The sequence below is a fragment of the Microtus oregoni genome, unplaced genomic scaffold (assembly GCF_018167655.1).
Source record: "Microtus oregoni isolate MIOR12 unplaced genomic scaffold, Mior012 000051F_ref0000332, whole genome shotgun sequence".
NCBI classification, from domain to species: Eukaryota; Metazoa; Chordata; class Mammalia; order Rodentia; family Cricetidae; genus Microtus; species Microtus oregoni.
In genome coordinates this window covers 4796063-4940241 of record NW_024543811.1, presented here as the reverse complement: position 1 = coordinate 4940241, position 144179 = coordinate 4796063, and positions in this window count along the sequence as shown.

Below are 144179 nucleotides of genomic sequence, written 5' to 3'. Positions count from 1 at the left end.
TACTGAGCACACAGCACCCTGAGCACTGAGCACCCAGCACCCTGAGTACTGAGCACCGAACACCCTGAGTACTGAGCACCCAGCACCCCGAGCACTGAGCACCCAGCACCCTGAGCACTGAGCACCCAGCATACTGCGTACTGAGCACCCAGCACCCTGAGTACTGAGCACCCAGCACCCTGAGCACTGAGCACCCAGCGCCCTGAGTACTGAGCATCCAGCACCCCGAGCAGTGAGCACCCAGCACCCTGAGTACTGAGCACTGAGCACCCAGCACCCCGAGCACTGAGCACCCAGCACCCTGTGTACTGAGCAGTGAGTACCCAGCACCCTGAGCACTGAGCACCCAGCACCCAGAGCACAGAGCACCCAGCACCCTGAGTACTGAGCACCCAGCACCCAGAGCACTGAGCACCCAGCACCCTGAGTACTGAGCACTGAGCACACAGCACCCCGAGCACTGAGCACCCAGCACCCTCTGTACTGAGCACTGAGTACCCAGTACCCCGAGCACTGCGACCCAGCACCCTGAGCATTGAGCACCGAGCACCCCGAGTACTGAGCACCCAGCACCCCGAGCATGGGGCACCCAGCACCCTGAGCACTGAGCACCCAGCACCCTGAGCAATGAGCACCCAGCACCCTGAGTACTGAGCACCGAGCACCCCGAGTACTGAGCACCCAGCAACCTGAGCACTGAGCACCCAGCACCCCCAGCAATGAGCACCCAGCACCCCGAGCACTGAGCACCCAGCACCCCGAGCACTGAGCACCCAGCACCCCGAGCACTGAGCACCCAGCACCCTGAGCACTGAGCACTGAGCACTGAGCACCCCGATTACTGAGCACCCAGCACCCTGAGCGCTGAGCACCCAGCACCCTGAGCACTGAGCACCCAGCACCATGAGTACTGAGCACCGAGCACCCTGAGCACCGAGGACCCAGCACCATGAGTACTGAGCACCCAGCACCCTGAGCACTGAGCACCCAGCACCCTGAGTACTGAGCACCGAGCACCCTGAGTACTGAGCACTGAGCACCCTGAGCACTGAGCACCGAGCACCCTGAGTACTGAGCACTGAGCACCCAACACCCCAAGCACTGAGCACCCTGAGCACTGAGCACCCAGCTCCCCAAGCACTGAGCACCCTGAGTACTGAGCACCCAGCACCCTGAGTAATGAGCACCCAGCACCCTGAGTACTGAGCACCCAGCTCCCTGAGTACTGAGCACCCAGCACCCCGAGCACTGAGCACCCAGCACCCTGAGTACTGAGCACTGAGCACACAGCACCCCGAGCACTGAGCACCCAGCACCCTCTGTACTGAGCACTGAGTACCCAGTACCCCGAGCACTGCGACCCAGCACCCCCAGCAATGAGCACCCAGCACCCTGAGTACTGAGCACCCAGCATCCCGTGTACTGAGCACCCAGCAACCTGAGAACCGAGCAGCCAGCACCCCGAGCGCTGAGCACCCAGCACCCTGAGCACTGAGCACACAGCACCCTGAGTACTGAGCACTGAGCACCCCGAGTACTGAGCACCCAGCACCCCGAGCACTGAGCACCCAGCACCCTGAGTACTGAGCACCCAGCACCCTGAGTACTGAGCACCCAGCACCCTGAGCACTGAGCACCCAGCACCCTGAGTACTAAGCACCCAACACCCCAAGCACTGAGCACCCTGAGTACTGAGCACCCAGCACCCCAAGCACTGAGCACCCCGAGCACTGAGCAGCCAGCACCCTGAGTACTGAGCACCGAGCACCCTGAGTACTGAGCAGCCAGCACCCTGAGTACTGAGCACCCAGCATACTGAGCACCGAGCACCCATCACCCTGAGCACTGAGCACTGAGCACCCTGAGCACTGAGCACCCAGAACCCTGAGCACTGAGCACCCAGCATCCTGAGGACTGAGTACTGAGCACCCAGCACGCTGAGCACTGAGCACCCAGCACGCTGAGTACTGAGCACTGAGCACCCCGATTACTGAGCACCCAGCACCCTGAGCGCTGAGCACCCAGCACCCTGAGCACTGAGCACCCAGCACCATGAGTACTGAGCACCGAGCACCCTGAGCACCGAGCACCCAGCACCCTGAGTACTGAGCACCCAGCACCCTGAGCACTGAGCACCCAGCACCCTGAGTACTGAGCACCGAGCACCCTGAGTACTGAGCACTGAGCACCCTGAGCACTGAGCACCGAGCACCCTGAGTACTGAGCACTGAGCACCCAACACAACAAGCACTGAGCACCCTGAGCACTGAGCACCCAGCACCCCAAGCACTGAGCACCCAGCACCCTGAGTACTGAGCACCGAGCACCCTGAGTACTGAGCACCCAGCACCTCGAGCACTGAGCACCCAGCACCCTGAGCACTGAGCACCCAGCACCCTGAGTACTGAGCACCCAGCACCCTGAGCACTGAGCACCCAGCACCCTGAGTACTGAGCACCCAGCACCCTGAGCACTGAGCACCCAGCACCCTGAGTACTGAGCATCCAGCACCCCGAGCACTGAGCACCCAGCACCCTGAGTACTGAGCACTGAGCACCCAGCACCCCGAGCACTGAGCACCCTGAGCACTGAGCACCCTGAGTACTGAGCACCCAGCACCCTGAGCACTGAGCACCCAGCACCCCGAGCACTGAGCACCCAGCACCCAGAGCACTGAGAACTGAGCACCCTGAGTACTGAGCACTGAGCACCCTGAGCACTGAGCACCGAGCACCCTGAGTACTGAGCACTGAGCACCCTGAGCACTGAGCACCCTGTACCCTGAGTACTGAGCACCCAGCACCCTGAGCACTGAGGACCGAGCACCCTGAGTACTTAGCACCCAGCACCCTGAGTACTGAGCACCCAGCACCCTGAGTACTGAGCACCCAGCACCCTGAGTACTGAGCACCCAGCGTACTGAGCACCGAGCACCCAGCACCCTGAGTACTGAGCACCCAGCACCCTGAGCACTGAGCACCCAGCACCCTGAGTACTGAGCACTGAGCACCCCGAGTACTGAGCACCGAGCACACCGAGCACTGAGCACCCAGCACCCCGAGCACAGAGCACCCTGTGTACTGAGCACCCAGCACCCTGAGCACTGAGCACCCAGCACCCTGAGCACTGAGCACCCAGCACCCTGAGCACTGAGCACCCAGCACCCTGAGTACTGAGCACCCAGCACCCTGAGCACTGAGCAACCTTAGTACTGAGCACTGAGCACCCTGAGTACTGAGCACTGAGCACCCTGAGTACTGAGCACCCAGCACCCTGAGTACTGAGCACCCAGCACCCTGAGCAATGATCACCCTGAGTACTGAGCACCCAGCACCCTGAGCACTGAGCACCGAGCACCCTGAGCACTGAGCAACCAGCACCCGGAGTACTGAGCACCCAGCACCCTGAATACTAAGCACCGAGCACCCTGAGTACTGAGCACTGAGCACCCCGAGCACTGAGCACCCAGAACCCCGAGCACCGAGCACCCTGAGTACTGAGCACCCAGCACCTCGAGCACTGAGCACCCAGCACCCTGAGCACTGAGCACCCAGCACCCTGAGTACTGAGCACCCAGCACCCTGAGCACTGAGCACCCAGCACCCTGAGTACTGAGCACCCAGCACCCTGAGCACTGAGCACCCAGCACCCTGAGTACTGAGCATCCAGCACCCCGAGCACTGAGCACCCAGCACCCTGAGTACTGAGCACTGAGCACCCAGCACCCCGAGCACTGAGCACCCTGAGCACTGAGCACCCTGAGTACTGAGCACCCAGCACCCTGAGCACTGAGCACCCAGCACCCCGAGCACTGAGCACCCAGCACCCAGAGCACTGAGAACTGAGCACCCTGAGTACTGAGCACTGAGCACCCTGAGCACTGAGCACCGAGCACCCTGAGTACTGAGCACTGAGCACCCTGAGCACTGAGCACCCTGTACCCTGAGTACTGAGCACCCAGCACCCTGAGCACTGAGGACCGAGCACCCTGAGTACTTAGCACCCAGCACCCTGAGTACGGAGCACCCAGCACCCTGAGTACTGAGCACCCAGCACCCTGAGTACTGAGCACCCAGCGTACTGAGCACCGAGCACCCAGCACCCTGAGTACTGAGCACCCAGCACCCTGAGCACTGAGCACCCAGCACCCTGAGTACTGAGCACTGAGCACCCCGAGTACTGAGCACCGAGCACACCGAGCACTGAGCACCCAGCACCCCGAGCACAGAGCACCCTGTGTACTGAGCACCCAGCACCCTGAGCACTGAGCACCCAGCACCCTGAGCACTGAGCACCCAGCACCCTGAGCACTGAGCACCCAGCACCCTGAGTACTGAGCACCCAGCACCCTGAGCACTGAGCAACCTTAGTACTGAGCACTGAGCACCCTGAGTACTGAGCACTGAGCACCCTGAGTACTGAGCACCCAGCACCCTGAGTACTGAGCACCCAGCACCCTGAGCAATGATCACCCTGAGTACTGAGCACCCAGCACCCTGAGCACTGAGCACCGAGCACCCTGAGCACTGAGCAACCAGCACCCGGAGTACTGAGCACCCAGCACCCTGAATACTAAGCACCGAGCACCCTGAGTACTGAGCACTGAGCACCCCGAGCACTGAGCACCCAGAACCCCGAGCACCGAGCACCCTGAGTACTGAGCACCCAATACCCTGAGCACTGAACACACAGCACCCTGAGTACAGTAAACCCCGAGAACTGAGCACCCAGCACTCTGAGTACTGAGCACCGAGCACACTGAGCACTGAGCACCCAGCACACCGAGCACTGAGCACCCAGCACCCTGAGTACTGAGCACCCAGCACCCTGAGTACTGAGCAACCAGCACCCCGAGCACTGAGTAACCAGCACCCTGAGCACTGAGCACCCAGCACCCTGAGCACTGAGCACCCAGCACCCTGAGCACTGAGCACCCAGCACCCTGAGTACTGAGCACTGAGCACCCAGCACCCCGAGCACTGAGCACACAGCACCCTGAGTACTGAGCACTGAGCACCCAGCACCCCGAGCAGTGAGCACCCAGCACCCTGAGCACTGAGCACCCAGCACCTGAGTCCTGAGCACCCAGCACCCTGAGTACTGAGCACCCAGCTCCCTGAGAACTGAGCATCCAGCACCCCGAGTACTGAGCACCCAGCATCCTGAGTACTGAGCACCCAGCTCACCGAGCACTAAGCACACAGCACCCAGAGCACTGAGGACCCAGCATCCTGAGCACTGAGCACCCAGCACCCTGAGTACTGAGCACCGAGCACCCTGAGTACTGAGCACCCAGCACCCTGAGCACTGATCACCCAGCACCCTGAGTACTGAGCACCAAGTACCCTGAGTACTGAGCACCCAGCACCCCGAGCACTGAGCACCCAGCACCCTGAGTACTGAGCACTGAGCACACAGCACCCCGAGCACTGAGCACCCAGCACCCTGTGTACTGAGCACTGAGTACCCAGTACCCCGAGCACTGCGACCCAGCACCCTGAGCACTGAGCACCAAGCACCCCGAGTACTGAGCACAAAGCACCCTGAGCACTGAGCACCCAGCACCCTGAGCACTGAGCACCCAGCACCCTGAGCAATGAGCACCCAGCACCCTGAGTACTGAGCACCCAGCACCCCGAGTACTGAGCACCCAGCAACCTGAGCACTGAGCACCCAGCACCCCCAGCAATGAGCACCCAGCACCCTGAGTACTGAGCACCCAGCACCCCGAGTACTGAGCACCCAGCAACCTGAGAACCGAGCAGCCAGCACCCCCAGCAATGAGCACCCAGCATCCTGAGTACTGAGCACCCAGCACCCCCAGCAATGAGCACCCAGCACCCTGAGTACTGTGCACCCAGCACCCCGAGTACTGAGAACCCAGCAACCTGAGAACCGAGCAGCCAGCACCCCGAGCGCTGAGCACCCAGCACCCTGAGCACTGAGCACCCTGCACCCTGAGTACTGAGCACTGAGCACCCCGAGTACTGAGCACCCAGCACCCCGAGCAATGAGCACCCAGAACCCTGAGTACTGAGCACCCAGCACCCTGAGTACTGAGCACCCAGCACCCTGAGCACTGAGCACCCAGCACCCTGAGTACTAAGCAACCAACACCCCAAGCACTGAGCACCCTGAGTACTGAGCACCCAGCACCCCAAGCACTGAGCACCCCGAGCACTGAACAGCCAGCACCCTGAGTACTGAGCACCGAGCACCCTGAGTACTGAGAAGCCAGCACCCTGAGTACTGAGCACCCAGCATACTGAGCACCGAGCACCCAGCACCCTGAGTACTGAGCACACAGCACCCTGAGCACTGAGCACCCAGCACCCTGAGTACTGAGCACCGAGCACCCTGAGTACTGAGCACCCAGCACCCCGAGCACTGAGCACCCAGCACCCTGAGCACTGAGAACCCAGCATACTGCGTATTGAGCACCCAGCACCCTGAGTACTGAGCACCCAGCACCCTGAGCACTGATCACCCAGCACCCTGAGTAATGAGCATCCAGCACCCCGAGCACTGAGCACCCAGCACCCTGAGTACTGAGCACTGAGCACCCAGCACCCCGAGCATTGAGCACCCAGCACCCTGTGTACTGAGCACTGAGTACCCAGCACCCCGAGCACTGAGCACCCAGCACCCTGAGCACTGAGCACCCTGAGTACTGAGCACCCAGCACCCTGAGCACTGAGCACCCAGCACCCCGAGCACTGAGCACCCAGCACCCAGAGCACTGAGCACTGAGCACCCTGAGTACTGAGCACTGAGCAGCCTGAGCACTGAGCACCGAGCACCCTGAGTACTGAGCACTGAGCACCCAACACCCCAAGCACTGAGCACCCTGAGCACTGAGCACCCAGCACCCCAAGCACTGAGCACCCTGAGTACTGAGCACCCAGCACCCTGAGTAATGAGCACCCAGCACCCTGAGTACTGAGCACCCAGCTCCCTGAGTACTGAGCACCCAGCACCCCGAACACTGAGCACCCAGCTCCCTGAGTACTGAGCACTGAGCACACAGCACCCCGAGCACTGAGCACCCAGCACCCTGTGTACTGAGCACAGAGTACCCAGTACCTTGAGCACTGCGACCCAGCACCCTGAGCACTGAGCACCCAGCACCCCGAGTACTGAGCACCCAGCACCCCGAGCATGGGGCACCCAGCACCCTGAGCACTGAGCACCCAGCACCCCGAGCAATGAGCACCCAGCACCCTGAGTACTGAGCACCGAGCACCCCGAGTACTGAGCATCCAGCAACCTGAGCACTGAGCACCCAGCACCCCCAGCAATGAGCACCCAGCACCCTGAGTACTGAGCACCCAGCACCCCGAGTACTGAGCACCCAGCAACCTGAGAACCGAGCAGCCAGCACCCCCAGCAATGAGCACCCAGCACCCTGAGTACTGAGCAACCAGCACCCCCAGCAATGAGCACCCAGCACCCTGAGTACTGAGCACCCAGCATCCCGAGTACTGAGCACCCAGCACCCTGAGAACCGAGCAGCCAGCACCCCGAGCGCTGAGCACCCAGCACCCTGAGAACTGAGCACCCAGCACCCTGAGTACTGAGCACTGAGCACCACGAGTACTGAGCACCCAGCACCCCGAGCACTGAGCACCCAGCACCCTGAGTACTGAGCACCCAGCACCCTGAGTACTGAGCACCCAGCACCCTGAGCACTGAGCACCCAGCACCCTGAGTACTAAGCACCCAACACCCCAAGCACTGAGCACCCTGAGTACTGAGCACCCAGCACCCCAAGCACTGAGCACCCCGAGCACTGAACAGCCAGCACCCTGAGTACTGAGCACCGAGCACCCTGAGTACTGAGCAGCCAGCACCCTGAGTACTGAGCACCCAGCATACTGAGCACCGAGCACCCAGCACCCTTAGTACTGAGCACACAGCACCCTGAGCACTGAGCACCCAGCACCCTGAGTACTGAGCACCGAGCACCCTGAGTATTGAGCACCCAGCACCCCGAGCACTGAGCACCCAGCACCCTGAGCACTGAGAACCCAGCATACTGCGTATTGAGCACCCAGCACCCTGAGTACTGAGCACCCAGCACCCTGAGAACTGAGCACCCAGCACCCTGAGTACTGAGCATCCAGCACCCCGAGCACTGAGCACCCAGCACCCTGAGTACTGAGCACTGAGCACCCAGCACCCCGAGCACTGAGCACCCAGCACCCTGTGTACTGAGCACTGAGTACCCAGCACCCCGAGCACTGAGCACCCAGCACGCTGAGCACTGAGCACCCTGAGTACTGAGCACCCAGCACCTTGAGCACGGAGCACACAGCACCCCGAGCACTGAGCACCCAGCACCCAGAGCACTGAGCACTGAGCACCCTGAGTACTGAGCACTGAGCACCCTGAGCACTGAGCACCGAGCACCCTGAGTACTGAGCACTGAGCACCCAACACCCCAAGCACTGAGCACCCTGAGCACTGAGCACCCAGCACCCCAAGCACTGAGCACCCTGAGTACTGAGCACCCAGCACCCTGAGTAATGAGCACCCAGCACAATGAGTACTGAGCACCCAGCTCCCTGAGTACTGAGCACCCAGCACCCCGAGCACTGAGCACCCAGCACCCTGAGTACTGAGCACTGAGCACACAGCACCCCGAGCACTGAGCACCCAGCACCCAGTGTACTGAGCACTGAGTACCCAGTACCCCGAGCACTGCGACCCAGCACCCTGAGCACTGAGCACCCAGCACCCAGAGTACTGAGCACCTAGCACCCCGAGCATGGGGCACCCAGCACCCTGAGCACTGAGCACCCAGCACCCCGAGCAATGAGCACCCAGCACCCTGACTACTGAGCACCGAGCACCCCGAGTACTGAGCATCCAGCAACCTGAGCACTGAGCACCCAGCACCCCCAGCAATGAGCACCCAGCACCCTGAGTACTGAGCACCCAGCACCCCGAGTACTGAGCACCCAGCAACCTGAGAACCGAGCAGCCAGCACCCCCAGCAATGAGCACCCAGCACCCTGAGTACTGAGCACCCAGCACCCCCAGCAATGAGCACCCAGCACCCTGAGTACTGAGCACCCAGCATCCCGAGTACTGAGCACCCAGCAACCTGAGAACCGAGCAGCCAGCACCCCGAGCGCTGAGCACCCAGCACCCTGAGCACTAAGCACCCAGCACCCTGAGTACTGAGCACTGAGCACCCCGAGCGCTGAGCACCCAGCACCCTGAGAACTGAGCACCCAGCACCCTGAGTACTGAGCACTGAGCACCCCGAGTACTGAGCACCCAGCACCCCGAGCACTGAGCACCCAGCACCCTGAGTACTGAGCACCCAGCACCCTGAGTACTGAGCACCCAGCACCCTGAGCACTGAGCACCCAGCACCCTGAGTACTAAGCACCCAACACCCCAAGCACTGAGCACCCTGAGCACTGAGCACCCAGCACCCCAAGCACTGAGCACCCCGAGCACTGAACAGCCAGCACCCTGAGTACTGAGCACCGAGCACCCTGAGTACTGAGCAGCCAGCACCCTGAGTACTGAGCACCCAGCATACTGAGCACCGAGAACCCAGCACCCTTAGTACTGAGCACACAGCACCCTGAGCACTGAGCACCCAGCACCCTGAGTACTGAGCACCGAGCACCCTGAGTATTGAGCACCCAGCACCCCGAGCACTGAGCACCCAGCACCCTGAGCACTGAGAACCCAGCATACTGCGTATTGAGCACCCAGCACCCTGAGTACTGAGCACCCAGCACCCTGAGCACTGAGCACCCAGCACCCTGAGTACTGAGCATCCAGCACCCCGAGCACTGAGCACCCAGCACCCTGAGTACTGAGCACTGAGCACCCAGCACCCCGAGCACTGAGCACCCAGCACCCTGTGTACTGAGCACTGAGTACCCAGCACCCCGAGCACTGAGCACCCAGCACCCTGAGCACTGAGCACCCTGAGTACTGAGCACCCAGCACCTTGAGCACGGAGCACACAGCACCCCGAGCACTGAGCACCCAGCACCCAGAGCACTGAGCACTGAGCACCCTGAGTACTGAGCACTGAGCACCCTGAGCACTGAGCACCGAGCACCCTGAGTACTGAGCACTGAGCACCCAACACCCCAAGCACTGAGCACCCTGAGCACTGAGCACCCAGCACCCCAAGCACTGAGCACCCTGAGTACTGAGCACCCAGCACCCTGAGTAATGAGCACCCAGCACAATGAGTACTGAGCACCCAGCTCCCTGAGTACTGAGCACCCAGCACCCCGAGCACTGAGCACCCAGCACCCTGAGTACTGAGCACTGAGCACACAGCACCCCGAGCACTGAGCACCCAGCACCCAGTGTACTGAGCACTGAGTACCCAGTACCCCGAGCACTGCGACCCAGCACCCTGAGCACTGAGCACCCAGCACCCCGAGTACTGAGCACCCAGCACCCCGAGCATGGGGCACCCAGCACCCTGAGCACTGAGCACCCAGCACCCCGAGCAATGAGCACCCAGCACCCTGAGTACTGAGCACCCAGCACCCTGAGTACTGAGCACCGAGCACCCTGAGTACTGAGCACCCAGCACTCTGAGCACTGAGCACCCAGCACCCTGAGCACTGAGACACCCAGCACCCCGAGCACTGAGCACCCAGCACCCCGAGTACTGAGCACCCAGCAACCTGAGTACTGAGCACTGAGCACCCCGAGTACTGAGCACCCAGCACCCCGAGCACTGAGCACCCAGCACCCTGAGTACTGAGCACCCAGCACCCTGAGTACTGAGCACCCAGCACCCTGAGCACTGAGCACCCAGCACCCTGAGTACTAAGCACCCAACACCCCAAGCACTGAGCACCCTGAGTACTGAGCACCCAGCACCCCAAGCACTGAGCACCCCGAGCACTGAGCAGCCAGCACCCTGAGTACTGAGCACCGAGCACCCTGAGTACTGAGCTGCCAGCACCCTGAGTACTGAGCACCCAGCATACTGAGCACCGAGCACCCAGCACCCTGAGTACTGAGCACACAGCACCCTGAGCACTGAGCACCCAGCACCCTGAGTACTGAGCACCGAGCACCCTGAGTACTGAGCACCCAGCACCCCGAGCACTGAGCACCCAGCACCCTGAGCACTGAGCACCCAGCATACTGCGTACTGAGCACCCAGCACCCTGAGTACTGAGCACCCAGCACCCTGAGCACTGAGCACCCAGCACCCTGAGTACTGAGCATCCAGCAACCCGAGCACTGAGCACCCAGCACCCTGAGTACTGAGCACTGAGCACCCAGCACCCCGAGCACTGAGCACCCAGCACCCTGTGTACTGAGCACTGAGTACCCAGCACCCCGAGCACTGAGCACCCAGCACCCTGAGCACCGAGCACCCTGAGAACTGAGCACCCAGCACCCTGAGCACTGAGCACCCAGCACCCCGAGCACTGAGCACCCAGCACCCAGAGCACTGAGCACTGAGCACCCTGAGTACTGAGCACTGAGCACCCTGAGCACTGAGCACCGAGCACCCTGAGTACTGAGCACTGAGCACCCAACACCCCAAGCACTGAGCACCCTGAGCACTGAGCACCCAGCACCCCAAGCACTGAGCACCCTGAGTACTGAGCACCCAGCACCCTGAGTAATGAGCACCCAGCACCCTGAGTACTGAGCACCCAGCTCCCTGAGTACTGAGCACCCTGCACCCCGAGCACTGAGCACCCAGCACCCTGAGTACTGAGCACTGAGCACACAGCACCCCGAGCACTGAGCACCCAGCACCCTGTGTACTGAGCACTGAGTAACCAGTACCCCGAGCACTGCGACCCAGCACCCTGAGCACGGAGCACCGAGCACCCTGAGTACTGAGCACTGAGCACCCTGAGCACTGAGCACCCTGCACCCTGAGTACTGAGCACCGAGCACCATGAGTACTGAGCACCCAGCACTCTGAGCACTGAGCACCCAGCACCCTGAGCACTGAGACACCCAGCACCCCGAGCACTGAGCACCCAGCACCCCGAGCACTGAGCACCCTGCACCCTGAGCACTGAGCCTGAGCACCCTGAATACTGAGCACTGAGCACCCTGAGTACTGAGCACTGAGCACCCTGAGTACTGAGCACCCAGCACCCCGAGCACTGAGCACCGAGCACCCTGAGCACTGAGCACCCAGCACCCTGAGTACTAAGCACCCAGCACCCTGAGTACTGAGCACCCAGCACCCTGAGTACTGAGCACCCAGCGTACTGAGCACCCAGCACCCTGAGCACTGAGCACCCAGCACCCTGAGTACTGAGCACCCAGCACCCTGAGCACTGAGCACCCAGCACCCTGAGTACTTAGCACCGAGCACCCTGAGTACTGAGCACCCAGCACCCTGAGTACTGAGCACCCAGCACCCTGAGTACTGAGCACCCAGCGTACTGAGCACCGAGCACCCAGCACCCTGAGTACTGAGCACCCAGCACCCTGAGCACTGAGCACCCAGCACCCTGAGTACTGAGCACTGAGCACCCCGAGTACTGAGCACCGAGCACACCGAGCACTGAGCACCCAGCACCCAGAGCACCTAGCACCCTGTGTACTGAGCACCCAGCACCCTGAGCACTGAGCACCCAGCACCCTGAGCACTGAGCACCCAGCACCCTGAATACTGAGCACCGAGCACCCCGAGCACTGAGCACCCAGCACCCTGAGCACTGAGCAACCTTAGTACTGAGCACTGAGCACCCTGAGTACTGAGCACTGAGCACCCTGAGTACTGAGCACCCAGCACCCTGAGTACTGAGGACCCAGCTCCCTGAGCAATGATCACACTGAGTACTGAGCACCCAGCACGTTGAGCACTGAGCACCGAGCACACTGAGCACTGAGCAACCAGCACCCGGAGTACTGAGCACCCAGCACCCTGAGAACTAAGCACCAAGCACCCTGAGTACTGAGCACTGAGCACCCCGAGTACTGAGCACCGAGCACCCCGAGCACTGAGCACCCAGAACCCCGAGCACCGAGCACCCTGAGTACTGAGCACCCAGCACCCTGAGCACTGAACACACAGCACCCTGAGTACAGAAAACCCCTAGCACTGAGAATCCAGCACCCTGAGTACTGAGCACCGAGCACACTGAGCACTGAGCACCCAGCACCCCGAGCACTGAGCACCCAGCACCCTGAGTACTGAGCACCCAGCACCCTGAGTACTGAGCACCCAGCACCCCGAGCACTGAGTACCCAGCACCCTGAGCACTGAGCACCCAGCACACTGAGCACTGAGCACCAAGCACCCTGAGCACTGAGCACCCAGCACCCTGAGTTCTGAGCACTGAGCACCCAGCACCCCGAGCACTGAGCACCCAGCACACTGAGTACTGAGCACTGAGCACCCAGCACCCCGAGCACTGAGCACCCAGCACCCTGAGCACTGAGCACCCAACACCCGATTACTGAGCACCCAGCACCGTGAGTACTGAGCACCCAGCTCCCTGAGTACTGAGCACCCAGCACCCCGAGTACTTAGCACCCAGCACCCTGAGTACTGAGCACCCAGCACCCCGAGCACTAAGCACACAGCACCCAGAGCACTGAGGACCCAGCACCCTGAGCACTGAGCACCCAGCACCCTGAGTACTGAGCACCGAGCACCCTGAGTACTGAGCACCCAGCACCCTGAGCACTGATCACCCAGCACCCTGAGTACTGAGCACCAAGTACCCTGAGTACTGAGCACCCAGCACCCCGAGCACTGAGCACCCAGCACCCTGAGTACTGAGCACTGAGAACACAGCACCCCGAGCAATGAGCACCCAGCACCCTGTGTACTGAGCACTGAGTACCCAGTACCCCGAGCACTGAGACCCAGCACCCTGAGCACTGAGCACCCAGCAGCCCGAGAACTGAGCACCCAGCACCCCGAGCACTGAGCACCCAGCACCCCGAGCACTGAGCACCCAGCACCCCGAGCAATGAGCACCCAGCACCCTGAGTACTGAGCACCCAGCACCCCGAGTACTGACCACCCAGCAACCTGAGAACCGAGCAGCCAGCACCCCGAGCACTGAGCACCCAGCACACTGAGCACTGAGCACCCAGCACCCTGAGTACTGAGCACTGAGCACCCTGAGTACTGAGCACCCAGCACCCTGAGCACTGAGCACCGAGGACCATGAGCACTGAGCACCCAGCGCCCCGAGCACTGAGCACCCAGCACCCCGAGCACTGATCACCCAGCACCCTGAGCACTGAGCACCCAGCACCCTGAGCACTGAGCACCCAGCACCCCGAGCACTGAGCACCCAGCACCCCGAGCACTGAGCACCCAGCACCCTGAGTACTGAGCACCCAGCACCCTGAGTACTGAGCACCCAGCACCCTGAGCACTGAGCACCCAGCACCCTGAGTACTAAGCACCCAACACCCCAAGCACTGAGCACCCTGAGTACTGAGCACCCAGCACCACAAGCACTGAGCACCCTGAATACTGAGCACCCAGCACCCTGAGTAATGAGCACCCAGCACCTCGAGCACTGAGCACCCAGCACCCTGAGCACTGAGCACCGAGCACCCTGAGCACTGAGCACCCAGCACCCTGAGGACAGAGCACCCAGCACCCCGAGCACTGAGCACACAGCACCCTGAGCACTGAGCACCCTGAGTACTGAGCACTGAGCACCCTGAGTACTGAGCACCCAGCACCCTGAGTACTGAGCACACAGCACCCCGAGCACTGAGCACCCAGCACCCTGAGTACTAAGCACCCAACACCCCAAGCACTGAGCACCCTGAGTACTGAGCACCCAGCACCCCAAGCACTGAGCACCCCGAGCACTGAACAGCCAGCACCCTGAGTACTGAGCACCGAGCACCCTGAGTACTGAGCAGCCAGCACCCTGAGTACTGAGCACCCAGCATACTGAGCACCGAGAACCCAGCACCCTTAGTACTGAGCACACAGCACCCTGAGCACTGAGCACCCAGCACCCTGAGTACTGAGCACCGAGCACCCTGAGTATTGTGCACCCAGCACCCCGAGCACTGAGCACCCAGCACCCTGAGCACTGAGAACCCAGCATACTGCGTATTGAGCACCCAGCACCCTGAGTACTGAGCACCCAGCACCCTGAGCACTGAGCACCCAGCACCCTGAGTACTGAGCATCCAGCACCCCGAGCACTGAGCACCCAGCACCCTGAGTACTGAGCACTGAGCACCCAGCACCCCGAGCACTGAGCACCCAGCACCCTGTGTACTGAGCACTGAGTACCCAGCACCCCGAGCACTGAGCACCCAGCACCCTGAGCACTGAGCACCCTGAGTACTGAGCACCCAGCACCTTGAGCACGGAGCACACAGCACCCCGAGCACTGAGCACCCAGCACCCAGAGCACTGAGCACTGAGCACCCTGAGTACTGAGCACTGAGCACCCTGAGCACTGAGCACCGAGCACCCTGAGTACTGAGCACTGAGCACCCAACACCCCAAGCACTGAGCACCCTGAGCACTGAGCACCCAGCACCCCAAGCACTGAGCACCCTGAGTACTGAGCACCCAGCACCCTGAGTAATGAGCACCCAGCACAATGAGTACTGAGCACCCAGCTCCCTGAGTACTGAGCACCCAGCACCCCGAACACTGAGCACCCAGCACCCTGAGTACTGAGCACTGAGCACACAGCACCCCGAGCACTGAGCACCCAGCACCCAGTGTACTGAGCACTGAGTACCCAGTACCCCGAGCACTGCGACCCAGCACCCTGAGCACTGAGCACCCAGCACCCCGAGTACTGAGCACCCAGCACCCCGAGCATGGGGCACCCAGCACCCTGAGCACTGAGCACCCAGCACCCCGAGCAATGAGCACCCAGCACCCTGACTACTGAGCACCGAGCACCCCGAGTACTGAGCATCCAGCAACCTGAGCACTGAGCACCCAGCACCCCCAGCAATGAGCACCCAGCACCCTGAGTACTGAGCACCCAGCACCCCGAGTACTGAGCACCCAGCAACCTGAGAACCGAGCAGCCAGCACCCCCAGCAATGAGCACCCAGCACCCTGAGTACTGAGCACCCAGCACCCCCAGCAATGAGCACCCAGCACCCTGAGTACTGAGCACCCAGCATCCCGAGTACTGAGCACCCAGCAACCTGAGAACCGAGCAGCCAGCACCCCGAGCGCTGAGCACCCAGCACCCTGAGCACTAAGCACCCAGCACCCTGAGTACTGAGCACTGAGCACCCCGAGTACAGAGCACCCAGCACCCCGAGCACTGAGCACCCAGCACCCTGAGTACTGAGCACCCAGCACCCTGAGTACTGAGCACCCAGCACCCTGAGCACTGAGCACCCAGCACCCTGAGTACTAAGCACCCAACACCCCAAGCACTGAGCACCCTGAGTACTGAGCACCGAGCACCCCAAGCACTGAGCACCCCGAGCACTGAGCAGCCAGCACCCTGAGTACTGAGCACCGAGCACCCTGAGTACTGAGCAGCCAGCTCCCTGAGTACTGAGCACACAGCATACTGAGCACCGAGCACCCAGCACCCTGAGTACTGAGCACACAGCACCCTGAGCACTGAGCACCCAGCACCCTGTGTACTGAGCACCGAGCACCCTGAGTACTGAGCACCCAGCACCCCGTGCACTGAGCACCCAGCACCCTGAGCACTGAGCACCCAGCATACTGCGTACTGAGCACCCAGCACCCTGAGTACTGAGCACCCAGCACCCTGAGCACTGAGCACCCTGCACCCTGAGTACTGAGCATCCAGCACCCCGAGCACTGAGCACCCAGCACCCTGAGTACTGAGCACTGAGCACCCAGCACCCCGAGCACTGAGCACCCAGCACCCTGTGTACTGAGCACTGAGTACCCAGCACCCCGAGCACTGAGCACCCAGCACCCTGAGCACTGAGCACCCTGAGTACTGAGCACCCAGCACCCTGAGCACTGAGCACCCAGCAACCCAAGCACTGAGCACCCAGCACCCAGAGCACTGAGCACTGAGCACCCTGAGTACTGAGCACTGAGCACCCTGAGCACTGAGCACCGAGCACCCTGAGTACTGAGCACTGAGCACCCAACACCCCAAGCACTGAGCACCCTGAGCACTGAGCACCCAGCACCCCAAGCACTGAGCACCCTGAGTACTGAGCACCCAGCACCCTGAGTAATGAGCACCCAGCACCCTGAGTACTGAGCACCCAGCTCCCTGAGTACTGAGCACCCAGCACCCCGAGCACTGAGCACCCAGCACCCTGAGTACTGAGCACCCAGCACCCCGAGTACTGAGCACCCAGCACCCTGAGTACTGAGCACTGAGCACACAGCACCCCGAGCACTGAGCACCCAGCACCCTGTGTACTGAGCACTGAGTACCCAGTACCCCGAGCACTGCGACCCAGCACCCTGAGCATTGGGCACCCAGCACCCCGAGTACTGAGCACCCAGCACCCTGAGCATGGGGCACCCAGCACCCTGAGTACTGAGCACCCAGCACCCCGAGCAATGAGCACCCAGCACCCTGAGTACTGAGCACCGAGCACCCCGAGTACTGAGCACCCAGCAACCTGAGCACTGAGCACCCAGCACCCCCAGCAATGAGCACCCAGCACCCTGAGTACTGAGCACCCAGCACCCCGAGTACTGAGCACCCAGCAACCTGAGAACCGAGCAGCCAGCACCCCCAGCAATGAGCACCCAGCACCCTGAGTACTGAGCACCCAGCACCCCCAGCAATGAGCACCCAGCACCCTGAGTACTGAGAACCCAGCACCCCGAGTACTGAGCACCCAACAACCTGAGAACCGAGCAGCCAGCACCCCGAGCGCTGAGCACCCAGCACCCTGAGCACTGAGCACCCAGCACCCTGAGTACTGAGCACTGAGCACCCCGAGTACTGAGCACCCAGCATCCCGAGCACTGAGCACCCAGCACCCTGAGTACTGAGCACCCAGCACCCTGAGTACTGAGCACCCAGCACCCTGAGCACTGAGCACCCAGCACCCTGAGTACTAAGCACCCAACACCCCAAGCACTGAGCACCCTGAGAACTGAGCACCCAGCACCCCAAGCACTGAGCACTCCGAGCACTGAGCAGCCAGTACCCTGAGTACTGAGCACCGAGCACCCTGAGTACTGAGCAGCCAGCACCCTGAGAACTGAGCACCCAGCATACTGAGCACCGAGCACCCAGCACCCTGAGTACTGAGTACACAGCACCCTGAGCACTGAGCACCCAGCACCCTGAGTACTGAGCACCGAGCACCCTGATTACTGAGCACCCAGCACCCCGAGCACTGAGCACCCAGCACCCTGAGCACTGAGCACCCAGCATACTGAGTACTGAGCACCCAGCACCCTGCGCACTGAGCACCCAGCACCCTGAGCACTGAGCACCCAGCACCCTGAGTACTGAGCATCCAGCACCCCGAGCACTGAGTACCCAGCACCCTGAGTACTGAGCACTGAGCACCCAGCACCCCGAGCACTGAGCACCCAGCACCGTGTGTACTGAGCACTGAGTACCCAGCACCCCGAGCACTGAGCACCCAGCACCCTGAGCACTGAGCACCCTGAGTACTGAGCACCCAGCACCCTGAGCACTGAACACCCAGCACCCCGAGCACTGAGCACCCAGCACCCAGAGCACTGAGCACTGAGCACCCTGAGTACTGAGCACTGAGCACCCAGAGCACTGAGCACCGAGCACCCTGAGTACTGAGCACTGAGCACCCAACACCCAAAGCACTGAGCACCCTGAGCACTGAGCACCCAGCACCCCAAGCACTGAGCACCCTGAGTACTGAGCACCCAGCACCCTGAGTAATGAGCACCCAGCACCCTGAGTACTGAGCACCCAGCTCCCTGAGTACTGAGCACCCAGCACCCCGAGCACTGAGCACCCAGCACCCTGAGTACTGATCACTGAGCACACAGCACCCCGAGCACTGAGCACCCAGCACCCAGTGTACTGATCACTGAGTACCCAGTACCCCAAGCACTGCGACCCAGCACCCTGAGCACTGAGCACCCAGCACCCCGAGTACTGAGCACCCAGCACCCCGAGCATGGGGCACCCAGCACCCTGAGCACTGAGCACCCAGCACCCCGAGCAATGAGCACCCAGCACCCTGAGTACTGAGCACCGAGCACCCCGAGTACTGAGCACCCAGCAACCTGAACACTGAGCACCCAGCACCCCCAGCAATGAGGACCCAGCACCCTGAGTACTGAGCACCCAGCACCCTGAGCACTGAGCACCCTGAGTACTGAGCACCCAGCACCTTGAGCACGGAGCACACAGCACCCCGAGCACTGAGCACCCAGCACCCAGAGCACTGAGCACTGAGCACCCTGAGTACTGAGCACTGAGCACCCTGAGCACTGAGCACCGAGCACCCTGAGTACTGAGCACTGAGCACCCAACACCCCAAGCACTGAGCACCCTGAGCACTGAGCACCCAGCACCCCAAGCACTGAGCACCCTGAGTACTGAGCACCCAGCACCCTGAGTAATGAGCACCCAGCACAATGAGTACTGAGCACCCAGCTCCCTGAGTACTGAGCACCCAGCACCCCGAGCACTGAGCACCCAGCACCCTGAGTACTGAGCACTGAGCACACAGCACCGCGAGCACTGAGCACCCAGCACCCAGTGTACTGAGCACTGAGTACCCAGTACCCCGAGCACTGCGACCCAGCACCCTGAGCACTGAGCACCCAGCACCCCGAGTACTGAGCACCCAGCACCCCGAGCATGGGGCACCCAGCACCCTGAGCACTGAGCACCCAGCACCCCGAGCAATGAGCACCCAGCACCCTGACTACTGAGCACCGAGCACCCCGAGTACTGAGCATCCAGCAACCTGAGCACTGAGCACCCAGCACCCCCAGCAATGAGCACCCAGCACCCTGAGTACTGAGCACCCAGCACTCCGAGTACTGAGCACCCAGCAACCTGAGAACCGAGCAGCCAGCACCCCCAGCAATGAGCACCCAGCACCCTGAGTACTGAGCACCCAGCACCCCCAGCAATGAGCACCCAGCACCCTGAGTACTGAGCACCCAGCATCCCGAGTACTGAGCACCCAGCAACCTGAGAACCGAGCAGCCAGCACCCCGAGCGCTGAGCACCCAGCACCCTGAGCACTAAGCACCCAGCACCCTGAGTACTGAGCACTGAGCACCCCGAGTACAGAGCACCCAGCACCCCGAGCACTGAGCACCCAGCACCCTGAGTACTGAGCACCCAGCACCCTGAGTACTGAGCACCCAGCACCCTGAGCACTGAGCACCCAGCACCCTGAGTACTAAGCACCCAACACCCCAAGCACTGAGCACCCTGAGTACTGAGCACCGAGCACCCCAAGCACTGAGCACCCCGAGCACTGAGCAGCCAGCACCCTGAGTACTGAGCACCGAGCACCCTGAGTACTGAGCAGCCAGCACCCTGAGTACTGAGCACACAGCATACTGAGCACCGAGCACCCAGCACCCTGAGTACTGAGCACACAGCACCCTGAGCACTGAGCACCCAGCACCCTGTGTACTGAGCACCGAGCACCCTGAGTACTGAGCACCCAGCACCCCGTGCACTGAGCACCCAGCACCCTGAGCACTGAGCACCCAGCATACTGCGTACTGAGCACCCAGCACCCTGAGTACTGAGCACCCAGCACCCTGAGCACTGAGCACCCTGCACCCTGAGTACTGAGCATCCAGCACCCCGAGCACTGAGCACCCAGCACCCTGAGTACTGAGCACTGAGCACCCAGCACCCCGAGCACTGAGCACCCAGCACCCTGTGTACTGAGCACTGAGTACCCAGCACCCCGAGCACTGAGCACCCAGCACCCTGAGCACTGAGCACCCTGAGTACTGAGCACCCAGCACCCTGAGCACTGAGCACCCAGCAACCCAAGCACTGAGCACCCAGCACCCAGAGCACTGAGCACTGAGCACCCTGAGTACTGAGCACTGAGCACCCTGAGCACTGAGCACCGAGCACCCTGAGTACTGAGCACTGAGCACCCAACACCCCAAGCACTGAGCACCCTGAGCACTGAGCACCCAGCACCCCAAGCACTGAGCACCCTGAGTACTGAGCACCCAGCACCCTGAGTAATGAGCACCCAGCACCCTGAGTACTGAGCACCCAGCTCCCTGAGTACTGAGCACCCAGCACCCCGAGCACTGAGCACCCAGCACCCTGAGTACTGAGCACCCAGCACCCCGAGTACTGAGCACCCAGCACCCTGAGTACTGAGCACTGAGCACACAGCACCCCGAGCACTGAGCACCCAGCACCCTGTGTACTGAGCACTGAGTACCCAGTACCCCGAGCACTGCGACCCAGCACCCTGAGCATTGGGCACCCAGCACCCCGAGTACTGAGCAACCAGCACCCTGAGCATGGGGCACCCAGCACCCTGAGTACTGAGCACACAGCACCCCGAGCAATGAGCACCCAGCACCCTGAGTACTGAGCACCGAGCACCCCGAGTACTGAGCACCCAGCAACCTGAGCACTGAGCACCCAGCACCCCCAGCAATGAGCACCCAGCACCCTGAGTACTGAGCACCCAGCACCCCGAGTACTGAGCACCCAGCAACCTGAGAACCGAGCAGCCAGCACCCCCAGCAATGAGCACCCAGCACCCTGAGTACTGAGCACCCAGCACCCCCAGCAATGAGCACCCAGCACCCTGAGTACTGAGAACCCAGCACCCCGAGTACTGAGCACCCAACAACCTGAGAACCGAGCAGCCAGCACCCCGAGCGCTGAGCACCCAGCACCCTGAGCACTGAGCACCCAGCACCCTGAGTACTGAGCACTGAGCACCCCGAGTACTGAGCACCCAGCATCCCGAGCACTGAGCACCCAGCACCCTGAGTACTGAGCACCCAGCACCCTGAGTACTGAGCACCCAGCACCCTGAGCACTGAGCACCCAGCACCCTGAGTACTAAGCACCCAACACCCCAAGCACTGAGCACCCTGAGAACTGAGCACCCAGCACCCCAAGCACTGAGCACCCCGAGCACTGAGCAGCCAGTACCCTGAGTACTGAGCACCGAGCACCCTGAGTACTGAGCAGCCAGCACCCTGAGAACTGAGCACCCAGCATACTGAGCACCGAGCACCCAGCACCCTGAGTACTGAGTACACAGCACCCTGAGCACTGAGCACCCAGCACCCTGAGTACTGAGCACCGAGCACCCTGATTACTGAGCACCCAGCACCCCGAGCACTGAGCACCCAGCACCCTGAGCACTGAGCACCCAGCATACTGAGTACTGAGCACCCAGCACCCTGCGCACTGAGCACCCAGCACCCTGAGCACTGAGCACCCAGCACCCTGAGTACTGAGCATCCAGCACCCCGAGCACTGAGTACCCAGCACCCTGAGTACTGAGCACTGAGCACCCAGCACCCCGAGCACTGAGCACCCAGCACCCTGTGTACTGAGCACTGAGTACCCAGCACCCCGAGCACTGAGCACCCAGCACCCTGAGCACTGAGCTCCCTGAGTACTGAGCACCCAGCACCCTGAGCACTGAACACCCAGCACCCCGAGCACTGAGCACCCAGCACCCAGAGCACTGAGCACTGAGCACCCTGAGTACTGAGCACTGAGCACCCAGAGCACTGAGCACCGAGCACCCTGAGTACTGAGCACTGAGCACCCAACACCCAAAGCACTGAGCACCCTGAGCACTGAGCACCCAGCACCCCAAGCACTGAGCACCCTGAGTACTGAGCACCCAGCACCCTGAGTAATGAGCACCCAGCACCCTGAGTACTGAGCACCCAGCTCCCTGAGTACTGAGCACCCAGCACCCCGAGCACTGAGCACCCAGCACCCTGAGTACTGATCACTGAGCACACAGCACCCCGAGCACTGAGCACCCAGCACCCAGTGTACTGAGCACTGAGTACCCAGTACCCCAAGCACTGCGACCCAGCACCCTGAGCACTGAGCACCCAGCACCCCGAGTACTGAGCACCCAGCACCCCGAGCATGGGGCACCCAGCACCCTGAGCACTGAGCACCCAGCACCCCGAGCAATGAGCACCCAGCACCCTGAGTACTGAGCACCGAGCACCCCGAGTACTGAGCACCCAGCAACCTGAACACTGAGCACCCAGCACCCCCAGCAATGAGGACCCAGCACCCTGAGTACTGAGCACCCAGCACCCCGAGTACTGAGCACCCAGCAACCTGAGAACCGAGCAGCCAGCACCCCCAGCAATGAGCACCCAGCACCCTGAGTACTGAGCACCCAGCACCCCCAGCAATGAGCACCCAGCACCCTGAGTACTGAGCACCCAGCACCCCGAGTACTGAGCACCCAGCAACCTGAGAACCGAGCAGCCAGCACCCAGAGAGCTGAGCACCCAGCACCCTGAGCACTGAGCACCCAGCACCCTGAGTACTGAGCACTGATCACCCCGAGTACTGAGCACCCAGCACCCCGAGCACTGAGCACCCAGCACCCTGAGTACTGAGCACCCAGCACCCTGAGTACTGAGCACCCAGCACCCTGAGCACTGAGCACCCAGCACCCTGAGTACTAAGCACCCAACACCCCAAGCACTGAGCACCCCGAGCACTGAGCAGCCAGTACCCTGAGTACTGCGCACCGAGCACCCTGAGTACTGAGCAGCCAGCACCCTGAGAACTGAGCACCCAGCGTACTGAGCACCGAGCACCCAGCACCCTGAGTACTGAGCACACAGCACCCTGAGCACTGAGCACCCAGCACCCTGAGTACTGAGCACCGAGCACCCTGAGTACTGAGCACCCAGCACCCTGAGCACTGAGCACCCAGCTCCCTGAGCACTGAGCACCCAGCATACTGAGTACTGAGCACCCAGCACCCTGAGCACTGAGCACCCAGCACCCTGAGCACTGAGCACCCAGCACCCTGAGTACTGAGCATCCAGCACCCCGAGCACTGAGCACCCAGCACCCTGAGTACTGAGCACTGAGCACCCAGCACCCCGAGCACTGAGCACCCAGCACCCTGTGTACTGAGCACTGAGTACCCAGCACCCCGAGCACTGAGCACCCAGCACCCTGAGCACTGAGCACCCTGAGTACTGAGCACCCAGCACCCTGAGCACTGAGCACCCAGCACCCCGAGCACTGAGCACCCAGCACACAGAGGACTGAGCACTGAGCACCCTGAGTACTGAGCACTGAGCACCCTGAGCACTGAGCACCGAGCACCCTGAGTACTGAGCACTGAGCACCCAACACCCCAAGCACTGTGTACCCTGAGCACTGAGCACCCAGCACCCCAAGCACTGAGCACCCTGAGTACTGAGCACCCAGCACCCTGAGTAATGAGCACCCAGCACCCCGAGCTCTGAGCACCCAGCACCCTGAGTACTAAGCACCGAGCAACCTGAGTACTGAGCAGCCAGCACCCTGAGTACTGAGCACCCAGCGTACTGAGAACCGAGCACCCAGCACCCTGAGTACTGAGCACCCAGCACCCTGAGCACTGAGCACGCAGCACCCTGAGTACTGAGCACCGAGCACCCCGAGTACTGAGCACCCAGCACCCCGAGCACTGAGCACTCAGCACCCCGAGCACTGAGCACCCAGCACCCCGAGCACTGAGCACCCAGCACCCCGAGCACTGCGCACACAGCACCCCGAGCACCGAGCACCCTGAGTACTAAGCACCGAGCACCCTGAGCACTGAGCACCCAGCACCCTTAGCACTGAGCACCCAGCACCCTGAGTACTGAGCACCCAGCACCCCGAGCACTGAGCACACAGCACCCTGAGCACTGAGCACCCAGCTCCCCGAGCAGTGAGAACCCAGCACCCTGAGCCCTGAGCAACCTGAGTCCTGAGCACTGAGCACCCTGAGAACTGAGCACTGAGCACCCTGAGTACTGAGCACCCAGCACCCTGAGCAATGAGCACCCAGAGTACTGAGCACCAAGCACCCTGAGCCCTGAGCACTGAGCACAGAGCACCTAGAGCACTGAGCACCCAGCACCCGGAGTACTGAGCACCCAGCACCCTGAGTACTAAGCAGCAAGCACCCTGAGTACTGAGCACCCAATACCCTGAGCACTGAACACACAGCACCCTGAGTACTGAGCACCCCGAGCACTGAGCACCCAGCACACTGAGCACCCAGCACCCTGAGTACTGAGCACCCAGCACCCAGAGCACTGAGCACTGAGCTCCCTGAGTACTGAGCACTGAGCACCCTGAGCACTGAGCACCATGCACCCTGAGTACTGAGCACCCAGCACCCTGAGCACTGAGGACCGAGCACCCTGAGTACTAAGCACCCAGCACCCTGAGTACTGAGAAAACAGCACCCTGAGCACTGAGCACCCAGAACGCTGAGTACTGAGCACTGAGCACCCTGAGTACTGAGCACCGAGCACCCTGAGCACTGAGCACCCAGCACGCTGAGAACTGAGCACTGAGCACCCTGAGCGCTGAGCACCCAGCACCCTGAGTACTGAGCACCGAGCACCCTGAGTACTGAGCACCCAGCACTCTGAGCACTGAGCACCCAGCACCCTGAGCACTGAGACACCCAGCACCCCGAGCACTGAGCACCCAGCACCCCGAGTACTGAGCACCCAGCAACCTGAGTACTGAGCACTGAGCACCCCGAGTACTGAGCACCCAGCACCCCGAGCACTGAGCACCCAGCACCCTGAGTACTGAGCACCCAGCACCCTGAGTACTGAGCACCCAGCACCCTGAGCACTGAGCACCCAGCACCCTGAGTACTAAGCACCCAACACCCCAAGCACTGAGCACCCTGAGTACTGAGCACCCAGCACCCCAAGCACTGAGCACCCCGAGCACTGAGCAGCCAGCACCCTGAGTACTGAGCACCGAGCACCCTGAGTACTGAGCTGCCAGCACCCTGAGTACTGAGCACCCAGCATACTGAGCACCGAGCACCCAGCACCCTGAGTACTGAGCACACAGCACCCTGAGCACTGAGCACCCAGCACCCTGAGTACTGAGCACCGAGCACCCTGAGTACTGAGCACCCAGCACCCCGAGCACTGAGCACCCAGCACCCTGAGCACTGAGCACCCAGCATACTGCGTACTGAGCACCCAGCACCCTGAGTACTGAGCACCCAGCACCCTGAGCACTGAGCACCCAGCACCCTGAGTACTGAGCATCCAGCACCCCGAGCACTGAGCACCCAGCACCCTGAGTACTGAGCACTGAGCACCCAGCACCCCGAGCACTGAGCACCCAGCACCCTGTGTACTGAGCACTGAGTACCCAGCACCCCGAGCACTGAGCACCCAGCACCCTGAGCACCGAGCACCCTGAGAACTGAGCACCCAGCACCCTGAGCACTGAGCACCCAGCACCCCGAGCACTGAGCACCCAGCACCCAGAGCACTGAGCACTGAGCACCCTGAGTACTGAGCACTGAGCACCCTGAGCACTGAGCACCGAGCACCCTGAGTACTGAGCACTGAGCACCCAACACCCCAAGCACTGAGCACCCTGAGCACTGAGCACCCAGCACCCCAAGCACTGAGCACCCTGAGTACTGAGCACCCAGCACCCTGAGTAATGAGCACCCAGCACCCTGAGTACTGAGCACCCAGCTCGCTGAGTACTGAGCACCCTGCACCCCGAGCACTGAGCACCCAGCACCCTGAGTACTGAGCACTGAGCACACAGCACCCCGAGCACTGAGCACCCAGCACCCTGTGTACTGAGCACTGAGTAACCAGTACCCCGAGCACTGCGACCCAGCACCCTGAGCACGGAGCACCGAGCACCCTGAGTACTGAGCACTGAGCACCCTGAGCACTGAGCACCCTGCACCCTGAGTACTGAGCACCGAGCACCATGAGTACTGAGCACCCAGCACTCTGAGCACTGAGCACCCAGCACCCTGAGCACTGAGACACCCAGCACCCCGAGCACTGAGCACCCAGCACCCCGAGCACTGAGCACCCTGCACCCTGAGCACTGAGCCTGAGCACCCTGAATACTGAGCACTGAGCACCCTGAGTACTGAGCACTGAGCACCCTGAGTACTGAGCACCCAGCACCCCGAGCACTGAGCACCGAGCACCCTGAGCACTGAGCACCCAGCACCCTGAGTACTAAGCACCCAGCACCCTGAGTACTGAGCACCCAGCACCCTGAGTACTGAGCACCCAGCGTACTGAGCACCCAGCACCCTGAGCACTGAGCACCCAGCACCCTGAGTACTGAGCACCCAGCACCCTGAGCACTGAGCACCCAGCACCCTGAGTACTTAGCACCGAGCACCCTGAGTACTGAGCACCCAGCACCCTGAGTACTGAGCACCCAGCACCCTGAGTACTGAGCACCCAGCGTACTGAGCACCGAGCACCCAGCACCCTGAGTACTGAGCACCCAGCACCCTGAGCACTGAGCACCCAGCACCCTGACTACTGAGCACTGAGCACCCCGAGTACTGAGCACCGAGCACACCGAGCACTGAGCACCCAGCACCCAGAGCACCGAGCACCCTGTGTACTGAGCACCCAGCACCCTGAGCACTGAGCACCCAGCACCCTGAGCACTGAGCACCCAGCACCCTGAATACTGAGCACCGAGCACCCCGAGCACTGAGCACCCAGCACCCTGAGCACTGAGCAACCTTAGTACTGAGCACTGAGCACCCTGAGTACTGAGCACTGAGCACCCTGAGTACTGAGCACCCAGCACCCTGAGTACTGAGGACCCAGCTCCCTGAGCAATGATCACACTGAGTACTGAGCACCCAGCACGTTGAGCACTGAGCACCGAGCACACTGAGCACTGAGCAACCAGCACCCGGAGTACTGAGCACCCAGCACCCTGAGAACTAAGCACCAAGCACCCTGAGTACTGAGCACTGAGCACCCCGAGTACTGAGCACCGAGCACCCCGAGCACTGAGCACCCAGAACCCCGAGCACCGAGCACCCTGAGTACTGAGCACCCAGCACCCTGAGCACTGAACACACAGCACCCTGAGTACAGAAAACCCCTAGCACTGAGAATCCAGCACCCTGAGTACTGAGCACCGAGCACACTGAGCACTGAGCACCCAGCACCCCGAGCACTGAGCACCCAGCACCCTGAGTACTGAGCACCCAGCACCCTGAGTACTGAGCACCCAGCACCCCGAGCACTGAGTACCCAGCACCCTGAGCACTGAGCACCCAGCACACTGAGCACTGAGCACCAAGCACCCTGAGCACTGAGCACCCAGCACCCTGAGTTCTGAGCACTGAGCACCCAGCACCCCGAGCACTGAGCACCCAGCACACTGAGTACTGAGCACTGAGCACCCAGCACCCCGAGCACTGAGCACCCAGCACCCTGAGCACTGAGCACCCAACACCCGATTACTGAGCACCCAGCACCGTGAGTACTGAGCACCCAGCTCCCTGAGTACTGAGCACCCAGCACCCCGAGTACTTAGCACCCAGCACCCTGAGTACTGAGCACCCAGCACCCCGAGCACTAAGCACACAGCACCCAGAGCACTGAGGACCCAGCACCCTGAGCACTGAGCACCCAGCACCCTGAGTACTGAGCACCGAGCACCCTGAGTACTGAGCACCCAGCACCCTGAGCACTGATCACCCAGCACCCTGAGTACTGAGCACCAAGTACCCTGAGTACTGAGCACCCAGCACCCCGAGCACTGAGCACCCAGCACCCTGAGTACTGAGCACTGAGAACACAGCACCCCGAGCAATGAGCACCCAGCACCCTGTGTACTGAGCACTGAGTACCCAGTACCCCGAGCACTGAGACCCAGCACCCTGAGCACTGAGCACCCAGCACCCCGAGAACTGAGCACCCAGCACCCCGAGCACTGAGCACCCAGCACCCCGAGCACTGAGCACCCATCACCCCGAGCAATGAGCACCCAGCACCCTGAGTACTGAGCACCCAGCACCCCGAGTACTGACCACCCAGCAACCTGAGAACCGAGCAGCCAGCACCCCGAGCACTGAGCACCCAGCACACTGAGCACTGAGCACCCAGCACCCTGAGTACTGAGCACTGAGCACCCTGAGTACTGAGCACCCAGCACCCTGAGCACTGAGCACCGAGCACCATGAGCACTGAGCACCCAGCGCCCCGAGCACTGAGCACCCAGCACCCCGAGCACTGATCACCCAGCACCCTGAGCACTGAGCACCCAGCACCCTGAGCACTGAGCACCCAGCACCCCGAGCACTGAGCACCCAGCACCCCGAGCACTGAGCACCCAGCACCCTGAGTACTGAGCACCCAGCACCCTGAGTACTGAGCACCCAGCACCCTGAGCACTGAGCACCCAGCACCCTGAGTACTAAGCACCCAACACCCCAAGCACTGAGCACCCTGAGTACTGAGCACCCAGCACCACAAGCACTGAGCACCCTGAATACTGAGCACCCAGCACCCTGAGTAATGAGCACCCAGCACCTCGAGCACTGAGCACCCAGCACCCTGAGCACTGAGCACCGAGCACCCTGAGCACTGAGCACCCAGCACCCTGAGGACAGAGCACCCAGCACCCCGAGCACTGAGCACACAGCACCCTGAGCACTGAGCACCCTGAGTACTGAGCACTGAGCACCCTGAGTACTGAGCACCCAGCACCCTGAGTACTGAGCACACAGCACCCCGAGCACTGAGTACCCAGCACCCTGAGCACTGAGTACCCAGCACCCTGAGCACTGAGCACCCAGCACATTGAGCAATGAGCACCCAGCACCCTGAGCACTGAGCACCCAGCACCCTGAGTACTGAGCACCGAGCACCCTGAGTACTGAGCACCCAGCACCCTGAGTACTGAGCACCCAGCACCCTGAGTACTGAGCACCCAGCGTACTGAGCACCGAGCACCCAGCACCCTGAGTACTGAGCACCCAGCACCCTGAGCACTGAGCACCCAGCACCCTGAGTACTGAGCACTGAGCTCCCCGAGTACTGAGCACCGAGCACACCGAGCACTGAGCACCCAGCACCCCGAGCACCGAGCACCCTGTGTACTGAGCACCCAGCACCCTGAGCACTGAGCACCCTGCACCCTGAGCACTGAGCACCCAGCACCCTGAGTACTGAGCACCGAGCACCCCGAGCACTGAGCACCCAGCACCCTGAGCACTGAGCAACCTTAGTACTGAGCACTGAGCACCCTGAGTACTGAGCACTGAGCACCCCGAGCACTGAGCACACAGCACCCTGAGTACTGAGCAATGAGCACCCAGCACCCCGAGCACTGAGCAACGAGCACCCCAAGCACTGAGCACCCAGCACCCCGAGCACTGTGCACCCAGCACACTGAGCACTGAGCACCCAGCACCCTGAGCACTGAGCACCCAGCACCCCGAGCCTGAGCACCCAGCACCCCGAGCACTGAGCACTCAGCACCCCGAGCACTGAGCACCCAGCACCCCGAGCACTGAGCACCCAGCACCCCGAGCACTGAGCACCCAGCACCCTGAGTACTGAGCACTGAGCGCCCAGCACCCCGAGCACTGAGCACCGAGCACCCCGAGCACTGAGCACCCAGCACCCCGAGCACTGAGCACCCATCACCCCGAGCACTGAGCACCCAGCACCCCGAGCACTGAGCACCCAGCACCCTGTGTACTGAGCACTGAGTACACAGCACCCCGAGCACTGAGCACCCAGCACCCTGAGCACTGAGCACCCTGAGTACTGAGCACCCAGCACCCTGAGCACTGAGCACCCAGCACCCCGAGCACTGAGCACCCAGCACCCAGAGCACTGAGCACTGAGCACCCTGAGTACTGAGCACTGAGCACCCTGAGCACTGAGCACCGAGCACCCTGAGTACTGAGCACTGAGCACCCTGAGCACTGAGCACCCTGCACCCTGAGTACTGAGCACTGAGCACCATGAGTACTGAGCACCCAGCACTCTGAGCACTGAGCACCCAGCACCCTGAGCACTGAGACACCCAGCACCCCGAGCACTGAGCACCCAGCACCCCGAGCACTGAGCACCCTGCACCCTGAGCACTGAGCCTGAGCACCCTGAGTACTGAGCACTGAGCACCCTGAGTACTGAGCACTGAGCACCCTGAGTACTGAGCACCCAGCACCCCGAGCACTGAGCACCGAGCACCCTGAGCACTGAGCACCCAGCACCCTGAGTACTAAGCAGCCAGCACCCTGAGTACTGAGCACCCAGCACCCTGAGTACTGAGCACCCAGCGTACTGAGCACCGAGCACCCCGAGCACTGAGCACCCAGCACCCTGAGTACTGAGCACCCAGCACCCTGAGCACTGAGCACCCAGCACCCTGAGTACTGAGCACCGAGCACCCTGAGTACTGAGCACCCAGCACCCTGAGTACTGAGCACCAAGCACCCTGAGTACTGAGCACCCAGCGTACTGAGCACCGAGCACCCAGCACCCTGAGTACTGAGCACCCAGCACCCTGAGCACTGAGCACCCAGCACCCTGAGTACTGAGCACTGAGCACCCCGAGTACTGAGCACCGAGCACACCGAGCACTGAGCACCCAGCACCCCGAGCACCGAGCACCCTGTGTACTGAGCACCCAGCACCCTGAGCACTGATCACCCAGCACCCTGAGCACTGAGCACCCAGCACCCTGAGCACTGAGCACCCAGCACCCCGAGCACTGAGCACCCAGCACCCCGAGCACTGAGCACCCAGCACCCTGAGTACTGAGCACCCAGCACCCTGAGTACTGAGCACCCAGCACCCTGAGCACTGAGCACCCAGCACCCTGAGTACTAAGCACCCAACACCCCAAGCACTGAGCACCCTGAGTACTGAGCACCCAGCACCACAAGCACTGAGCACCCTGAATACTGAGCACCCAGCACCCTGAGGACAGAGCACCCAGCACCCCGAGCACTGAGCACACAGCACCCTGAGCACTGAGCACCCTGAGTACTGAGCACTGAGCACCCTGAGTACTGAGCACCCAGCACCCTGAGTACTGAGCACACAGCACCCCGAGCACTGAGTACCCAGCACCCTGAGCACTGAGTACCCAGCACCCTGAGCACTGAGCACCCAGCACACTGAGCACTGAGCACCCAGCACCCTGAGCACTGAGCACCCAGCACCCTGAGTACTGAGCACTGAGCACCCAGCACCCCGAGCACTGAGCACCCAGCACCCTGAGTACTGAGCACTGAGCACCCAGCACCCCGAGCACTGAGCAACGAGCACCCCAAGCACTGAGCACCCAGCACCCCGAGCACTGAGCACCCAGCACCCTGAGCACTGAGCACCCAGCACCCTGAGCACTGAGCACCCAGCACCCCGAGCCTGAGCACCCAGCACCAGGAGCACTGAGCACTCAGCACCCCGAGCACTGAGCACCCAGCACCTCGAGCACTGAGCACCCAGCACCCCGAGCACTGAGCACCCAGCACCCTGAGTACTGAGCACTGAGCGCCCAGCACCCCGAGCACTGAGCACCGAGCACCCCGAGCACTGAGCACCCAGCACCCCGAGCACAGAGCACCCATCACCCCGAGCACTGAGCACCCAGCACCCCGAGCACTGAGCACCGAGCACCCTGTGTACTGAGCACTGAGTACACAGCACCCCGAGCACTGAGCACCCAGCACCCTGAGCACTGAGCACCCTGAGTACTGAGCACCCAGCACCCTGAGCACTGAGCACCCAGCACCCCGAGCACTGAGCACCCAGCACCCAGAGCACTGAGCACTGAGCACCCTGAGTACTGAGCACTGAGCACCCTGAGCACTGAGCACCGAGCACCCTGAGTACTGAGCACTGAGCACCCTGAGCACTGAGCACCCTGCACCCTGAGTACTGAGCACTGAGCACCATGAGTACTGAGCACCCAGCACTCTGAGCACTGAGCACCCAGCACCCTGAGCACTGAGACACCCAGCACCCCGAGCACTGAGCACCCAGCACCCCGAGCACTGAGCACCCTGCACCCTGAGCACTGAGCCTGAGCACCCTGAGTACTGAGCACTGAGCACCCTGAGTACTGAGCACTGAGCACCCTGAGTACTGAGCACCCAGCACCCCGAGCACTGAGCACCGAGCACCCTGAGCACTGAGCACCCAGCACCCTGAGTACTAAGCACCCAGCACCCTGAGTACTGAGCACCCAGCACCCTGAGTACTGAGCACCCAGCGTACTGAGCACCGAGCACCCCGAGCACTGAGCACCCAGCACCCTGAGTACTGAGCACCCAGCACCCTGAGCACTGAGCACCCAGCACCCTGAGTACTGAGCACCGAGCACCCTGAGTACTGAGCACCCAGCACCCTGAGTACTGAGCACCCAGCACCCTGAGTACTGAGCACCCAGCGTACTGAGCACCGAGCACCCAGCACCCTGAGTACTGAGCACCCAGCACCCTGAGCACTGAGCACCCAGCACCCTGAGTACTGAGCACTGAGCACCCCGAGTACTGAGCACCGAGCACACCGAGCACTGAGCACCCAGCACCCCGAGCACCGAGCACCCTGTGTACTGAGCACCCAGCACCCTGAGCACTGAGCACCCTGCACCCTGAGCACTGAGCACCCAGCACCCTGAGTACTGAGCACCGAGCACCCCGAGCACTGAGCACCCAGCACCCTGAGCACTGAGCAACCTTAGTACTGAGCACTGAGCACCCTGAGTACTGAGCACTGAGCACCCTGAGTACTGAGCACCCAGCACCCTGTGTACTGAGCACCCAGCTCCCTGAGCAATGATCACCCTGAGTACTGAGCACCCAGCACCTTGAGCACTGAGCACCGAGCACACTGAGCACTGAGCAACCAGCACCCGGAGTACTGAGCACCCAGCACCCTGAGTACTAAGCACCGAGCACCCTGAGTACTGAGCACTGAGCACCCCGAGTACTGAGCACCGAGCACCCCGAGCACTGAGCACCCACAACCCCGAGCACCGAGCACCCTGAGTACTGAGCACCCAGCACCCTGAGCACTGAACACACAGCACCCTGAATACAGAAAACCCCTAGCACTGAGAACCCAGCACCCTGAGTACTGAGCACCGAGCACACTGAGCACTGAGCACCCAGCACCCCGAGCACTGAGCACCCAGCACCCTGAGTACTGAGCACGAGCACCCTGAGTACTGAGCACCCAGCACCCCGAGCACTGAGTACCCAGCACCCTGAGCACTGAGCACCCAGCACACTGAGCACTGAGCACCAAGCACCCTGAGCACTGAGCACCCAGCACCCCGAGCACTGAGCACCCAGCACCCTGAGTACTGAGCACTGAGCACCCAGCACCCCGAGCACTGAGCACCCAGCACCCCGAGCACTAAGCACACAGCACCCAGAGCACTGAGGACCCAGCACCCTGAGCACTGAGCACCCAGCACCCTGAGTACTGAGCACCGAGCACCCTGAGTACTGAGCACCCAGCACCCTGAGCACTGATCAACCAGCACCCTGAGTACTGAGCACCAAGTACCCTGAGTACTGAGCACCCAGCACCCCGAGCACTGAGCAAACAGCACCCTGAGTACTGAGCACTGAGAACACAGCACCCCGAGCAATGAGCACCCAGCACCCTGTGTACTGAGCACTGAGTACCCAGTACCCTGAGCACTGAGACCCAGCACCCTGAGAACTGAGCACCCAGCACCCCGAGTACTGAGCACCCAGCACCCCGAGCACTGAGCACCCAGCACCCCGAGCACTGAGCACCCAGCACCCCGAGCAATGAGCACCCAGCACCCTGAGTACTGAGCACCCAGCACCCCGAGTACTGAGCACCCAGCAACCTGAGAACTGAGCAGCCAGCACCCCGAGCACTGAGCACCCAGCACACTGAGCACTGAGCACCCAGCACCCTGAGTACTGAGCACTGAGCACCCTGAGTACTGAGCACCCAGCACCCCGAGCACTGAGCACCGAGCACCCCGAGCACTGAGCACCCAGCGCCCCGAGCACTGAGCACCCAGCACCCCGAGCACTGATCACCCAGCACCCTGAGCACTGAGCACCCAGCACCCCGAGCACTGAGCACCCAGCACCCCAAGCACTGAGCACCCAGCACCCCGAGCACTGAGCACCCAGCACCCTGAGTACTGAGCACCCAGCACCCTGAGTACTGAGCACCCAGCACCCTGAGCACTGAGCACCCAGCACCCTGAGTACTAAGCACCCAACACCCCAAGCACTGAGCACCCTGAGTACTGAGCACCCAGCACCACAAGCACTGAGCACCCTGAATACTGAGCACCCAGCACCCTGAGTAATGAGCACCCAGCACCCCGAGCACTGAGCACCCAGCACCCTGAGCACTGAGCACCGAGCACCCTGAGCACTGAGCACCCAGCACCCTGAGGACTGAGCACCCAGCACCCTGAGCACTGAGCACACAGCACCCTGAGCACTGAGCACCCTGAGTACTGAGCACTGAGCACCCTGAGTACTGAGCACCCAGCACCCCGAGTACTGAGCACCCAGCACCCCGAGCACTGAGTACCCAGCACCCTGAGCACTGAGTACCCAGCACCCTGAGCAATGAGCACCCAGCACATTGAGCAATGAGCACCCAGCACCCTGAGCACTGAGCACCCAGCACCCTGAGTACTGAGCACTGAGCACCCAGCACCCCGAGCACTGAGCACCCAGCACCCTGAGTACTGAGCACTGAGCACCCAGCACCCCGAGCACTGAGCAACGAGCACCCCAAGCACTGAGCACCCAGCACCCCGAGCACTGTGCACCCAGCACCCTGAGCACTGAGCACCCAGCACCCTGAGCACTGAGTACCCAGCACCCCGAGCACTGAGCACCCAGCACCCCGAGCACTGAGCACTCAGCACCCCGAGCACTGAGCACCCAGCACCCCGAGCACTGAGCACCCAGCACCCTGAGTACTGTGCACCCAGCACCCCGAGTACTGAGCACCCAGCACCCTGAGTACTGAGCACCCAGCAGCCGGAGCACTAAGCACCCAGCACCCCGAGCACTGAGGACCCAGCACCCTGAGCACTGAGCACCCAGCACCCTGAGTACTGAGCACCGACCACTCTGAGTACTGAGCACCCAGCACCCTGAGTACTGAGCACCCAGCACACTGAGTACTGAGCACCCAGCACCCTGAGCACTGATCACCCAGCACCCTGAGTACTGAGCACCAAGTACCCTGAGTACTGAGCACCCAGCACCCCGAGCACTGAGCACCCAGCACCCTGAGTACTGAGCACTGAGCACCCAGCACCCCGAGCACTGAGCACCCAGCACCCTGTGTACTGAGCACTGAGTACCCAGTACCCCGAGCACTGAGACCCAGCACCCTGAGAACTGAGCACCCAGCACGCCGAGTACTGAGCACCGAGCACCCCAAGCACTGAGCACCCAGCACCCCGAGCACTGAGCACCCAGCACCCCGAGCAATGAGCACCCAGAACCCTGAGTACTGAGCACCCAGCACCCCGAGTACTGAGCACCCAGCAACCTGAGAACCGAGCAGCCAGCACCCCGAGCACTGAGCACCCAGCACACTGAGCACTGAGCACCCAGCACCCTGAGTATTGAGCACTGAGCACCCTGAGTACTGAGCACCCAGCACCCCGAGCACTGAGCACCGAGCACCCCGAGCACTGAGCACCCAGCGCCCCGAGCACTGAGCACCCAGCACCCCGAGCACTGATCACACAGCACGTGAGCACTGAGCACCCAGCACCCTGAGCACTGAGCACCCAGCACCCCGAGCACTGAGCACCCAGCACCCTGAGCACTGAGCACCCAGCACCCTGAGTACTGAGCACCCAGCAACCTGAGTACTGAGCACCCAGCACCCTGAGCACTGAGCACCCAGCACCCTGAGTACTAAGTACCCAACACCCCAAGCACTGAGCACCCTGAGTACTGAGCACCCAGCACCACATGCACTGAGCACCCTGAATACTGAGCACCCAGCACCCTGAGTAATGAGCACCCAGCACCCCGAGCACTGAGCACCCAGCACCCTGAGCACTGAGCACCGAGCACCCTGAGCACTGAGCACCCAGCACCCTGAGGACTGAGCACCCAGCACCCCGAGCACTGAGCACACAGCACCCTGAGCACTGAGCACCCTGAGTACTGAGCACTGAGCACCCTGAGTACCGAGCACCCAGCACCCTGAGTACTGAGCACCCAGCACCCCGAGCACTGAGTACCCAGCACCCCGAGCACTGAGTACCCAGCACCCTGAGCACTGAGCACCCAGCACCCTGAGCTCTGAGCACCCAGCACCCCGAGCACTGAGCACCCAGCACCTCGAGCACTGAGCACCCAGCACCCCGAGCACTGAGCACCCAGCACCCCGAGCACTGAGCACCCAGCACCCCGAGCACTGAGCACCCAGCACCCTGAGTACTGAGCACTGAGCGCCCAGCACCCCGAGCACTGAGCACCGAACACCCCGAGCACTGAGCACCCAGCACCCCGAGCACTGAGCACCCAGCACCCCGAGCACTGAGCACCCAGCACCCCGAGCACTGAGCACCCAGCACCCCGAGCACTGAGCACCCAGCACCCCGAGTACTGAGCACCCAGCACCCTGAGTACTGAGCACCCAGCACCCTGAGCACTGAGCACCCAGCACCCTGAGTACTGAGCACCCAACACCCCAAGCACTGAGCACCCTGAATACTGAGCACCCAGCACCCCAAGCACTGAGCACCCTGAGTACTGAGCACCCAGCCCCCTGAGTAATGAGCACCCAGCACCCCGAGCACTGAAGACCCAGCACCCTGAGTACTGAGCACCGAGCACCCTGAGTACTGAGCAGCCAGCACCCTGAGTACTGAGCACCCAGCGTACTGAGCACCGAGCACCCAGCACCCTGTGTACTGAGCACCCAGCACCCTGAGCACTGAGCACCCAGCACCCTGAGTACTGAGCACCGAGCACCCCGAGTACTGAGCACCCAGCACCCTGAGTACTGAGCTCCCAGCACCCTGAGCACTGAGCACCCAGCACCCTGAGTACTGAGCACCGAGCACCCCTAGCACTGAGCACCCTGAGTACTGAGCACCCAGCCCCCTGAGTAATGAGCACCCAGCACCCCGAGCACTGAGCACCCAGCACCCTGAGTACTGAGCACCGAGCACCCTGAGTACTGAGCACCCAGCACCCTGAGTACTGAGCACCGAGCACCCTGATTACTGAGCAGCCAGCACCCTGAGTACTGAGCACCCAGCGTACTGAGCACCGAGCACCCAGCACCCTGAGTACTGAGCACCCAGCACCCTGAGCACTGAGCACCCAGCACCCTGAGTACTGAGCACCGAGCACCCCGAGTACTGAGCACCCAGCACCCTGAGTACTGAGCACCCAGCACCCTGAGCACTGAGCACCCAGCACCCTGAGTACTGAGCACCGAGCACCCCAAGCACTGAGCACCCTGAGTACTGAGCACCCAGCCCCCTGAGTAATGAGCACCCAGCACCCCGAGCACTGAGCACCCAGCACCCTGAGTACTGAGCACCGAGCACCCTGAGTACTGAGCACCGAGCACCCTGAGTACTGAGCAGCCAGCACCCTGAGTACTGAGCACCCAGCGTACTGAGCACCGAGCACCCAGCACCCTAAGTACTGAGCACCCAGCACCCTGAGCACTGAGCACCCAGCACCCTGAGTACTGAGCACCGAGCACCCCGAGTACTGAGCACCCAGCACCCCGAGCACTGAGCACCCAGCACCCTGAGCACTGAGCACCCAGCACCCCGAGCACTGAGCACCCAGCACCCCGAGCACTGAGCACTAAGCACCCTGAGCACTGAGCACCCAGCACCTCGAGCACCGAGCACCCTGAGTACTAAGCACCGAGCACCCTGAGCACTGAGCACCCAGCACCCTGAGCACTGAGCACCCAGCACCCTGAGTACTGAGCACCCAGGACCCCGAGCACTGAGCACCCAGCACCCTGAGTACTGAGCACCCAGCACCCTGAGCACTGAGCACCGAGCACCCTGAGCACTGAGCACACAGCACCCTGAGGACTGAGCACCCAGCGCCCCGAGCACTGAGCACAGAGCACCCTGAGCACTGAGCACCCTGAGTACTGATCACTGAGCACCCTGAGTACTGAGCACTGAGCACCCTGAGTCCTGAGCACCCAGCACCCTGAGTACTGAGCACCCAGCACCCCGAGCACTGAGTACCCAGCACCCTGAGCACTGAGTACCCAGCACCCTGAGCACTGAGCACCCAGCACATTGAGCAATGAGCACCCAGCACCCTGAGCACTGAGCACCCAGCACCCTGAGTACTGAGCACTGAGCACCCAGCACCCCGAGCACTGAGCACACAGCACCCTGAGTACTGAGCAATGAGCACCCAGCACCCCGAGCACTGAGCAACGAGCACCCCAAGCACTGAGCACCCAGCACCCCGAGCACTGTGCACCCAGCACCCTGAGCACTGAGCACCCAGCACCCTGAGCACTGAGCACCCAGCACCCCGAGCCTGAGCACCCAGCACCCCGAGCACTGAGCACTCAGCACCCCGAGCACTGAGCACCCAGCACCCCGAGCACTGAGCACCCAGCACCCCGAGCACTGAGCACCCAGCACCCTGAGTACTGAGCACTGAGCGCCCAGCACCCCGAGCACTGAGCACCGAGCACCCCGAGCACTGAGCACCCAGCACCCCGAGCACTGAGCACCCATCACCCCGAGCACTGAGCACCCAGCACCCCGAGCACTGAGCACCCAGCACCCTGTGTACTGAGCACTGAGTACACAGCACCCCGAGCACTGAGCACCCAGCACCCTGAGCACTGAGCACCCTGAGTACTGAGCACCCAGCACCCTGAGCACTGAGCACCCAGCACCCCGAGCACTGAGCACCCAGCACCCAGAGCACTGAGCACTGAGCACCCTGAGTACTGAGCACTGAGCACCCTGAGCACTGAGCACCGAGCACCCTCAGTACTGAGCACTGAGCACCCTGAGCACTGAGCACCCTGCACCCTGAGTACTGAGCACTGAGCACCATGAGTACTGAGCACCCAGCACTCTGAGCACTGAGCACCCAGCACCCTGAGCACTGAGACACCCAGCACCCCGAGCACTGAGCACCCAGCACCCCGAGCACTGAGCACCCTGCACCCTGAGCACTGAGCCTGAGCACCCTGAGTACTGAGCACTGAGCACCCTGAGTACTGAGCACTGAGCACCCTGAGTACTGAGCACCCAGCACCCCGAGCACTGAGCACCGAGCACCCTGAGCACTGAGCACCCAGCACCCTGAGTACTAAGCAGCCAGCACCCTGAGTACTGAGCACCCAGCACCCTGAGTACTGAGCACCCAGCGTACTGAGCACCGAGCACCCCGAGCACTGAGCACCCAGCACCCTGAGTACTGAGCACCCAGCACCCTGAGCACTGAGCACGCAGCACCCTGAGTACTGAGCACCGAGCACCCTGAGTACTGAGCACCCAGCACCCTGAGTACTGAGCACCCAGCACCCTGAGTACTGAGCACCCAGCGTACTGAGCACCGAGCACCCAGCACCCTGAGTACTGAGCACCCAGCACCCTGAGCACTGAGCACCCAGCACCCTGAGTACTGAGCACTGAGCACCCCGAGTACTGAGCACCGAGCACACCGAGCACTGAGCACCCAGCACCCCGAGCACCGAGCACCCTGTGTACTGAGCACCCAGCACCCTGAGCACTGATCACCCAGCACCCTGAGCACTGAGCACCCAGCACCCTGAGCACTGAGCACCCAGCACCCCGAGCACTGAGCACCCAGCACCCCGAGCACTGAGCACCCAGCACCCTGAGTACTGAGCACCCAGCACCCTGAGTACTGAGCACCCAGCACCCTGAGCACTGAGCACCCAGCACCCTGAGTACTAAGCACCCAACACCCCAAGCACTGAGCACCCTGAGTACTGAGCACCCAGCACCACAAGCACTGAGCACCCTGAATACTGAGCACCCAGCACCCTGAGTAATGAGCACCCAGCACCTCGAGCACTGAGCACCCAGCACCCTGAGCACTGAGCACCGAGCACCCTGAGCACTGAGCACCCAGCACCCTGAGGACAGAGCACCCAGCACCCCGAGCACTGAGCACACAGCACCCTGAGCACTGAGCACCCTGAGTACTGAGCACTGAGCACCCTGAGTACTGAGCACCCAGCACCCTGAGTACTGAGCACACAGCACCCCGAGCACTGAGTACCCAGCACCCTGAGCACTGAGTACCCAGCACCCTGAGCACTGAGCACCCAGCACATTGAGCAATGAGCACCCAGCACCCTGAGCACTGAGCACCCAGCACCCTGAGTACTGAGCACTGAGCACCCAGCACCCCGAGCACTGAGCACACAGCACCCTGAGTACTGAGCAATGAGCACCCAGCACCCCGAGCACTGAGCAACGAGCACCCCAAGCACTGAGCACCCAGCACCCCGAGCACTGTGCACCCAGCACCCTGAGCACTGAGCACCCAGCACCCTGAGCACTGAGCACCCAGCACCCCGAGCCTGAGCACCCAGCACCCCGAGCACTGAGCACTCAGCACCCCGAGCACTGAGCACCCAGCACCCCGAGCACTGAGCACCCAGCACCCCGAGCACTGAGCACCCAGCACCCTGAGTACTGAGCACTGAGCGCCCAGCACCCCGAGCACTGAGCACCGAGCACCCCGAGCACTGAGCACCCAGCACCCCGAGCACTGAGCACCCATCACCCCGAGCACTGAGCACCCAGCACCCCGAGCACTGAGCACCCAGCACCCTGTGTACTGAGCACTGAGTACACAGCACCCCGAGCACTGAGCACCCAGCACCCTGAGCACTGAGCACCCTGAGTACTGAGCACCCAGCACCCTGAGCACTGAGCACCCAGCACCCCGAGCACTGAGCACCCAGCACCCAGAGCACTGAGCACTGAGCACCCTGAGTACTGAGCACTGAGCACCCTGAGCACTGAGCACCGAGCACCCTGAGTACTGAGCACTGAGCACCCTGAGCACTGAGCACCCTGCACCCTGAGTACTGAGCACTGAGCACCATGAGTACTGAGCACCCAGCACTCTGAGCACTGAGCACCCAGCACCCTGAGCACTGAGACACCCAGCACCCCGAGCACTGAGCACCCAGCACCCCGAGCACTGAGCACCCTGCACCCTGAGCACTGAGCCTGAGCACCCTGAGTACTGAGCACTGAGCACCCTGAGTACTGAGCACTGAGCACCCTGAGTACTGAGCACCCAGCACCCCGAGCACTGAGCACCGAGCACCCTGAGCACTGCGCACCCAGCACCCTGAGTACTAAGCACCCAGCACCCTGAGTACTGAGCACCCAGCACCCTGAGTACTGAGCACCCAGCGTACTGAGCACCGAGCACCCCGAGCACTGAGCACCCAGCACCCTGAGTACTGAGCACCCAGCACCCTGAGCACTGAGCACCCAGCACCCTGAGTACTGAGCACCGAGCACCCTGAGTACTGAGCACCCAGCACCCTGAGTACTGAGCACCCAGCACCCTGAGTACTGAGCACCCAGCGTACTGAGCACCGAGCACCCAGCACCCTGAGTACTGAGCACCCAGCACCCTGAGCACTGAGCACCCAGCACCCTGAGTACTGAGCACTGAGCACCCCGAGTACTGAGCACCAAGCACACCGAGCACTGTGCACCCAGCACCCTGAGCACCGAGCACCCTGTGTACTGAGCACCCAGCACCCTGAGCACTGAGCACCCTGCACCCTGAGCACTGAGCATCCAGCACCCTGAGTACTGAGCACCGAGCACCCCGAGCACTGAGCACCCAGCACCCTGAGCACTGAGCAACCTTAGTACTGAGCACTGAGCACCCTGAGTACTGAGCACTGAGCACCCTGAGTACTGAGCACCCAGCACCCTGTGTACTGAGCACCCAGCTCCCTGAGCAATGATCACCCTGAGTACTGAGCACCCAGCACCTTGAGCACTGAGCACCGAGCACACTGAGCACTGAGCAACCAGCACCCCAAGCACTGAGCACCCAGCACCCTGAGTACTAAGCACCGAGCACCCTGAGTACTGAGCACTGAGCACCCCGAGTACTGAGCACCGAGCACCCCGAGCACTGAGCACCCACAACCCCGAGCACCGAGCACCCTGAGTACTGAGCACCCAGCACCCTGAGCACTGAACACACAGCACCCTGAGTACAGAAAACCCCTAGCACTGAGAACCCAGCACCCTGAGTACTGAGCACCGAGCACACTGAGCACTGAGCACCCAGCACCCCGAGCACTGAGCACCCAGCACCCTGAGTACTGAGCACGAGCACCCTGAGTACTGAGCACCCAGCACCCCGAGCACTGAGTACCCAGCACCCTGAGCACTGAGCACCCAGCACACTGAGCACTGAGCACCAAGCACCCTGAGCACTGAGCACCCAGCACCCCGAGCACTGAGCACCCAGCACCCTGAGTACTGAGCACTGAGCACCCAGCACCCCGAGCACTGAGCACCCAGCACCCCGAGCACTAAGCACACAGCACCCAGAGCACTGAGGACCCAGCACCCTGAGCACTGAGCACCCAGCACCCTGAGTACTGAGCACCGAGCACCCTGAGTACTGAGCACCCAGCACCCTGAGCACTGATCACCCAGCACCCTGAGTACTGAGCACCAAGTACCCTGAGTACTGAGCACCCAGCACCCCGAGCACTGAGCAAACAGCACCCTGAGTACTGAGCACTGAGAACACAGCACCCCGAGCAATGAGCACCCAGCACCCTGTGTACTGAGCACTGAGTACCCAGTACCCCGAGCACTGAGACCCAGCACCCTAAGCACTGAGCACCCAGCACCCCGAGTACTGAGCACCCAGCACCCCGAGCACTGAGCACCCAGCACCCCGAGCACTGAGCACCCAGCACCCCGAGCAATGAGCACCCAGCACCCTGAGTACTGAGCACCCAGCACCCCGAGTACTGAGCACCCAGCAACCTGAGAACTGAGCAGCCAGCACCCCGAGCACTGAGCACCCAGCACACTGAGCACTGAGCACCCAGCACCCTGAGTACTGAGCACTGAGCACCCTGAGTACTGAGCACCCAGCACCCCGAGCACTGAGCACCGAGCACCCCGAGCACTGAGCACCCAGCGCCCCGAGCACTGAGCACCCAGCACCCCGAGCACTGATCACCCAGCACCCTGAGCACTGAGCACCCAGCACCCTGAGCACTGAGCACCCAGCACCCCAAGCACTGAGCACCCAACACCTCGAGCACTGAGCACCCAGCACCCTGAGTACTGAGCACCCAGCACCCTGAGAACTGAGCACCCAGCACCCTGAGCACTGAGCACCCAGCACCCTGAGTACTAAGCACCCAACACCCCAAGCACTGAGCACCCTGAGTACTGAGCACCCAGCACCACAAGCACTGAGCACCCTGAATACTGAGCACCCAGCACCCTGAGTAATGAGCGCCCAGCACCCCGAGCACTGAGCACCCAGCACCCTGAGCACTGAGCACCGAGCACCCTGAGCACTGAGCACCCAGCACCCTGAGGACTGAGCACCCAGCACCCTGAGCACTGAGCACACAGCACCCTGAGCACTGAGCACCCTGAGTACTGAGCACTGAGCACCCTGAGTACTGAGCACCCAGCACCCCGAGTACTGAGCACCCAGCACCCCGAGCACTGAGTACCCAGCACCCTGAGCACTGAGTACCCAGCACCCTGAGCACTGAGTACCCAGCACCCTGAGCAATGAGCACCCAGCACATTGAGCAATGAGCACCCAGCACCCTGAGCACTGAGCACCCAGCACCCTGAGTACTGAGCACTGAGCACCCAGCACCCCGAGCACTGAGCACCCAGCACCCTGAGTACTGAGCACTGAGCACCCAGCACCCCGAGCACTGAGCAACGAGCACGCCAAGCACTGAGCACCCAGCACCCCGAGCACTGTGCACCCAGCACCCTGAGCACTGAGCACCCAGCACCCTGAGCACTGAGCACCCAGCACCCCGAGCACTGAGCACCCAGCACCCCGAGCACTGAGCACTCAGCACCCCGAGCACTGAGCACCCAGCACCCCGAGCACTGAGCACCCAGCACCCTGAGTACTGTGCACCCAGCACCCCGAGTACTGAGCACCCAGCACCCTGAGTACTGAGCACCCAGCACCCGGAGCACTAAGCACCCAGCACCCCGAGCACTGAGGACCCAGCACCCTGAGCACTGAGCACCCAGCACCCTGAGTACTGAGCACCGACCACTCTGAGTACTGAGCACCCAGCACCCTGAGTACTGAGCACCCAGCACACTGAGTACTGAGCACCCAGCACCCTGAGCACTGATCACCCAGCACCCTGAGTACTGAGCACCAAGTACCCTGAGTACTGAGCACCCAGCACCCCGAGCACTGAGCACCCAGCACCCTGAGTACTGAGCACTGAGCACCCAGCACCCCGAGCACTGAGCACCCAGCACCCTGTGTACTGAGCACTGAGTACCCAGTACCCCGAGCACTGAGACCCAGCACCCTGAGAACTGAGCACCCAGCACGCCGAGTACTGAGCACCGAGCACCCCAAGCACTGAGCACCCAGCACCCCGAGCACTGAGCACCCAGCACCCCGAGCAATGAGCACCCAGAACCCTGAGTACTGAGCACCCAGCACCCCGAGTACTGAGCACCCAGCAACCTGAGAACCGAGCAGCCAGCACCCCGAGCACTGAGCACCCAGCACACTGAGCACTGAGCACCCAGCACCCTGAGTATTGAGCACTGAGCACCCTGAGTACTGAGCACCCAGCACCCCGAGCACTGAGCACCGAGCACCCCGAGCACTGAGCACCCAGCGCCCCGAGCACTGAGCACCCAGCACCCCGAGCACTGATCACACAGCACGTGAGCACTGAGCACCCAGCACCCTGAGCACTGAGCACCCAGCACCCCGAGCACTGAGCACCCAGCACCCTGAGCACTGAGCACCCAGCACCCTGAGTACTGAGCACCCAGCAACCTGAGTACTGAGCACCCAGCACCCTGAGCACTGAGCACCCAGCACCCTGAGTACTAAGTACCCAACACCCCAAGCACTGAGCACCCTGAGTACTGAGCACCCAGCACCACATGCACTGAGCACCCTGAATACTGAGCACCCAGCACCCTGAGTAATGAGCACCCAGCACCCCGAGCACTGAGCACCCAGCACCCTGAGCACTGAGCACCGAGCACCCTGAGCACTGAGCACCCAGCACCCTGAGGACTGAGCACCCAGCACCCCGAGCACTGAGCACACAGCACCCTGAGCACTGAGCACCCTGAGTACTGAGCACTGAGCACCCTGAGTACCGAGCACCCAGCACCCTGAGTACTGAGCACCCAGCACCCCGAGCACTGAGTACCCAGCACCCCGAGCACTGAGTACCCAGCACCCTGAGCACTGAGCACCCAGCACCCTGAGCTCTGAGCACCCAGCACCCCGAGCACTGAGCACCCAGCACCTCGAGCACTGAGCACCCAGCACCCCGAGCACTGAGCACCCAGCACCCCGAGCACTGAGCACCCAGCACCCCGAGCACTGAGCACCCAGCACCCTGAGTACTGAGCACTGAGCGCCCAGCACCCCGAGCACTGAGCACCGAACACCCCGAGCACTGAGCACCCAGCACCCCGAGCACTGAGCACCCAGCACCCCGAGCACTGAGCACCCAGCACCCCGAGCACTGAGCACCCAGCACCCCGAGCACTGAGCACCCAGCACCCCGAGTACTGAGCACCCAGCACCCTGAGTACTGAGCACCCAGCACCCTGAGCACTGAGCACCCAGCACCCTGAGTACTGAGCACCCAACACCCCAAGCACTGAGCACCCTGAATACTGAGCACCCAGCACCCCAAGCACTGAGCACCCTGAGTACTGAGCACCCAGCCCCCTGAGTAATGAGCACCCAGCACCCCGAGCACTGAACACCCAGCACCCTGAGTACTGAGCACCGAGCACCCTGAGTACTGAGCAGCCAGCACCCTGAGTACTGAGCACCCAGCGTACTGAGCACCGAGCACCCAGCACCCTGTGTACTGAGCACCCAGCACCCTGAGCACTGAGCACCCAGCACCCTGAGTACTGAGCACCGAGCACCCCGAGTACTGAGCACCCAGCACCCTGAGTACTGAGCTCCCAGCACCCTGAGCACTGAGCACCCAGCACCCTGAGTACTGAGCACCGAGCACCCCTAGCACTGAGCACCCTGAGTACTGAGCACCCAGCCCCCTGAGTAATGAGCACCCAGCACCCCGAGCACTGAGCACCCAGCACCCTGAGTACTGAGCACCGAGCACCCTGAGTACTGAGCACCCAGCACCCTGAGTACTGAGCACCGAGCACCCTGATTACTGAGCAGCCAGCACCCTGAGTACTGAGCACCCAGCGTACTGAGCACCGAGCACCCAGCACCCTGAGTACTGAGCACCCAGCACCCTGAGCACTGAGCACCCAGCACCCTGAGTACTGAGCACCGAGCACCCCGAGTACTGAGCACCCAGCACCCTGAGTACTGAGCACCCAGCACCCTGAGCACTGAGCACCCAGCACCCTGAGTACTGAGCACCGAGCACCCCAAGCACTGAGCACCCTGAGTACTGAGCACCCAGCCCCCTGAGTAATGAGCACCCAGCACCCCGAGCACTGAGCACCCAGCACCCTGAGTACTGAGCACCGAGCACCCTGAGTACTGAGCACCGAGCACCCTGAGTACTGAGCAGCCAGCACCCTGAGTACTGAGCACCCAGCGTACTGAGCACCGAGCACCCAGCACCCTAAGTACTGAGCACCCAGCACCCTGAGCACTGAGCACCCAGCACCCTGAGTACTGAGCACCGAGCACCCCGAGTACTGAGCACCCAGCACCCCGAGCACTGAGCACCCAGCACCCTGAGCACTGAGCACCCAGCACCCCGAGCACTGAGCACCCAGCACCCCGAGCACTGAGCACTAAGCACCCTGAGCACTGAGCACCCAGCACCTCGAGCACCGAGCACCCTGAGTACTAAGCACCGAGCACCCTGAGCACTGAGCACCCAGCACCCTGAGCACTGAGCACCCAGCACCCTGAGTACTGAGCACCCAGGACCCCGAGCACTGAGCACCCAGCACCCTGAGTACTGAGCACCCAGCACCCTGAGCACTGAGCACCGAGCACCCTGAGCACTGAGCACACAGCACCCTGAGGACTGAGCACCCAGCGCCCCGAGCACTGAGCACAGAGCACACTGAGCACTGAGCACCCTGAGTACTGATCACTGAGCACCCTGAGTACTGAGCACTGAGCACCCTGAGTCCTGAGCACCCAGCACCCTGAGTACTGAGCACCCAGCACCCCGAGCACTGAGTACCCAGCACCCTGAGCACTGAGTACCCAGCACCCTGAGCACTGAGCACCCAGCACATTGAGCAATGAGCACCCAGCACCCTGAGCACTGAGCACCCAGCACCCTGAGCACTGAGCACCCAGCACATTGAGCAATGAGCACCCAGCACCCCGAGCACTGAGCACACAGCACCCTGAGTACTGAGCAATGAGCACCCAGCACCCCGAGCACTGAGCAACGAGCACCCCAAGCACTGAGCACCCAGCACCCCGAGCACTGTGCACCCAGCACCCTGAGCACTGAGCACCCAGCACCCTGAGCACTGAGCACCCAGCACCCCGAGCCTGAGCACCCAGCACCCCGAGCACTGAGCACTCAGCACCCCGAGCACTGAGCACCCAGCACCCCGAGCACTGAGCACCCAGCACCCCGAGCACTGAGCACCCAGCACCCTGAGTACTGAGCACTGAGCGCCCAGCACCCCGAGCACTGAGCACCGAGCACCCCGAGCACTGAGCACCCAGCACCCCGAGCACTGAGCACCCATCACCCCGAGCACTGAGCACCCAGCACCCCGAGCACTGAGCACCCAGCACCCTGTGTACTGAGCACTGAGTACACAGCACCCCGAGCACTGAGCACCCAGCACCCTGAGCACTGAGCACCCTGAGTACTGAGCACCCAGCACCCTGAGCACTGAGCACCCAGCACCCCGAGCACTGAGCACCCAGCACCCAGAGCACTGAGCACTGAGCACCCTGAGTACTGAGCACTGAGCACCCTGAGCACTGAGCACCGAGCACCCTGAGTACTGAGCACTGAGCACCCTGAGCACTGAGCACCCTGCACCCTGAGTACTGAGCACTGAGCACCATGAGTACTGAGCACCCAGCACTCTGAGCACTGAGCACCCAGCACCCTGAGCACTGAGACACCCAGCACCCCGAGCACTGAGCACCCAGCACCCCGAGCACTGAGCACCCTGCACCCTGAGCACTGAGCCTGAGCACCCTGAGTACTGAGCACTGAGCACCCTGAGTACTGAGCACTGAGCACCATGAGTACTGAGCACCCAGCACCCCGAGCACTGAGCACCGAGCACCCTGAGCACTGAGCACCCAGCACCCTGAGTACTAAGCAGCCAGCACCCTGAGTACTGAGCACCCAGCACCCTGAGTACTGAGCACCCAGCGTACTGAGCACCGAGCACCCCGAGCACTGAGCACCCAGCACCCTGAGTACTGAGCACCCAGCACCCTGAGCACTGAGCACGCAGCACCCTGAGTACTGAGCACCGAGCACCCTGAGTACTGAGCACCCAGCACCCTGAGTACTGAGCACCCAGCACCCTGAGTACTGAGCACCCAGCGTACTGAGCACCGAGCACCCAGCACCCTGAGTACTGAGCACCCAGCACCCTGAGCACTGAGCACCCAGCACCCTGAGTACTGAGCACTGAGCACCCCGAGTACTGAGCACCGAGCACACCGAGCACTGAGCACCCAGCACCCCGAGCACCGAGCACCCTGTGTACTGAGCACCCAGCACCCTGAGCACTGATCACCCAGCACCCTGAGCACTGAGCACCCAGCACCCTGAGCACTGAGCACCCAGCACCCCGAGCACTGAGCACCCAGCACCCCGAGCACTGAGCACCCAGCACCCTGAGTACTGAGCACCCAGCACCCTGAGTACTGAGCACCCAGCACCCTGAGCACTGAGCACCCAGCACCCTGAGTACTAAGCACCCAACACCCCAAGCACTGAGCACCCTGAGTACTGAGCACCCAGCACCACAAGCACTGAGCACCCTGAATACTGAGCACCCAGCACCCTGAGTAATGAGCACCCAGCACCTCGAGCACTGAGCACCCAGCACCCTGAGCACTGAGCACCGAGCACCCTGAGCACTGAGCACCCAGCACCCTGAGGACAGAGCACCCAGCACCCCGAGCACTGAGCACACAGCACCCTGAGCACTGAGCACCCTGACTACTGAGCACTGAGCACCCTGAGTACTGAGCACCCAGCACCCTGAGTACTGAGCACACAGCACCCCGAGCACTGAGTACCCAGCACCCTGAGCACTGAGTACCCAGCACCCTGAGCACTGAGCACCCAGCACATTGAGCAATGAGCACCCAGCACCCTGAGCACTGAGCACCCAGCACCCTGAGTACTGAGCACTGAGCACCCAGCACCCCGAGCACTGAGCACACAGCACCCTGAGTACTGAGCAATGAGCACCCAGCACCCCGAGCACTGAGCAACGAGCACCCCAAGCACTGAGCACCCAGCACCCCGAGCACTGTGCACCCAGCACCCTGAGCACTGAGCACCCAGCACCCTGAGCACTGAGCACCCAGCACCCCGAGCCTGAGCACCCAGCACCCCGAGCACTGAGCACTCAGCACCCCGAGCACTGAGCACCCAGCACCCCGAGCACTGAGCACCCAGCACCCCGAGCACTGAGCACCCAGCACCCTGAGTACTGAGCACTGAGCGCCCAGCACCCCGAGCACTGAGCACCGAGCACCCCGAGCACTGAGCACCCAGCACCCCGAGCACTGAGCACCCATCACCCCGAGCACTGAGCACCCAGCACCCCGAGCACTGAGCACCCAGCACCCTGTGTACTGAGCACTGAGTACACAGCACCCCGAGCACTGAGCACCCAGCACCCTGAGCACTGAGCACCCTGAGTACTGAGCACCCAGCACCCTGAGCACTGAGCACCCAGCACCCCGAGCACTGAGCACCCAGCACCCAGAGCACTGAGCACTGAGAACCCTGAGTACTGAGCACTGAGCACCCTGAGCACTGAGCACCGAGCACCCTGAGTACTGAGCACTGAGCACCCTGAGCACTGAGCACCCTGCACCCTGAGTACTGAGCACTGAGCACCATGAGTACTGAGCACCCAGCACTCTGAGCACTGAGCACCCAGCACCCTGAGCACTGAGACACCCAGCACCCCGAGCACTGAGCACCCAGCACCCCGAGCACTGAGCACCCTGCACCCTGAGCACTGAGCCTGAGCACCCTGAGTACTGAGCACTGAGCACCCTGAGTACTGAGCACTGAGCACCCTGAGTACTGAGCACCCAGCACCCCGAGCACTGAGCACCGAGCACCCTGAGCACTGAGCACCCAGCACCCTGAGTACTAAGCACCCAGCACCCTGAGTACTGAGCACCCAGCACCCTGAGTACTGAGCACCCAGCGTACTGAGCACCGAGCACCCCGAGCACTGAGCACCCAGCACCCTGAGTACTGAGCACCCAGCACCCTGAGCACTGAGCACCCAGCACCCTGAGTACTGAGCACCGAGCACCCTGAGTACTGAGCACCCAGCACCCTGAGTACTGAGCACCCAGCACCCTGAGTACTGAGCACCCAGCGTACTGAGCACCGAGCACCCAGCACCCTGAGTACTGAGCACCCAGCACCCTGAGCACTGAGCACCCAGCACCCTGAGTACTGAGCACTGAGCACCCCGAGTAATGAGCACCGAGCACACCGAGCACTGAGCACCCAGCACCCTGAGCACCGAGCACCCTGTGTACTGAGCACCCAGCACCCTGAGCACTGAGCACCCTGCACCCTGAGCACTGAGCACCCAGCACCCTGAGTACTGAGCACCGAGCACCCCGAGCACTGAGCACCCAGCACCCTGAGCACTGAGCAACCTTAGTACTGAGCACTGAGCACCCTGAGTACTGAGCACTGAGCACCCTGAGTACTGAGCACCCAGCACCCTGTGTACTGAGCACCCAGCTCCCTGAGCAATGATCACCCTGAGTACTGAGCACCCAGCACCTTGAGCACTGAGCACCAAGCACACTGAGCACTGAGCAACCAGCACCCCAAGCACTGAGCACCCAGCACCCTGAGTACTAAGCACCGAGCACCCTGAGTACTGAGTACTGAGCACCCCGAGTACTGAGCACCGAGCACCCCGAGCACTGAGCACCCACAACCCCGAGCACCGAGCACCCTGAGTACTGAGCACCCAGCACCCTGAGCACTGAACACACAGCACCCTGAGTACAGAAAACCCCTAGCACTGAGAACCCAGCACCCTGAGTACTGAGCACCGAGCACACTGAGCACTGAGCACCCAGCACCCCGAGCACTGAGCACCCAGCACCCTGAGTACTGAGCACGAGCACCCTGAGTACTGAGCACCCAGCACCCCGAGCACTGAGTACCCAGCACCCTGAGCACTGAGCACCCAGCACACTGAGCACTGAGCACCAAGCACCCTGAGCACTGAGCACCCAGCACCCCGAGCACTGAGCACCCAGCACCCTGAGTACTGAGCACTGAGCACCCAGCACCCCGAGCACTGAGCACCCAGCACCCCGAGCACTAAGCACACAGCACCCAGAGCACTGAGGACCCAGCACCCTGAGCACTGAGCACCCAGCACCCTGAGTACTGAGCACCGAGCACCCTGAGTACTGAGCACCCAGCACCCTGAGCACTGATCACCCAGCACCCTGAGTACTGAGCACCAAGTACCCTGAGTACTGAGCACCCAGCACCCCGAGCACTGAGCAAACAGCACCCTGAGTACTGAGCACTGAGAACACAGCACCCCGAGCAATGAGCACCCAGCACCCTGTGTACTGAGCACTGAGTACCCAGTACCCCGAGCACTGAGACCCAGCACCCTAAGCACTGAGCACCCAGCACCCCGAGTACTGAGCACCCAGCACCCCGAGCACTGAGCACCCAGCACCCCGAGCACTGAGCACCCAGCACCCCGAGCAATGAGCACCCAGCACCCTGAGTACTGAGCACCCAGCACCCCGAGTACTGAGCACCCAGCAACCTGAGAACTGAGCAGCCAGCACCCCGAGCACTGAGCACCCAGCACACTGAGCACTGAGCACCCAGCACCCTGAGTACTGAGCACTGAGCACCCTGAGTACTGAGCACCCAGCACCCCGAGCACTGAGCACCGAGCACCCCGAGCACTGAGCACCCAGCGCCCCGAGCACTGAGCACCCAGCACCCCGAGCACTGATCACCCAGCACCCTGAGCACTGAGCACCCAGCACCCTGAGCACTGAGCACCCAGCACCCCAAGCACTGAGCACCCAACACCTCGAGCACTGAGCACCCAGCACCCTGAGTACTGAGCACCCAGCACCCTGAGAACTGAGCACCCAGCACCCTGAGCACTGAGCACCCAGCACCCTGAGTACTAAGCACCCAACACCCCAAGCACTGAGCACCCTGAGTACTGAGCACCCAGCACCACAAGCACTGAGCACCCTGAATACTGAGCACCCAGCACCCTGAGTAATGAGCGCCCAGCACCCCGAGCACTGAGCACCCAGCACCCTGAGCACTGAGCACCGAGCACCCTGAGCACTGAGCACCCAGCACCCTGAGGACTGAGCACCCAGCACCCTGAGCACTGAGCACACAGCACCCTGAGCACTGAGCACCCTGAGTACTGAGCACTGAGCACCCTGAGTACTGAGCACCCAGCACCCCGAGTACTGAGCACCCAGCACCCCGAGCACTGAGTACCCAGCACCCTGAGCACTGAGTACCCAGCACCCTGAGCACTGAGCACCCAGCACATTGAGCAATGAGCACCCAGCACCCTGAGCACTGAGCACCCAGCACCCTGAGTACTGAGCACTGAGCACCCAGCACCCCGAGCACTGAGCACCCAGCACCCTGAGTACTGAGCACTGAGCACCCAGCACCCCGAGCACTGAGCAACGAGCACCCCAAGCACTGAGCACCCAGCACCCCGAGCACTGTGCACCCAGCACCCTGAGCACTGAGCACCCAGCACCCTGAGCACTGAGCACCCAGCACCCCGAGCACTGAGCACCCAGCACCCCGAGCACTGAGCACTCAGCACCCCGAGCACTGAGCACCCAGCACCCCGAGCACTGAGCACCCAGCACCCTGAGTACTGTGCACCCAGCACCCCGAGTACTGAGCACCCAGCACCCTGAGTACTGAGCACCCAGCACCCGGAGCACTAAGCACCCAGCACCCCGAGCACTGAGGACCCAGCACCCTGAGCACTGAGCACCCAGCACCCTGAGTACTGAGCACCGACCACTCTGAGTACTGAGCACCCAGCACCCTGAGTACTGAGCACCCAGCACACTGAGTACTGAGCACCCAGCACCCTGAGCACTGATCACCCAGCACCCTGAGTACTGAGCACCAAGTACCCTGAGTACTGAGCACCCAGCACCCCGAGCACTGAGCACCCAGCACCCTGAGTACTGAGCACTGAGCACCCAGCACCCCGAGCACTGAGCACCCAGCACCCTGTGTACTGAGCACTGAGTACCCAGTACCCCGAGCACTGAGACCCAGCACCCTGAGAACTGAGCACCCAGCACCCCGAGTACTGAGCACCGAGCACCCCAAGCACTGAGCACACAGCACCCAGAGCACTGAGCACCCAGCACCCCGAGCAATGAGCACCCAGAACCCTGAGTACTGAGCACCCAGCACCCCGAGTACTGAGCACCCAGCAACCTGAGAACCGAGCAGCCAGCACCCCGAGCACTGATCACCCAGCACACTGAGCACTGAGCACCCAGCACCCTGAGTATTGAGCACTGAGCACCCTGAGTACTGAGCACCCAGCACCCCGAGCACTGAGCACCGAGCACCCCGAGCACTGAGCACCCAGCGCCCCGAGCACTGAGCACCCAGCACCTTGAGCACTGATCACACAGCACGTGAGCACTGAGCACCCAGCACCCTGAGCACTGAGCACCCAGCACCCCGAGCACTGAGCACCCAGCACCCTGAGCACTGAGCACCCAGCACCCTGAGTACTGAGCACCCAGCACCCTGAGTACTGAGCACCCAGCACCCTGAGCACTGAGCACCCAGCACCCTGAGTACTAAGTACCCAACACCCCAAGCATTGAGCACCCTGAGTACTGAGCATCCAGCACCACATGCACTGAGCACCCTGAATACTGAGCACCCAGCACCCTGAGTAATGAGCACCCAGCACCCCGAGCACTGAGCACCCAGCACCCTGAGCACTGAGCACCGAGCACCCTGAGCACTGAGCACCCAGCACCCTGAGGACTGAGCACCCAGCACCCCGAGCACTGAGCACACAGCACCCTGAGCACTGAGCACCCTGAGTACTGAGCACTGAGCACCCTGAGTACTGAGCACCCAGCACCCTGAGTACTGAGCACCCAGCACCCCGAGCACTGAGTACCCAGCACCCCGAGCACTGAGTACCCAGCACCCTGAGCACTGAGCACCCAGCACCCTGAGCTCTGAGCACCCAGCACCCCGAGCACTGAGCACCCAGCACCCCGAGCACTGAGCACCCAGCACCCCGAGCACTGAGCACGAAGCACCCCGAGCACTGAGCACCCAGCACCCTGAGTACTGAGCACCCAACACCCCAAGCACTGAGCACCCTGAATACTGAGCACCCAGCACCCCAAGCACTGAGCACCCTGAGTACTGAGCACCCAGCCCCCTGAGTAATGAGCACCCAGCACCCCGAGCACTGAACACCCAGCACCCTGAGTACTGAGCACCGAGCACCCTGAGTACTGAGCAGCCAGCACCCTGAGTACTGAGCACCCAGCGTACTGAGCAACGAGCACCCAGCACCCTGTGTACTGAGCACCCAGCACCCTGAGCACTGAGCACCCAGCACCCTGAGTACTGAGCACCGAGCACCCCGAGTACTGAGCACCCAGCACCCTGAGTACTGAGCACCCAGCACCCTGAGCACTGAGCACCCAGCACCCTGAGTACTGAGCACCGAGCACCCCAAGCACTGAGCACCCTGAGTACTGAGCACCCAGCCCCCTGAGTAATGAGCACCCAGCACACCGAGCACTGAGCACCCAGCACCCTGAGTACTGAGCACCGAGCACCCTGAGTACTGAGCACCCAGCACCCTGAGTACTGAGCACCGAGCACCCTGATTACTGAGCAGCCAGCACCCTGAGTACTGAGCACCCAGCGTACTGAGCACCGAGCACCCAGCACCCTGAGTACTGAGCACCCAGCACCCTGAGCACTGAGCACCCAGCACCCTGAGTACTGAGCACCGAGCACCCCGAGTACTGAGCACCCAGCACCCTGAGTACTGAGCACCCAGCACCCTGAGCACTGAGCACCCAGCACCCTGAGTACTGAGCACCGAGCACCCCAAGCACTGAGCACCCTGAGTACTGAGCACCCAGCCCCCTGAGTAATAAGCACCCAGCACCCCGAGCACTGAGCACCCAGCACCCTGAGTACTGAGCACCGAGCACCCTGAGTACTGAGCACCGAGCACCCTGAGTACTGAGCAGCCAGCACCCTGAGTACTGAGCACCCAGCGTACTGAGCACCGAGCACCCAGCACCCTAAGTACTGAGCACCCAGCACCCTGAGCACTGAGCACCCAGCACCCTGAGTACTGAGCACCGAGCACCCCGAGTACTGAGCACCCAGCACCCCGAGCACTGAGCACCCAGCACCCTGAGCACTGAGCACCCAGCACCCCGAGCACTGAGCACCCAGCACCCCGAGCACTGAGCACTAAGCACCCTGAGCACTGAGCACCCAGCACCTCGAGCACCGAGCACCCTGAGTACTAAGCACCGAGCACCCTGAGCACTGAGCACCCAGCACCCTGAGCACTGAGCACCCAGCACCCTGAGTACTGAGCACCCAGGACCCCGAGCACTGAGCACCCAGCACCCTGAGTACTGAGCACCCAGCACCCTGAGCACTGAGCACCGAGCACCCTGAGCACTGAGCACACAGCACCCTGAGGACTGAGCACCCAGCGCCCCGAGCACTGAGCACAGAGCACCCTGAGCACTGAGCACCCTGAGTACTGATCACTGAGCACCCTGAGTACTGAGCACTGAGCACCCTGAGTACTGAGCACTGAGCACCATGAGTACTGAGCACCCAGCACCCCGAGCACTGAGCACCGAGCACCCTGAGCACTGAGCACCCAGCACCCTGAGTACTAAGCAGCCAGCACCCTGAGTACTGAGCACCCAGCACCCTGAGTACTGAGCACCCAGCGTACTGAGCACCGAGCACCCCGAGCACTGAGCACCCAGCACCCTGAGTACTGAGCACCCAGCACCCTGAGCACTGAGCACGCAGCACCCTGAGTACTGAGCACCGAGCACCCTGAGTACTGAGCACCCAGCACCCTGAGTACTGAGCACCCAGCACCCTGAGTACTGAGCACCCAGCGTACTGAGCACCGAGCACCCAGCACCCTGAGTACTGAGCACCCAGCACCCTGAGCACTGAGCACCCAGCACCCTGAGTACTGAGCACTGAGCACCCCGAGTACTGAGCACCGAGCACACCGAGCACTGAGCACCCAGCACCCCGAGCACCGAGCACCCTGTGTACTGAGCACCCAGCACCCTGAGCACTGATCACCCAGCACCCTGAGCACTGAGCACCCAGCACCCTGAGCACTGAGCACCCAGCACCCCGAGCACTGAGCACCCAGCACCCCGAGCACTGAGCACCCAGCACCCTGAGTACTGAGCACCCAGCACCCTGAGTACTGAGCACCCAGCACCCTGAGCACTGAGCACCCAGCACCCTGAGTACTAAGCACCCAACACCCCAAGCACTGAGCACCCTGAGTACTGAGCACCCAGCACCACAAGCACTGAGCACCCTGAATACTGAGCACCCAGCACCCTGAGTAATGAGCACCCAGCACCTCGAGCACTGAGCACCCAGCACCCTGAGCACTGAGCACCGAGCACCCTGAGCACTGAGCACCCAGCACCCTGAGGACAGAGCACCCAGCACCCCGAGCACTGAGCACACAGCACCCTGAGCACTGAGCACCCTGAGTACTGAGCACTGAGCACCCTGAGTACTGAGCACCCAGCACCCTGAGTATTGAGCACACAGCACCCCGAGCACTGAGTACCCAGCACCCTGAGCACTGAGTACCCAGCACCCTGAGCACTGAGCACCCAGCACATTGAGCAATGAGCACCCAGCACCCTGAGCACTGAGCACCCAGCACCCTGAGTACTGAGCACTGAGCACACAGCACCCTGAGTACTGAGCAATGAGCACCCAGCACCCCGAGCACTGAGCAACGAGCACCCCAAGCACTGAGCACCCAGCACCCCGAGCACTGTGCACCCAGCACCCTGAGCACTGAGCACCCAGCACCCTGAGCACTGAGCACCCAGCACCCCGAGCCTGAGCACCCAGCACCCCGAGCACTGAGCACTCAGCACCCCGAGCACTGAGCACCCAGCACCCCGAGCACTGAGCACCCAGCACCCCGAGCACTGAGCACCCAGCACCCTGAGTACTGAGCACTGAGCGCCCAGCACCCCGAGCACTGAGCACCGAGCACCCCGAGCACTGAGCACCCAGCACCCCGAGCACTGAGCACCCATCACCCCGAGCACTGAGCACCCAGCACCCCGAGCACTGAGCACCCAGCACCCTGTGTACTGAGCACTGAGTACACAGCACCCCGAGCACTGAGCACCCAGCACCCTGAGCACTGAGCACCCTGAGTACTGAGCACCCAGCACCCTGAGCACTGAGCACCCAGCACCCCGAGCACTGAGCACCCAGCACCCAGAGCACTGAGCACTGAGAACCCTGAGTACTGAGCACTGAGCACCCTGAGCACTGAGCACCGAGCACCCTGAGTACTGAGCACTGAGCACCCTGAGCACTGAGCACCCTGCACCCTGAGTACTGAGCACTGAGCACCATGAGTACTGAGCACCCAGCACTCTGAGCACTGAGCACCCAGCACCCTGAGCACTGAGACACCCAGCACCCCGAGCACTGAGCACCCAGCACCCCGAGCACTGAGCACCCTGCAACCTGAGCACTGAGCCTGAGCACCCTGAGTACTGAGCACTGAGCACCCTGAGTACTGAGCACTGAGCACCCTGAGTACTGAGCACCCAGCACCCCGAGCACTGAGCACCGAGCACCCTGAGCACTGAGCACCCAGCACCCTGAGTACTAAGCACCCAGCACCCTGAGTACTGAGCACCCAGCACCCTGAGTACTGAGCACCCAGCGTACTGAGCACCGAGCACCCCGAGCACTGAGCACCCAGCACCCTGAGTACTGAGCACCCAGCACCCTGAGCACTGAGCACCCAGCACCCTGAGTACTGAGCACCGAGCACCCTGAGTACTGAGCACCCAGCACCCTGAGTACTGAGCACCCAGCACCCTGAGTACTGAGCACCCAGCGTACTGAGCACCGAGCACCCAGCACCCTGAGTACTGAGCACCCAGCACCCTGAGCACTGAGCACCCAGCACCCTGAGTACTGAGCACTGAGCACCCCGAGTAATGAGCACCGAGCACACCGAGCACTGAGCACCCAGCACCCTGAGCACCGAGCACCCTGTGTACTGAGCACCCAGCACCCTGAGCACTGAGCACCCTGCACCCTGAGCACTGAGCACCCAGCACCCTGAGTACTGAGCACCGAGCACCCCGAGCACTGAGCACCCAGCACCCTGAGCACTGAGCAACCTTAGTACTGAGCACTGAGCACCCTGAGTACTGAGCACTGAGCACCCTGAGTACTGAGCACCCAGCACCCTGTGTACTGAGCACCCAGCTCCCTGAGCAATGATCACCCTGAGTACTGAGCACCCAGCACCTTGAGCACTGAGCACCGAGCACACTGAGCACTGAGCAACCAGCACCCCAAGCACTGAGCACCCAGCACCCTGAGTACTAAGCACCGAGCACCCTGAGTACTGAGCACTGAGCACCCCGAGTACTGAGCACCGAGCACCCCGAGCACTGAGCACCCACAACCCCGAGCACCGAGCACCCTGAGTACTGAGCACCCAGCACCCTGAGCACTGAACACACAGCACCCTGAGTACAGAAAACCCCTAGCACTGAGAACCCAGCACCCTGAGTACTGAGCACCGAGCACACTGAGCACTGAGCACCCAGCACCCCGAGCACTGAGCACCCAGCACCCTGAGTACTGAGCACGAGCACCCTGAGTACTGAGCACCCAGCACCCCGAGCACTGAGTACCCAGCACCCTGAGCACTGAGCACCCAGCACACTGAGCACTGAGCACCAAGCACCCTGAGCACTGAGCACCCAGCACCCCGAGCACTGAGCACCCAGCACCCTGAGTACTGAGCACTGAGCACCCAGCACCCCGAGCACTGAGCACCCAGCACCCCGAGCACTAAGCACACAGCACCCAGAGCACTGAGGACCCAGCACCCTGAGCACTGAGCACCCAGCACCCTGAGTACTGAGCACCGAGCACCCTGAGTACTGAGCACCCAGCACCCTGAGCACTGATCACCCAGCACCCTGAGTACTGAGCACCAAGTACCCTGAGTACTGAGCACCCAGCACCCCGAGCACTGAGCAAACAGCACCCTGAGTACTGAGCACTGAGAACACAGCACCCCGAGCAATGAGCACCCAGCACCCTGTGTACTGAGCACTGAGTACCCAGTACCCCGAGCACTGAGACCCAGCACCCTAAGCACTGAGCACCCAGCACCCCGAGTACTGAGCACCCAGCACCCCGAGCACTGAGCACCCAGCACCCCGAGCACTGAGCACCCAGCACCCCGAGCAATGAGCACCCAGCACCCTGAGTACTGAGCACCCAGCACCCCGAGTACTGAGCACCCAGCAACCTGAGAACTGAGCAGCCAGCACCCCGAGCACTGAGCACCCAGCACACTGAGCACTGAGCACCCAGCACCCTGAGTACTGAGCACTGAGCACCCTGAGTACTGAGCACCCAGCACCCCGAGCACTGAGCACCGAGCACCCCGAGCACTGAGCACCCAGCGCCCCGAGCACTGAGCACCCAGCACCGCGAGCACTGATCACCCAGCACCCTGGGCACTGAGCACCCAGCACCCTGAGCACTGAGCACCCAGCACCCCAAGCACTGAGCACCCAACACCTCGAGCACTGAGCACCCAGCACCCTGAGTACTGAGCACCCAGCACCCTGAGAACTGAGCACCCAGCACCCTGAGCACTGAGCACCCAGCACCCTGAGTACTAAGCACCCAACACCCCAAGCACTGAGCACCCTGAGTACTGAGCACCCAGCACCACAAGCACTGAGCACCCTGAATACTGAGCACCCAGCACCCTGAGTAATGAGCGCCCAGCACCCCGAGCACTGAGCACCCAGCACCCTGAGCACTGAGCACCGAGCACCCTGAGCACTGAGCACCCAGCACCCTGAGGACTGAGCACCCAGCACCCTGAGCACTGAGCACACAGCACCCTGAGCACTGAGCACCCTGAGTACTGAGCACTGAGCACCCTGAGTACTGAGCACCCAGCACCCCGAGTACTGAGCACCCAGCACCCCGAGCACTGAGTACCCAGCACCCTGAGCACTGAGTACCCAGCACCCTGAGCACTGAGCACCCAGCACATTGAGCAATGAGCACCCAGCACCCTGAGCACTGAGCACCCAGCACCCTGAGTACTGAGCACTGAGCACCCAGCACCCCGAGCACTGAGCACCCAGCACCCTGAGTACTGAGCACTGAGCACCCAGCACCCCGAGCACTGAGCAACGAGCACCCCAAGCACTGAGCACCCAGCACCCCGAGCACTGTGCACCCAGCACCCTGAGCACTGAGCACCCAGCACCCTGAGCACTGAGCACCCAGCACCCCGAGCACTGAGCACCCAGCACCCCGAGCACTGAGCACTCAGCACCCCGAGCACTGAGCACCCAGCACCCCGAGCACTGAGCACCCAGCACCCTGAGTACTGTGCACCCAGCACCCCGAGTACTGAGCACCCAGCACCCTGAGTACTGAGCACCCAGCACCCGGAGCACTAAGCACCCAGCACCCCGAGCACTGAGGACCCAGCACCCTGAGCACTGAGCACCCAGCACCCTGAGTACTGAGCACCGACCACTCTGAGTACTGAGCACCCAGCACCCTGAGTACTGAGCACCCAGCACACTGAGTACTGAGCACCCAGCACCCTGAGCACTGATCACCCAGCACCCTGAGTACTGAGCACCAAGTACCCTGAGTACTGAGCACCCAGCACCCCGAGCACTGAGCACCCAGCACCCTGAGTACTGAGCACTGAGCACCCAGCACCCCGAGCACTGAGCACCCAGCACCCTGTGTACTGAGCACTGAGTACCCAGTACCCCGAGCACTGAGACCCAGCACCCTGAGAACTGAGCACCCAGCACCCCGAGTACTGAGCACCGAGCACCCCAAGCACTGAGCACCCAGCACCCCGAGCACTGAGCACCCAGCACCCCGAGCAATGAGCACCCAGAACCCTGAGTACTGAGCACCCAGCACCCCGAGTACTGAGCACCCAGCAACCTGAGAACCGAGCAGCCAGCACCCCGAGCACTGATCACCCAGCACACTGAGCACTGAGCACCCAGCACCCTGAGTATTGAGCACTGAGCACCCTGAGTACTGAGCACCCAGCACCCCGAGCACTGAGCACCGAGCACCCCGAGCACTGAGCACCCAGCGCCCCGAGCACTGAGCACCCAGCACCTTGAGCACTGATCACACAGCACGTGAGCACTGAGCACCCAGCACCCTGAGCACTGAGCACCCAGCACCCCGAGCACTGAGCACCCAGCACCCTGAGCACTGAGCACCCAGCACCCTGAGTACTGAGCACCCAGCACCCTGAGTACTGAGCACCCAGCACCCTGAGCACTGAGCACCCAGCACCCTGAGTACTAAGTACCCAACACCCCAAGCATTGAGCACCCTGAGTACTGAGCATCCAGCACCACATGCACTGAGCACCCTGAATACTGAGCACCCAGCACCCTGAGTAATGAGCACCCAGCACCCCGAGCACTGAGCACCCAGCACCCTGAGCACTGAGCACCGAGCACCCTGAGCACTGAGCACCCAGCACCCTGAGGACTGAGCACCCAGCACCCCGAGCACTGAGCACACAGCACCCTGAGCACTGAGCACCCTGAGTACTGAGCACTGAGCACCCTGAGTACTGAGCACCCAGCACCCTGAGTACTGAGCACCCAGCACCCCGAGCACTGAGTACCCAGCACCCCGAGCACTGAGTACCCAGCACCCTGAGCACTGAGCACCCAGCACCCTGAGCTCTGAGCACCCAGCACCCCGAGCACTGAGCACCCAGCACCCCGAGCACTGAGCACCCAGCACCCCGAGCACTGAGCACGAAGCACCCCGAGCACTGAGCACCCAGCACCCTGAGTACTGAGCACCCAACACCCCAAGCACTGAGCACCCTGAATACTGAGCACCCAGCACCCCAAGCACTGAGCACCCTGAGTACTGAGCACCCAGCCCCCTGAGTAATGAGCACCCAGCACCCCGAGCACTGAACACCCAGCACCCTGAGTACTGAGCACCGAGCACCCTGAGTACTGAGCAGCCAGCACCCTGAGTACTGAGCACCCAGCGTACTGAGCAACGAGCACCCAGCACCCTGTGTACTGAGCACCCAGCACCCTGAGCACTGAGCACCCAGCACCCTGAGTACTGAGCACCGAGCACCCCGAGTACTGAGCACCCAGCACCCTGAGTACTGAGCACCCAGCACCCTGAGCACTGAGCACCCAGCACCCTGAGTACTGAGCACCGAGCACCCCAAGCACTGAGCACCCTGAGTACTGAGCACCCAGCCCCCTGAGTAATGAGCACCCAGCACCCCGAGCACTGAGCACCCAGCACCCTGAGTACTGAGCACCGAGCACCCTGAGTACTGAGCACCCAGCACCCTGAGTACTGAGCACCGAGCACCCTGATTACTGAGCAGCCAGCACCCTGAGTACTGAGCACCCAGCGTACTGAGCACCGAGCACCCAGCACCCTGAGTACTGAGCACCCAGCACCCTGAGCACTGAGCACCCAGCACCCTGAGTACTGAGCACCGAGCACCCCGAGTACTGAGCACCCAGCACCCTGAGTACTGAGCACCCAGCACCCTGAGCACTGAGCACCCAGCACCCTGAGTACTGAGCACCGAGCACCCCAAGCACTGAGCACCCTGAGTACTGAGCACCCAGCCCCCTGAGTAATGAGCACCCAGCACCCCGAGCACTGAGCACCCAGCACCCTGAGTACTGAGCACCGAGCACCCTGAGTACTGAGCACCGAGCACCCTGAGTACTGAGCAGCCAGCACCCTGAGTACTGAGCACCCAGCGTACTGAGCACCGAGCACCCAGCACCCTAAGTACTGAGCACCCAGCACCCTGAGCACTGAGCACCCAGCACCCTGAGTACTGAGCACCGAGCACCCCGAGTACTGAGCACCCAGCACCCCGAGCACTGAGCACCCAGCACCCTGAGCACTGAGCACCCAGCACCCCGAGCACTGAGCACCCAGCACCCCGAGCACTGAGCACTAAGCACCCTGAGCACTGAGCACCCAGCACCTCGAGCACCGAGCACCCTGAGTACTAAGCACCGAGCACCCTGAGCACTGAGCACCCAGCACCCTGAGCACTGAGCACCCAGCACCCTGAGTACTGAGCACCCAGGACCCCGAGCACTGAGCACCCAGCACCCTGAGTACTGAGCACCCAGCACCCTGAGCACTGAGCACCGAGCACCCTGAGCACTGAGCACACAGCACCTTGAGGACTGAGCACCCAGCGCCCCGAGCACTGAGCACAGAGCACCCTGAGCACTGAGCACCCTGAGTACTGATCACTGAGCACCCTGAGTACTGAGCACTGAGCACCCTGAGTCCTGAGCACCCAGCACCCTGAGTACTGAGCACCCAGCACCCCGAGCACTGAGTACCCAGCACCCTGAGCACTGAGCACCCAGCACCCTGAGCACTGAGCACCCAGCACCCTGAGTACTGAGCACTGAGCACCCAGCACCCCGAGCACTGAGCACCCAGCACCCTGAGTACTGAGCACTGAGCACCCAGCACCCCGAGCACTGAGCACCCAGCACCCTGAGTACTGAGCACCCAGCACCCGAGTACTGAGCACCCAGCACCCTGAGTACTGAGCACCCAGCTCCCTGAGTACTGAGCACCCAGCACCCCGAGTACTGAGCACGGAGCACCCTGAGTACTGAGCACCCAGCACCCCGAGCACTAAGCACCCAGCACCCTGAGCACTGAGGACCCAGCACCCTGAGAACTGAGCACCCAGCACCCTGAGTACTGAGCACCCAACACCCCAAGCACTGAGCACCCTGAATACTGAGCACCCAGCACCCCAAGCACTGAGCACCCTGAGTACTGAGCACCCAGCCCCCTGAGTAATGAGCACCCAGCACCCCGAGCACTGAACACCCAGCACCCTGAGTACTGAGCACCGAGCACCCTGAGTACTGAGCAGCCAGCACCCTGAGTACTGAGCACCCAGCGTACTGAGCAACGAGCACCCAGCACCCTGTGTACTGAGCACCCAGCACCCTGAGCACTGAGCACCCAGCACCCTGAGTACTGAGCACCGAGCACCCCGAGTACTGAGCACCCAGCACCCTGAGTACTGAGCACCCAGCACCCTGAGCACTGAGCACCCAGCACCCTGAGTACTGAGCACCGAGCACCCCAAGCACTGAGCACCCTGAGTACTGAGCACCCAGCCCCCTGAGTAATGAGCACCCAGCACCCCGAGCACTGAGCACCCAGCACCCTGAGTACTGAGCACCGAGCACCCTGAGTACTGAGCACCCAGCACCCTGAGTACTGAGCACCGAGCACCCTGATTACTGAGCAGCCAGCACCCTGAGTACTGAGCACCCAGCGTACTGAGCACCGAGCACCCAGCACCCTGAGTACTGAGCACCCAGCACCCTGAGCACTGAGCACCCAGCACCCTGAGTACTGAGCACCGAGCACCCCGAGTACTGAGCACCCAGCACCCTGAGTACTGAGCACCCAGCACCCTGAGCACTGAGGACCCAGCACCCTGAGAACTGAGCACCCAGCAACCTGAGTACTGAGCACCGAGCACCCTGAGTACTGAGCACACAGCACCCTGAGTACTGAGCACCCAGCACACTGAGTACTGAGCACAAAGCTCCCTGAGCACTAATCACCCAGCACCCTGAGTACTGAGCACCGAGTACCCTGAGTACTGAGCACCCAGCACCCTGAGCACTGAGCACCCAGCACCCTGAGTACTGAGCACTGAGCACCCAGCACCCCGAGCACTGAGCACCCAGCACCCTGTGTACTGAGCACTGAGTACCCAGTACCCCAAGCACTGAGACCCAGCACCCTGAGCACTGAGCACCCAGCACCCCGAGTACTGAGCACCCAGCACCCCGAGCACTGAGCACCCAGCACCCCGAGCACTGAGCACCCAGCACCCCGAGCAATGAGCACCCAGCACCCTGAGTACTGATCACCCAGCACCCCGAGTACTGAGCACGCAGCAACCTGAGCACCGAGCAGCCAGCACCCCGAGCACTGAGCACCCAGCACCGTGAGCACTGAGCACCCAGCACCCTGAGTACTGAGCACTGAGCACCCCGAGTACTGAGCACCCAGCACCCCGAGCACTGAGCACCGAGCACCCCGAGCACTGAGCACCCAGCACCTCGAGCACCGAGCACCCTGAGTACTAAGCACCGAGCACCCTGAGCGCTGAGCACCCAGCACCCTGAGCACTGAGCACCCAGCACCCTGAGTACTGAGCACCCAGCACCCTGAGCACTGAGCACCCAGCACCCTGAGTACTGAGCACCCAGCACCCTGAGCACTGAGCACCCAGCACCCTGAGTACTGAGCACCCAGTACCCCGAGCTCTGAGACCCAGCACCCTGAGAACTGAGCACCCAGCACCCCGAGTACTGAGCACCGAGCACCCCAAGCACTGAGCACCCAGCACCCCGAGCACTGAGCACCCAGCACCCCGAGCAATGAGCACCCAGAACCCTGAGTACTGAGCACCCAGCACCCCGAGTACTGAGCACCCAGCAACCTGAGAACCGAGCAGCCAGCACCCCGAGCACTGATCACCCAGCACACTGAGCACTGAGCACCCAGCACCCTGAGTATTGAGCACTGAGCACCCTGAGTACTGAGCACCCAGCACCCCGAGCACTGAGCACCGAGCACCCCGAGCACTGAGCACCCAGCGCCCCGAGCACTGAGCACCCAGCACCCCGAGCACTGATCACACAGCACGTGAGCACTGAGCACCCAGCACCCTGAGCACTGAGCACCCAGCACCCCGAGCACTGAGCACCCAGCACCCTGAGCACTGAGCACCCAGCACCCTGAGTACTGAGCACCCAGCACCCTGAGTACTGAGCACCCAGCACCCTGAGCACTGAGCACCCAGCACCCTGAGTACTAAGTACCCAACACCCCAAGCATTGAGCACCCTGAGTACTGAGCATCCAGCACCACATGCACTGAGCACCCTGAATACTGAGCACCCAGCACCCTGAGTAATGAGCACCCAGCACCCCGAGCACTGAGCACCCAGCACCCTGAGCACTGAGCACCGAGCACCCTGAGCACTGAGCACCCAGCACCCTGAGGACTGAGCACCCAGCACCCCGAGCACTGAGCACACAGCACCCTGAGCACTGAGCACCCTGAGTACTGAGCACTGAGCACCCTGAGTACTGAGCACCCAGCACCCTGAGTACTGAGCACCCAGCACCCCGAGCACTGAGTACCCAGCACCCCGAGCACTGAGTACCCAGCACCCTGAGCACTGAGCACCCAGCACCCTGAGCTCTGAGCACCCAGCACCCCGAGCACTGAGCACCCAGCACCCCGAGCACTGAGCACCCAGCACCCCGAGCACTGAGCACGAAGCACCCCGAGCACTGAGCACCCAGCACCCTGAGTACTGAGCACCCAACACCCCAAGCACTGAGCACCCTGAATACTGAGCACCCAGCACCCCAAGCACTGAGCACCCTGAGTACTGAGCACCCAGCCCCCTGAGTAATGAGCACCCAGCACCCCGAGCACTGAACACCCAGCACCCTGAGTACTGAGCACCGAGCACCCTGAGTACTGAGCAGCCAGCACCCTGAGTACTGAGCACCCAGCGTACTGAGCAACGAGCACCCAGCACCCTGTGTACTGAGCACCCAGCACCCTGAGCACTGAGCACCCAGCACCCTGAGTACTGAGCACCGAGCACCCCGAGTACTGAGCACCCAGCACCCTGAGTACTGAGCACCCAGCACCCTGAGCACTGAGCACCCAGCACCCTGAGTACTGAGCACCGAGCACCCCAAGCACTGAGCACCCTGAGTACTGAGCACCCAGCCCCCTGAGTAATGAGCACCCAGCACCCCGAGCACTGAGCACCCAGCACCCTGAGTACTGAGCACCGAGCACCCTGAGTACTGAGCACCCAGCACCCTGAGTACTGAGCACCGCGCACCCTGATTACTGAGCAGCCAGCACCCTGAGTACTGAGCACCCAGCGTACTGAGCACCGAGCACCCAGCACCCTGAGTACTGAGCACCCAGCACCCTGAGCACTGAGCACCCAGCACCCTGAGTACTGAGCACCGAGCACCCCGAGTACTGAGCACCCAGCACCCTGAGTACTGAGCACCCATCACCCTGAGCACTGAGCACCCAGCACCCTGAGTACTGAGCACCGAGCACCCCAAGCACTGAGCACCCTGAGTACTGAGCACCCAGCCCCCTGAGTAATGAGCACCCAGCACCCCGAGCACTGAGCACCCAGCACCCTGAGTACTGAGCACCGAGCACCCTGAGTACTGAGCACCGAGCACCCTGAGTACTGAGCAGCCAGCACCCTGAGTACTGAGCACCCAGCGTACTGAGTACCGAGCACCCAGCACCCTAAGTACTGAGCACCCAGCACCCTGAGCACTGAGCACCCAGCACCCTGAGTACTGAGCACCGAGCACCCCGAGTACTGAGCACCCAGCACCCCGAGCACTGAGCACCCAGCACCCTGAGCACTGAGCACCCAGCACCCCGAGCACTGAGCACCCAGCACCGGGAGCACTGAGCACTAAGCACCCTGAGCACTGAGCACCCAGCACCTCGAGCACCGAGCACCCTGAGTACTAAGCACCGAGCACCCTGAGCACTGAGCACCCAGCACCCTGAGCACTGAGCACCCAGCACCCTGAGTACTGAGCACCCAGGACCCCGAGCACTGAGCACCCAGCACCCTGAGTACTGAGCACCCAGCACCCTGAGCACTGAGCACCGAGCACCCTGAGCACTGAGCACACAGCACCCTGAGGACTGAGCACCCAGCGCCCCGAGCACTGAGCACAGAGCACCCTGAGCACTGAGCACCCTGAGTACTGATCACTGAGCACCCTGAGTACTGAGCACTGAGCACCCTGAGTCCTGAGCACCCAGCACCCTGAGTACTGAGCACCCAGCACCCCGAGCACTGAGTACCCAGCACCCTGAGCACTGAGCACCCAGCACCCTGAGCACTGAGCACCCAGCACCCTGAGTACTGAGCACTGAGCACCCAGCACCCCGAGCACTGAGCACCCAGCACCCTGAGTACTGAGCACTGAGCACCCAGCACCCCGAGCACTGAGCACCCAGCACCCTGAGTACTGAGCGCCCAGCACCCGAGTACTGAGCACCCAGCACCCTGAGTACTGAGCACCCAGCTCCCTGAGTACTGAGCACCCAGCACCCCGAGTACTGAGCACCCAGCACCCTGAGTACTGAGCACCCAGCACCCCGAGCACTAAGCACCCAGCACCCTGAGCACTGAGGACCCAGCACCCTGAGAACTGAGCACCCAGCAACCTGAGTACTGAGCACCGAGCACCCTGAGTACTGAGCACACAGCACCCTGAGTACTGAGCACCCAGCACACTGAGTACTGAGCACAAAGCTCCCTGAGCACTGATCACCCAGCACCCTGAGTACTGAGCACCGAGTACCCTGAGTACTGAGCACCCAGCACCCTGAGCACTGAGCACCCAGCACCCTGAGTACTGAGCACTGAGCACCCAGCACCCCGAGCACTGAGCACCCAGCACCCTGTGTACTGAGCACTGAGTACCCAGTACCCCAAGCACTGAGACCCAGCACCCTGAGCACTGAGCACCCAGCACCCCGAGTACTGAGCACCCAGCACCCCGAGCACTGAGCACCCAGCACCCCGAGCACTGAGCACCCAGCACCCCGAGCAATGAGCACCCAGCACCCTGAGTACTGAGCACCCAGCACCCCGAGTACTGAGCACGCAGCAACCTGAGCACCGAGCAGCCAGCACCCCGAGCACTGAGCACCCAGCACCGTGAGCACTGAGCACCCAGCACCCTGAGTACTGAGCACTGAGCACCCCGAGTACTGAGCACCCAGCACCCCGAGCACTGAGCACCGAGCACCCCGAGCACTGAGCACCCAGCACCCCGAGCACTGAGCACCCAGCACCCTGAGCACTGAGCACCCAGCACCTCGAGCACCGAGCACCCTGAGTACTAAGCACCGAGCACCCTGAGCGCTGAGCACCCAGCACCCTGAGCACTGAGCACCCAGCACCCTGAGTACTGAGCACCCAGCACCCCGAGCACTGAGCACCCAGCACCCTGAGTACTGAGCACCCAGCACCCTGAGCACTGAGCACCGAGCACCCTGAGCACTGAGCACACAGCACCCTGAGGACTGAGCACCCAGCGCCCCGAGCACTGAGCACAGAGCACCCTGAGCACTGAGCACCCTGAGTACTGATCACTGAGCACCCTGAGTACTGAGCACTGAGCACCCTGAGTCCTGAGCACCCAGCCCCCTGAGTACTGAGCACCCAGCACCCCGAGCACTGAGTACCCAGCACCCTGAGCACTGAGCACCCAGCACCCTGAGCACTGAGCACCCAGCACCCTGAGTACTGAGCACTGAGCACCCAGCACCCCGAGCACTGAGCACCCAGCACCCTGAGTACTGAGCACTGAGCACCCAGCACCCCGAGCACTGAGCACCCAGCACCCTGAGTACTGAGCACCCAGCACCCGAGTACTGAGCACCCAGCACCCTGAGTACTGAGCACCCAGCTCCCTGAGTACTGAGCACCCAGCACCCCGAGTACTGAGCACCCAGCACCCTGAGTACTGAGCACCCAGCACCCCGAGCACTAAGCACCCAGCACCCTGAGCACTGAGGACCCAGCACCCTGAGCACTGAGCACCCAGCACCCTGAGTACTGAGCACCGAGCACCCTGAGTACTGAGCACCCAGCACCCTGAGTACTGAGCACCCAGCACACTGAGTACTGAGCACAAAGCTCCCTGAGCACTGATCACCCAGCACCCTGAGTACTGAGCACCGAGTACCCTGAGTACTGAGCACCCAGCACCCTGAGCACTGAGCACCCAGCACCCTGAGTACTGAGCACTGAGCACCCAGCACCCCGAGCACTGAGCACCCAGCACCCTGTGTACTGAGCACTGTGTACCCAGTACCCCAAGCACTGAGACCCAGCACCCTGAGCACTGAGCACCCAGCACCCCGAGTACTGAGCACCCAGCACCCCGAGCACTGAGCACCCAGCACCCTGAGCACTGAGCACCCAGCACCCCGAGCAATGAGCACCCAGCACCCTGAGTACTGAGCACCCAGCACCCCGAGTACTGAGCACCCAGCAACCTGAGCACCGAGCAGCCAGCACCCCGAGCACTGAGCACCCAGCACCGTGAGCACTGAGCACCCAGCACCCTGAGTACTGAGCACTGAGCACCCCGAGTACTGAGCACCCAGCACCCCGAGCACTGAGCACCGAGCACCCCGAGCACTGAGCACCCAGCACCCTGAGTACTGAGCACCGAGTACCCTGAGTACTGAGCACCCAGCACCCTGAGCACTGAGCACCCAGCACCCCGAGCACTGATCACCCAGCACCCTGAGTACTGAGCACCGAGTACCCTGAGTACTGAGCACCCAGCACCCTGAGCACTGAGCACCCAGCACCCTGAGTACTGAGCACTGAGCACCCAGCACCCCGAGCACTGAGCACCCAGCAACCTGAGCACTGAGCATCCAGCACCCCGAGCACTGAGCACCCAGCACCCTGAGTACTGAGCACTGAGCACCCAGCACCCCGAGCACTGAGCACCGAGCACCCCGAGCACTGAGCAACCAGCGCCCCGAGCACTGAGCACCCAGCACCCCGAGCACTGATCACCCAGCACCCTGAGCACTGAGCACCCAGCACCCTGAGCACTGAGCACCCAGCACCCCAAGCACTGAGCACCCAACACCTCGAGCACTGAGCACCCAGCACCCTGAGTACTGAGCACCCAGCACCCTGAGAACTGAGCACCCAGCACCCTGAGCACTGAGCACCCAGCACCCTGAGTACTAAGCACCCAACACCCCAAGCACTGAGCACCCTGAGTACTGAGCACCCAGCACCACAAGCACTGAGCACCCTGAATACTGAGCACCCAGCACCCTGAGTAATGAGCGCCCAGCACCCCGAGCACTGAGCACCCAGCACCCTGAGCACTGAGCACCGAGCACCCTGAGCACTGAGCACCCAGCACCCTGAGGACTGAGCACCCAGCACCCTGAGCACTGAGCACACAGCACCCTGAGCACTGAGCACCCTGAGTACTGAGCACTGAGCACCCTGAGTACTGAGCACCCAGCACCCCGAGTACTGAGCACCCAGCACCCCGAGCACTGAGTACCCAGCACCCTGAGCACTGAGTACCCAGCACCCTGAGCACTGAGCACCCAGCACATTGAGCAATGAGCACCCAGCACCCTGAGCACTGAGCACCCAGCACCCTGAGTACTGAGCACTGAGCACCCAGCACCCCGAGCACTGAGCACCCAGCACCCTGAGTACTGAGCACTGAGCACCCAGCACCCCGAGCACTGAGCAACGAGCACCCCAAGCACTGAGCACCCAGCACCCCGAGCACTGTGCACCCAGCACCCTGAGCACTGAGCACCCAGCACCCTGAGCACTGAGCACCCAGCACCCCGAGCACTGAGCACCCAGCACCCCGAGCACTGAGCACTCAGCACCCCGAGCACTGAGCACCCAGCACCCCGAGCACTGAGCACCCAGCACCCTGAGTACTGTGCACCCAGCACCCCGAGTACTGAGCACCCAGCACCCTGAGTACTGAGCACCCAGCACCCGGAGCACTAAGCACCCAGCACCCCGAGCACTGAGGACCCAGCACCCTGAGCACTGAGCACCCAGCACCCTGAGTACTGAGCACCGACCACTCTGAGTACTGAGCACCCAGCACCCTGAGTACTGAGCACCCAGCACACTGAGTACTGAGCACCCAGCACCCTGAGCACTGATCACCCAGCACCCTGAGTACTGAGCACCAAGTACCCTGAGTACTGAGCACCCAGCACCCCGAGCACTGAGCACCCAGCACCCTGAGTACTGAGCACTGAGCACCCAGCACCCCGAGCACTGAGCACCCAGCACCCTGTGTACTGAGCACTGAGTACCCAGTACCCCGAGCACTGAGACCCAGCACCCTGAGAACTGAGCACCCAGCACCCCGAGTACTGAGCACCCAGCACCCCAAGCACTGAGCACCCAGCACCCCGAGCACTGAGCACCCAGCACCCCGAGCAATGAGCACCCAGAACCCTGAGTACTGAGCACCCAGCACCCCGAGTACTGAGCACCCAGCAACCTGAGAACCGAGCAGCCAGCACCCCGAGCACTGATCACCCAGCACACTGAGCACTGAGCACCCAGCACCCTGAGTATTGAGCACTGAGCACCCTGAGTACTGAGCACCCAGCACCCCGAGCACTGAGCACCGAGCACCCCGAGCACTGAGCACCCAGCGCCCCGAGCACTGAGCACCCAGCACCCCGAGCACTGATCACACAGCACGTGAGCACTGAGCACCCAGCACCCTGAGCACTGAGCACCCAGCACCCCGAGCACTGAGCACCCAGCACCCTGAGCACTGAGCACCCAGCACCCTGAGTACTGAGCACCCAGCACCCTGAGTACTGAGCACCCAGCACCCTGAGCACTGAGCACCCAGCACCCTGAGTACTAAGTACCCAACACCCCAAGCATTGAGCACCCTGAGTACTGAGCATCCAGCACCACATGCACTGAGCACCCTGAATACTGAGCACCCAGCACCCTGAGTAATGAGCACCCAGCACCCCGAGCACTGAGCACCCAGCACCCTGAGCACTGAGCACCGAGCACCCTGAGCACTGAGCACCCAGCACCCTGAGGACTGAGCACCCAGCACCCCGAGCACTGAGCACACAGCACCCTGAGCACTGAGCACCCTGAGTACTGAGCACTGAGCACCCTGAGTACTGAGCACCCAGCACCCTGAGTACTGAGCACCCAGCACCCCGAGCACTGAGTACCCAGCACCCCGCGCACTGAGTACCCAGCACCCTGAGCACTGAGCACCCAGCACCCTGAGCTCTGAGCACCCAGCACCCCGAGCACTGAGCACCCAGCACCCCGAGCACTGAGCACCCAGCACCCCGAGCACTGAGCACGAAGCACCCCGAGCACTGAGCACCCAGCACCCTGAGTACTGAGCACCCAACACCCCAAGCACTGAGCACCCTGAATACTGAGCACCCAGCACCCCAAGCACTGAGCACCCTGAGTACTGAGCACCCAGCCCCCTGAGTAATGAGCACCCAGCACCCCGAGCACTGAACACCCAGCACCCTGAGTACTGAGCACCGAGCACCCTGAGTACTGAGCAGCCAGCACCCTGAGTACTGAGCACCCAGCGTACTGAGCAACGAGCACCCAGCACCCTGTGTACTGAGCACCCAGCACCCTGAGCACTGAGCACCCAGCACCCTGAGTACTGAGCACCGAGCACCCCGAGTACTGAGCACCCAGCACCCTGAGTACTGAGCACCCAGCACCCTGAGCACTGAGCACCCAGCACCCTGAGTACTGAGCACCGAGCACCCCAAGCACTGAGCACCCTGAGTACTGAGCACCCAGCCCCCTGAGTAATGAGCACCCAGCACCCCGAGCACTGAGCACCCAGCACCCTGAGTACTGAGCACCGAGCACCCTGAGTACTGAGCACCCAGCACCCTGAGTACTGAGCACCGAGCACCCTGATTACTGAGCAGCCAGCACCCTGAGTACTGAGCACCCAGCGTACTGAGCACCGAGCACCCAGCACCCTGAGTACTGAGCACCCAGCACCCTGAGCACTGAGCACCCAGCACCCTGAGTACTGAGCACCGAGCACCCCGAGTACTGAGCACCCAGCACCCTGAGTACTGAGCACCCAGCACCCTGAGCACTGAGCACCCAGCACCCTGAGTACTGAGCACCGAGCACCCCAAGCACTGAGCACCCTGAGTACTGAGCACCCAGCCCCCTGAGTAATGAGTACCCAGCACCCCGAGCACTGAGCACCCAGCACCCTGAGTACTGAGCACCGAGCACCGTGAGTACTGAGCACCGAGCACCCTGAGTACTGAGCAGCCAGCACCCTGAGTACTGAGCACCCAGCGTACTGAGCACCGAGCACCCAGCACCCTAAGTACTGAGCACCCAGCACCCTGAGCACTGAGCACCCAGCACCCTGAGTACTGAGCACCGAGCACCCCGAGTACTGAGCACCCAGCACCCCGAGCACTGAGCACCCAGCACCCTGAGCACTGAGCACCCAGCACCCCGAGCACTGAGCACCCAGCACCCCGAGCACTGAGCACTAAGCACCCTGAGCACTGAGCACCCAGCACCTCGAGCACCGAGCACCCTGAGTACTAAGCACCGAGCACCCTGAGCACTGAGCACCCAGCACCCTGAGCACTGAGCACCCAGCACCCTGAGTACTGAGCACCCAGGACCCCGAGCACTGAGCACCCAGCACCCTGAGTACTGAGCACCCAGCACCCTGAGCACTGAGCACCGAGCACCCTGAGCACTGAGCACACAGCACCCTGAGGACTGAGCACCCAGCGCCCCGAGCACTGAGCACAGAGCACCCTGAGCACTGAGCACCCTGAGTACTGATCACTGAGCACCCTGAGTACTGAGCACTGAGCACCCTGAGTCCTGAGCACCCAGCACCCTGAGTACTGAGCACCCAGCACCCCGAGCACTGAGTACCCAGCACCCTGAGCACTGAGCACCCAGCACCCTGAGCACTGAGCACCCAGCACCCTGAGTACTGAGCACTGAGCACCCAGCACCCCGAGCACTGAGCACCCAGCACCCTGAGTACTGAGCACTGAGCACCCAGCACCCCGAGCACTGAGCACCCAGCACCCTGAGTACTGAGCACCCAGCACCCGAGTACTGAGCACCCAGCACCCTGAGTACTGAGCACCCAGCTCCCTGAGTACTGAGCACCCAGCACCCCGAGTACTGAGCACCCAGCACCCTGAGTACTGAGCACCCAGCACCCCGAGCACTAAGCACCCAGCACCCTGAGCACTGAGGACCCAGCACCCTGAGAACTGAGCACCCAGCAACCTGAGTACTGAGCACCGAGCACCCTGAGTACTGAGCACACAGCACCCTGAGTACTGAGCACCCAGCACACTGAGTACTGAGCACAAAGCTCCCTGAGCACTGATCACCCAGCACCCTGAGTACTGAGCACCGAGTACCCTGAGTACTGAGCACCCAGCACCCTGAGCACTGAGCACCCAGCACCCTGAGTACTGAGCACTGAGCACCCAGCACCCCGAGCACTGAGCACCCAGCACCCTGTGTACTGAGCACTGAGTACCCAGTACCCCAAGCACTGAGACCCAGCAACCTGAGCACTGAGCACCCAGCACCCCGAGTACTGAGCACCCAGCACCCCGAGCACTGAGCACCCAGCACCCCGAGCACTGAGCACCCAGCACCCCGAGCAATGAGCACCCAGCACCCTGAGTACTGAGCACCCAGCACCCCGAGTACTGAGCACGCAGCAACCTGAGCACCGAGCAGCCAGCACCCCGAGCACTGAGCACCCAGCACCGTGAGCACTGAGCACCCAGCACCCTGAGTACTGAGCACTGAGCACCCCGAGTACTGAGCACCCAGCACCCCGAGCACTGAGCACCGAGCACCCCGAGCACTGAGCACCCAGCACCCCGAGCACTGAGCACCCAGCACCCTGAGCACTGAGCACCCAGCACCTCGAGCACCGAGCACCCTGAGTACTAAGCACCGAGCACCCTGAGCGCTGAGCACCCAGCAGCCTGAGCACTGAGCACCCAGCACCCTGAGTACTGAGCACCCAGCACCCCGAGCACTGAGCACCCAGCACCCTGAGTACTGAGCACCCAGCACCCTGAGCACTGAGCACCGAGCACCCTGAGCACTGAGCACACAGCACCCTGAGGACTGAGCACCCAGCGCCCCGAGCACTGAGCACAGAGCACCCTGAGCACTGAGCACCCTGAGTACTGATCACTGAGCACCCTGAGTACTGAGCACTGAGCACCCTGAGTCCTGAGCACCCAGCCCCCTGAGTACTGAGCACCCAGCACCCCGAGCACTGAGTACCCAGCACCCTGAGCACTGAGCACCCAGCACCCTGAGCACTGAGCACCCAGCACCCTGAGTACTGAGCACTGAGCACCCAGCACCCCGAGCACTGAGCACCCAGCACCCTGAGTACTGAGCACTGAGCACCCAGCACCCCGAGCACTGAGCACCCAGCACCCTGAGTACTGAGCACCCAGCACCCGAGTACTGAGCACCCAGCACCCTGAGTACTGAGCACCCAGCTCCCTGAGTACTGAGCACCCAGCACCCCGAGTACTGAGCACCCAGCACCCTGAGTACTGAGCACCCAGCACCCCGAGCACTAAGCACCCAGCACCCTGAGCACTGAGGACCCAGCACCCTGAGCACTGAGCACCCAGCACCCTGAGTACTGAGCACCGAGCACCCTGAGTACTGAGCACCCAGCACCCTGAGTACTGAGCACCCAGCACCCTGAGCACTGAGCACCCAGCACCCTGAGTACTGAGCACCCAGCACCCGAGTACTGAGCACCCAGCACCCTGAGTACTGAGCACCCAGCTCCCTGAGTACTGAGCACCCAGCACCCCGAGTACTGAGCACCCAGCACCCTGAGTACTGAGCACCCAGCACCCCGAGCACTAAGCACCCAGCACCCTGAGCACTGAGGACCCAGCACCCTGAGCACTGAGCACCCAGCACCCTGAGTACTGAGCACAAAGCTCCCTGAGCACTGATCTCCCAGCACCCTGAGTACTGAGCACCGAGTACCCTGAGTACTGAGCACCCAGCACCCTGAGCACTGAGCACCCAGCACCCTGAGTACTGAGCACTGAGCACCCAGCACCCCGAGCACTGAGCACCCAGCACCCTGTGTACTGAGCACTGTGTACCCAGTACCCCAAGCACTGAGACCCAGCACCCTGAGCACTGAGCACCCAGCACCCCGAGTACTGAGCACCCAGCACCCCGAGCACTGAGCACCCAGCACCCTGAGCACTGAGCACCCAGCACCCCGAGCAATGAGCACCCAGCACCCTGAGTACTGAGCACCCAGGACCCCGAGTACTGAGCACCCAGCAACCTGAGCACCGAGCAGCCAGCACCCCGAGCACTGAGCACCCAGCACCGTGAGCACTGAGCACCCAGCACCCTGAGTACTGAGCACTGAGCACCCCGAGTACTGAGCACCCAGCACCCCGAGCACTGAGCACCGAGCACCCCGAGCACTGAGCACCCAGCACCCTGAGTACTGAGCACCGAGTACCCTGAGTACTGAGCACCCAGCACCCTGAGCACTGAGCACCCAGCACCCCGAGCACTGATCACCCAGCACCCTGAGTACTGAGCACCGAGTACCCTGAGTACTGAGCACCCAGCACCCTGAGCACTGAGCACCCAGCACCCTGAGTACTGAGCACTGAGCACCCAGCACCCCGAGCACTGAGCACCCAGCAACCTGAGCACTGAGCATCCAGCACCCCGAGCACTGAGCACCCAGCACCCTGAGTACTGAGCACCCAGCACCCCGAGCACTGAGCACCCAGCACCCTGAGCACTGAGCACCCAGCACCCTGAGCACTGAGCACCCAGCACCCCGAGCACTGAGCACCCAGCACCCCGAGCACTGAGCACCCAGCACCCCGAGCACTGAGCACCCAGCACCCTGAGTACTGAGCACCCAGCAACCTGAGTACTGAGCACTCAGCAACCTGAGTACTGAGCACCGAGCACCCCGAGCACTGAGCACCCAGCACCCTGAGCACTGAGCTCCCTGAGGACTGAGCACCCAGCACCCTGAGTACTGAGCACCCAGCACCCCGAGCACTGAGCACCCAGCACCCTGAGTACTGAGCACCCTGAGTGCTTAGCACCAAGCACCCTGAGTACGGAGCACCCAGCACCCTGAGCACTGAGCACCCAGCACCCTGAGTACTGAGCACCCAGCACCCTGAGTACTTAGCACCCAGCACCTGAGCACTGAGCACCCAGCACCCTGAGTTCTGAGCACCGAGCACCCTGAGTACTGAGCACCCAGCACCCTGAGCACTGAGCACCCAGCACCCCGAGCACTGAGCACCCAGCACCCTGAGTACTGAGCACCGAGCACCCCGAGCACTGAGCACCCAGCACCCTGAGCACTGAGCACCGAGCACCCTGAGTACTGAGGACCCAGCACCCTGAGCACTGAGCAACCAGCACCCTGAGTACTGAGCACCCAGCACCCTGAGCACTGAGAACCCAGCACCCTGAGTACTGAGCACCGAGCACCCCGAGCACTGAGCACCCAGCACCCTGAGTACTGAGCACCCAGCACCAAAAGTACTGAGCACCGAGCATCCTGAGCACTGAGCACCGAGCACCCCGAGCACTGAGCACCCAGCACCCTGAGTACTGAGCACCCAGCACCAAGAGTACTGAGCAGCGAGCACCCCGAGCACTGAGCACCCAGCACCCTGTGTAATGAGCACCCAGCTCCCCGAGTACTGAGCACCCAGCACCCTGAGTACTGAGCACCCAGCACCCTGAGCACTGAGCACAAAGCACGCTGAGTACTGAGCACCCTGAGTACTGAGCACCGAGGACCCTGAGCACTGAGCACCCAGCACCCTGAGCACTGAGCACCCAGCACCCCGAGAATGAGCACCCAGCACCCTGAGTACTGAGAACCGAGCACCCTGAGTACTGAGCACCCAGCACGCTGAGCACTGAGCAACCAGCACCCCGAGTACTGAGCACCCAGCACCAAAAGTACTGAGCACCGAGCATCCTGAGCACTGAGCACCGAGCACCCCGAGCACTGAGCAAACAGCACCCTGAGTACTGAGCACCCAGCACCAAGAGTACTGAGCAGCGAGCACCCCGAGCACTGAGCACCCAGCACCCTGTGTAATGAGCACCCAGCTCCCCGAGTACTGAGCACCCAGCACCCTGAGTACTGAGCACTCAGCACCCTGAGCACTGAGCACAAAGCACGCTGAGTACTGAGCACCCTGAGTACTGAGCACCGAGGACCCTGAGCACTGAGCACCCAGCACCCTGAGCACTGAGCACCCAGCACCCCGAGAATGAGCACCCAGCACCCTGAGTACTGAGAACCGAGCACCCTGAGTACTGAGCACCCAGCACGCTGAGCACTGAGCAACCAGCACCCCGAGTACTGAGCACCCAGCACCCCGAGCACTGAGCACCCAGCACCCCGAGAATGAGCACCCAGCACCCTGAGTACTGAGCAATCAGCACCCTGAGTACTGAGCACCCAGCACCCCGAGCACTGAGCACCTTGAATACTGAGCACCCAGCACCCTGAGTACTGTGCACTAAGCACCCAGAGGGCTGAGAACCCAGGACCCCGAGCACTGAGTACTGAGCACCCAGCACCCTGAGTACTGAGCACCCAGCACCCTGAGCACTGAGCACCCAGCACCCTGAGTACTGAGCACCCAGCACCCCGAGCACTGAGCACCCAGCACCCTGAGTACTGAGCACCCAGCACACTGAGTACTGAGCAACCAGAGCACTAAGCACCCAGCACCCTGAGTACTGAGCACCCTGAGGACTGACCACCGATCACCCTGAGTACTGAGCACCGAGCACCCTGAGTACTGAGCTCCCTGCACCCTGAGCACTGAGCACCCAGCACCCTGAGTACTGAGCAGCGAGCACCCTGAGTACTGAGCACCCAGCACCCTGAGTACTGAGCACCCACCACCCTAAGTACTGAGCACCGAGCACCCCGAGTACTGAGCACCCAGCACCCTGAGCACTCAGCACCCAGCACCCCGAGCACTGAGCACCCGGCACCCTGAGTACTGAGCTCCCAGCACCCCGACCCCTGAGCACCCAGCACTCTGAGTACTGAGCACCCTGAGTACTGAGCACCTATCACCCTGAGCACTGAGCACAAAGCACCCTGAGTACTGAGCACCCAACGTACTGAGCACCGAGCACACCGAGCACTGAGCACCCAGCACCCTGAGTACTGAGCACCGAGCACCCTGAGCACTGAGCACCCAGCACCCTGAGTACTGAGCACCGAGCACCCCGAGCACTGAGCACCCAGCGCTCCGAGCACTGAGCACCCAGCACCCCGAGCACTGAGCACCCAGCACCCGTAGCACTGAGCACCCAGCACCCCGAGCAATGAGCACCCAGCACCCTGAGTACTGAGCACCCAGCACCCCGAGTACTGAGCACCCAGCAACCTGAGCACCGAGCACCCAGCACCCCGAGCACTGAGCACCCAGCACCCTGAGCACTGAACACCCAGCACCCTGAGTACTGAGCACCGAGCACCCCGAGTACTGAGCACCCAGCATCCCGAGCACTGAGCACCGAGCACCCCGAGCACTGAGCACCCAGCACCCCGAGCAATGAGCACCCAGCACCCCGAGCACTGAGCACCCAGCACCCCGATCACTGAGCACCCAACACCCCGAGCACTGAGCACCCAGCACCCCGAGCACTGAGCACCCAGCACCCTGAGCACTGAGCACAAAGCACGCTGAGTACTGAGCACTGAACACCCTGAGCACTGAGCACAAAGCACTCTGAGTACTGAGCACTGAGCACCCTGAGTACTGAGCACTGAGCACCGAGCACCCTGAGTACTGAGCACCCTGAGGACTGAGCACCCAGCACCCTGAGTACTGAGCACCTAGCACCCAGAGCACTGAGCACTGAGCACCCAGCACCCTGAGCACTGAGCACTGAGCACCCAGCACGCCGAGCACTGAGCACCCAGCACCCTGAGCACCCAGCACCGTGAACACTGAGCACTCTGAGCACTGAGCACCCTGAGCACTGAGAACTGAGCACCCAGCACCCTGAGTACTGAGCACCCAACACTCTAAGCACTGAGCACCCAGCACCCTGAGTACTGAGCACTGAGCACCCAGCACACTGAGTACTGAGCACCCAGCACCCTGAGTACTGAGCACCCAGCACCCCGAGCACTGAGCACCCAGCACCCTGAGCACTGAGCACAAAGCACGCTGAGTACTGAGCACTGAACACCCTGAGCACTGAGCACAAAGCACTCTGAGTACTGAGCACTGAGCACCCTTAGTACTGAGCACCGAGCACCCTGAGTACTGAGCACCCAGCACCCTGAGCACTGAGCACGGAGCACCCCGAGGACTGAGCACCCAGCACGGTGAGCACTGAGCACCCAGCACCTTGAGTACTGAGCACCGAGCACCCCGAGCACTGAGCACCCAGCACCCTGAGTAATGAGCACCCACCAACCCGAGCACTGAGCACCCAGCACCCTGAGTACTGAGCACCCAGCACCATGAGTACTGAGCACTGAGCACCCTGAGCACTGAGCACCCAGCACCCTGAGTACTGAGCACCCAGCAACCTGAGTACTGAGCACTCAGCAACCTGAGTACTGAGCACCTAGCACCCCGAGCACTGAGCACCCAGCACCCTGAGCACTGAGCACCCTGAGGACTGAGCACCCAGCACCCTGAGTACTGAGCACACAGCACCCTGAGTACTGAGCACCCAGCATCCTGAGTACTGAGCACCGATCACCCTGAGCACTGAGCATCCAGCACCCCGAGCACTGAGCACCCAGCACCCTGAGTACTGAGCACCCTGAGTACTGAGCACCCAGCACCCTGAGCACTGAGCACCAAGCACCCTGAGTACTGAGCACCCTGAGTGCTGAGCACCCAGCACCCTGAGTACTGAGCACCCAGCACCCTGAGCACTGAGCACCCAGCACCCTGAGTACTGAGCACCCAGCACCCTGAGTACTTAGCACCCAGCACCTGAGCACTGAGCACCCAGCACCCTGAGTTCTGAGCACCGAGCACCCTGAGTACTGAGCACCCAGCACCCTGAGTACTGAGCACCCAGCACCCTGAGTACTGAGCACCAAGCACCCCGAGTACTGAGCACCCAGCACCCTGAGCACTGTGCACCCAGCACCCTGAGCACTGAGCACCCAGCACCCTGAGTACTGAGCACCGAGCACCCCGAGCACTGAGCACCCAGCACCCTGAGCACTGTGCACCCAGCACCCTGAGCACTGAGCACCCAGCACCCTGAGTACTGAGCACACAGCACCCTGAGCACTGAGCACAAAGCACGCTGAGTACTGAGCACCCTGAGTACTGAGCACCGAGGACCCTGAGCACTGAGCACCCAGCACCCTGTGCACTGAGCACCCAGCACCCTGAGAATGAGCACCGAGCACAACGAGCACTGAGCACCGAGCACCCCGAGCACTGAGCACCCAGCACCCGAGCACTGAGCACCCAGCACCCCGAGCACTGAGCACCCAGCACCCTGAGTACTGAGCACCCAGCACCCCGAGTACTGAGCACGCAGCAACCTGAGCACCGAGCAGCCAGCACCCCGAGCACTGAGCACCCAGCACCGTGAGCACTGAGCACCCAGCACCCTGAGTACTGAGCACTGAGCACCCCGAGTACTGAGCACCCAGCACCCCGAGCACTGAGCACCGAGCACCCCGAGCACTGAGCACCCAGCACCCCGAGCACTGAGCACCCAGCACCCTGAGCACTGAGCACCCAGCACCTCGAGCACCGAGCACCCTGAGTACTAAGCACCGAGCACCCTGAGCGCTGAGCACCCAGCACCCTGAGCACTGAGCACCCAGCACCCTGAGTACTGAGCACCCAGCACCCCGAGCACTGAGCACCCAGCACCCTGAGTACTGAGCACCCAGCACCCTGAGCACTGAGCACCGAGCACCCTGAGCACTGAGCACACAGCACCCTGAGGACTGAGCACCCAGCGCCCCGAGCACTGAGCACAGAGCACCCTGAGCACTGAGCACCCTGAGTACTGATCACTGAGCACCCTGAGTACTGAGCACTGAGCACCCTGAGTCCTGAGCACCCAGCCCCCTGAGTACTGAGCACCCAGCACCCCGAGCACTGAGTACCCAGCACCCTGAGCACTGAGCACCCAGCACCCTGAGCACTGAGCACCCAGCACCCTGAGTACTGAGCACTGAGCACCCAGCACCCCGAGCACTGAGCACCCAGCACCCTGAGTACTGAGCACTGAGCACCCAGCACCCCGAGCACTGAGCACCCAGCACCCTGAGTACTGAGCACACAGCACCCGAGTACTGAGCACCCAGCACCCTGAGTACTGAGCACCCAGCTCCCTGAGTACTGAGCACCCAGCACCCCGAGTACTGAGCACCCAGCACCCTGAGTACTGAGCACCCAGCACCCCGAGCACTAAGCACCCAGCACCCTGAGCACTGAGGACCCAGCACCCTGAGCACTGAGCACCCAGCACCCTGAGTACTGAGCACCGAGCACCCTGAGTACTGAGCACCCAGCACCCTGAGTACTGAGCACCCAGCACCCTGAGCACTGAGCACCCAGCACCCTGAGTACTGAGCACCCAGCACCCGAGTACTGAGCACCCAGCACCCTGAGTACTGAGCACCCAGCTCCCTGAGTACTGAGCACCCAGCACCCCGAGTACTGAGCACCCAGCACCCTGAGTACTGAGCACCCAGCACCCCGAGCACTAAGCACCCAGCACCCTGAGCACTGAGGACCCAGCACCCTGAGCACTGAGCACCCAGCACCCTGAGTACTGAGCACAAAGCTCCCTGAGCACTGATCACCCAGCACCCTGAGTACTGAGCACCGAGTACCCTGAGTACTGAGCACCCAGCACCCTGAGCACTGAGCACCCAGCACCCTGAGTACTGAGCACTGAGCACCCAGCACCCCGAGCACTGAGCACCCAGCACCCTGTGTACTGAGCACTGTGTACCCAGTACCCCAAGCACTGAGACCCAGCACCCTGAGCACTGAGCACCCAGCACCCCGAGTACTGAGCACCCAGCACCCCGAGCACTGAGCACCCAGCACCCTGAGCACTGAGCACCCAGCACCCCGAGCAATGAGCACCCAGCACCCTGAGTACTGAGCACCCAGCACCCCGAGTACTGAGCACCCAGCAACCTGAGCACCGAGCAGCCAGCACCCCGAGCACTGAGCACCCAGCACCGTGAGCACTGAGCACCCAGCACCCTGAGTACTGAGCACTGAGCACCCCGAGTACTGAGCACCCAGCACCCCGAGCACTGAGCACCGAGCACCCCGAGCACTGAGCACCCAGCACCCTGAGTACTGAGCACCGAGTACCCTGAGTACTGAGCACCCAGCACCCTGAGCACTGAGCACCCAGCACCCCGAGCACTGATCACCCAGCACCCTGAGTACTGAGCACCGAGTACCCTGAGTACTGAGCACCCAGCACCCTGAGCACTGAGCACCCAGCACCCTGAGTACTGAGTACTGAGCACCCAGCACCCCGAGCACTGAGCACCCAGCAACCTGAGCACTGAGCATCCAGCACCCCGAGCACTGAGCACCCAGCACCCTGAGTACTGAGCACCCAGCACCCCGAGCACTGAGCACCCAGCACCCTGAGCACTGAGCACCCAGCACCCTGAGCACTGAGCACCCAGCACCCCGAGCACTGAGCACCCAGCACCCCGAGCACTGAGCACCCAGCACCCCGAGCACTGAGCACCCAGCACCCTGAGTACTGAGCACCCAGCAACCTGAGTACTGAGCACTCAGCAACCTGAGTACTGAGCACCGAGCACCCCGAGCACTGAGCACCCAGCACCCTGAGCACTGAGCTCCCTGAGGACTGAGCACCCAGCACCCTGAGTACTGAGCACCCAGCACCCCGAGCACTGAGCACCCAGCACCCTGAGTACTGAGCACCCTGAGTGCTTAGCACCAAGCACCCTGAGTACGGAGCACCCAGCACCCTGAGCACTGAGCACCCAGCACCCTGAGTACTGAGCACCCAGCACCCTGAGTACTTAGCACCCAGCACCTGAGCACTGAGCACCCAGCACCCTGAGTTCTGAGCACCGAGCACCCTGAGTACTGAGCACCCAGCACCCTGAGCACTGAGCACCCAGCACCCCGAGCACTGAGCACCCAGCACCCTGAGTACTGAGCACCGAGCACCCCGAGCACTGAGCACCCAGCACCCTGAGCACTGAGCACCGAGCACCCTGAGTACTGAGGACCCAGCACCCTGAGCACTGAGCAACCAGCACCCTGAGTACTGAGCACCCAGCACCCTGAGCACTGAGAACCCAGCACCCTGAGTACTGAGCACCGAGCACCCCGAGCACTGAGCACCCAGCACCCTGAGTACTGAGCACCCAGCACCAAAAGTACTGAGCACCGAGCATCCTGAGCACTGAGCACCGAGCACCCCGAGCACTGAGCACCCAGCACCCTGAGTACTGAGCACCCAGCACCAAGAGTACTGAGCAGCGAGCACCCCGAGCACTGAGCACCCAGCACCCTGTGTAATGAGCACCCAGCTCCCCGAGTACTGAGCACCCAGCACCCTGAGTACTGAGCACCCAGCACCCTGAGCACTGAGCACAAAGCACGCTGAGTACTGAGCACCCTGAGTACTGAGCACCGAGGACCCTGAGCACTGAGCACCCAGCACCCTGAGCACTGAGCACCCAGCACCCCGAGAATGAGCACCCAGCACCCTGAGTACTGAGAACCGAGCACCCTGAGTACTGAGCACCCAGCACGCTGAGCACTGAGCAACCAGCACCCCGAGTACTGAGCACCCAGCACCAAAAGTACTGAGCACCGAGCATCCTGAGCACTGAGCACCGAGCACCCCGAGCACTGAGCAAACAGCACCCTGAGTACTGAGCACCCAGCACCAAGAGTACTGAGCAGCGAGCACCCCGAGCACTGAGCACCCAGCACCCTGTGTAATGAGCACCCAGCTCCCCGAGTACTGAGCACCCAGCACCCTGAGTACTGAGCACTCAGCACCCTGAGCACTGAGCACAAAGCACGCTGAGTACTGAGCACCCTGAGTACTGAGCACCGAGGACCCTGAGCACTGAGCACCCAGCACCCTGAGCACTGAGCACCCAGCACCCCGAGAATGAGCACCCAGCACCCTGAGTACTGAGAACCGAGCACCCTGAGTACTGAGCACCCAGCACGCTGAGCACTGAGCAACCAGCACCCCGAGTACTGAGCACCCAGCACCCCGAGCACTGAGCACCCAGCACCCCGAGAATGAGCACCCAGCACCCTGAGTACTGAGCAATCAGCACCCTGAGTACTGAGCACCCAGCACCCCGAGCACTGAGCACCTTGAATACTGAGCACCCAGCACCCTGAGTACTGTGCACTAAGCACCCAGAGGGCTGAGAACCCAGGACCCCGAGCACTGAGTACTGAGCACCCAGCACCCTGAGTACTGAGCACCCAGCACCCTGAGCACTGAGCACCCAGCACCCTGAGTACTGAGCACCCAGCACCCCGAGCACTGAGCACCCAGCACCCTGAGTACTGAGCACCCAGCACACTGAGTACTGAGCAACCAGAGCACTAAGCACCCAGCACCCTGAGTACTGAGCACCCTGAGGACTGACCACCGATCACCCTGAGTACTGAGCACCGAGCACCCTGAGTACTGAGCTCCCTGCACCCTGAGCACTGAGCACCCAGCACCCTGAGTACTGAGCAGCGAGCACCCTGAGTACTGAGCACCCAGCACCCTGAGTACTGAGCACCCACCACCCTAAGTACTGAGCACCGAGCACCCCGAGTACTGAGCACCCAGCACCCTGAGCACTCAGCACCCAGCACCCCGAGCACTGAGCACCCGGCACCCTGAGTACTGAGCTCCCAGCACCCCGACCCCTGAGCACCCAGCACTCTGAGTACTGAGCACCCTGAGTACTGAGCACCTATCACCCTGAGCACTGAGCACAAAGCACCCTGAGTACTGAGCACCCAACGTACTGAGCACCGAGCACACCGAGCACTGAGCACCCAGCACCCTGAGTACTGAGCACCGAGCACCCTGAGCACTGAGCACCCAGCACCCTGAGTACTGAGCACCGAGCACCCCGAGCACTGAGCACCCAGCGCTCCGAGCACTGAGCACCCAGCACCCCGAGCACTGAGCACCCAGCACCCGTAGCACTGAGCACCCAGCACCCCGAGCAATGAGCACCCAGCACCCTGAGTACTGAGCACCCAGCACCCCGAGTACTGAGCACCCAGCAACCTGAGCACCGAGCACCCAGCACCCCGAGCACTGAGCACCCAGCACCCTGAGCACTGAACACCCAGCACCCTGAGTACTGAGCACCGAGCACCCCGAGTACTGAGCACCCAGCATCCCGAGCACTGAGCACCGAGCACCCCGAGCACTGAGCACCCAGCACCCCGAGCAATGAGCACCCAGCACCCCGAGCACTGAGCACCCAGCACCCCGATCACTGAGCACCCAACACCCCGAGCACTGAGCACCCAGCACCCCGAGCACTGAGCACCCAGCACCCTGAGCACTGAGCACAAAGCACGCTGAGTACTGAGCACTGAACACCCTGAGCACTGAGCACAAAGCACTCTGAGTACTGAGCACTGAGCACCCTGAGTACTGAGCACTGAGCACCGAGCACCCTGAGTACTGAGCACCCTGAGGACTGAGCACCCAGCACCCTGAGTACTGAGCACCTAGCACCCAGAGCACTGAGCACTGAGCACCCAGCACCCTGAGCACTGAGCACTGAGCACCCAGCACGCCGAGCACTGAGCACCCAGCACCCTGAGCACCCAGCACCGTGAACACTGAGCACTCTGAGCACTGAGCACCCTGAGCACTGAGAACTGAGCACCCAGCACCCTGAGTACTGAGCACCCAACACTCTAAGCACTGAGCACCCAGCACCCTGAGTACTGAGCACTGAGCACCCAGCACACTGAGTACTGAGCACCCAGCACCCTGAGTACTGAGCACCCAGCACCCCGAGCACTGAGCACCCAGCACCCTGAGCACTGAGCACAAAGCACGCTGAGTACTGAGCACTGAACACCCTGAGCACTGAGCACAAAGCACTCTGAGTACTGAGCACTGAGCACCCTTAGTACTGAGCACCGAGCACCCTGAGTACTGAGCACCCAGCACCCTGAGCACTGAGCACGGAGCACCCCGAGGACTGAGCACCCAGCACCGTGAGCACTGAGCACCCAGCACCTTGAGTACTGAGCACCGAGCACCCCGAGCACTGAGCACCCAGCACCCTGAGTAATGAGCACCCACCAACCCGAGCACTGAGCACCCAGCACCCTGAGTACTGAGCACCCAGCACCATGAGTACTGAGCACTGAGCACCCTGAGCACTGAGCACCCAGCACCCTGAGTACTGAGCACCCAGCAACCTGAGTACTGAGCACTCAGCAACCTGAGTACTGAGCACCTAGCACCCCGAGCACTGAGCACCCAGCACCCTGAGCACTGAGCACCCTGAGGACTGAGCACCCAGCACCCTGAGTACTGAGCACACAGCACCCTGAGTACTGAGCACCCAGCATCCTGAGTACTGAGCACCGATCACCCTGAGCACTGAGCATCCAGCACCCCGAGCACTGAGCACCCAGCACCCTGAGTACTGAGCACCCTGAGTACTGAGCACCCAGCACCCTGAGCACTGAGCACCAAGCACCCTGAGTACTGAGCACCCTGAGTGCTGAGCACCCAGCACCCTGAGTACTGAGCACCCAGCACCCTGAGCACTGAGCACCCAGCACCCTGAGTACTGAGCACCCAGCACCCTGAGTACTTAGCACCCAGCACCTGAGCACTGAGCACCCAGCACCCTGAGTTCTGAGCACCGAGCACCCTGAGTACTGAGCACCCAGCACCCTGAGTACTGAGCACCCAGCACCCTGAGTACTGAGCACCAAGCACCCCGAGTACTGAGCACCCAGCACCCTGAGCACTGTGCACCCAGCACCCTGAGCACTGAGCACCCAGCACCCTGAGTACTGAGCACCGAGCACCCCGAGCACTGAGCACCCAGCACCCTGAGCACTGTGCACCCAGCACCCTGAGCACTGAGCACCCAGCACCCTGAGTACTGAGCACACAGCACCCTGAGCACTGAGCACAAAGCACGCTGAGTACTGAGCACCCTGAGTACTGAGCACCGAGGACCCTGAGCACTGAGCACCCAGCACCCTGTGCACTGAGCACCCAGCACCCTGAGAATGAGCACCGAGCACAACGAGCACTGAGCACCGAGCACCCCGAGCACTGAGCACCCAGCACCCGAGCACTGAGCACCCAGCACCCCGAGCACTGAGCACCCAGCACCCCGAGCACTGAGCACCCAGCACCCCGAGCACTGAGCACCCAGCACCCCGAGTACTCAGCACCCAGCACCCAGAGCACTGAGCACCGAGCACCCTGAGTACTGAACACCCAGCACCCTGAGCACTGAGCACTGAGCACCCAGCACCCTGAGCACTGAGCACTGAGCACCCAGCACCCCGAGCACTGAGCACCCAGCACCCTGAGCACCCAGCACCGTGAACACTGAGCACCCTGAGCACTGAGCACCCTGAGCACTGAGCACTGAGCACCCAGCACCCTGAGTACTGAGCACACAACACTCTAAGCACTGAGCACCCAGCACGCTGAGTACTGAGCACTGAGCACCCAGCACCCTGAGTACTGAGCACCCAGCACCCTGAGTACTGAGCACCCAGCACACCGAGCACTGAGCACTGAGCAACCTGAGTACTGAGCACTGAGCACCCTTAGTACTGAGCACCGAGCACCCTGAGTACTGAGCACCCAGCACCCTGAGCACTGAGCACGGAGCACCCCGGGCACTGAGCACCCAGCACCTTGAGTACTGAGCACCGAGCACCCCGAGCACTGAGCACCCAGCACCCTGAGTACTGAGCACCTAGCACCCAGAGCATTGAGCACCGAGCACCCTGAGTACTGAACACCCAGCACCCTGAGCACTGAGCACTGAGCACCAAGCACCCTGAGCACTGAGCACTGAGCACCCAGCACACCGAGCACTGAGCACCCAGCACCCTGAGCACCCAGCACCGTGAACACTGAGCACTCTGAGCACTGAGCACCCTGAGCACTGAGAACTGAGCACCCAGCACCCTGAGTACTGAGCACCCAACACTCTAAGCACTGAGCACACAGCACCCTGAGTACTGAGCACTGAGCACCCAGCACACTGAGTACTGAGCACCCAGCACCCTGAGTACTGAGCACCCAGCACCCCGATCACTGAGCACTGAGCAACCTGAGTACTGAGCACTGAGCACCCTTAGTACTGAGCACCGAGCACCCTGAGTACTGAGCACCCAGCACCCTGAGCACTGAGCACGGAGCACCCCGAGGACTGAGCACCCAGCACCGTGAGCACTGAGCACCCAGCACCTTGAGTACTGAGCACCGAGCACCCCGAGCACTGAGCACCCAGCACCCTGAGTAATGAGCACCCACCAATCCGAGCACTGAGCACCCAGCACCCTGAGTACTGAGCACCCAGCACCATGAGTACTGAGCACTGAGCACCCTGAGCACTGAGCACCCAGCACCCTGAGTACTGAGCACCCAGCAACCTGAGTACTGAGCACTCAGCAACCTGAGTACTGAGCACCTAGCACCCCGAGCACTGAGCACCCAGCACCCTGAGCACTGAGCACACTGAGGACTGAGCACCCAGCACCCTGAGTTCTGAGCACCCAGCACCCTGAGTACTGAGCACCCAGCATCCTGAGTACTGAGCACCGATCACCCTGAGCACTGAGCATCCAGCACCCCGAGCACTGAGCACCCAGCACCCTGAGTACTGAGCACCCTGAGTACTGAGCACCCAGCACCCTGAGCACTGAGCACCAAGCACCCTGAGTACTGAGCACCCTGAGTGCTGAGCACCCAGCACCCTGAGTACTGAGCACCCAGCACCCTGAGCACTGAGCACCCAGCACCCTGAGTACTGAGCACCCAGCACCCTGAGTACTTAGCACCCAGCACCTGAGCACTGAGCACCCAGCACCCTGAGTTCTGAGCACCGAGCACCCTGAGTACTGAGCACCCAGCACCCTGAGTACTGAGCACCCAGCACCCTGAGTACTGAGCACCAAGCACCCCGAGTACTGAGCACCCAGCACCCTGAGCACTGTGCACCCAGCACCCCGAGCACTGAGCACCCATCACCCTGAGTACTGAGCACCGAGCACCCCGAGCACTGAGCACCCAGCACCCTGAGCACTGAGCACCCAGCACCCTGAGTACTGAGCACACAGCACCCTGAGCACTGAGCACAAAGCACGCTGAGTACTGAGCACCCTGAGTACTGAGCACCGAGGACCCTGAGCACTGAGCACCCAGCACCCTGAGCACTGAGCACCCAGCACCCTGAGAATGAGCACCGAGCACCCCGAGCACTGAGCACCGAGCACCCCGAGCACTGAGCACCCAGCACCCGAGCACTGAGCACCCAGCACCCCGAGCACTGAGCACCCAGCACCCCGAGCACTGAGCACCCAGCACCCCGAGCACTGAGCACCCAGCACCCCGAGTACTCAGCACCCAGCACCCTGAGCACTGAGCACCCAGCACCCTGAGCACTGAGCACAAAGCACGCTGAGTAATGAGCACTGAACACCCTGAGCACTGAGCACAAAGCACTCTGAGTACTGAGCACTGAGCAACCTGAGTACTGAGCACTGAGCACCGAGCAGCCTGAGTACTGAGCACCCTGAGGACTGAGCACCCAGCACCCTGAGTACTGAGCACCCAGCACCCAGAGCACTGAGCACCGAGCACCCTGAGTACTGAACACCCAGCACCCTGAGCACTGAGCACTGAGCACCCAGCACCCTGAGAACTGAGCACTGAGCACCCAGCACCCCGAGCACTGAGCACCCAGCACCCTGAGCACCCAGCACCGTGAACACTGAGCACCCTGAGCACTGAGCACCCTGAGCACTGAGCACTGAGCACCCAGCACCCTGAGTACTGAGCACACAACACTCTAAGCACTGAGCACCCAGCACGCTGAGTACTGAGCACTGAGCACCCAGCACCCTGAGTACTGAGCACCCAGCACCCTGAGTACTGAGCACCCAGCACCCCGAGCACTGAGCACTGAGCAACCTGAGTACTGAGCACTGAGCACCCTTAGTACTGAGCACCGAGCACCCTGAGTACTGAGCACCCAGCACCCTGAGCACTGAGCACGGAGCACCCCGAGGTCTGAGCACCCAGCACCGTGAGCACTGAGCACCCAGCACCTTGAGTACTGAGCACCGAGCACCCCGAGCACTGAGCACCCAGCACCCTGAGTAATGAGCACCCACCAACCCGAGCACTGAGCACGCAGCACCCTGAGTACTGAGCACCCAGCACCCTGAGTACTGAGCACTGAGCACCCTGAGCACTGAGCACCCAGCACCCTGAGTACTGAGCACCCAGCAACCTGAGTACTGAGCACTCAGCAACCGGAGTACTGAGCACCAAGCACCCAGAGCACTGAGCACCCAGCACCCTGAGCACTGAGCACCCTGAGGACTGAACACCCAGCACCCTGAGTACTGAGCACCCAGCACCCTGAGTACTGAGCACCCAGCATCCTGAGTACTGAGCACCGATCACCCTGAGCACTGAGCATCCAGCACCCCGAGCACTGAGCACCCAGCACCCTGAGTACTGTGCACCCTGAGTACTGAGCACCCAGCACCCCGAGCACTGAGCACCCAGCACCCTCAGTACTGAGCACCCTGAGTGCTGAGCACCCAGCACCCTGAGTACTGAGCACCCAGCACCCTGAGCACTGAGCACCCAGCACCCTGAGTACTGAGCACCCAGCACCCTGAGTACTTAGCACCCAGCACCTGAGCACTGAGCACCCAGCACCCTGAGTTCTGAGCACCGAGCACCCTGAGTACTGAGCACCCAGCACCCTGAGTACTGAGCACCCAGCACCCTGAGTACTGAGCACCAAGCCCCCCGAGTACTGAGCACCCAGCACCCTGAGCACTGAGCACCCAGCACCCCGAGCACTGAGCACCCAGCACCCTGAGTACTGAGCACCGAGCACCCCGAGCACTGAGCACCCAGCACCCTGAGCACTGAGCACCCAGCACCCTGAGTACTGAGCACCCAGCACCCTGAGCACTGAGCACAAAGCACGCTGAGTACTGAGCACCCTGAGTACTGAGCAGCGAGGACCCTGAGCACTGAGCACCCAGCACCTTGAGCACTGAGCACCCAGCACCCCGAGAATGAGCACCCAGCACCCTGAGTACTGAGAACCGAGCACCCTGAGTACTGAGCACCCAGCACGCTGAGCACTGAGCAACCAGCACCCCGAGTACTGAGCACCCAGGACCCCGAGCACTGAGCACCCAGCACCCCGAGAATGAGCACCCAGCACCCTGAGTACTGAGCACCCAGCACCATGAGTACTAAGCACCCAGCACCCTGAGCAATGAGCACCCTGAGTACTGAGCACCCAACACCCTGAGTACTGAGCACCCAGCACCCCGAGCACTGAGCACCCTGAATACTGAGCACCCAGCACCCTGAGTACTGTGCACTAAGCACCCAGAGGGCTGAGAACCCAGGACCCCGAGCACTGAGTACTGAGCACCCAGCACCCTGAGTACTGAGCACCGAGCTCCCCGAGCACTGAGCACCCTGAGTACTGAGCACCCAGCACCCTGAGTACTGAGCACCCAGCACCCTGAGCACTGAGCACCCAGCACCCTGAGTACTGAGCACCCAGCACCCCGAGCACTGAGCACCCAGCACCCTGAGTACTGAGCACCCAGCACCCTGAGTACTGAGCACCCTGAGTGCTGAGCACCCAGCACCCTGAGTACTGAGCACCCAGCACCCTGAGCACTGAGCACCCAGCACCCTGAGTACTGAGCACCCAGCACCCTGAGTACTTAGCACCCAGCACCAGAGCACTGAGCACCCAGCACCCTGAGTTCTGAGCACCGAGCACCCTGAGTACTGAGCACCCAGCACCCTGAGTACTGAGCACCCAGCACCCTGAGTACAGAGCACCAAGCACCCCGAGTACTGAGCACCCAGCACCCTGAGCACTGTGCACCCAGCACCCCGAGCACTGAGCACCCATCACCCTGAGTACTGAGCACCGAGCACCCCGAGCACTGAGCACCCAGCACCCTGAGCACTGAGCACCCAGCACCCTGAGTACTGAGCACACAGCACCCTGAGCACTGAGCACAAAGCACGCTGAGTACTGAGCACCCTGAGTACTGAGCACCGAGGACCCTGAGCACTGAGCACCCAGCACCCTGAGCACTGAGCACCCAGCACCCTGAGAATGAGCACCGAGCACCCCGAGCACTGAGCACCGAGCACCCCGAGCACTGAGCACCCAGCACCCGAGCACTGAGCACCCAGCACCCCGAGCACTGAGCACCCAGCACCCCGAGCACTGAGCACACAGCACCCCGAGCACTGAGCACCCAGCACCCCGAGTACTCAGCACCCAGCACCCTGAGCACTGAGCACCCAGCACCCTGAGCACTGAGCTCAAAGCACGCTGAGTAATGAGCACTGAACACCCTGAGCACTGAGCACAAAGCACTCTGAGTACTGAGCACTGAGCAACCTGAGTACTGAGCACTGAGCACCGAGCAGCCTGAGTACTGAGCACCCTGAGTACTGAGCACCCAGCACCCTGAGTACTGAGCACCCAGCACCCAGAGCACTGAGCACCGAGCACCCTGTGTACTGAACACCCAGCACCCTGAGCACTGAGCACTGAGCACCCAGCACCCTGAGCACTGAGCACTGAGCACCCAGCACCCCGAGCACTGAGCACCCAGCACCCTGAGCACCCAGCACCGTGAACACTGAGCACCCTGAGCACTGAGCACCCTGAGCACTGAGCACTGAGCACCCAGCACCCTGAGTACTGAGCACTGAGCAATCAGCACCCTGAGTACTGAGCACCCAGCACCCTGAGTACTGAGCACCCAGCACCCCGAGCACTGAGCACTGAGCAACCTGAGTACTGAGCACTGAGCACCCTTAGTACTGAGCACCGAGCACCCTGAGTACTGAGCACCCAGCACCCTGAGCACTGAGCACGGAGCACCCCGAGGACTGAGCACCCAGCACCGTGAGCACTGAGCACCCAGCACCTTGAGTACTGAGCACCGAGCACCACGAGCACTGAGCACCCAGCACCCTGAGTAATGAGCACCCACCAACCCGAGCACTGAGCACCCAGCACCCTGAGTACTGAGCACCCAGCACCCTGAGCACTGAGCACCCAGCACCCTGAGTACTGAGCACCCAGCACCCTGAGCACTGAGCACAAAGCACGCTGAGTACTGAGCACCCTGAGTACTGAGCAGCGAGGACCCTGAGCACTGAGCACCCAGCACCCTGAGCACTGAGCACCCAGCACCCCGAGAATGAGCACCCAGCACCCTGAGTACTGAGCACCCAGCACCCTGAGTACTGAGCACCCAGCACGCTGAGCACTGAGCAACCAGCACCCCGAGTACTGAGCACCCAGCACCCCGAGCACTGAGCACCCAGCACTCCGAGAATGAGCACCCAGCACCCTGAGTACTGAGCACCCAGCACCCTGAGTACTGAGCACCCAGCACCCCGAGAACTGAGCACCCTGAATACTGAGCACCCAGCACCCTGAGTACTGTGCACTAAGCACCCAGAGGGCTGAGAACCCAGGACCCCGAGCACTGAGTACTGAGCACCCAGCACCCCGAGCACTGAGCACCCAGCACCCTGAGTACTGAGCACCCAGCACCCTGAGTACTGAGCAACCAGAGCACTGAGCACCCAGCACCCTGAGTACTGAGCACCCTGAGGACTGAGCACCGATCACCCTGAGTACTGAGCACCGAGCACCCTGAGTACTGAGCACCCAGCACCCTGAGCACTGAGCACCCAGCACCCTGAGTACTGAGCAGCGAGCACCCTGAGTACTGAGCACCCAGCACCCTGAGTACTGAGCACTGAGCACCCCGAGTACTGAGCACCCAGCACCCTGAGCACTCAGCACCCAGCACCCCGAGCACTGAGCACCCAGCACCCTGAGTACTGAGCTCCCAGCACCCCGAGCCCTGAGCACCCAGCACCCTGAGTACTGAGCACCCTGAGTACTGAGCACCGATCACCCTGAGCACTGAGCACAAAGCACCCTGAGTACTGAGCACCCAACGTACTGAGCACCGAGCACACCGAGTACTGAGCACCCAGCACCCTGAGTACTGAGCACCCAGCACCCTGAGTACTGAGCACCCAGCACCCCGAGCACTGAGCACTGAGCAACCTGAGTACTGAGCACCCAGCACCCTGAGCACTGAGCACGGAGCACCCCGAGGACTGAGCACCCAGCACCGTGAGCACTGAGCACCAGGCACCTTGAGTACTGAGCACCGAGCACCCCGAGCACTGAGCACCCAGCACCCTGAGTAATGAGCACCCACCAACCCGAGCACTGAGCACCCAGCACCTTGAGTACTGAGAACCCAGCACCCTGAGTACTGAGCACTGAGCACCCTGAGCACTGAGCACCCAGCACCCTGAGTACTGAGCACCCAGCAACCTGAGTACTGAGCACCGAGCACCCCGAGCACTGAGCACCCAGCACCCTGAGCACTGAGCACCCTGAGGACTGAGCACCCAGCACCCTGAGTACTGAGCACCCAGCACCCTGAGTACTGAACACCCAGCATCCTGAGTACTGAGCACCGATCACCCTGAGCACTGAGCATCCAGCACCCCGAGCACTGAGCACCCAGCACCCTGAGTACTGAGCACCCTGAGTACTGAGTACCCAGCACCCCGAGCACTGAGCACCCAGCACCCTGAGTACTGAGCACCCTGAGTGCTGAGCACCCAGCACCCTGAGTTCTGAGCACCGAGCACACTGAGTACTGAGCACCCAGCACCCTGAGTACTGAGCACCCAGCACCCTGAGTACTGAGCACCGAGCACCCCGAGTACTGAGCACCCAGCACCCTGAGCACTGAGCACCCAGCACCCCGAGCACTGAGCACCCAGCACCCTGAGTACTGAGCACTGAGCACCCCGAGCACTGAGCACCCAGCACCCTGAGCACTGAGCACCCAGCACCCTGAGTACTGAGCACATAGCACCATGAGTACTGAGCACACAGCACCCTGAGCACTGAGCACCCAGCAACCTGAGTACTGAGCACCCAGCACCCTGAGCACTGAGCACCCAGCACCCTGAGTACTGAGCACCGAGCACCCCGAGCACTGAGCACCCAGCACCCTGAGTACTGAGCACCCAGCACCAAAAGTACTGAGCACCGAGCATCCTGAGCACTGAGCACCGAACACCCCGAGCACTGAGCACCCAGCACCCTGAGTACTGAGCACCCAGCACCAAGAGTACTGAGCAATGAGCACCCCGATCACTGAGCACCCAGCACCCTGTGTAATGAGCACCCAGCACCCCGAGTACTGAGCACTGAGCACCGTGAGTACTGAGCACCCAGCACCCTGAGTACTGAGCACCCAGCACCCTGAGCACTGAGCACAAAGCACGCTGAGTACTGAGCACACTGAGTACTGAGCACCGAGGACCCTGAGCACTGAGCACCCAGCACCCTGAGCACTGAGCACCCAGCACCCCGAGAATGAGCACCCAGCACCCTGAGTACTAAGAACCGAGCACCCTGAGTACTGAGCACCCAGCACGCTGAGCACTGAGCAACCAGCACCCCGAGTACTGAGCACCCAGCACCCAGAGCACTGAGCACCCAGCACCCCGAGAATGAGAACCCAGCACCCTGAGTACTGAGCACCCAGCACCCTGAGTACTGAGCACCCAGCACCCCGAGCACTGAGCACCCTGAATACTGAGCACCCAGCACCCTGAGTACTGTGCACTAAGCACCCAGAGGGCTGAGAACCCAGGACCCCGAGCACTGAGTACTGAGCACCCAGCACCCTGAGTACTGAGCACCGAGCTCCACGAGCACTGAGCACCCTGAGTACTGAGCACCCAGCACCCTGAGTACTGAGCACCCAGCACCCTGAGCACTGAGCACCCAGCACCCTGAGTACTGAGCACCCAGCACCCCGAGCCCTGAGCACCCAGCACCCTGAGTACTGAGCACCCAGCACCCTGAGTACTGAGCAACCAGAGCACTGAGCACCCAACACCCTGAGTACTGAGCACCCTGAGGACTGAGCACCGATCACCCTGAGCACTGAGCACCGAGCACCCTGAGTACTGAGCACCCAGCACGCTGAGCACTGAGCACCCAGCACCCTGAGTACTGAGCAGCGAGCACCCTGAGTACTGAGCACCCAGCACCCTGAGTACTGAGCACCCAGCACCCTGAGTACTGAGCACCGAGCACCCCGAGTACTGAGCACCCAGCACCCTGAGCACTCAGCACCCAGCACCCCGAGCACTGAGCACCCAGCACCCTGAGTACTGAGCTCGAAGCACCCCGAGCCCTGAGCACGCAGCACCCTGAGTACTGAGCACCCTGAGTACTGAGCACCGATCACCCTGAGCTCTGAGCACCCAGCACCCTGAGTACTGAGCACCCAATGTACTGAGCACCGAGCACACCGAGCACTGAGCACCCAGCACCCTGAGAACTGAGCACCGAGCACCCTGAGCACTGAGCACCCAGCACCCTGAGTACTGAGCACCGAGCACCCCGAGCACTGAGCACCCAGCGCCCCGAGCACTGAGCACCCAGCACCCCGAGCACTGAGCACCCAGCACCCGTAGCACTGAGCACCCAGCACCCCGAGCAATGAGCACCCAGCACCCTGAGTACTGAGCAACCAGCACCCCGAGTACTGATCACCCAGCAACCTGAGCACCGAGCACCCAGCACCCCGAGCATTGAGCACCCAGCACCCTGAGCACTGAACACCCAGCACCCTGAGTACTGAGCACCGAGCACAACGAGGACTGAGCACCCTGAGGACTGAGCACCCAGCACCCTGAGTACTGAGCACCCAGCACCCAGAGCACTGAGCACCGAGCACCCTGAGTACTGAACACCCAGCACCCTGAGCACTGAGCACTGAGCACCCAGCACCCTGAGCACTGAGCACTGAGCACCCAGCACCCCGAGCACTGAGCACCCAGCACCCTGAGCACCCAGCACCGTGAACACTGAGCACACTGAGCACTGAGCACCCTGAGCACTGAGCACTGAGCACCCAGCACCCTGAGTACTGAGCACCCAGCACCCTGAGTACTGAGCACCCAGCACCCCGAGCACTGAGCACTGAGCAACCTGAGTACTGAGCACTGAGCACCCTTAGTACTGAGCACCGAGCACCCTGAGTACTGAGCACCCAGCACCCTGAACACTGAGCACGGAGCACCCCGAGGACTGAGCACCCAGCACCGTGAGCACTGAGCACCAGGCACCTTGAGTACTGAGCACCGAGGACCCCGAGCACTGAGCACCCAGCACCCTGAGTAATGAGCACCCACCAACCCGAGCACTGAGCACCCAGCACCCTGAGTACTGAGCACCCAGCACACTGAGTACTGAGCACTGAGCACCCTGAGCACTGAGCACCCAGCACCCTGAGTACTGAGCACCCAGCAACCTGAGTACTGAGCACTCAGCAACCTGAGTACTGAGCACCCAGCACCCTGAGCACTGAGCACCCAGCACCCTGAGTACTGAGCACCGAGCACCCCGAGCACTGTGCACCCAGCACCCTGAGTACTGAGCACCCAGCACCAAAAGTACTGAGCACCGAGCATCCTGAGCACTGAGCACCGAGCACCCCGAGCACTGAGCACCCAGCACCCTGAGTACTGAGCACCCAGCACCAAGAGTACTGAGCAGCGAGCACCCCGAGCACTGAGCACCCAGCACCCTGTGTAATGAGCACCCAGCACCCCGAGTACTGAGCACCCAGCACCGTGAGTACTGAGCACCCAGCACCCTGAGTACTGAGCACCCAGCACCCTGAGCACTGAGCACAAAGCACGCTGAGTACTGAGCACACTGAGTACTGAGCACCGAGGACCCTGAGCACTGAGCACCCAGCACCCTGAGCACTGAGCACCCAGCACCCCGAGAATGAGCACCCAGCACCCTGAGTACTGAGAACCGAGCACCCTGAGTATTGAGCACCCAGCACGCTGAGCACTGAGCAACCAGCACCCCGAGTACTGCGCACCCAGCACCCAGAGCACTGAGCACCCAGCACCCCGAGAATGAGCACCCAGCACCCTGAGTACTGAGCACCCAGCACCCTGAGTACTGAGCACCCAGCACCCCGAGCACTGAGCACCCTGAATACTGAGCACCCAGCACCCTGAGTACTGTGCACTAAGCACCCAGAGGGCTGAGAACCCAGGACCCCGAGCACTGAGTACTGAGTACCCAGCACCCTGAGTACTGAGCACCGAGCTCCACGAGCACTGAGCACAATGAGTACTGAGCACCCAGCACCCTGAGTACTGAGCACCCAGCACCCCGAGCCCTGAGCACCCAGCACCCTGATTACTGAGCAACCAGCACCCTGAGTACTGAGCAACCAGAGCACTGAGCACCCAGCACCCTGAGTACTGAGCACCCAATGTACTGAGCACCAAGCACACCGAGCACTGAGCACCGAGCACCCTGAGTACTGAGCACCCAGCACCCTGAGCACTGAGCACCCAGCACCCTGAGTACTGAGCACCGAGCACCCCGAGCACTGAGCACCCAGCGCCCTGAGCACTGAGCACCCAGCACCCTGAGTACTGAGCACCGAGCACCCTGAGCACTGAGCACCCAGCACCCTGAGTACTGAGCACCGAGCACCCCGAGCACTGAGCACCCAGCGCCCCGAGCACTGAGCACCCAGCACCCGTAGCACTGAGCACCCAGCACCCCGAGCAATGAGCACCCAGCACCCTGAGTACTGAGCACCCAGCACCCCGAGTACTGAGCACCCAGCAACCTGAGCACCGAGCACCCAGCACCCCGAGCATTGAGCACCGAGCACCCTGAGCACTGAACACCCAGCACCCTGAATACTGAGCACCGAGCACCCCGAGGACTGAGCACCCTGAGGACTGAGCACCCAGCACCCTGAGTACTGAGCACCCAGCACCCAGAGCACTGAGCACCGAGCACCCTGAGTACTGAACACCCAGCACCCTGAGCACTGAGCACTGAGCACCCAGCACCCTGAGCACTGAGCACTGAGCACCCAGCACCCTGAGTACTGAGCACCGAGCACCCCGAGTACTGAGCACCCAGCACCCTGAGCACTGAGCACCCAGCACCCCGAGCACTGAGCACCCAGCACCCTGAGTACTGAGCACTGAGCACCCCGAGCACTGAGCACCCAGCACCCTGAGCACTGAGCACCCAGCACCCTGAGTACTGAGCACATAGCACCATGAGTACTGAGCACACAGCACCCTGAGCACTGAGCACCCAGCAACCTGAGTACTGAGCACCCAGCACCCTGAGCACTGAGCACCCAGCACCCTGAGTACTGAGCACCGAGCACCCCGAGCACTGAGCACCCAGCACCCTGAGTACTGAGCACCCAGCACCAAAAGTACTGAGCACCGAGCATCCTGAGCACTGAGCACCGAACACCCCGAGCACTGAGCACCCAGCACCCTGAGTACTGAGCACCCAGCACCAAGAGTACTGAGCAATGAGCACCCCGATCACTGAGCACCCAGCACCCTGTGTAATGAGCACCCAGCACCCCGAGTACTGAGCACTGAGCACCGTGAGTACTGAGCACCCAGCACCCTGAGTACTGAGCACCCAGCACCCTGAGCACTGAGCACAAAGCACGCTGAGTACTGAGCACACTGAGTACTGAGCACCGAGGACCCTGAGCACTGAGCACCCAGCACCCTGAGCACTGAGCACCCAGCACCCCGAGAATGAGCACCCAGCACCCTGAGTACTAAGAACCGAGCACCCTGAGTACTGAGCACCCAGCACGCTGAGCACTGAGCAACCAGCACCCCGAGTACTGAGCACCCAGCACCCAGAGCACTGAGCACCCAGCACCCCGAGAATGAGAACCCAGCACCCTGAGTACTGAGCACCCAGCACCCTGAGTACTGAGCACCCAGCACCCCGAGCACTGAGCACCCTGAATACTGAGCACCCAGCACCCTGAGTACTGTGCACTAAGCACCCAGAGGGCTGAGAACCCAGGACCCCGAGCACTGAGTACTGAGCACCCAGCACCCTGAGTACTGAGCACCGAGCTCCACGAGCACTGAGCACCCTGAGTACTGAGCACCCAGCACCCTGAGTACTGAGCACCCAGCACCCTGAGCACTGAGCACCCAGCACCCTGAGTACTGAGCACCCAGCACCCCGAGCCCTGAGCACCCAGCACCCTGAGTACTGAGCACCCAGCACCCTGAGTACTGAGCAACCAGAGCACTGAGCACCCAACACCCTGAGTACTGAGCACCCTGAGGACTGAGCACCGATCACCCTGAGCACTGAGCACCGAGCACCCTGAGTACTGAGCACCCAGCACGCTGAGCACTGAGCACCCAGCACCCTGAGTACTGAGCAGCGAGCACCCTGAGTACTGAGCACCCAGCACCCTGAGTACTGAGCACCCAGCACCCTGAGTACTGAGCACCGAGCACCCCGAGTACTGAGCACCCAGCACCCTGAGCACTCAGCACCCAGCACCCCGAGCACTGAGCACCCAGCACCCTGAGTACTGAGCTCGAAGCACCCCGAGCCCTGAGCACGCAGCACCCTGAGTACTGAGCACCCTGAGTACTGAGCACCGATCACCCTGAGCTCTGAGCACCCAGCACCCTGAGTACTGAGCACCCAATGTACTGAGCACCGAGCACACCGAGCACTGAGCACCCAGCACCCTGAGAACTGAGCACCGAGCACCCTGAGCACTGAGCACCCAGCACCCTGAGTACTGAGCACCGAGCACCCCGAGCACTGAGCACCCAGCGCCAAGAGCACTGAGCACCCAGCACCCCGAGCACTGAGCACCCAGCACCCGTAGCACTGAGCACCCAGCACCCCGAGCAATGAGCACCCAGCACCCTGAGTACTGAGCAACCAGCACCCCGAGTACTGATCACCCAGCAACCTGAGCACCGAGCACCCAGCACCCCGAGCATTGAGCACCCAGCACCCTGAGCACTGAACACCCAGCACCCTGAGTACTGAGCACCGAGCACAACGAGGACTGAGCACCCTGAGGACTGAGCACCCAGCACCCTGAGTACTGAGCACCCAGCACCCAGAGCACTGAGCACCGAGCACCCTGAGTACTGAACACCCAGCACCCTGAGCACTGAGCACTGAGCACCCAGCACCCTGAGCACTGAGCACTGAGCACCCAGCACCCCGAGCACTGAGCACCCAGCACCCTGAGCACCCAGCACCGTGAACACTGAGCACACTGAGCACTGAGCACCCTGAGCACTGAGCACTGAGCACCCAGCACCCTGAGTACTGAGCACCCAGCACCCTGAGTACTGAGCACCCAGCACCCCGAGCACTGAGCACTGAGCAACCTGAGTACTGAGCACTGAGCACCCTTAGTACTGAGCACCGAGCACCCTGAGTACTGAGCACCCAGCACCCTGAACACTGAGCACGGAGCACCCCGAGGACTGAGCACCCAGCACCGTGAGCACTGAGCACCAGGCACCTTGAGTACTGAGCACCGAGGACCCCGAGCACTGAGCACCCAGCACCCTGAGTAATGAGCACCCACCAACCCGAGCACTGAGCACCCAGCACCCTGAGTACTGAGCACCCAGCACACTGAGTACTGAGCACTGAGCACCCTGAGCACTGAGCACCCAGCACCCTGAGTACTGAGCACCGAGCACCCCGAGTACTGAGCACCCAGCACCCTGAGCACTCAGCACCCAGCACCCCGAGCACTGAGCACCCAGCACCCTGAGTACTGAGCTCGAAGCACCCCGAGCCCTGAGCACGCAGCACCCTGAGTACTGAGCACCCTGAGTACTGAGCACCGATCACCCTGAGCTCTGAGCACCCAGCACCCTGAGTACTGAGCACCCAATGTACTGAGCACCGAGCACACCGAGCACTGAGCACCCAGCACCCTGAGAACTGAGCACCGAGCACCCTGAGCACTGAGCACCCAGCACCCTGAGTACTGAGCACCGAGCACCCCGAGCACTGAGCACCCAGCGCCCCGAGCACTGAGCACCCAGCACCCCGAGCACTGAGCACCCAGCACCCGTAGCACTGAGCACCCAGCACCCCGAGCAATGAGCACCCAGCACCCTGAGTACTGAGCAACCAGCACCCCGAGTACTGATCACCCAGCAACCTGAGCACCGAGCACCCAGCACCCCGAGCATTGAGCACCCAGCACCCTGAGCACTGAACACCCAGCACCCTGAGTACTGAGCACCGAGCACAACGAGGACTGAGCACCCTGAGGACTGAGCACCCAGCACCCTGAGTACTGAGCACCCAGCACCCAGAGCACTGAGCACCGAGCACCCTGAGTACTGAACACCCAGCACCCTGAGCACTGAGCACTGAGCACCCAGCACCCTGAGCACTGAGCACTGAGCACCCAGCACCCCGAGCACTGAGCACCCAGCACCCTGAGCACCCAGCACCGTGAACACTGAGCACACTGAGCACTGAGCACCCTGAGCACTGAGCACTGAGCACCCAGCACCCTGAGTACTGAGCACCCAGCACCCTGAGTACTGAGCACCCAGCACCCCGAGCACTGAGCACTGAGCAACCTGAGTACTGAGCACTGAGCACCCTTAGTACTGAGCACCGAGCACCCTGAGTACTGAGCACCCAGCACCCTGAACACTGAGCACGGAGCACCCCGAGGACTGAGCACCCAGCACCGTGAGCACTGAGCACCAGGCACCTTGAGTACTGAGCACCGAGGACCCCGAGCACTGAGCACCCAGCACCCTGAGTAATGAGCACCCACCAACCCGAGCACTGAGCACCCAGCACCCTGAGTACTGAGCACCCAGCACACTGAGTACTGAGCACTGAGCACCCTGAGCACTGAGCACCCAGCACCCTGAGTACTGAGCACCCAGCAACCTGAGTACTGAGCACTCAGCAACCTGAGTACTGAGCACCCAGCACCCTGAGCACTGAGCACCCAGCACCCTGAGTACTGAGCACCGAGCACCCCGAGCACTGTGCACCCAGCACCCTGAGTACTGAGCACCCAGCACCAAAAGTACTGAGCACCGAGCATCCTGAGCACTGAGCACCGAGCACCCCGAGCACTGAGCACCCAGCACCCTGAGTACTGAGCACCCAGCACCAAGAGTACTGAGCAGCGAGCACCCCGAGCACTGAGCACCCAGCACCCTGTGTAATGAGCACCCAGCACCCCGAGTACTGAGCACCCAGCACCGTGAGTACTGAGCACCCAGCACCCTGAGTACTGAGCACCCAGCACCCTGAGCACTGAGCACAAAGCACGCTGAGTACTGAGCACACTGAGTACTGAGCACCGAGGACCCTGAGCACTGAGCACCCAGCACCCTGAGCACTGAGCACCCAGCACCCCGAGAATGAGCACCCAGCACCCTGAGTACTGAGAACCGAGCACCCTGAGTATTGAGCACCCAGCACGCTGAGCACTGAGCAACCAGCACCCCGAGTACTGCGCACCCAGCACCCAGAGCACTGAGCACCCAGCACCCCGAGAATGAGCACCCAGCACCCTGAGTACTGAGCACCCAGCACCCTGAGTACTGAGCACCCAGCACCCCGAGCACTGAGCACCCTGAATACTGAGCACCCAGCACCCTGAGTACTGTGCACTAAGCACCCAGAGGGCTGAGAACCCAGGACCCCGAGCACTGAGTACTGAGTACCCAGCACCCTGAGTACTGAGCACCGAGCTCCACGAGCACTGAGCACAATGAGTACTGAGCACCCAGCACCCTGAGTACTGAGCACCCAGCACCCCGAGCCCTGAGCACCCAGCACCCTGATTACTGAGCAACCAGCACCCTGAGTACTGAGCAACCAGAGCACTGAGCACCCAGCACCCTGAGTACTGAGCACCCAATGTACTGAGCACCAAGCACACCGAGCACTGAGCACCGAGCACCCTGAGTACTGAGCACCCAGCACCCTGAGCACTGAGCACCCAGCACCCTGAGTACTGAGCACCGAGCACCCCGAGCACTGAGCACCCAGCGCCCTGAGCACTGAGCACCCAGCACCCTGAGTACTGAGCACCGAGCACCCTGAGCACTGAGCACCCAGCACCCTGAGTACTGAGCACCGAGCACCCCGAGCACTGAGCACCCAGCGCCCCGAGCACTGAGCACCCAGCACCCGTAGCACTGAGCACCCAGCACCCCGAGCAATGAGCACCCAGCACCCTGAGTACTGAGCACCCAGCACCCCGAGTACTGAGCACCCAGCAACCTGAGCACCGAGCACCCAGCACCCCGAGCATTGAGCACCGAGCACCCTGAGCACTGAACACCCAGCACCCTGAATACTGAGCACCGAGCACCCCGAGGACTGAGCACCCTGAGGACTGAGCACCCAGCACCCTGAGTACTGAGCACCCAGCACCCAGAGCACTGAGCACCGAGCACCCTGAGTACTGAACACCCAGCACCCTGAGCACTGAGCACTGAGCACCCAGCACCCTGAGCACTGAGCACTGAGCACCCAGCACCCCGAGCACTGAGCACCCAGCACCCTGAGCACCCAGCACCGTGAACACTGAGCACCCTGAGCACTGAGCACCCTGAGTACTGAGCACTGAGCACCCAGCACCCTGAGTACTGAGCACCCAGCACCCTGAGTACTGAGCACCCAGCACCCCGAGCACTGAGCACTGAGCAACCTGAGTACTGAGCACTGAGCACCCTTAGTACTGAGCACCGAGCACCCTGAGTACTGAGCACCCAGCACCCTGAGCACTGAGCACGGTGCACCCCGAGGACTGAGCACCCAGCACCGTGAGCACTGAGCACCAGGCACCTTGAGTACTGAGCACCGAGCACCCCGAGCACTGAGCACCCAGCACCCTGAGTAATGAGCACCCTCCAACCCGAGCACTGAGCACCCAGCACCCTGAGTACTGAGCACCCAGCACCCTGAGTACTGAGCACTGAGCACCCTGAGCACTGAGCACCCAGCACCCTGAGTACTGAGCACCCAGCAACCTGAGTACTGAGCACTCAGCAACCTGAGTACTGAGCACCGAGCACCCCGAGAACTGAGCACCCAGCACCCTGAGCACTGAGCACCCTGAGGACTGAGCACCCAGCACCCTGAGTACTGAGCACCCAGCACCCTGAGTACTGAGCACCCAGCATCCTGAGTACTGAGCACCGATCACCCTGAGCACTGAGCATCCAGCACCCCGAGCAGTGAGCACCCAGCACCCTGAGTACTGAGCACCCTGAGTACTGAGCACCCAGCACCCCGAGCACTGAGCACCCAGCACCCTGAGTACTGAGCACCCTGAGTGCTGAGCACCCAGCACCCTGAGCACTGAGCACCCAGCACCCTGAGTACTGAGCACCCAGCACCCTGAGTACTGAGCACCCAGCACCCCGAGCACTGAGCACTGAGCAACCTGAGTACTGAGCACTGAGCACCCTTAGTACTGAGCACCGAGCACCCTGAGTACTGAGCACCCAGCACCCTGAGCACTGAGCACGGAGCACCCCGAGGACTGAGCACCCAGCACCGTGAGCACTGAGCACCAGGCACCTTGAGTACTGAGCACCGAGCACCCCGAGCACTGAGCACCCAGCACCCTGAGTAATGAGCACCCACCAACCCGAGCACTGAGCACCCAGCACCCTGAGTACTGAGCACCCAGCACCCTGAGTACTGAGCACCCAGCACCCCGAGCAATGAGCACCCAGCACCCTGAGTACTGAGCACCCAGCACCCCGAGTACTGAGCACCCAGCACCCAGAGCACTGAGCACCGAGCACCCTGAGTACTGAACACCCAGCACCCTGAGCACTGAGCACTGAGCACCCAGCACCCTGAGCACTGAGCACTTAGCACCCAGCACCCCGAGCACTGAGCACCCAGCACCCTGAGCACCCAGCACCGTGAACACTGAGCACCCTGAGCACTGAGCACCCTGAGTACTGAGCACTGAGCACCCAGCACCCTGAGTACTGAGCACCCAGCACCCTGAGTACTGAGCACCCAGCACCCCGAGCACTGAGCACTGAGCAACCTGAGTACTGAGCACTGAGCACCCTTAGTACTGAGCACCGAGCACCCTGAGTACTGAGCACCCAGCACCCTGAGCACTGAGCACGGAGCACCCCGAGGACTGAGCACCCAGCACCGTGAGCACTGAGCACCAGGCACCTTGAGTACTGAGCACCGAGCACCCCGAGCACTGAGCACCCAGCACCCTGAGTAATGAGCACCCACCAACCCGAGCACTGAGCACCCAGCACCCTGAGTACTGAGCACCCAGCACCCTGAGTACTGAGCACTGAGCACCCTGAGCACTGAGCACCCAGCACCCTGAGTACTGAGCACCCAGCAACCTGAGTACTGAGCACTCAGCAACCTGAGTACTGAGCACCGAGCACGCCGAGAACTGAGCACCCAGCACCCTGAGCACTGAGCACCCTGAGGACTGAGCACCCAGCACCCTGAGTACTGAGCACCCAGCACCCTGAGTACTGAGCACCCAGCATCCTGAGTACTGAGCACCGATCACCCTGAGCACTGAGCATCCAGCACCCCGAGCACTGAGCACCCAGCACCCTGAGTACTGAGCACCCTGAGTACTGAGCACCCAGCACCCCGAGCACTGAGCACCCAGCACCCTGAGTACTGAGCACCCTGAGTGCTGAGCACCCAGCACCCTGAGCACTGAGCACCCAGCACCCTGAGTACTGAGCACCCAGCAACCTGAGTACTGAGCACCCAGCACCCCGAGCACTGAGCACTGAGCAACCTGAGTACTGAGCACTGAGCACCCTTAGTACTGAGCACCGAGCACCCTGAGTACTGAGCACCCAGCACCCTGAGCACTGAGCACGGAGAACCCCGAGGACTGAGCACCCAGCACCGTGAGTAATGAGCACCCACCAACCCGAGCACTGAGCACCCAGCACCCTGAGTACTGAGCACCCAGCACCCTGAGTACTGAGCACTGAGCACCCTGAGCACTGAGAACCCAGCACCCTGAGTACTGAGCACCCAGCAACCTGAGTACTGAGCACTCAGCAACCTGAGTACTGAGCACCCAGCACCCTGAGCACTGAGCACCCAGCACCCTGAGTACTGAGCACCGAGCACCCCGAGCACTGAGCACCCAGCACCCTGAGTACTGAGCACCCAGCACCAAAAGTACTGAGCACCGAGCATCCTGAGCACTGAGCACCGAGCACCCCGAGCACTGAGCACTCAGCACCCTGAGTACTGAGCACCCAGCACCAAGAGTACTGAGCAGCGAGCACCACGAGCACTGAGCACCCAGCACCCTGTGTAATGAGCACCCAGCACCCCGAGTACTGAGCACCCAGCACCGTGAGTACTGAGCACCCAGCACCCTGAGTACTGAGCACCCAGCACCCTGAGCACTGAGCACAAAGCACGCTGAGTACTGAGCACACTGAGTACTGAGCACCGAGGACCCTGAGCACTGAGCACCCAGCACCCTGAGCACTGAGCACCCAGCACCCCGAGAATGAGCACGCAGCACCCTGAGTACTGAGAACCGAGCACCCTGAGTATTGAGCACCCAGCACGCTGAGCACTGAGCAACCAGCACCCCGAGTACTGCGCACCCAGCACCCAGAGCACTGAGCACCCAGCACCCCGAGAATGAGCACCCAGCACCCTGAGTACTGAGCACCCAGCACCCTGAGTACTGAGCACCCAGCACCCTGAGCACTGAGCACCCTGAATACTGAGCACCCAGCACCCTGAGTACTGTGCACTAAGCACCCAGAGGGCTGAGAACCCAGGACCCCGAGCACTGAGTACTGAGTACCCAGCACCCTGAGTACTGAGCACCGAGCTCCACGAGCACTGAGCACCCTGAGTACTGAGCACCCAGCACCCTGAGTACTGAGCACCCAGCACCCCGAGCCCTGAGCACCCAGCACCCTGATTACTGAGCAACCAGCACCCTGAGTACTGAGCAACCAGAGCACTGAGCACCCAGCACCCTGAGTACTGAGCACCCAATGTACTGAGCACCGAGCACACCGAGCACTGAGCACCGAGCACCCTGAGTACTGAGCACCCAGCACCCTGAGCACTGAGCACCCAGCACCCTGAGTACTGAGCACCGAGCACCCCGAGCACTGAGCACCCAGCGCCCCGAGCACTGAGCACCCAGCACCCTGAGTACTGAGCACCGAGCACCCTGAGCACTGAGCACCCAGCACCCTGAGTACTGAGCACCGAGCACCCCGAGCACTGAGCACCCAGCGCCCCGAGCACTGAGCACCCAGCACCCGTAGCACTGAGCACCCAGCACCCCGAGCAATGAGCACCCAGCACCCTGAGTACTGAGCACCCAGCACCCCGAGTACTGAGCACCCAGCAACCTGAGCACCGAGCACCCAGCACCCCGAGCATTGAGCACCCAGCACCCTGAGCACTGAACACCCAGCACCCTGAATACTGAGCACCGAGCACCCCGAGGACTGAGCACCCTGAGGACTGAGCACCCAGCACCCTGAGTACTGAGCACCCAGCACCCAGAGCACTGAGCACCGAGCACCCTGAGTACTGAACACCCAGCACCCTGAGCACTGAGCACTGAGCACCCAGCACCCTGAGCACTGAGCACTGAGCACCCAGCACCCAGAGCACTGAGCACCCAGCACCCTGAGCACCCAGCACCGTGAACACTGAGCACCCTGAGCACTGAGCACCCTGAGTACTGAGCACTGAGCACCCAGCACCCTGAGTACTGAGCACCCAGCACCCTGAGTACTGAGCACCCAGCACCCCGAGCACTGAGCACTGAGCAACCTGAGTACTGAGCACTGAGCACCCTTAGTACTGAGCACCGAGCACCCTGAGTACTGAGCACCCAGCACCCTGAGCACTGAGCACGGAGCACCCCGAGGACTGAGCACCCAGCACCGTGAGCACTGAGCACCAGGCACCTTGAGTACTGAGCACCGAGCACCCCGAGCACTGAGCACCCAGCACCCTGAGTAATGAGCACCCACCAACCCGAGCACTGAGCACCCAGCACCCTGAGTACTGAGCACCCAGCACCCTGAGTACTGAGCACTGAGCACCCTGAGCACTGAGCACCCAGCACCCTGAGTACTGAGCACCCAGCAACCTGAGTACTGAGCACTCAGCAACCTGAGTACTGAGCACCGAGCACCCCGAGCACTGAGCACCCAGCACCCTGAGCACTGAGCACCCTGAGGACTGAACACCCAGCACCCTGAGTACTGAGCACCCAGCACCCTGAGTACTGAGCACCCAGCATCCTGAGTACTGAGCACCGATCACCCTGAGCACTGAGCATCCAGCACCCCGAGCACTGAGCACCCAGCACCCTGAGTACTGAGCACCCTGAGTACTGAGCACCCAGCACCCCGAGCACTGAGCACCCAGCACCCTGAGTACTGAGCACCCTGAGTGCTGAGCACCCAGCACCCTGAGTACTGAGCACCCAGCACCCTGCGCACTGAGCACCCAGCACCCTGAGTACTGAGCACCCAGCACCCTGAGTACTAAGCACCCAGCACCTGAGCACTGAGCACCCAGCACCCTGAGTTCTGAGCACCGAGCACCCTGAGTACTGAGCACCCAGCACCCTGAGTACTGAGCACCCAGCACCCTGAGTACTGAGCACCGAGCACCCCGAGTACTTAGCACCCAGCACCCTGAGCACTGAGCACCCAGCACCCCGAGCACTGAGCACCCAGCACCCTGAGTACTGAGCACCGAGCACCCCGAGCACTGAGCACCCAGCACCCTGAGCACTGAGCACCCAGCACCCTGAGTACTGATCACCCAGCACCCTGAGTACTGAGCACCGAGCACCCCGAGCACTGAGCACCCAGCACCCTGAGTACTGAGCACCCCACACCAAAAGTACTGAGCACCGAGCATCCTGAGCACTGAGCACCGAGCACCCCGAGCACTGAGCACCCAGCACCCTGAGTACTTAGCACCCAGCACCAAGAGTACTGAGCACCGAGCACCCCGAGCACTGAGCACCCAGCACCCTGTGTAATGAGCACCCAGCACCCCGAGTACTGAGCACCCAGCACCGTGAGTACTGAGCACCCAGCACCCTGAGCACTGAGCACAAAGCACGCTGAGTACTGAGCACACTGAGTACTGAGCACCAAGGACCCTGAGCACTGAGCACCCAGCACCCTGAGCACTGAGCACCCAGCACCCCGAGAATGAGCACAGAGCACCCTGAGTACTGAGAACCGAGCACCCTGAGTACTGAGCACCCAGCACGCTGAGCACTGAGCAACCAGCACCCCGAGTACTGAGCACCCAGCACCCAGAGCACTGAGCACCCAGCACCCCGAGAATGAGCACCCAGCACCCTGAGTACTGAGCACCCAGCACCCTGAGTACTGAGCACCCAGCACCCCGAGCACTGAGCACCCTGAATACTGAGCACCCAGCACCCTGAGTACTGTGCACTAAGCACCCAGAGGGCAGAGAACCCAGGACCCCGAGCACTGAGTACTGAGCACCCAGCACCCTGAGTACTGAGCACCGAGCTCCCCGAGCACTGAGCACCCTGAGTACTGAGAACCGAGCACCCTGAGTACTGAGCACCCAGCACGCTGAGCACTGAGCAACCAGCACCCCGAGTACTGAGCACCCAGCACCCAGAGCACTGAGCACCCAGCACCCCGAGAATGAGCACCCAGCAACCTGAGTACTGTGCACCGAGCACCCCGAGCCCTGAGCACCCAGCACCCTGATTACTGAGCAACCAGCACCCTGAGTACTGAGCAACCAGAGCACTGAGCACCCAGCACCCTGAGTACTGAGCACCCAATGTACTGAGCACCGAGCACACCGAGCACTGAGCACCGAGCACCCTGAGTACTGAGCACCCAGCACCCTGAGCACTGAGCACCCAGCACCCTGAGTACTGAGCACCGAGCACCCCGAGCACTGAGCACCCAGCGCCCCGAGCACTGAGCACCCAGCACCCTGAGTACTGAGCACCGAGCACCCTGAGCACTGAGCACCCAGCACCCTGAGTACTGAGCACCGAGCACCCCGAGCACTGAGCACCCAGCGCCCCGAGCACTGAGCACCCAGCACCCGTAGCACTGAGCACCCAGCACCCCGAGCAATGAGCACCCAGCACCCTGAGTACTGAGCACCCAGCACCCCGAGTACTGAGCACCCAGCAACCTGAGCACCGAGCACCCAGCACCCCGAGCATTGAGCACCCAGCACCCTGAGCACTGAACACCCAGCACCCTGAATACTGAGCACCGAGCACCCCGAGGACTGAGCACCCTGAGGACTGAGCACCCAGCACCCTGAGTACTGAGCACCCAGCACCCAGAGCACTGAGCACCGAGCACCCTGAGTACTGAACACCCAGCACCCTGAGCACTGAGCACTGAGCACCCAGCACCCTGAGCACTGAGCACTGAGCACCCAGCACCCAGAGCACTGAGCACCCAGCACCCTGAGCACCCAGCACCGTGAACACTGAGCACCCTGAGCACTGAGCACCCTGAGTACTGAGCACTGAGCACCCAGCACCCTGAGTACTGAGCACCCAGCACCCTGAGTACTGAGCACCCAGCACCCCGAGCACTGAGCACTGAGCAACCTGAGTACTGAGCACTGAGCACCCTTAGTACTGAGCACCGAGCACCCTGAGTACTGAGCACCCAGCACCCTGAGCACTGAGCACGGAGCACCCCGAGGACTGAGCACCCAGCACCGTGAGCACTGAGCACCAGGCACCTTGAGTACTGAGCACCGAGCACCCCGAGCACTGAGCACCCAGCACCCTGAGTAATGAGCACCCACCAACCCGAGCACTGAGCACCCAGCACCCTGAGTACTGAGCACCCAGCACCCTGAGTACTGAGCACTGAGCACCCTGAGCACTGAGCACCCAGCACCCTGAGTACTGAGCACCCAGCAACCTGAGTACTGAGCACTCAGCAACCTGAGTACTGAGCACCGAGCACCCCGAGCACTGAGCACCCAGCACCCTGAGCACTGAGCACCCTGAGGACTGAGCACCCAGCACCCTGAGTACTGAGCACCCAGCACCCTGAGTACTGAGCACCCAGCATCCTGAGTACTGAGCACCGATCACCCTGAGCACTGAGCATCCAGCACCCCGAGCACTGAGCACCCAGCACCCTGAGTACTGAGCACCCTGAGTACTGAGCACCCAGCACCCCGAGCACTGAGCACCCAGCACCCTGAGTACTGAGCACCCTGAGTGCTGAGCACCCAGCACCCTGAGTACTGAGCACCCAGCGCCCTGCGCACTGAGCACCCAGCACCCTGAGTACTGAGCACCCAGCACCCTGAGTACTAAGCACCCAGCACCTGAGCACTGAGCACCCAGCACCCTGAGTTCTGAGCACCGAGCACCCTGAGTACTGAGCACCCAGCACCCTGAGTACTGAGCACCCAGCACCCTGAGTACTGAGCACCGAGCACCCCGAGTACTGAGCACCCAGCACCCTGAGCACTGAGCACCCAGCACCCCGAGCACTGAGCACCCAGCACCCTGAGTACTGAGCACCGAGCACCCCGAGCACTGAGCACCCAGCACCCTGAGCACTGAGCACCCAGCACCCTGAGTACTGATCACCCAGCACCCTGAGTACTGAGCACCGAGCACCCCGAGCACTGAGCACCCAGCACCCTGAGTACTGAGCACCCCACACCAAAAGTACTGAGCACCGAGCATCCTGAGCACTGAGCACCGAGCACCCCGAGCACTGAGCACCCAGCACCCTGAGTACTTAGCACCCAGCACCAAGAGTACTGAGCACCGAGCACCCCGAGCACTGAGCACCCAGCACCCTGTGTAATGAGCACCCAGCACCCCGAGTACTGAGCACCCAGCACCGTGAGTACTGAGCACCCAGCACCCTGAGCACTGAGCACAAAGCACGCTGAGTACTGAGCACACTGAGTACTGAGCACCAAGGACCCTGAGCACTGAGCACCCAGCACCCTGAGCACTGAGCACCCAGCACCCCGAGAATGAGCACAGAGCACCCTGAGTACTGAGAACCGAGCACCCTGAGTACTGAGCACCCAGCACGCTGAGCACTGAGCAACCAGCACCCCGAGTACTGAGCACCCAGCACCCAGAGCACTGAGCACCCAGCACCCCGAGAATGAGCACCCAGCACCCTGAGTACTGAGCACCCAGCACCCTGAGTACTGAGCACCCAGCACCCCGAGCACTGAGCACCCTGAATACTGAGCACCCAGCACCCTGAGTACTGTGCACTAAGCACCCAGAGGGCAGAGAACCCAGGACCCCGAGCACTGAGTACTGAGCACCCAGCACCCTGAGTACTGAGCACCGAGCTCCCCGAGCACTGAGCACCCTGAGTACTGAGAACCGAGCACCCTGAGTACTGAGCACCCAGCACGCTGAGCACTGAGCAACCAGCACCCCGAGTACTGAGCACCCAGCACCCAGAGCACTGAGCACCCAGCACCCCGAGAATGAGCACCCAGCAACCTGAGTACTGTGCACCGAGCACCCCGAGCACTGAGCACCCAGCACCGTGAGCACTGAGCACCCTGAGGACTGAGCACCCAGCACCCTGAGTACTGAGCACCCAGCACCCTGAGTACTGAGCACCCAGCATCCTGAGTACTGAGCACCGATCACCCTGAGCACTGAGCATCCAGCACCCCGAGCACTGAGCACCCAGCACCCTGAGTACTGAGCACCCAGCACCCCGAGCACTGAGCACTGAGCAACCTGAGTACTGAGCACTGAGCACCCTTAGTACTGAGCACCGAGCACCCTGAGTACTGAGCACCCAGCACCCTGAGCACTGAGCACGGAGCACCCCGAGGACTGAGCACCCAGCACCGTGAGCACTGAGCACCAGGCACCTTGAGTACTGAGCACCGAGCACCCCGAGCACTGAGCACCCAGCACCCTGAGTAATGAGCACCCACCAACCCGAGCACTGAGCACCCAGCACCCTGAGTACTGAGCACCCAGCACCCTGAGTACTGAGCACTGAGCACCCTGAGCACTGAGCACCCAGCACCCTGAGTACTGAGCACCCAGCAACCTGAGTACTGAGCACTCAGCAATCTGAGTACTGAGCACCGAGCACCCCGAGCACTGAGCACCCAGCACCCTGAGCACTGAGCACCCTGAGGACTGAGCACCCAGCACCCTGAGTACTGAGCACCCAGCACCCTGAGTACTGAGCACCCAGCATCCTGAGTACTGAGCACCGATCACCCTGAGCACTGAGCATCCAGCACCCCGAGCACTGAGCACCCAGCACCCTGAGTACTGAGCACCCTGAGTACTGAGCACCCAGCACCCCGAGCACTGAGCACCCAGCACCCTGAGTACTGAGCACCCTGAGTGCTGAGCACCCAGCACCCTGAGTACTGAGCACCCAGCACCCTGCGCACTGAGCACCCAGCACCCTGAGTACTGAGCACCCAGCACCCTGAGTACTTAGCACCCAGCACCTGAGCACTGAGCACCCAGCACCCTGAGTTCTGAGCACCGAGCACCCTGAGTACTGAGCACCCAGCACCCTGAGTACTGAGCACCCAGCACCCTGAGTACTGAGCACCGAGCACCCCGAGTACTGAGCACCCAGCACCCTGAGCACTGAGCACCCAGCACCCCGAGCACTGAGCACCCAGCACCCTGAGTACTGAGCACCGAGCACCCCGAGCACTGAGCACCCAGCACCCTGAGCACTGAGCACCCAGCACCCTGAGTACTGAGCACCCAGCACCCTGAGTACTGAGCACCGAGCACCCCGAGCACTGAGCACCCAGCACCCTGAGTACTGAGCACCCCGCACCAAAAGTACTGAGCACCGAGCATCCTGAGCACTGAGCACCGAGCACCCCGAGCACTGAGCACCCAGCACCCTGAGTACTGAGCACCCAGCACCAAGAGTACTGAGCACCGAGCACCCCGAGCACTGAGCACCCAGCACCCTGTGTAATGAGCACCCAGCACCACGAGTACTGAGCACCCAGCACCGTGAGTACTGAGCACCCAGCACCCTGAGCACTGAGCACAAAGCACGCTGAGTACTGAGCACACTGAGTACTGAGCACCAAGGACCCTGAGCACTGAGCACCCAGCACCCTGAGCACTGAGCACCCAGCACCCCGAGAATGAGCACAGAGCACCCTGAGTACTGAGAACCGAGCACCCTGAGTACTGAGCACCCAGCACGCTGAGCACTGAGCAACCAGCACCCCGAGTACTGAGCACCCAGCACCCAGAGCACTGAGCACCCAGCACCCCGAGAATGAGCACCCAGCACCCTGAGTACTGAGCACCCAGCACCCTGAGTACTGAGCACCCAGCACCCCGAGCACTGAGCACCCTGAATACTGAGCACCCAGCACCCTGAGCACTGAGCACCCAGCACCCTGAGTACTGAGCACCCAGCACCCCGAGCACTGAGCACCCAGCACCCTGAGTACTGAGCACCCAGCACCCTGAGTACTGAGCAACCAGAGCACTGAGCACCCAGCACCGTGAGCACTGAGCACCAGGCACCTTGAGTACTGAGCACCGAGCACCCCGAGCACTGAGCACCCAGCACCCTGAGTAATGAGCACCCACCAACCCGAGCACTGAGCACCCAGCACCCTGAGTACTGAGCACCCAGCACCCTGAGTAGTGAGCACTGAGCACCCTGAGCACTGAGCACCCAGCACCCTGAGTACTGAGCACCCAGCAACCTGAGTACTGAGCACTCAGCAACCTGAGTACTGTGCACCGAGCACCCCGAGCACTGAGCACCCAGCACCGTGAGCACTGAGCACCCTGAGGACTGAGCACCCAGCACCCTGAGTACTGAGCACCCAGCACCCTGAGTACTGAGCACCCAGCATCCTGAGTACTGAGCACCGATCACCCTGAGCACTGAGCATCCAGCACCCCGAGCACTGAGCACCCAGCACCCTGAGTACTGAGCACCAAGCACCAAGAGTACTGAGCAGCGAGCACCCCGAGCACTGAGCACCCAGCACCCTGTGTAATGAGCACCCAGCACCCCGAGTACTGAGCACCCAGCACCGTGAGTACTGAGCACCCAGCACCCTGAGTACTGAGCACCCAGCACCCTGAGCACTGAGCACAAAGCACGCTGAGTACTGAGCACACTGAGTACTGAGCACCGAGGACCCTGAGCACTGAGCACCCAGCACCCTGAGCACTGAGCACCCAGCACCCCGAGAATGAGCACCAAGCACCCTGAGTACTGAGAACCGAGCACCCTGAGTATTGAGCACCCAGCACGCTGAGCACTGAGCAACCAGCACCCCGAGTACTGCGCACCCAGCACCCAGAGCACTGAGCACCCAGCACCCCGAGAATGAGCACCCAGCACCCTGATTACTGAGCACCCAGCACCCTGAGTACTGAGCACCCAGCACCCCGAGCACTGAGCACCCTGAATACTGAGCACCCAGCACCCTGAGTACTGTGCACTAAGCACCCAGAGGGCTGAGAACCCAGGACCCCGAGCACTGAGTACTGAGTACCCAGCACCCTGAGTACTGAGCACCGAGCTCCACGAACACTGAGCACCCTGAGTACTGAGCACCCAGCACCCTGAGTACTGAGCACCCAGCACCCCGAGCCCTGAGCACCCAGCACCCTGATTACTGAGCAACCAGCACCCTGAGTACTGAGCAACCAGAGCACTGAGCACCCAGCACCCTGAGTACTGAGCACCCAATGTACTGAGCACCGAGCACACCGAGCACTGAGCACCGAGCACCCTGAGTACTGAGCACCCAGCACCCTGAGCACTGAGCACCCAGCACCCTGAGTACTGAGCACCGAGCACCCCGAGCACTGAGCACCCAGCGCCCCGAGCACTGAGCACCCAGCACCCTGAGTACTGAGCAACGAGCACCCTGAGCACTGAGCACCCAGCACCCTGAGTACTGAGCACCGAGCACCCCGAGCACTGAGCACCCAGCGCCCCGAGCACTGAGCACCCAGCACCCGTAGCACTGAGCACCCAGCACCCCGAGCAATGAGCACCCAGCACCCTGAGTACTGAGCACCCAGCACCCCGAGTACTGAGCACCCAGCAACCTGAGCACCGAGCACCCAGCACCCCGAGCATTGAGCACCCAGCACCCTGAGCACTGAACACCCAGCACCCTGAATACTGAGCACCGAGCACCCCGAGGACTGAGCACCCTGAGGACTGAGCACCCAGCACCCTGAGTACTGAGCACCCAGCACCCAGAGCACTGAGCACCGAGCACCCTGAGTACTGAACACCCAGCACCCTGAGCACTGAGCACTGAGCACCCAGCACCCTGAGCACTGAGCACTGAGCACCCAGCACCCCGAGCACTGAGCACCCAGCACCCTGAGCACCCAGCACCGTGAACACTGAGCACCCTGAGCACTGAGCACCCTGAGTACTGAGCACTGAGCACCCAGCACCCTGAGTACTGAGCACCCAGCACCCTGAGTACTGAGCACCCAGCACCCCGAGCACTGAGCACTGAGCAACCTGAGTACTGAGCACTGAGCACCCTTAGTACTGAGCACCGAGCACCCTGAGTACTGAGCACCCAGCACCCTGAGCACTGAGCACGGAGCACCCCGAGGACTGAGCACCCAGCACCGTGAGCACTGAGCACCAGGCACCTTGAGTACTGAGCACCGAGCACCACGAGCACTGAGCACCCAGCACCCTGAGTAATGAGATACCCACCAACCCGAGAACTGAGCACCCAGCACCCTGAGTACTGAGCACCCAGCACCCTGAGTACTGAGCACTGAGCACCCTGAGCACTGAGCACCCAGCACCCTGAGTACTGAGCACCCAGCAACCTGAGTACTGAGCACTCAGCAATCTGAGTACTGAGCACCGAGCACCCCGAGCACTGAGCACCCAGCACCCTGAGCACTGAGCACCCTGAGTTCTGAGCACCGAGCACCCTGAGTACTGAGCACCCAGCACCCTGAGTACTGAGCACCCAGCACCCTGAGTACTGAGCACCGAGCACCCCGAGTACTGAGCACCCAGCACCCTGAGCACTGAGCACCCAGCACCCCGAGCACTGAGCACCCAGCACCCTGAGTACTGAGCACCGAGCACCCCGAGCACTGAGCACCCAGCACCCTGAGCACTGAGCACCCAGCATCCTGAGTACTGAGCACCCAGCACCCTGAGTACTGAGCACCGAGCACCCCGAGCACTGAGCACCCAGCACCCTGAGTACTGAGCACCCCGCACCAAAAGTACTGAGCACCGAGCATCCTGAGCACTGAGCACCGAGCACCCCGAGCACTGAGCACCCAGCACCCTGAGTACTGAGCACCCAGCACCAAGAGTACTGAGCACCGAGCACCCCGAGCACTGAGCACCCAGCACCCTGTGTAATGAGCACCCAGCACCCCGAGTACTGAGCACCCAGCACCGTGAGTACTGAGCACCCAGCACCCTGAGCACTGAGCACAAAGCACGCTGAGTACTGAGCACACTGAGTACTGAGCACCAAGGACCCTGAGCACTGAGCACCCAGCACCCTGAGCACTGAGCACCCAGCACCCCGAGAATGAGCACAGAGCACCCTGAGTACTGAGAACCGAGCACCCTGAGTACTGAGCACCCAGCACGCTGAGCACTGAGCAACCAGCACCCCGAGTACTGAGCACCCAGCACCCAGAGCACTGAGCACCCAGCACCCCGAGAATGAGCACCCAGCACCCTGAGTACTGAGCACCCAGCACCCTGAGTACTGAGCACCCAGCACCCCGAGCACTGAGCACCCTGAATACTGAGCACCCAGCACCCTGAGTACTGTGCACTAAGCACCCAGAGGGCTGAGAACCCAGGACCCCGAGCACTGAGTACTGAGCACCCAGCACCCTGAGTACTGAGCACCGAGCTCCCCGAGCACTGAGCACCCTGAGTACTGAGCACCCAGCACCCTGAGTACTGAGCACCCATCACCCTGAGCACTGAGCACCCAGCACCCTGAGTACTGAGCACCCAGCACCCCGAGCACTGAGCACCCAGCACCCTGAGTACTGAGCACCCAGCACCCTGAGTACTGAGCAACCAGAGCACGGAGCACCCAGCACCCTGAGCACTGAGCACCAGGCACCTTGAGTACTGAGCACCGAGCACCCCGAGCACTGAGCACCCAGCACCCTGAGTAATGAGCACCCACCAACCCGAGCACTGAGCACCCAGCACCCTGAGTACTGAGCACCCAGCACCCTGAGTACTGAGCACTGAGCACCCTGAGCACTGAGCACCCAGCACCCTGAGTACTGAGCACCCAGCAACCTGAGTACTGAGCACTCAGCAACCTGAGTACTGTGCACCGAGCACACCGAGCACTGAGCACCCAGCACCGTGAGCACTGAGCACCCTGAGGACTGAGCACCCAGCACCCTGAGTACTGAGCACCCAGCACCCTGAGTACTGAGCACCCAGCATCCTGAGTACTGAGCACCGATCACCCTGAGCACTGAGCATCCAGCACCCCGAGCACTGAGCACCCAGCACCCTGAGTACTGAGCACCCAGCACCAAGAGTACTGAGCAGCGAGCACCCCGAGCACTGAGCACCCAGCACCCTGTGTAATGAGCACCCAGCACCCCGAGTACTGAGCACCCAGCACCGTGAGTACTGAGCACCCAGCACCCTGAGTACTGAGCACCCAGCACCCTGAGCACTGAGCACAAAGCACGCTGAGTACTGAGCACACTGAGTACTGAGCACCGAGGACCCTGAGCACTGAGCACCCAGCACCCTGAGCACTGAGCACCCAGCACCCCGAGAATGAGCACCAAGCACCCTGAGTACTGAGAACCGAGCACCCTGAGTATTGAGCACCCAGCACGCTGAGCACTGAGCAACCAGCACCCCGAGTACTGCGCACCCAGCACCCAGAGCACTGAGCACCCAGCACCCCGAGAATGAGCACCCAGCACCCTGAGTACTGAGCACCCAGCACCCTGAGTACTGAGCACCCAGCACCCCGAGCACTGAGCACCCTGAATACTGAGCACCCAGCACCCTGAGTACTGTGCACTAAGCACCCAGAGGGCTGAGAACCCAGGACCCCGAGCACTGAGTACTGAGTACCCAGCACCCTGAGTACTGAGCACCGAGCTCCACGAACACTGAGCACCCTGAGTACTGAGCACCCAGCACCCTGAGTATTGAGCACCCAGCACCCCGAGCCCTGAGCACCCAGCACCCTGATTACTGAGCAACCAGCACCCTGAGTACTGAGCAACCAGAGCACTGAGCACCCAGCACCCTGAGTACTGAGCACCCAATGTACTGAGCACCGAGCACACCGAGCACTGAGCACCGAGCACCCTGAGTACTGAGCAACCAGCACCCTGAGCACTGAGCACCCAGCACCCTGAGTACTGAGCACCGAGCACCCCGAGCACTGAGCACCCAGCGCCCCGAGCACTGAGCACCCAGCACCCTGAGTACTGAGCACCGAGCACCCTGAGCACTGAGCACCCAGCACCCTGAGTACTGAGCACCGAGCACCCCGAGCACTGAGCACCCAGCGCCCCGAGCACTGAGCACCCAGCACCCGTAGCACTGAGCACCCAGCACCCCGAGCAATGAGCACCCAGCACCCTGAGTACTGAGCACCCAGCACCCCGAGTACTGAGCACCCAGCAACCTGAGCACCGAGCACCCAGCACCCGGAGCATTGAGCACCCAGCACCCTGAGCACTGAACACCCAGCACCCTGAATACTGAGCACCGAGCACCCCGAGGACTGAGCACCCTGAGGACTGAGCACCCAGCACCCTGAGTACTGAGCACCCAGCACCCAGAGCACTGAGCACCGAGCACCCTGAGTACTGAACACCCAGCACCCTGAGCACTGAGCACTGAGCACCCAGCACCCTGAGCACTGAGCACTGAGCACCCAGCACCCCGAGCACTGAGCACCCAGCACCCTGAGCACCCAGCACCGTGAACACTGAGCACCCTGAGCACTGAGCACCCTGAGTACTGAGCACTGAGCACCCAGCACCCTGAGTACTGAGCACCCAGCACCCTGAGTACTGAGCACCCAGCACCCCGAGCACTGAGCACTGAGCAACCTGAGTACTGAGCACTGAGCACCCTTAGTACTGAGCACCGAGCACCCTGAGTACTGAGCACCCAGCACCCTGAGCACTGAGCACGGAGCACCCCGAGGACTGAGCACCCAGCACCGTGAGCACTGAGCACCAGGCACCTTGAGTACTGAGCACCGAGCACCACGAGCACTGAGCACCCAGCACCCTGAGTAATGAGATACCCACCAACCCGAGAACTGAGCACCCAGCACCCTGAGTACTGAGCACCCAGCACCCTGAGTACTGAGCACTGAGCACCCTGAGCACTGAGCACCCAGCACCCTGAGTACTGAGCACCCAGCAACCTGAGTACTGAGCACTCAGCAACCTGAGTACTGAGCACCGAGCAACCCGAGCACTGAGCACCCAGCACCCTGAGCACTGAGCACCCTGAGGACTGAGCACCCAGCACCCTGAGTACTGAGCACCCAGCACCCTGAGTACTGAGCACCCAGCATCCTGAGTACTGAGTACTGAGCACCCTGAGTACTGAGCACCCAGCACCCCGAGCACTGAGCACCCAGCACCCTGAGTACTGAGCACCCTGAGTGCTGAGCACCCAGCACCCTGAGTACTGAGCACCCAGCACCCTGAGCACTGAGCACCCAGCACCCTGAGTACTGAGCACCCAGCACCCTGAGTACTTAGCACCCAGCACCTGAGCACTGAGCACCCAGCACCCTGAGTTCTGAGCACCGAGCACCCTGAGTACTGAGCACCCAGCACCCTGAGTACTGAGCACCCAGCACCCTGAGTACTGAGCACCGAGCACCCCGAGTACTGAGCACCCAGCACCCTGAGCACTGAGCACCCAGCACCCCGAGCACTGAGCACCCAGCACCCTGAGTACTGAGCACCGAGCACCCCGAGCACTGAGCACCCAGCACCCTGAGCACTGAGCACCCAGCACCCTGAGTACTGAGCACCCAGCACCCTGAGTACTGAGCACCGAGCACCCCGAGCACTGAGCACCCAGCACCCTGAGTACTGAGCACCCCGCACCAAAAGTACTGAGCACCGAGCATCCTGAGCACTGAGCACCGAGCACCCCGAGCACTGAGCACCCAGCACCCTGAGTACTGAGCACCCAGCACCAAGAGTACTGAGCACCGAGCACCCCGAGCACTGAGCACCCAGCACCCTGTGTAATGAGCACCCAGCACCCCGAGTACTGAGCACCCAGCACCGTGAGTACTGAGCACCCAGCACCCTGAGCACTGAGCACAAAGCACGCTGAGTACTGAGCACACTGAGTACTGAGCACCAAGGACCCTGAGCACTGAGCACCCAGCACCCTGAGCACTGAGCACCCAGCACCCCGAGAATGAGCACAGAGCACCCTGAGTACTGAGAACCGAGCAATCTGAGTACTGAGCACCCAGCACGCTGAGCACTGATCAACCAGCACCCCGAGTACTGAGCACCCAGCACCCAGAGCACTGAGCACCCAGCACCCCGAGAATGAGCACCCAGCACCCTGAGTACTGAGCACCCAGCACCCTGAGTACTGAGCACCCAGCACCCCGAGCACTGAGCACCCTGAATACTGAGCACCCAGCACCCTGAGTACTGTGCACTAAGCACCCAGAGGGCTGAGAACCCAGGACCCCGAGCACTGAGTACTGAGCACCCAGCACCCTGAGTACTGAGCACCGAGCTCCCCGAGCACTGAGCACCCTGAGTACTGAGCACCCAGCACCCTGAGTACTGAGCACCCAGCACCCTGAGCACTGAGCACCCAGCACCCTGAGTACTGAGCACCCAGCACCCCGAGCACTGAGCACCCAGCACCCTGAGTACTGAGCACCCAGCACCCTGAGTACTGAGCAACCAGAGCACTGAGCACCCAGCACCGTGAGCACTGAGCACCAGGCACCTTGAGTACTGAGCACCGAGCACCCCGAGCACTGAGCACACAGCACCCTGAGTAATGAGCACCCACCAACCCGAGCACTGAGCACCCAGCACCCTGAGTACTGAGCACCCAGCACCCTGAGTACTGAGCACTGAGCACCCTGAGCACTGAGCACCCAGCACCCTGAGTACTGAGCACCCAGCAACCTGAGTACTGAGCACTCAGCAACCTGAGTACTGAGCACCGAGCACCCCGAGCACTGAGCACCCAGCACCCTGAGCACTGAGCACCCTGAGGACTGAGCACCCAGCACCCTGAGTACTGAGCACCCAGCACCCTGGGTACTGAGCACCCAGCATCCTGAGTACTGAGCACCGATCACCCTGAGCACTGAGCATCCAGCACCCCGAGCACTGAGCACCCAGCACCCTGAGTACTGAGCACCCTGAGTACTGAGCACCCAGCACCCCGAGCACTGAGCACCCAGCACCCTGAGTACTGAGCACCCTGAGTGCTGAGCACCCAGCACCCTGAGTACTGAGCACCCAGCACCCTGAGAACTGAGCACCCAGCACCCTGAGTACTGAGCACCCAGCACCCTGAGTACTTAGCACCCAGCACCTGAGCACTGAGCACCCAGCACCCTGAGTTCTGAGCACCGAGCACCCTGAGTACTGAGCACCCAGCACCCTGAGTACTGAGCACCCAGCACCCTGAGTACTGAGCACCGAGCAACCAGAGCACTGAGCACCCAGCACCCTGAGTACTGAGCACCCTGAGGACTGAGCACCGATCACCCTGAGCACTGAGCACCGAGCACCCTGAGTACTGAGCACCCAGCACCCTGAGCACTGAGCATCCAGCACCCTGAGTACTGAGCAGCGAGCACCCTGAGTACTGAGCACCCAGCACCCTGAGTACTGAGCACCCAGCACCCTGAGTACTGAGCACCGAGCACCCCGAGTACTGAGCACCCAGCACCCTGAGCACTCAGCACCCAGCACACCGAGCACTGAGCACCCAGCACCCTGAGTACTGAGCTCCCAGCACCCCGAGCCCTGAGCACCCAGCACCCTGAGTACTGAGCACCCAATGTACTGAGCACCGAGCACACCGAGCACTGAGCACCCAGCACCCGTAGCACTGAGCACCCAGCACCCCGAGCAATGAGCACCAAGCACCCTGAGTACTGAGCACCCAGCACCCCGAGTACTCAGCACCCAGCAACCTGAGCACCGAGCACCCAGCACCCCGAGCATTGAGCACCCAGCACCCTGAGCACTGAACACCCAGCACCCTGAGTACTGAGCACCGAGCACCCCGAGGACTGAGCACCCAGCACCCCGAGCACTGAGCACCGAGCACCCCGAGCACTGAGCACCCAGCACCCCGAGCACTGAGCACCCAGCACCCCCAGCACTGAGCACCCAGCACCCTGAGTACTGAGCACCCAGCACCCTGAGTACTGAGCAACCAGAGCACTGAGCACCCAGCACCCTGAGTACTGAGCACCCTGAGGACTGAGCACCGATCACCCTGAGTACTGAGCACCGAGCACCCTGAGTACTGAGCACCCAGCACCCTGAGCACTGAGCACCCAGCACCCTGAGTACTGAGCACTGAGCACCCAGCACCCTGAGCACTGAGCACCCAGCAACCTGAGTACTGAGCACTGAGCACCCAGCACGCCGAGCACTGATCACCCAGCACCCTGAGCACTGAGCACCCAGCACCCTGAGCACTGAGCACGGAGCACCCCGAGGACTGAGCACCCAGCACCGTGAGCACTGAGCACCAGGCACCTTGAGTACTGAGCACCGAGCACCCCGAGCACTGAGCACCCAGCACCCTGAGTAATGAGCACCCACCAACCCGAGCACTGAGCACCCAGCACCCTGAGTACTGAGCACCCAGCACCCTGAGTACTGAGCACTGAGCACCCTGAGCACTGAGCACCCAGCACCCTGAGTACTGAGCACCCAGCAACCTGAGTACTGAGCACTCAGCAACCTGAGTACTGAGCACCGAGCACCCCGAGCACTGAGCACCCAGCACCCTGAGCACTGAGCACCCTGAGGACTGAGCACCCAGCACCCTGAGTACTGAGCACCCAGCACCCTGAGTACTGAGCACCCAGCATCCTGAGTACTGAGCACCGATCACCCTGAGCACTGAGCATCCAGCACCCCGAGCACTGAGCACCCAGCACCCTGAGTACTGAGCACCCTGAGTACTGAGCACCCAGCACCCCGAGCACTGAGCACCCAGCACCCTGAGTACTGAGCACCCTGAGTGCTGAGCACCCAGCACCCTGAGTACTGAGCACCCAGCACCCTGAGCACTGAGCACCCAGCACCCTGAGTACTGAGCACCCAGCACCCTGAGTACTTAGCACCCAGCACCTGAGCACTGAGCACCCAGCACCCTGAGTTCTGAGCACCGAGCACCCTGAGTACTGAGCACCCAGCACCCTGAGTACTGAGCACCCAGCACCCTGAGTACTGAGCACCGAGCACCCTGAGTACTGAGCACCCAGCACCCTGAGCACTGAGCACCCAGCACCCCGAGCACTGAGCACCCAGCACCCTGAGTACTGAGCACCGAGCACCCCGAGCACTGAGCACCCAGCACCCTGAGCACTGAGCACCCAGCACCCTGAGTACTGAGCACCCAGCACCATGATTACTGAGCACACAGCACCCTGAGCACTGAGCACCCAGCAACCTGAGTACTGAGCACCCAGCACCCTGAGCACTCAGCACCCAGCACCCTGAGTACTGAGCACCGAGCACCCCGAGCACTGAGCACCCAGCACCCTGAGTACTGAGCACCCAGCACCAAAAGTACTGAGCACCGAGCATCCTGAGCACTGAGCACCGAGCACCCCGAGCACTGAGCACCCAGCACCCTGAGTACTGAGCACCCAGCACCAAGAGTACTGAGCAGCGAGCACCCCGAGCACTGAGCACCCAGCACCCTGTGTAATGAGCACCCAGCACCCCGAGTACTGAGCACCCAGCACCGTGAGTACTGAGCACCCAGCACCCTGAGTACTGAGCACCCAGCACCCTGAGCACTGAGCACAAAGCACGCTGAGTACTGAGCACACTGAGTACTGAGCACCGAGGACCCTGAGCACTGAGCACCCAGCACCCTGAGCACTGAGCACCCAGCACCCCGAGAATGAGAACCCAGCACCCTGAGTACTGAGAACCGAGCACCCTGAGTACTGATCACCCAGCACGCTGAGCACTGAGCAACCAGCACCCCGACTACTGAGCACCCAGCACCCAGAGCACTGAGCACCCAGCACCCCGAGAATGAGCACCCAGCACCCTGAGTACTGAGCACCCAGCACCCTGAGTACTGAGCACCCAGCACCCCGAGCACTGAGCACCCTGAATACTGAGCACCCAGCACCCTGAGTACTGTGCACTAAGCACATTGAGGGCTGAGAACCCAGGACCCCGAGCACTGAGTACTGAGCACCCAGCACCCTGAGTACTGAGCACCGAGCTCCACGAGCACTGAGCACCCTGAGTACTGAGCACCCAGCACCCTGAGTACTGAGCACCCAGCACCCTGAGCACTGAGCACCCAGCACCCTGAGTACTGAGCACCCAGCACCCCGAGCACTGAGCACCCAGCACCCTGAGTACTGAGCACCCAGCACCCTGAGTACTGAGCAACCAGAGCACTGAGCACCCAGCACCCTGAGTACTGAGCACCCTGAGGACTGAGCACCGATCACCCTGAGCACTGAGCACCGAGCACCCTGAGTACTGAGCACCCAGCACCCTGAGCACTGAGCACCCAGCACCCTGAGTACTGAGCAGCGAGCACCGTGAGTACTGAGCACCCAGCACCCTGAGTACTGAGCACCCAGCACCCTGAGTACTGAGCACCGAGCACCCCGAGTACTGAGCACCCAGCACCCTGAGCACTCAGCACCCAGCACACCGAGCACTGAGCACCCAGCACCCTGAGTACTGAGCTCCGAGCACCCCGAGCCCTGAGCACCCAGCACCCGGAGTACTGAGCACCCTGAGTACTGAGCACCGATCACCCTGAGCACTGAGCACCCAGCACCCTGTGTACAGAGCACCCAATGTACTGAGCACCGAGCACACCGAGCACTGAGCACCCAGCACCCTGAGTACTGAGCACCGAGCACCCTGAGCACTGAGCACCCAGCACCCTGAGTACTGAGCACCGAGCACCCCGAGCACTGAGCACCCAGCGCCCCGAGCACTGAGCACCCAGCACCCCGAGCACTGAGCACCCAGCACCTGTAGCACTGAGCACCCTGCACCCCAAGCAATGAGCACCCAGCACCCTGAGTACTGAGCACCCAGCACCCCGAGTACTGAGCACCCAGCAACCTGAGCACCGAGCACCCAGCACCCCGAGCATTGAGCACCCAGCACCCTGAGCGCTGAACACCCAGCACCCTGAGTACTGAGCACCGAGCACCCCGAGGACTGAGCACCCAGCACCCCGAGCACTGAGCACCGAGCACCCCGAGCACTGAGCACCCAGCACCCCGAGCACTGAGCACCCAGCACCCCGAGCACTGAGCACCCAGCACCCTGAGTACTGAGCACCCAGCATCCTGAGTACTGAGCAACCAGAGCACTGAGCACCCAGCACCCTGAGTACTGAGCACCCTGAGGACTGAGCACCGATCACCCTGAGTACTAAGCACCGAGCACCCTGAGTACTGAGCACCCAGCACCCTGAGCACTGAGCACCCAGCACCCTGAGTACTGAGCAGCGAGCACCCTGAGTACTGAGCACCCAGCACCCTGAGTACTGAGCACCCAGCACCCTGAGTACTGAGCACCGAGCACCCCGAGTACTGAGCACCCAGCACCCTGAGCACTCAGCACCCAGCACCCCGAGCACTGAGCAGCCAGCACCCTGAGTACTGAGCTCCCAGCACCCCGAGCCCTGAGCACCCAGCACCCTGAGTACTGAGCACCCTGAGTACTGAGCACCGATCACCCTGAACACTGAGCACAAAGCACCCTGAGTACTGAGCACCCAACGTACTGAGCACCGAGCACACCGAGCACTGAGCACCCAGCACCCTGAGTACTGAGCACCGAGCACCCTGAGCACTGAGCACCCAGCACCCTGAGTACTGAGCACCGAGAACCCCGAGCACTGAGCACCCAGCGCCCCGAGCACTGAGCACCCAGCACCCCGAGCACTGAGCACCCAGCACCCATAGCACTGAGCACCCAGCACCCCGAGCAATGAGCACCCAGCACCCTGAGTACTGAGCACCCAGCACCCCGAGTACTGAGCACCCAGCAACCTGAGCACCGAGCACCCAGCACCCCGAGCACTGAGCACCCAGCACCCTGAGCACTGAACACCCAGCACCCTGAGTACTGAGCACCGAGCACCCCGAGTACTGAGCACCCAGCACCCCGAGCACTGAGCACCGAGCACCCCGAGCACTGAGCACATAGCACCCTGAGCAATGAGCACCCAGCACCCCGAGCACTGAGCACCCAGCACCCCGAGCACTGAGCACCCAGCACCCCGAGCACTGAGCACCCAGCACCCCGAGCACTATGCACCCAGCACCCCGAGTACTCAGCACCCAGCACCCTGAGCACTGAGCACCCAGCACACTGAGCACTGAGCACAAAGCACGCTGAGTACTGAGCACTGAACACCCTGAGCACTGAGCACAAAGCACTCTGAGTACTGAGCACTGAGCACCCTGAGTACTGAGCACTGAGCACCGAGCACCCTGAGTACTGAGCACCCTGAGGACTGAGCACCCAGCACCCTGAGTACTGAGCACCCAGCACCCAGAGCACTGAGCACCGAGCACCCTGAGTACTGAACACCCAGCACCCTGAGCACTGAGCACTGAGCACCCAGCACCCTGAGCACTGAGCACTGAGCACCCAGCACCCCGAGCACTGAGCACCCAGCACCCTGAGCACTGAGCACTGAGCACCCAGCACCCTGAGTACTGAGCACCCAACACTCTAAGCACTGAGCACCCAGCACGCTGAGTACTGAGCACTGAGCACCCAGCACCCTGAGTAATGAGCACCCAGCACCCTGAGTACTGAGCACCCAGCACCCCGAGCACTGAGCACTGAGCAACCTGAGTACTGAGCACTGAGCACACTTAGTACTGAGCACCGAGCACCCTGAGTACTGAGCAAACAGCACCCTGAGCACTGAGCACGGAGCACCCCGAGGACTGAGCACCCAGCACCGTGAGCACTGAGCACCAGGCACCTTGAGTACTGAGCACCGAGCACCCCGAGCACTGAGCACCCAGCACCCTGAGTAATGAGCACCCACCAACCCGAGCACTGAGCACCCAGCACCCTGAGTACTGAGCACCCAGCACCCTGAGTACTGAGCACTGAGCACCCTGAGCACTGAGCACCCAGCACCCTGAGTACTGAGCACCCAGCAACCTGAGTACTGAGCACTCAGCAACCTGAGTACTGAGCACCGAGCACCCCGAGCACTGAGCACCCAGCACCCTGAGCACTGAGCACCCTGAGGACTGAGCACCCAGCACCCTGAGTACTGAGCACCCAGCACCCTGAGTACTGAGCACCCAGCATCCTGAGTACTGAGCACCGATCACCCTGAGCACTGAGCATCCAGCACCCCGAGCACTGAGCACCCAGCACACTGAGTACTGAGCACCCTGAGTGCTGAGCACCCAGCACCCTGAGTACTGAGCACCCAGCACCCTGAGCACTGAGCACCCAGCACCCTGAGTACTGAGCACCCAGCACCCTGAGTACTTAGCACCCAGCACCTGAGCACTGAGCACCCAGCACCCTGAGTTCTGAGCACCGAGCACCCTGAGTACTGAGCACCCAGCACCCTGAGTACTGAGCACGCAGCACCCTGAGTACTGAGCACCGAGCACCCCGAGTACTGAGCACCCAGCACCCTGAGCACTGAGCACCCAGCACCCCGAGCACTGAGCACCCAGCACCCTGAGTACTGAGCATCGAGCACCCCGAGCACTGAGCACCCAGCACCCTGAGCACTGAGCACCCAGCACCCTGAGTACTGAGCACCCAGCACCATGAGTACTGAGCACACAGCACCCTGAGCACTGAGCACCCAGCAACCTGAGTACTGAGCACCCAGCACCCTGAGCACTGAGCACCCAGCACCCTGAGTACTGAGCACCGAGCACCCTGAGCACTGAGCACCCAGCACCCTGAGTAATGAGCACCCAGCACCAAAAGTACTGAGCACCGAGCATCCTGAGCACTGAGCACCGAGCACCCCGAGCACTGAGCACCCAGCACCCTGAGTACTGAGCACCCAGCACCAAGAGTACTGAGCAGCGAGCACCCCGAGCACTGAGCACCCAGCACCCTGTGTAATGAGCACCCAGCACCCTGAGTACTGAGCACCGAGCACCCCGAGTACTGAGCACCCAGCACCCTGAGCACTCAGCACCCAGCACAACGAGCACTGAGCACCCAGCACACTGAGTACAGAGCTCCCAGCACCCCGAGCCCTGAGCACCCAGCGCCCCGAGCACTGAGCACCCAGCACCCCGAGCACTGAGCACCCAGCACCCGTAGCACTGAGCACCCAGCACCCCGAGCAATGAGCACCCAGCAGCCTGAGTACTGAGCACCCAGCACCCCGAGTACTGAGCACCCAGCAACCTGATCACCGAGCACCCAGCACCCCGAGCACTGAGCACCCAGCACCCTGAGCACTGAACACCCAGCACCCTGAGTACTGAGCACCGAGCACCCCGAGTACTGAGCACCCAGCACCCCGAGCACTGAGCACCCAGCACCCTGAGCAATGAGCACCCAGCACCCCGAGCACTGAGCACCCAGCACCCCGAGCACTGAGCACCCAGCACCCCGAACACTGAGCACCCAGCACCCCGAGCACTATGCACCCAGCACCCCGAGTACTCAGCACCCAGCACCCTGAGCACTGAGCACCCAGCACCCTGAGCACTGAGCACAAAGCACGCTGAGTACTGAGCACTGAACACCCTGAGCACTGCGCACAAAGCACTCTGAGTACTGAGCACTGAGCACCCTGAGTACTGAGCACTGAGCACCGAGCACCCTAAGTACTGAGCACCCTGAGGACTGAGCACCCAGCACCCTGAGTACTGAGCACCCAGCACCCAGAGCACTGAGCACCGAGCACCCTGAGTACTGAACACCCAGCACCCTGAGCACTGAGAACTGAGCACTCAGCACCCTGAGCACTGAGCACTGAGCACCCAGCACCCCGAGCACTGAGCACCCAGCACCCTGAGCACCCAGCACCGTGAACACTGAGCACCCTGAGCACTGAGCACCCTGAGCACTGAGCACTGAGCACCCAGCACCCTGAGTACTGAGCTCCCAACACTCTAAGCACTGAGCACCCAGCACGCTGAGTACTGAGCACTGAGCACCCAGCACCCTGAGTACTGAGCACCCAGCACCCTGAGTACTGAGCACCCAGCACCCCGAGCACTGAGCACTGAGCAACCTGAGTACTGAGCACTGAGCACCCTTAGTACTGAGCACCGAGCACCCCGAGGACTGAGCACCCAGCACCGTGAGCACTGAGAACCCAGCACCTTGAGTACTGAGCACCGAGCACCCCGAGCACTGAGCACCCAGCACCCTGAGTAATGAGCACCCACCAACCCGAGCACAGAGCACCCAGCACCCTGAGTACTGAGCACCCAGCACCCTGAGTACTGAGCACTGAGCACCCTGAGCACTGAGCACCCAGCACCCTGAGTACTGAGCACCCAGCAACCTGAGTACTGAGCACTCAGCAACCTGAGTACTGAGCACCCAGCACCCTGAGCACTGAGCACCCTGAGGACTGAGCACCCAGCACCCTGAGTACTGAGCACCCAGCACCCTGAGTACTGAGCACTGAGCACCCTGAGCACTGAGCACCCAGCACCCTGAGTACTGAGCACCCAGCAACCTGAGTACTGAGCACTCAGCAACCTGAGTACTGAGCACCGAGCACCCCGAGCACTGAGCACCCAGCACCCTGAGCACTGAGCACCCTGAGGACTGAGCACCCAGCACCCTGAGTACTGAGCACCCAGCACCCTGATTACTGAGCACCCAGCATCCTGAGTACTGAGCACCGATCACCCTGAGCACTGAGCATCCAGCACCCCGAGCACTGAGCACCCAGCACCCTGAGTACTGAGCACCCTGAGTACTGAGCACCCAGCACCCCGAGCACTGAGCACCCAGCACCCTGAGTACTGAGCACCCTGAGTGCTGAGCACCCAGCACCCTGAGTACTGAGCACCCAGCACCCTGAGCACTGAGCACCCAGCACCCTGAGTACTGAGCACCCAGCACCCTGAGTACTTAGCACCCAGCACCTGAGCACTGAGCACCCAGCACCCTGAGTTCTGAGCACCGAGCACCCTGAGTACTGAGCACCCAGCACCCTGAGTACTGAGCACCCAGCACCCTGAGTACTGAGCAACGAGCACCCCGAGTACTGAGCACCCAGCACCCTGAGCACTGAGCACCCGGCACCCCGAGCACTGAGCACCCAGCACCCTGAGTACTGAGCACCCAGCACCCTGAGTACTGAGCACTGAGCACCCTGAGCACTGAGCACCCAGCACCCTGAGTACTGAGCACCCAGCAACCTGAGTACTGAGCACTCAGAAACCTGAATACTGAGCACCGAGCACCCCGAACACTGAGCACCCAGCACCCTGAGCACTGAGCACCCTGAGGACTGAGCACCCAGCACCCTGAGTACTGAGCACCCAGCACCCTGAGTACTGAGCACCCAGCATTATGAGTACTGAGCACCGATCACCCTGAGCACTGAGCATCCAGCACCCCGAGCACTGAGCACCCAGCACCCTGAGTACTGAGCACCCTGAGTACTGAGCACCCAGCACCCCGAGCACTGAGCACCCAACACCCTGAGTACTGAGCACCCTGAGTGCTGAGAACCCAGCACCCTGAGTACTGAGCACCCAGCACCCTGAGCACTGAGCACCCAGCACCCGAGTACTGAGCACCCAGCACCCTGAGTACTTAGCACCCAGCACCTGAGCACTGAGCACCCAGCACCCTGAGTTCTGAGCACCGAGCACCCTGAGTACTGAGCACCCAGCACCCTGAGTACTGAGCACCCAGCACCCTGAGTACTGAGCACCGAGCACCCCGAGTACTGAGTATCCAGCACCCTGAGCACTGAGCACCCAGCACCCCGAGCACTGAGCACCCAGCACCCTGAGTACTGAGCACCGAGCACCCCGAGCACTGAGCACCCAGCACCCTGAGCACTGAGCACCCAGCACCCTGAGTACTGAGCACCCAGCACCATGAGTACTGAGCACACAGCACACTGAGCACTGAGCATCCAGCAACCTGAGTACTGAGCACCCAGCACCCTGAGAACTGAGCACCCAGCACCCTGAGTACTGAGCACCGAGCACCCCGAGCACTGAGCACCCAGCACCCTGAGTACTGAGCACCCAGCACCAAAAGTACTGAGCACCGAGCATCCTGAGCACTGTGCACCGAGCACCCCGAGCACTGAGCACCCAGCACCCTGAGTACTGAGCACCCAGCACCAAGAGTACTGAGCAGCGAGCACCCCGAGCACTGAGCACCCAGCACCCTGTGTAATGAGCACCCAGCACCCTGAGTACTGAGCACCGAGCACCCCGAGTACTGAGCACCCAGCACCCTGAGCACTCAGCACCCAGCACACCGAGCACTGAGCACCCAGCACCCTGAGTACTGAGCTCCCAGCACCCCGAGCCCTGAGCACCCAGCACCCCGAGCACTGAGCACCCAGCACCCCGAGCACTGAGCACCCAGCACCCGTAGCACTGAGCACCCAGCACCCCGAGCAATGAGCACCCAGCACCCTGAGTACTGAGCTCCCAGCACCCCGAGCCCTGAGCACCCAGCGCCCCGAGCACTGAGCACCCAGCACCCCGAGCACTATGCACCCAGCACCCCGAGTACTCAGCACCCAGCACCCTGAGCACTGAGCACCCAGCACCCTGAGCACTGAGCACAAAGCACGCTGAGTACTGAGCACTGAACACCCTGAGCACTGCGCACAAAGCACTCTGAGTACTGAGCACTGAGCACCCTGAGTACTGAGCACTGAGCACCGAGCACCCTAAGTACTGAGCACCCTGAGGACTGAGCACCCAGCACCCTGAGTACTGAGCACCCAGCACCCAGAGCACTGAGCACCGAGCACCCTGAGTACTGAACACCCAGCACCCTGAGCACTGAGAACTGAGCACTCAGCACCCTGAGCACTGAGCACTGAGCACCCAGCACCCCGAGCACTGAGCACCCAGCACCCTGAGCACCCAGCACCGTGAACACTGAGCACCCTGAGCACTGAGCACCCTGAGCACTGAGCACTGAGCACCCAGCACCCTGAGTACTGAGCTCCCAACACTCTAAGCACTGAGCACCCAGCACGCTGAGTACTGAGCACTGAGCACCCAGCACCCTGAGTACTGAGCACCCAGCACCCTGAGTACTGAGCACCCAGCACCCCGAGCACTGAGCACTGAGCAACCTGAGTACTGAGCACTGAGCACCCTTAGTACTGAGCACCGAGCACCCCGAGGACTGAGCACCCAGCACCGTGAGCACTGAGAACCCAGCACCTTGAGTACTGAGCACCGAGCACCCCGAGCACTGAGCACCCAGCACCCTGAGTAATGAGCACCCACCAACCCGAGCACAGAGCACCCAGCACCCTGAGTACTGAGCACCCAGCACCCTGAGTACTGAGCACTGAGCACCCTGAGCACTGAGCACCCTGCACCCTGAGTACTGAGCACCCAGCAACCTGAGTACTGAGCACTCAGCAACCTGAGTACTGAGCACCCAGCACCCTGAGCACTGAGCACCCTGAGGACTGAGCACCCAGCACCCTGAGTACTGAGCACCCAGCACCCTGAGTACTGAGCACTGAGCACCCTGAGCACTGAGCACCCAGCACCCTGAGTACTGAGCACCCAGCAACCTGAGTACTGAGCACTCAGCAACCTGAGTACTGAGCACCGAGCACCCCGAGCACTGAGCACCCAGCACCCTGAGCACTGAGCACCCTGAGGACTGAGCACCCAGCACCCTGAGTACTGAGCACCCAGCACCCTGATTACTGAGCACCCAGCATCCTGAGTACTGAGCACCGATCACCCTGAGCACTGAGCATCCAGCACCCCGAGCACTGAGCACCCAGCACCCTGAGTACTGAGCACCCTGAGTACTGAGCACCCAGCACCCCGAGCACTGAGCACCCAGCACCCTGAGTACTGAGCACCCTGAGTGCTGAGCACCCAGCACCCTGAGTACTGAGCACCCAGCACCCTGAGCACTGAGCACCCAGCACCCTGAGTACTGAGCACCCAGCACCCTGAGTACTTAGCACCCAGCACCTGAGCACTGAGCACCCAGCACCCTGAGTTCTGAGCACCGAGCACCCTGAGTACTGAGCACCCAGCACCCTGAGTACTGAGCACCCAGCACCCTGAGTACTGAGCACCGAGCACCCCGAGTACTGAGCACCCAGCACCCTGAGCACTGAGCACCCGGCACCCCGAGCACTGAGCACCCAGCACCCTGAGTACTGAGCACCCAGCACCCTGAGTACTGAGCACTGAGCACCCTGAGCACTGAGCACCCAGCACCCTGAGTACTGAGCACCCAGCAACCTGAGTACTGAGCACTCAGAAACCTGAATACTGAGCACCGAGCACCCCGAACACTGAGCACCCAGCACCCTGAGCACTGAGCACCCTGAGTACTGAGCACCCAGCACCCTGAGTACTGAGCACCCAGCACCCTGAGTACTGAGCACCCAGCATTATGAGTACTGAGCACCGATCACCCTGAGCACTGAGCATCCAGCACCCCGAGCACTGAGCACCCAGCACCCTGAGTACTGAGCACCCTGAGTACTGAGCACCCAGCACCCCGAGCACTGAGCACCCAACACCCTGAGTACTGAGCACCCTGAGTGCTGAGAACCCAGCACCCTGAGTACTGAGCACCCAGCACCCTGAGCACTGAGCACCCAGCACCCGAGTACTGAGCACCCAGCACCCTGAGTACTTAGCACCCAGCACCTGAGCACTGAGCACCCAGCACCCTGAGTTCTGAGCACCGAGCACCCTGAGTACTGAGCACCCAGCACCCTGAGTACTGAGCACCCAGCACCCTGAGTACTGAGCACCGAGCACCCCGAGTACTGAGTATCCAGCACCCTGAGCACTGAGCACCCAGCACCCCGAGCACTGAGCACCCAGCACCCTGAGTACTGAGCACCGAGCACCCCGAGCACTGAGCACCCAGCACCCTGAGCACTGAGCACCCAGCACCCTGAGTACTGAGCACCCAGCACCATGAGTACTGAGCACACAGCACACTGAGCACTGAGCATCCAGCAACCTGAGTACTGAGCACCCAGCACCCTGAGCACTGAGCACCCAGCACCCTGAGTACTGAGCACCGAGCACCCCGAGCACTGAGCACCCAGCACCCTGAGTACTGAGCACCCAGCACCAAAAGTACTGAGCACCGAGCATCCTGAGCACTGTGCACCGAGCACCCCGAGCACTGAGCACCCAGCACCCTGAGTACTGAGCACCCAGCACCAAGAGTACTGAGCAGCGAGCACCCCGAGCACTGAGCACCCAGCACCCTGTGTAATGAGCACCCAGCACCCTGAGTACTGAGCACCGAGCACCCCGAGTACTGAGCACCCAGCACCCTGAGCACTCAGCACCCAGCACACCGAGCACTGAGCACCCAGCACCCTGAATACTGAGCTCCCAGCACCCCGAGCCCTGAGCACCCAGCACCCCGAGCACTGAGCACCCAGCACCCCGAGCACTGAGCACCCAGCACCCGTAGCACTGAGCACCCAGCACCCCGAGCAATGAGCACCCAGCACCCTGAGTACTGAGCTCCCAGCACCCCGAGCCCTGAGCACCCAGCGCCCCGAGCACTGAGCACCCAGCACCCCGAGCACTGAGCACCCAGCACCCGTAGCACTGAGCACCCAGCACCCCGAGCAATGAGCACCCAGCACCCTGAGTACTGAGCACCCAGCACCCCGAGTACTGAGCACCCAGCAACCTGAGCACCGAGCACCCAGCACCCCGAGCACTGAGCACCCAGCACCCTGAGCACTGAACACCCAGCATCCTGAGTACTGAGCACCGAGCACCCAGAGTACTGAGCACCCAGCACCCTGAGCACTGAGCACCGAGCACCCCGAGCACTGAGCACCCAGCACCCTGAGCAATGAGCACCCAGCACCCCGAGCACTGAGCACCCAGCACCCCGAGCACTGAGCACCCAGCACCCCGAGCACTATGCACCCAGCACCCCGAGTACTCAGCACCCAGCACCCTGAGCACTGAGCACCCAGCACCCTGAGCACTGAGCACAAAGCACGCTGAGTACTGAGCACTGAACACCCTGAGCACTGAGCACAAAGCACTCTGAGTACTGAGCACTGAGCACCCTGAGTACTGAGCACTGAGCACCGAGCACCCTGAGTACTGAGCACCCTGAGGACTGAGCACCCAGCACCCTGAGTACTGAGCACCCAGCACCCAGAGCACTGAGCACCGAGCACCCTTAGTACTGAACACCCAGCACCCTGAACACTGAGCACTGAGCACTCAGCACCCTGAGCACTGAGCACTGAGCACCCAGCACCCCGAGCACTGAGCACCCAGCACCCTGAGCACCCAGCACCGTGAACACTGAGCACCCTGAGCACTGAGCACCCTGAGCACTGAGCACCCAGCACCCTGAGTACTGAGCTCCCAACACTCTAAGCACTGAGCACCCAGCACCCTGAGTACTGAGCACCCAGCACCCTGAGTACTGAGCACCCAGCACCCCGAGCACTGAGCACTGAGTAACCTGAGTACTGAGCACTGAGCACCCTTAGTACTGAGCACCGAGCAACCTGAGTACTGAGCACCCAGCACCCTGAGCACTGAGCACGGAGCACCCCGAGGACTGAGCACCCAGCACCGTGAGCACTGAGAACAAAGCACCTTGAGTACTGAGCACCGAGCACCCCGAGCACTGAGCACCCAGCACCCTGAGTAATGAGCACCCACCAACCCGAGCACAGAGTACCCAGCACCCTGAGTACTGAGCACCCAGCACCCTGAGTACTGAGCACTGAGCACCCTGAGCACTGAGCACCCAGCACCCTGAGTACTGAGCACCCAGCAACCTGAGTACTGAGCACTCAGCAACCTGAGTACTGAGCACCCAGCACCCTGAGCACTGAGCACCCTGAGGACTGAGCACCCAGCACCCTGAGTACTGAGCACCCAGCACCCTGAGTACTGAGCACTGAGCACCCTGAGCACTGAGCACCCAGCACCCTGAGTACTGAGCACCCAGCAACCTGAGTACTGAGCACTCAGCAACCTGAGTACTGAGCACCGAGCACCCCGAGCACTGAGCACCCAGCACACTGAGCACTGAGCACCCTGAGGACTGAGCACCCAGCACCCTGAGTACTGAGCACCCAGCACCCTGAGTACTGAGCACCCAGCATCCTGAGTACTGAGCACCGATCACCCTGAGCACTGAGCATCCAGCACCCCGAGCACTGAGCACCCAGCACCCTGAGTACTGAGCACCCTGAGTACTGAGCACCCAGCACCCCGAGCACTGAGCACCCAGCACCCTGAGCACTGAGCACCCTGAGTGCTGAGCACCCAGCACCCTGAGTACTGAGCACCCAGCACCCTGAGCACTGAGCACCCAGCACCCTGAGTACTGAGCACCCAGCACCCTGAGTACTTAGCACCCAGCACCTGAGCACTGAGCACCCAGCACCCTGAGTTCTGAGCACCGAGCACCCTGAGTACTGAGCACCCAGCACCCTGAGTACTGAGCACCCATCACCCTGAGTACTGAGCACCGAGCACCCCGAGTACTGAGCACCCAGCACCCTGAGCACTGAGCACCCGGCACCCCGAGCACTGAGCACCCAGCACCCTGAGTACTGAGCACCCAGCACTCTGAGTACTGAGCACTGAGCACCCTGAGCACTGAGCACCCAGCACCCTGAGTACTGAGCACCCAGCAACCTGAGTACTGAGCACTCAGCAACCTGAGTACTGAGCACCGAGCACCCCGAGCACTGAGCACCCAGCACCCTGAGCACTGAGCACCCTGAGGACTGAGCACCCAGCACCCTGAGTACTGAGCACCCAGCACCCTGAGTACTGAGCACCCAGCATCCTGAGTACTGAGCACCGATCACCCTGAGCACTGAGCATCCAGCACCCCGAGCACTGAGCACCCAGCACCCTGAGTACTGAGCACCCTGAGTACTGAGCACCCAGCACCCCGAGCACTGAGCACCCAACACCCTGAGTACTGAGCACCCTGAGTGCTGAGCACCCAGCACCCTGAGTACTGAGCACCCAGCACCCTGATCACTGAGCACCCAGCACCCTGAGTACTGAGCACCCAGCACCCCGAGCACTGAGCACCCAGCACCCTGAGCACCCAGCACCGTGAACACTGAGCACCCTGAGCACTGAGCACCCTGAGCACTGAGCACCCAGCACCCTGAGTACTGAGCTCCCAACACTCTAAGCACTGAGCACCCAGCACCCTGAGTACTGAGCACCCAGCACCCTGAGTACTGAGCACCCAGCACCCCGAGCACTGAGCACTGAGTAACCTGAGTACTGAGCACTGAGCACCCTTAGTACTGAGCACCGAGCAACCTGAGTACTGAGCACCCAGCACCCTGAGCACTGAGCACGGAGCACCCCGAGGACTGAGCACCCAGCACCGTGAGCACTGAGAACAAAGCACCTTGAGTACTGAGCACCGAGCACCCCGAGCACTGAGCACCCAGCACCCTGAGTAATGAGCACCCACCAACCCGAGCACAGAGCACCCAGCACCCTGAGTACTGAGCACCCAGCACCCTGAGTACTGAGCACTGAGCACCCTGAGCACTGAGCACCCAGCACCCTGAGTACTGAGCACCCAGCAACCTGAGTACTGAGCACTCAGCAACCTGAGTACTGAGCACCCAGCACCCTGAGCACTGAGCACCCTGAGGACTGAGCACCCAGCACCCTGAGTACTGAGCACCCAGCACCCTGAGTACTGAGCACTGAGCACCCTGAGCACTGAGCACACAGCACCCTGAGTACTGAGCACCCAGCAACCTGAGTACTGAGCACTCAGCAACCTGAGTACTGAGCACCGAGCACCCCGAGCACTGAGCACCCAGCACACTGAGCACTGAGCACCCTGAGGACTGAGCACCCAGCACCCTGAGTACTGAGCACCCAGCACCCTGAGTACTGAGCACCCAGCATCCTGAGTACTGAGCACCGATCACCCTGAGCACTGAGCATCCAGCACCCCGAGC